This window comes from Pelmatolapia mariae, linkage group LG15 (genome assembly GCF_036321145.2).
Source record: "Pelmatolapia mariae isolate MD_Pm_ZW linkage group LG15, Pm_UMD_F_2, whole genome shotgun sequence".
NCBI classification, from domain to species: Eukaryota; Metazoa; Chordata; class Actinopteri; order Cichliformes; family Cichlidae; genus Pelmatolapia; species Pelmatolapia mariae.
Genome location: NC_086240.1, coordinates 2,383,946 through 2,528,124, shown reverse-complemented (window position 1 = coordinate 2,528,124; position 144,179 = coordinate 2,383,946). Strand labels below are relative to the sequence as shown.

At 42.3% G+C, this 144,179-nt stretch overlaps 4 protein-coding genes across 15 annotated transcripts in view; 2 read left to right on the top strand and 2 right to left on the bottom strand.

The window, feature by feature from the left end:
* The window catches only part of nrxn3b (neurexin 3b), a 314,465-nt gene extending 274,094 nt beyond the window's left edge, over positions 1-40,371 (top strand). For 6 of the 11 annotated variants that reach the window (XM_063496537.1, XM_063496538.1, XM_063496541.1 and 3 more), the window contains 4 exons: positions 5,414-5,503; positions 7,108-7,418; positions 27,313-27,391; positions 37,804-40,371. In XM_063496537.1, the coding sequence (XP_063352607.1) occupies positions 5,414-5,503; positions 7,108-7,418; positions 27,313-27,391; positions 37,804-38,786 (1,463 nt within the window). In that variant the 3' untranslated portion in view covers positions 38,787-40,371. Of the gene's footprint in view, positions 1-5,413; positions 5,504-7,107; positions 7,419-27,312; positions 27,392-35,604; positions 35,857-37,803 lie in introns of those variants that run through there. The other 5 variants (XM_063496546.1, XM_063496545.1, XM_063496543.1 and 2 more) reach the window with 3 other exon arrangements.
* Positions 40,372-55,124: 14,753 nt separating this feature from the next.
* LOC134643884 (centrosomal protein of 128 kDa-like) lies at positions 55,125-100,365 on the bottom strand. 2 transcript variants are annotated; one of them, XM_063496547.1, is made up of 25 exons: positions 99,672-100,365; positions 98,835-98,921; positions 97,938-98,058; positions 97,667-97,785; positions 94,669-94,760; positions 93,667-93,739; positions 92,952-93,074; positions 90,431-90,517; positions 89,879-89,953; positions 89,568-89,715; positions 87,178-87,317; positions 85,858-85,929; positions 85,450-85,635; positions 81,788-81,976; positions 81,052-81,513; positions 79,174-79,338; positions 77,391-77,555; positions 70,892-70,951; positions 68,674-68,866; positions 64,763-64,812; positions 63,264-63,287; positions 60,907-60,984; positions 59,156-59,269; positions 57,023-57,131; positions 55,125-56,314 (listed from the first exon to the last, which is right to left on the bottom strand). In XM_063496547.1, exons 1-25 carry the CDS (start codon positions 99,843-99,845, stop codon positions 56,241-56,243), a joined length of 3,180 nt encoding a protein of 1,059 aa, XP_063352617.1. In that variant the 5' UTR covers positions 99,846-100,365; the 3' UTR covers positions 55,125-56,240. The 2 variants fall into 2 exon arrangements, with proteins under 2 accessions (XP_063352617.1, XP_063352619.1); XM_063496549.1 differs by having other exon boundaries at positions 89,586-89,715.
* Positions 100,366-101,144: 779 nt separating this feature from the next.
* tshr (thyroid stimulating hormone receptor) lies at positions 101,145-125,913 on the top strand. The gene is made up of 10 exons (XM_063496550.2): positions 101,145-101,314; positions 108,458-108,529; positions 109,330-109,404; positions 114,171-114,245; positions 115,603-115,677; positions 116,308-116,385; positions 116,980-117,048; positions 120,328-120,405; positions 123,300-123,488; positions 123,854-125,913. Exons 1-10 carry the CDS (start codon positions 101,145-101,147, stop codon positions 125,307-125,309), a joined length of 2,337 nt encoding a protein of 778 aa, XP_063352620.1. The 3' UTR covers positions 125,310-125,913.
* Positions 125,914-132,169: 6,256 nt separating this feature from the next.
* On the bottom strand, positions 132,170-140,828 carry gtf2a1 (general transcription factor IIA, 1). The gene is made up of 10 exons (XM_063495703.1): positions 140,681-140,828; positions 138,891-138,992; positions 137,679-137,856; positions 137,418-137,479; positions 136,541-136,616; positions 136,300-136,421; positions 135,665-135,769; positions 134,603-134,887; positions 133,695-133,784; positions 132,170-133,035 (listed from the first exon to the last, which is right to left on the bottom strand). The coding sequence occupies exons 1-10, from the start codon at positions 140,708-140,710 to the stop codon at positions 132,928-132,930; spliced, it is 1,158 nt and encodes a 385-aa protein (XP_063351773.1). The 5' UTR covers positions 140,711-140,828; the 3' UTR covers positions 132,170-132,927.
* Positions 140,829-144,179: the final 3,351 nt, after the last annotated feature.

Genomic DNA, 144,179 nt, shown 5'->3' with positions numbered 1-144,179 from the left:
AATAATTTAAATTGTCATTTGTTTTTCTTCCATTTCTGCTGAACTTTTATAGTCTGCTCAGAATATGGAAAGCAGTGCACGCTGTACAGAAAGATAGGATGGATAACCTCAGTGTCAAGCTGAGCGTGCCCAGTACACAAGTGCTCAGAACTTTATATTGTCAGTATCAAAGGTGACTTAAACAAAACTGCTTTCCCTGATAAAAAAAAAAATCCACACTTTAATGCTATCAGTGTTAAGAAACAAGACAGAAAAGAACTTGTGCACTTCACAGCCCCATTCTTCTCTATAACAATATACCCGCTCTGATCCCACACTGGAGCGTTTCCACGAGGCTTCGGCAGCTTACGCGCGCGTGTGTTTGCGTGTGGGCGTCGAATGTATGCGTTGACTGCTTTTGTCTTCCTTTCTCTAATTATTCTCCCCCTCTAACAGTGCCCTCTCAGATCTCTGTTCTGTTTTTGTCCTCAAATTCCTTTTTATCCGTGTTTCTCCGCCTTTTTCGAGTCGGTGCTCATCGTGGCTACGCATCTTTCCCGCAGTCCTGTGTACTTGTGTGACAACCCACATTACTGCAGGGACTTGTCTTTGTCTAGTGAGAGGGTTCCAATTTCCTTATATAATACTCCGAATCCCTGCACTCTTTGATTTCGGATTACACGATCTATTTTTTATTTGCGTGAGTTGGAATCTTTGAATCAAAGAATTATTAGACCGAGCCAGGCGGAAATTGTGCATCACACGTTGCCTCGAGCTGGCTGAGGTCCAGGCGTTGTCTCAGATGAATGACCATTGGCCTAACTACTCTGCTAGTGCCTTGGGGAAAGTATGTCCGTGTGTGTGCGTGTTTGTGTGTGGTCCATCATTTGTGATGGGTACAAGGGGGTTGGTCATAGCCAGAACAGCCTTGTGTTCATTTTCAGACACACAAACGCTCGAAAACACGATTACTTTCATCCACACGCTGATGCGCACAATGTTGCGACTCCCACAACCTGAAACAGACACAATGAGTAGCACGGTTTCAAAATATCTGCCAATCTTTGTCTTGAAATACAGACAAAACAATTCCTCAGGAGCGAGATAAATCCCCACGCGTCCCTGGGGCCAAACATGATTAGCCCTATCTGAGACACAATCTTTGTCGCTCTCACAACTCAGACTAAGCCGAGTGTACAAGCCGCCAATCTAATTCATCTTTTCAGCACCATAAATTTCAGAGCGACCTGATAAATGATGAATTTACTCCCTGGCTTCGTCTGACGCCCGAGAGAGAATGGAAGGAAGATCGAGGGAAGGCGTGCAGGAGAAAAAGAAGGGACGTGGGTGAATAGGAAAGAAGTGCAACCGGTGAAGGAATACAGAAGCGTTTAATGGAGTGAGAGACTGGAATACGTCGACAAAAAGTGAGAAAGAGCTGACATGTAGACGGGCAGAGAAGAAGAGAAAGTGAGTGAAAAGTAGATAAATTGTGGCTGCAGCTGTAGAGGCCTGATTCAGCCAAGAAGAGCAAAGAGAGAGCTGATTGCTGAGACTGGGAGACGGAGAATAGCGGGAGCAGATGAAGGAGCTGGAATATCGCTGGATGGACAGTGTGCCGAAGAGAATGAGAGAATGGAAAAAAGCTTGAGTGCACGGATGAATAACCAGGGAGCGAGGAGGAGAAACAGAGATGAAAGTCAGGTGTAGATGGGAAAGAAGGTGGCTTGTGCAAGATATTCATTACCAGGGGGCTGCGGTGGCGAGCTGTGGAGTTGAGCTGTGGAATGATGATTTCTGGACAGGGCCACACTATATCAAATGTACTCATCATCCCCAAATAGAGAGAATGCCAGGAGCCTGTCACGGTGGCCATTTTCACAGTTTTGATGCGCTCTCAGCACTGGCCCTGTGATGGAACCCCGGTGAGATTAGTCTGGCAACCAACTGCAGAGAATGAAGCAACCGACCAGCAGATGACTGTCACCGTGCCAGTGTTTGTGTTGACTGAATGGCTGCCACCAAAGGGAAAAAATCGAGACACTGTTTTGGCTAGGAGGAAAAAAAACGGTGATGGCATGCAGTGGGGCCGAAGTAAAAGCCAGCAACGTGTGCATAAGCTCGCAGCAAAATAATATAATAATGATAAACATACGTAAATATTTATAATCACCTAGTCTTCTCTATAAGGGCTGTGTGGTGTTACCAGATTTTACCTTTTAAGGCCCTGCAGAGAGAGAGAAGGACGACAAACTTACCCATGAGGCTGTTTTTATGCTCACCGCTTATGTCTTGTGGCACAGTGCCACGCCCTGAGAATGATGTCACATCCACGCAATTTTTGGACAGCCGTGCACCTCTCGATTTTTGTAAGTTGGTACATTGTGCTGCTCGGTAAAGACACAAGTGTACTAACGCTTTTTACTGCTATTTTAATGATATATCAGTAAGCTCAAAGTCACAGATGTTGCAACAGCTTTTTGGAAAACACGAAACTTGGTGGAAAAAACTTCTCTTCCTGTTTCAGTGCTGATGTGTATTGTTTGATTGGCGACACCTGTCTTTCCAGAGAACACTGTAGTGGCTACCTGCGGCGTTAACCGTGGGGATAAAAAGAAGGAACTGTGTAATGATGGGTGTTTGCAACCCTGAATTGGATAAGCGGAAGATAATGGATTCAATTAAATTCAGTTCAGTGCAATTCAGTTTTATGTATATAGCACCAAATCACAACAACAGACGTCTCAAGGTGCTTCAATCAGATGACCTCCTTTGAGCAAGCAGTTGGCAACAGTGGGAACGAAAAACTTCCTTTTGTCAGGAAGAAATGTCCAGGCTCAGGGAGGTGGCAGGTTTGGGGTAAGAGCAGGAGAGTCCTGGTGCTCTTCCTGTACAAACAAAATGAATGTGTCCAGGTTGGGTTAGCTTAAGACTGACTAATACCGAAACCAAAGCTAACTAGCTAAGTTAGCTTGAGTTAAGGTAGGCCACAAATGTAAGGTAAGATTCCTGGAAGATTAGCTGATCACAGAGCTGCTGCTGCCTCTGCAAGCCCTTTTGTAACCCATTTCCAAAGTAGCTCCACCTTTGCTGTCTTACCTGTCCGTACTGATAGGCGTTTGGTTTCTTGCCCTACAAATATAAAGACCTATACAGTTTTTCTTTTGCTTGTTTTCATTATGGATAGCGATGTATGTACGTTGACTGAAAATGAAACCAGTTCTCTGGCTTTAAAAGAACATCAAACACATAATAATGTCAGATTGCTCATTGCACACTGGGGGAAAAACTGTTGAGGAAATATCTGTCCACTATATTTAGGGGGAAAAAAATCCCTGAAAACCTTAGTAGACTGACTTTTTAATAAACAGTAGTGCTTTTATTGGCAAGGTCATCCATTCTGAAGTCACCTCTAGAAATTGAATATCAAATTGACAAACTAGAGAGAATTTTCTCATTAGTTGCACAATTAGCTGGTGGTGTATTCATTACGGTGGGGACTGTCACCTCATTAATCACCTAGAACAATGTAAGAGCTATACCTGAGACCACGCCATTAGCAATGCACAGCAAACTTACAGCTTCCTCTCCTACTACCTCTCAGTCTTGTGATTCCACTTCGTCTAAAGGACAACGTGAGGCTACGTTTGAGACTTTACGGAAAAGACGAAGCAGAAAGAATGCGAAGTCATTATTTGTCGATGGCACTTATCCACCCTCCCCCCGTGTTTCCCGTCTCGTCTCTCGGCTCGCTCGATCAAACTCCAAACCTTTTCCGACCGTCCTCTGATTTCAAACACGAACATCTTGCCTCCCTCTGTGGCCCTTGTCCAGAGGAGAGTGTATTTGGCTGCCACCTGAAACCTGCTTGAGATCAAAGGAATGGGGAGGGAGTCCTGCTAGTAGCTGATTAACCTGCTGGCACATTGCAGAAACAGTCCTTTAGCTGCTCGAGCTCCCTTGCAGCCATATCTACACTCCATCCCAGCTGGCTGTAAACTGAGCACTTGGATGTTTTTTTTCTGTGAAAGGTAGCAAAGAATGCTAGGAAGACAGAAAAGAGAGCGGGAAGGGAAACTGGTACGAGCTCACGGTTTTATGCAGTTGTGACGCGTTCGCGCCTCGCGTAATGTTATGGAAATTTAGTCAGCAGGTCAGAGCAGTGGTGACTTACACCAAGTGTAGCTTATTGCCAAACCAAGAAAGAAAATGAAATACAACCCGGGCGGGTGTCAGAACGAGGGCGTGCGTAACGCTATTGAATGTAAGCACGTTCAAAAGCTCAGTCACCTGAGAGAATAGCAGCAGTCCAAACTGAACACACTGGCAGGTGAAGCTTTGCACTTTCAGTTGTATTATACTGTAAATGAGTCAGTGCCAGTGCCTTTCTTCTTACTTCCTCCAAATACCTTTCCTTCTGGGTATTAAGTGACATCACGCTGTCATTCGTAATTCTATACAGGCTTCACACTCTTTTGTCAGACCTCAAAATGTTTGAAGACGGACTTGTACGTCTCAATTCTCACTGTCAACAGATCCGCGGCACCTTTCAGAGGGAGAGGATCCCTGTTTGTCAGACAAAATGTTGCATCCCGGCACATTCACAAAGGAAATTTGGAAAGGATGCCAGAAATACTCAGTACAGGCTCCAAATTTCCTGCATAAGTGAGGCTGTTATTATTATACTACTGTTATATACCTCCAGCCCAACAGCCACATTCCCAGAAGAGGTGGTTGCTTTCTTTTGGTGTTTTTTGAACCCAAAAGCCTCCCACTATGTCAGTAATGATCTAATTTGTATGCATTGTCCTCTTCAAATCTGTGTCACTGTGGGACTACCACACCCCCCCCAAACAGGTCTGCTGTGCTTCAAATTACCACATCCTCATCTAACGTTGCCTCCTTTTCCCCTCAAAAGCTGCTGCACACTCCTTCCCTCCAAGTAGCTACTACACCAAATCATTCCTTGGCCCTTGAAATGTAAAAGCAGGTGGTGTCCAGTGGGAGAATTAGTGCACATAAATTACCTCCAATTTGCTTCAGAGAAAGGCGCTTTATGCATGTCTGCCTTTTTAACCACTTGATCTCCTTCCTTTTGTCTCTATTATGTAATATGACGTAGATGTGATGCATTTCCTGTGTTTTGACTTCTTCTTGCAGGGTTTTTCTTTCCCTACAGTTTGTTTTCCTCATTGCTGCTGTGTGTGGAGTGTGCTGTATAAATATGAGTTTTAAAAAATTTCCACTAAAGTAACGCTACTTTGGGGTAAAAGAAATATACATATATATATATATATATACATATATATCATAAAGCTTTTATAAATATTTCTAAACAAAGATAAAACTCTTCATAAACCACTGTATAAATGTGTGATGTCTGTTGCTGTTGCCAACTGTTTGAAGCTGTTTGTTAAACTTTCAAACTTTAAAGGCAACAGCGACATTGAGCGCTATCAAATGGCAAATAAGAAAATCCCGTTCAAATATACCCGGCCAGTAGAAGATTGGCTTCAGGACAAAGGTAAATCTTTATCGAACTTCTAGAATGTTCTTTATTTTCTGTCATTCCATCGGCTTGTTCCCTTTCAACCTCTGAGAATGAATAACCATCCCTTAAACCCTTTAAAAAAACAGTAAACCAAAGCAATTTGTTTTATTTTGTTTGTGTTTTTAGCCTTTTCGTCCTTTCCCTTTGGTTCAATTTTTATGATGCTTTTTTTTATTATTTCTTGTCCCTTTTTCTGTCATTGTCATCTTTAAAAAAAAATGTTGAACCATGGTGTCTAGTTAAAGGGACTGGGAAGTGATTTTGTAAACAGTGCAACAACAAGATGTGAAATATCAAGTGCTGCTAATCTTTTGTGCAAAATTGACTAGGCGGAGGCATTATCTATGCCGCAACAGTCGGCCGATTGTTTTGAGAGGAGAATTAACTCCCTTGGCTCAAATCCTCTGCAATGTTTGAGAACAAATTAATCAGTGGGCATATCCCCCTGAAAACTTTCCAAACAGCAGGTGCCTCTCCCTGCTGTAATTTATCTGATTGTAGTTATACACATCAAACACAATAAAATTCTCACTTGTTTGGCGATGGAGGGCTAATTGGAGCCTTTTTGACGGCAAAGCGTCACAGCGCGCCTGCCAAGGTGCACTGTGCCCTGATAGAGCTGTGCTTTTTTTTCTTTTCCAGTCGCTTAGATTATCAAAACCAGCACCTTGTTTGTATTTAACATTTTGTGGGGATTTTCCAAAAAAAAAAAGAAGAAGTCTGTTTCCCCCTTTGTTTTTTCTGGTGCTTAATCCATCATAAAAATATCATAAACTGCTTTTAAAATTCATTGCACATAAACATCAGCATAACTTCATCATAAAGTCCCTTTAACAACTGTAAAACAAGACAGGTTTGGAAAAAAAATCCCATTACCGCTGCATGCATGACTCCACACGTGCTATTTCATTTCTCTGTGATATGAACGTTCTGCCCCTGCCATTTCATACCTAATGTATTATGTATTACATAACAAACAAATGTAGCGGGCTTGCGGTGTTATGTGTCTATAAATTATACAATGGAGATTTTTAATTATGATTCCTGCATTGTGAAAGTTTGCTGTGCTTTTCTTTCATTGGGAATGCATGAGCAGTGTGTTTTGATAATGATATTTGGGCTTCTCCTAATGAAAATCACATGAATTGTAGCAACTGGGCATTACACATTATTCCCCCATATACATGCTGTACTTATTGCTCGATTCCACCCTTTTGTCCACAGAATAACAACAAAGCTGTGGAAAATGTTACAATACTGCTGCTGCTGTGACAAGTGCATTTGTTTCAGCTCTAGCAGCAGTTTGAAATCTACTTATTGTACAAAATGTACTCAACAGTAGGTAAAAAGTAGGGCAGTTGTAGATACTTTTTTCAGTACAAAGCCAGGTTGCGTCATCATTACAGTTTGAAAACCATCTGCAACTTCTTTTAATCAGGGAAACAAGACATTTCATCAGACGCTCTCTATCACCGCATCTGTCGTGCAATGAAAGTTTAATGTTATCGTTACATTAGATTATCATCTGTCCGTCTTCCATCTCTTAAGCTTATCAACGCTTTTCCCTCCCGCGCCAGGCCGGCAGTTGACGATCTTCAACACCCAGGCCACTATCTCTATCGGTGGAAACGACCGGAAGCGGCCCTACCAGGGCCAGCTCTCTGGCCTCTACTACAATGGCCTCAAAGTCCTCAACATGGCCGCCGAGGGCCACGCTAACATCAAGGTGAACGGCAGCGTGCGGCTGGTGGGCGACGTCCCCACTAGCCGGGGCGCGGCACGCACCACCACCTCGGTACCGCCAGAGATGTCCACCACCTTTATAGAGACTACCACCACCTTGTCTACCACAACCACCCGCAAACAGCGCTCACCACCCACTATCCAGGTAAGGGAGAGGTGTATGTGGTGATGTTTCCAGCAGAACTGTTTGTTACCTGTAGACGTTCTAGTGATTTATGGAAATAAAAAAAGATGCGTAGAGATCTTCAAGAACTCTGCACATGCTTAGAGTTTTCCCATTCCTACGTTGTCACTGGTGTTGTTCTGTCAAAGGAGCTGGTGTTGCACAAGGTAATGCTCAAGACCTGTCACAAAGAACCCGTCAAGACATCTTTTTGTGCCAGTGATGACTTAAAAGGGTGTATTTCAGCCTAAACTATAATCTTCTATCTAACCTAACCAAGTAGTTTTTGGTGCTTTTGACCAATAAATCTTGAAGCTGACCTTGAAGATCTTGGAAAGTCACAATTTAATGTATTGTTAATATGACCCCGCTCTACCTCCCTGCAAAGTTCATTCAAAACCTTTTGAGCTATCGTCTTTACAGACAGACACGCACGCATGCTACCAAAGACCAAACCTCCTTGGCAGAGGTACTGAATAAAAGAAATGACAAATGAATAAGGGAATGAAAACAAAGAAGACCAAACCTGAACCACCTTGTCTTGGCTTTCAAACTTGAGATTTACTCCAGTTCTGGCCCTCCAATATCCAAATGTGGATTTTGTCCCTGTTATAAAAAATGACTCTTCTAGCATCTAATACTTAACAGGAACCCTTGTGCGTTTCTCTGCAGTGCCAGCAGCATCTCAAGGATGGAGACACACTGAATAAACTCACTTGGTTTCAAAATTCTCGCTTGAAAAATGATTTGAATCACTCTTAAAATAATATTTTGTTCAAGTCTACTAATGCAGTACATGCAATAATCATGCACCGCTGTAATTAGAGAGCTTTAAAGGTTCTGGAGTTGATTACCTAGCCAAATAAGGTTCGAGTCTTATTGCTACATAAGCTGAGCAAACAGTCTTTAGAGTGGCCTCTACGGACATGAGAGTGGTGTTGATTTTCTCATTTAACTGTCAGCAAGAAAGTGACAAAGCCTACTGTGTTTCCCACCGTGTCAAACGAATGCTAGGAATATATCTTACACTGTTGGGCACATATGGCACAGGTGTCTGTGGGTTCAATGTTTCTGATATGACCAGAGCTAAAAATGTGACAAAGGGAAATGTAACAAAAAGAAGTGCTCTTGTCCCTTTTCTGCACTTAACAGCGTTTCTGTGTCTTCTTTGTGACTTTGCATGGATGGATTGTAGGTTTGTTTCTCTCCTCGATCAGTCAAGGTCAGGATACTGTATTTCTCATCCTATGGAGGATTGAATGCTGCTGTTCACTGAGGCGTGCAAAGCCGGCCTCGCCGCTGCTCCCTTTCTCTACGTGTCTCTCCCTTTTCTCCTTTTTCCGTCTCTCTCTGTCACTCACTCCTATTCCGGCCTGACGGAGGCCTTTCTCCCAATACGTCCTGACCAAGCCAATGAATGTCACTACCGTGCCAAGAAAGTAATCACATCGAGCCAGTCCTTTGACACACACGGGACAAATTGAACCATTCATTAAAGCAGTAAGTCTCCCTCGGGGGTGAGATGGTGTTGGGGTTGCTTGTTGTATGACAGACAGGGACCACTGTTATCAGCCTCTTCACCTCAACGACAGATAGCCTGCCTTGCAGCGATGATGGCCCTTCACGTCGGTGCTGTCACTTGTACGTCTGTATCAGAGCGGTGTGGAGGAGGCCACTGCGAGGGCTGCTTGACATCCCCTAAATACCCTGTGATTTGGACTGACATAGCCTTCATATGTGAGGTTTGAAGATCTGGAACAAAGGCAAAGCAGTTCATATTCATTCTGGCTGTGTGGCATCGGTAATCTGCAATGATGCCCGAGCTGAGATATATTACAGCACCGTGTCTGGCACCATCAACAAGGTCACATCAGATAAGAAGTAACGTGGCTTCGCTGGGAAAATGGCATTTTGTGTCACAGGCTATTAATATCAAAGGAAGTCAATAAAGTGTGTGTTTTGAAAGAGCTTTTATACAAAGCGCCCTCCTTTTCAAGGTGAAATGATGAACCGATACCTCTTTAGTCAATAACCAGGATGCAGCTGTCGGATACCAGATGATGCACTTTGCTTCCTTAACATTATAATATTTGTAGGGTTTTTTTGGGAGGTTTTTTGCCCTCACTAACTTTTCACTTTATTTTTGTATTCCTTCTGAGAGCACACCTTGTTCATTCGTCTTCCACAAGCTCCCAATGCAGGGCCTGCTTTGATTCATGCTGCCATGTCACAGAATTTCATTTGCCAAGGCCTTTAATTTTACAGTTCCCTAGTTGGTTGTCAAATACCGTAGTGTGAGAGGTAAGGAGAGGACCTGTACCAGTTTGGCAGATTTCTCCACCCCTCTGGGTAGTATAGGGGAGTTGAGGGATTTGAGCTATCATTAGTGATGTACTGCAGTGCTGAAAGAAAGCTATAGGCAGCTGGACCAGAACATGTGTGCAGGAGCTTGAGAAGTGTGAAGGCTAAAATGTGTTTTCTTTTTATCTGGTGTGTTCTCACACATCTGTGTTTTGTCCATTTTACCAACACTGCCTGTTTCTTTGTCTGAGGTGAGAAGGTGGCGAATCCCCTTGACAGCTCAGGATCAGCAGAATGAGCGACGGGGGTGGGACGTGGAGGGAACCAATCTCACGGTTAATTAATGATAGCTCCGCGGGGACATACCGACACGACGGACATGTTTCACTCGCTCTCTGTCACTGTGTTATTTGATTTCACTTAATCTCAGCTCCAATTATGTTTACACGTAATGTTCTCCATTTTGGAAAATATAGTGGGAATTTTACATTTTAAATGAAAAGAAGGAAAGGTTTATCATTTAAAGCTTAAGTATTCATATAATTTACTGAGTAGCAGTACATCTCCAGTACATAATAATGGTGGGACTCTCCACCATTTGACCGTAGAACTGAAGAAGCTTCTTGGATGAGAGGTGAAGCGTCTTCAAGCAACCTAAAGAAGTCCAGACGCTTTTCTTTCCAAGCTCCTTAGACCCTCCTGTCTCTTTCCAGCACATTGTGTACAACATAAAAATAGGAAATGAACTTTCAGGTAGTAATGTCTATAGTTTTCTCTACAGCACCTTTATACATCACAATTTGTTCCTCGTTGCCTTGTTAAGAACGGTCTACGAGTGCAAACATCAAATATTAACTACATAATGACTTGTTTACGCGATCCTGCTACACTGTTTACTTTAGGCAACAGCGTGCCCCTCCTACTGTTATCTTGCAACTTGTCCTCTTAAAATAAAAAAGGAAAGAGCTACAGTGGTTATAAGTAGACCGTGTTGAAACTGAAATGGCTTGACAGTATTGTGGAAGTTATGCAACAGAATTAAAATTCTACTAGTAGCCTGCTGCGTGAAAGACCGATGCAAGGATGCTAGATGGTTTCTCATTAATGAAGAACACCAGTTTTACACATGAGGTCATGGTTGCTGGAAGTTGTTAGGTACTGCAGATGTAGATCTCAAAATTGAAAACTTTGAGTGGCACTATCATCTGGGAGTGCGATTCAGAAAGAAGTGAGTTTAGCAGGCTTCCACAGCACGCTGCCAGTCTGTGCTTGAGTGTAGTGGCCCAAAGTTACATTAGCCACGACTTCTTGATTTGTTGCTTTGTGGGAGTTTTGTAGACAGCAGGTTTTCACAAGGGTGGAGTATGGAATAAAAAAAAAGAGCCGTATCTTGTCTGTAATAATTCTGAAAAAATGTCTGTAACCCCTTTGAGGAGTCCTACCCTTCATGTTGGGAACCAGTAATTTGAACAAGGAAAAACAAGTTTTTGCCTCTTAGCTATAAAAGGCTCAGACAAACAGGCAGGTGCTGTGGACACAAGTTTCAGAATGACGCGATATTCAAATTGTTAGCGTAGGTTCGTCTTCTAAAAATCTTGGCCGAGTTTGAGGCTAAGGTCTCCAAGGACAAATTGATACCATTGGTGTATCTACGTGGAGGCTGAGGGGTAGCACTGTGTGTGTGCATCAGAATTTTTTGACTTTGGCTTCATGCTAGGTTTGGGGGAGAGTTGTATAGTGTTATGAGATACTGTGGACAGAACATATGAAGTCTACTTACATCTCCTCCATGATGCAAGTTCCTCATGGCCAGTTCTTTCTTAAAAGGGGTTAGGGTTAGACATCTCCCACTTACATTTGCTGGTAATCTAGAATATTCCTGATGCACAATTGCAAAACAAACACACAGAGGCACAGTTTAAGGTTTTACCAAAGTCCTTCAGAGCTGCCGAATTTTGTTGGACCAAAGAATACATTTTACGCTTGCCGATTTAATGCGGATAGTCGTTTTGGGAATACTCATTAATGCAAGGTTCTCTATCATGGGAGATCAACTTCTCTCGTTCCCAATTAACTCACGCTGCCGGCGTGAGATGTTTGGGAACAATTAGGATGGGAGGCTGCAATCTACAGTACCATGGGGGAAAACAGCTGAGGGAGAGAGACTGAGAGTGATTTGCATTGTTGCCGTGTTCTAGAAATTGCTCCCGTCCATCATCTTCAACAGGCCCGATGCTCAGGAGACGAGAAAATGAGAGGTAAATTGTTTGTCGTTTAATTGGGCTTTTTTTCTGCTGAGATGCAGCAATTGTTGCTATATTGATGCGTTTAGATACGCACGCCACAATTATAGTGACGTTGCGTTGAATGACACAGATTCTGTGCGATTTCTGATGTTTTCTGATTCATTTTGGTGTTTTGGTGGAGCCTTAAACGGAAGACAGGAATCCATACAGCACAGGTCACGAGCCAGATCCACCTCACACTGTTGCTGGGTACAGTTTTGCTCGCTAAGCTCCATCGCAACATTTCCTCACCGCTCTCCTCAAATTGCTTCCATCTCTCTGTCGGTAAAGTACATCAGGGATGTTGCTTAACACCTGGGGTTATATGATAATCACTGATTTATTCTCTCTTCAAGCGGTGGCAAGGAAGACGCTGCGTGGCGTGCTGCGTGTCTCCACGTGGTAGCCCGCTAGATGATGTTTGATGAGCGTGTTCATCTGCTCATGTGTGAGAGCAGCGCAGGTGTGAGCACGAGCAGGCAGACGCGCTCCACTTCTCCGGCCTGCTGTCTGTCGTCTCGTCTCTTCAGTTAGTCTCTGTGATCACCTTCCCACACTTGCCAGTAATTGTGTAAAGGTCAAACTAGTAGGCAGGTGTTCCTAGGATTTCTTTCTTTATTCCTTCTCTTCCTTTCCAATTTTTTTTCTTTGTCGGTATCTCTGACTACCCTGCACAGCACCCCAGCTCACTGTGTATTCTTGGAGATGAATGCTGGAGGTCCGCTAGTTGCTCGGTGTAGGTCCAATTAGGAGACAGCAGACTGATGGGGATCATGCTGGTGCGTGTGGCTTCATTAAGGCAGGCACACACAGACACACACACAGACCCACACTCAGAGAGTTTGTACAAGGATCTCTTAATCTTTGTCTCTCACATTTCCAGCGTGCACAAGCAAATTAAGCTGCTGTAATTTGCATAAGTCTGTGCACACATATAAAAAACATCACTCAGGCCTGTTGTGGCCACATCCACTCACGCTGTCAAAACACTGAAGCAAAGCTATCAAAGACTTTTCATCATGTGCCACCAAATATGCCCCCCTACCACCAACATGACAACCTCATTTCAGCACTGTCATGGACTGTCTGTCTTTTCTGTCACCGGAATTTGTTTCCAACATCCGGCTGTAATTCCCTCAGTGCTTGTCACCTACATAGGACTGTTTCTATTAGATCTCTCTGTGTGAATATATTTGTAGAGTTTTATGTCCACAGATCTTGTGTTTCTTCTTCCTCTGTCTCTTTGTGAGCAAGTGTGTGTGTATGTGTGTGTATGTTTGCATTCAAGGTAGTTTGTCTCTCAGTGTGTGAGAACCAGCAGCTAGCTCCAGGGGTTTTGGACCATGGGAGGTTTTGTAATGGATGTCCCCCATGCCTCCTAACACATCTTATCTGGATCCCCCGGGAATGCGTGTGTGTGTGTGTGTGTGTGTGTAAACCTGTCTTGTCAGCTGCCACTGTCACGGCAGGGCACTCACACACCAAGAGGCAAAAAGAGACACATATCAGCTACACACCCACACAAACACACACGTGTTGTGCAGTTTGTTTCTGCAGGACATCTAGCACATGCGCTGGGTGGTGTACGGGCTCACCGCATGCTGTGCTCCTCCAGAGATGGCTGACTGGTTAAGACATGATACACATGTCCAACTAAAAACTTTAACTTACAACTGAAGCCAGAAGGTGACACTACCCAACTGAAACTGTTTCATGTTTATGAGGCCAAAGAATCTTTCTTTTTACTGAGTGTGTAAATGTTAATTATCAAATATGCAAACCACTAGTCAACCATAGTGCTAATTTAAGCAGGCCATGATGTCAAGCTCAGCCACAGCTGCATAAGATCAGCTGATCTTAGCTCAGCTAATGGCTCAGCTGATAGCCGTCTACACATCTGCACAATAAAACACTTGCGGCGTGTCTCATTTAAGCTGCTTTAGCCTGCCTATGTTGATATAATGCCATTTCTAACACATTGAGTTTGTACGGAAATAGATCCGCGGTTTGAGACCAGAGAGAGACACAGAACCCAGCTTTGGTTGGTTCATAAGCTAGCGTACTCCTGGTGCCAGTCCCAAACCTGGATAAATGGGAGGCTTTCATCAGAAAGGGAATCCGGTGTAAAACTGGTGCCACATCAAACATACAGATCTATCTGCTGTGGTGACAGCTTGGGAAATAAGGGAGAAGCTCAGAGGACCCAGCCTCCCAACCACTGCTGCTCTTCTGTAAGCTGCTTTCCAGCCCACCTCCACGCTGGCTCCATTCATTCTGTTTCTGACTTAATCAGAGTCATATCTGTCAAAACTGATTCGGGGTCCAACCACTCTACTGCTCTCCTGCTTTCCTCACAGGCATGTGGAAGAATGGGGACAATCTTCTTTAGTCTATATTTGTCCTGACAAATAACTTTAACCAATCGTTTTAGGCAAAGGATGATCAGTTACGGATGCCTGAGTCATCTTGAATAGTTATTCCAAGCATAACATCACAAATCCAGATTCTCCTTCTTATTACGGTCATCTCTCCCAGCGTGCTTGAATGGTCACAATGGAGCACTCGGTATTAAATCCTGCTTTTTAAACCCTTTTTTAAAATTGTGAGGTTGCTGTGAGATCCCACGCTGCACCCTTTGTGGCTTTTAATTAACTTTTTCCCAGCACAACAGTTCTGGGAACAAAACTATTCTAAAAGTTTAACTTTATATTCATGAAGGTCCTGCTTTCCTGTTAAAACTCTGCCTACTGTCTTTACACTAAGAAAGGTCAAAGAGATATTTTATTAAACACAAAACAGACACTGGTTATTGCATGTATTTTTTTTTAAGTGTTACTATAGCAACACCATTTTTTTTTCAGGTGCAGTTAAGGCTTAAGTTTACAGCCATATTCACAGGCCTGGTAACTTTATTCCCAGGAATAAAGAATCTACACACACTGCTGCAGTGTGACTACATTTGCAGCCGGCCTGTGATACGCACCGGAGTGTGTGAGTTTATGTCTGCGAACGAGGGAGAAAGAGACGAGATGCTGTATCTGTGCGTGCAGATACCACCGTGTGTCTGTGAGCGGCAGTAGGATTTAATTAAATATGTATCACACAGACAAAGCCTTTGATGTTGCGGAGCAATAATGTGTTCTGTTTCATTGCTCAGCTGAGCTGTTAGCAAAGCCCAGTGATATTTCTCCTCTGTGACCACCGAGAGTCTGTGCAAAGTCCAACCAAACCTGTTGCTTTTAATAGTAGCGAGTCGGGGATAATTATAAGGACGGGTAGTCATCCTTACGTGTGTGCAAGCATGTATACGATACTGTGAGAGGGCTCCGACGTACAGAATATTTGGAGTAATTTCTCTGTTGGTTAGTGATTATGTTTCAACTTTCATCTTCAAAAACGGGGCAAAATCAAACGTTTAATTTGGTTTGTGCTCATTAAGTACTGAAACCAAAAGGGATCGCGGGCTAATACGGGACGCGATAAACTGCCGGCAACAGCCATTACATGATGCCTCCATTGATTTACAGCTGTGAAGTCATAAAAGCCTCTGACTTTGAAAAGTACTGTAATGAAATGAAAGAGGAGACCAAAATGTAGTCCACAAGACGAAAGAGCAAAGTCCCGTACCAGCTGCTTCACACCTTCTCAGCTGAAGGCATCGTCCTACTTATTGAGTGTATTCTTCCAGCTGGTGAGGTCAGTTGAGTTTTTCTTATAAAGCTGAAAATACAAGCCTACCTAGCTTTAGCCAGTCATGCTTTGGGATGATATATTAGACTCGTGAGACACCATTACAGCTACAATGTTATAGAGGTCTTAAGCTGTTAAACTCACTGGTGTTTTGCACAGGATGAAACGGAAGTTGCAGATCACTGTGAAAAGCCTGGATTAAGAAGACTCATCCAGAATTAAATTTCCCAGTAATGTGATTAGATTTACTGCGAGCCTCGTTAAAATATGTATATTCATGATTTAATAAGACGGAGCCCAAGAGGACATCAAGCGCAGACCGCATCAATACACAATGAAGGCAGAGACGTTAGAAGGATATTCTGCACAGCAGCAAGTGTTAAACTTAAAAATGCATGTGCGGAGAATAAAATTAGGCAAAAGAATGAAGCAACGCGCTTCCATTAAAAATGGCGAACATTTGGCGGCACTTGAAATTCCGACAGTGAACACAGAACTCGAGACAAGAACAGATGTTTGCTCCTCTTTTAAATTATCTCGCTGCAGAGCTGTTGTAATCACGTCATCCTGGATTCAAGCCCGGTGTGATTAATGTGGACTTAAAATGTACAAAATTAATTGATTGGCAACAAGTGCGATAACCAGTTTGGTAGCTGGAAAATGAAAAATGCACGGTTCCGGCTTCACTGAAGTGGAGACTTTGTGTTGTGTTTGTATTTCGGGGGTTTAACAGTAAATTTGCTGTTTTTGAGTTAATGATCAGAAAGAAATAAGAAGAGTGCTGCAACAGTCTTGATAAAACACAAGCAGCTGTTCCTCGAGGACATGGCCCGAGTTGTCATCACAGAGCAGAGAACTCTGGTTGATCCATGTTTTAATAAACAGGCTTTTATTTTAAAATGAACCTCAGTACTTTCATTATTAACAAGCAGAGAGTCTTCTTTTTTCATTCATAATCAGAAATAAATAAGTCAGCTTGGGTTCTGGGAAATGATGAACGCTGATGATGATGTGATGAGCATCGTTAGCAATTTTCTGGTATTTTATAAACCAGGCAGTCAACAAGTGGTCGTGGAATAACAGTCCAGATTCATAAAAACCTCAAGTAAAAACTCGTCATTCTGAAGGAAATTTACTGCCTGGATGAGGTGATCCTGAACCCTCCGTTAGCTACGCAGTAAAAGGCCTAGGCTGCTGGGGTTTCCCATAATGCACTGAGTGTTTCTCCTTCACTCTCTATGTGCTTACACATGCATTTAATCATTAATTATTATTCACCTCTGGCTCTCTCCCACAGTGCGTCTCTTGTCCTGTCTCCCTCGCCCTCTACGGGTCGCAGCAGATGGCTGCTCCTCCCGAGCCTGGTTCTGCTGCAAGTTTCTTCCTGTTAGACGGGAGTTTTTCCTTCCCACTGTCACCGAGTATTTGCTCATAGGGGGTCTTCTGATAGTTGGGATGTTCCTCTGTATCATTGCAACATAAAGCACGTTGAGGCAACTGCTGTTGTGATTTGGTGCTGTATAAATAAAATTGACTTGAATTTAATATTTCAGCAACAGTGAGTGTCAGGGAATAACTCTGAGGGCTTAAATTAATTAACTTACTTTGAAAAAAGACATAAGTGATCTTGTTTTAAGTGATAACTGTGCATTATGCAACACAGCCTCTGGTTCTGTTGAGAGGTCCCAGTGTCTCGTGAACCTCGATAAAATGAAGCCTTTCCCATTTCTGTCCTGACTCCACTCACACACATGCACACGCTCTCATCTTCTCCCAGCTTTTTTCTTCGGTCACAGCTCTCAGCGAAGCTCGACACCGCATCCACACGAATTCCTCACTTCCACTTTGAACTGAGGACCACAAATGGTAACACAAACCGTAACTCTGACCCGAAATCGCTGCTACAATTTCACCTGAGGATGGCGCGGTCTTGCATAGAGAGGAGAAATTTCTCCACACATCCTGCCCGCTCACCTCAGATCTTCTTCCCCTTCCTCTCTCGTGCCCACCCTCTGCCTTCCGGCGGCTTTGTTTCCGCATTTGTCTGCATACATGCATGCGGGCGAGTATGTTTGTCACAGGGCTTCCCTGATGACCTTGCGCGCTTGCACCAGGGGGGTGATTAAGGATCGGGGCCAAAGACCATTTCCTTTTCATGGGAAGATGAATGACCCTGTTTGAAAGTGGCTGCCTATGGCCTCAGGGCAATTAGAGTTTGCTGTGAGCCAGCAACGCTCACTGCTCTGTGTACAAAGGCAGGTCCTTGAGAAAAAGAGAAATACTCGGCACATAACCCATTCTGCTGAAACCAGCCCGCCGCAGTAACGGGGAACAAATTAAATGAATTTTCTTTCCTTTTTTCCCTCTACCTTTCCAGCTGTTCCCCACCTCTGCTCTCCTCTTGCCTCCTATCCATTTCTCCATACACCTGGGAAGAAGAAAAAATGTGCTGACTGTAGGGGGGCACTAAGAAAGGCCCACCAAGGGTGCTCATTCGAAATATCAATATTAGATCTAGCAAACCATTTAGCATGTGACTTTGACCTTCTAAATCTGTTCTCGGAGTTCATTTCACTGATGTTTATACACTATATTTTAGTACTATTTGTTTTGGCTTACTTTCTCCAACAGTTTGATTACTAATGAAGACAAACTGATGGAATATCAGACCAAGTCCACCGCTGTGTGATATTTATAACATGCTTCTGTGCTGTGCTTTTTTTTCCTGGATAAAGCATCTTATCTGTCACAGAGCAGAAGCAAAAAGAGTTGTGGCAGACTATTGATAGGGATATGGCCTGGTGCCATTGATTCCCGCTTGTAATACAAGCCTCTCCCTTGTCAGCCTGTCAAAGCCTAGATCGGACATGATAACGCACGCATCGGACAGCCGTCAATAGAAAGGCGAAGCTTCCACCGTCGAGATGACTATCTTGTTTTGGTACGAGGGCCGATGGGAACCAGTGAGACAGCGAGAAAGAAGAGATAGTGGTTTGTGCGACCTCTGATTTCTGCCACTTTCTGAGCCACTTCTCTCATATATATATATCTCTATATATATAGATATATATATGTATGTATCCAAGCTGACCATGGGGGGAAAAGAAACTGCTTTGAATTGTGTCTTTGATTTGCCCTTGCCTTCTTTGCGTCATCCCTTTGATCTCTGAACGTGCAGCCACATATCTGTTGCTACTGGCTGCCAGGATGAGGCGCTCAAGGAAAATTGATTTGTTTGGGGTTTATTCCCATTAGTACAAAGAAAATCAACTTTAGCCACCGGGCACGGCGGCATTGTAAATAAACCAAACTGGGTTTGATAGCAGCGTTGTAATGTGGCTCTATAATGTGGTGTCTCTTCTCTAATTCTCAAAAGGCTTCGTTTCTCAGTGTTTCCTTCAGCCTCTGGGCCCGAGCTGTGTGAAGGTCATTTGTTATGATAAGACTATGTTGTGTTCAGGAGCAAGCCTCCCGCACCCCTCCCCTCACGCTTTGTCTCGCGTACTGTACTTAAGCATGTGGATCCAGCGCCTCTCCGAGACGCAGCACTGCTCGTGCTCATATTTCATGTCGTGTTTGTAACCCGGGGGCCGTGGCTGAGCTTTAGCCTTTACTCTGCTGTTACTGACCCAGGGGAAAACTATAGACAGCAGTCCCAGTACATTGTGTCTTCCTTTTCCCTCGCTGAGCGCGAACCATTGCTTTGATGTGACCGTTCAAATCACTGTCATGCTCAGCAGAATATTCGACCGTAGCCACGGCCGCAGATGCAGCAGCTGCTCTTGTTACCATCCATGTATTTGACGAGGTTTTTTTCCCAAGTTGAATCATTCACTGCTTAATTAGCGCGACCCCTCAGACGTTGGCTGTCAGCGCACAAAACTTTAGAAATAGTTGGTTATTATCTCACTGTGTGGCATTTTTCCCAAAATGAAGTACAGCATTGTTGAGCCTGTTTAACATCAGCGCTGTGCTGATGTTTCATGTTCTGCTTCCCTCTTTGTCTCTGCTGTATAGACATAGATTCAGGCGCACGATGTTTCGTTCACCAGGAAGGTCCGTAGTCGGAGAAGGGACTCGCAGCAGGGCTGTAAATGGCGAGTAGCGTGGGTTTAAGCTCGCCGCTGAACTGAGTTCGCTCATATTTATTATCTGGCACAGGTGTGAAGAGATGGTGAGAATGCACTTTAGTTCCTGCCGGCACTTTATTAGACAGAACGATTCAGCGGTTATGCACAGTGGTAAAAATAATTTGATCCCTGCATCTTTTTATTTATGCAGTTGCACACTTTCTCAACAACAACGACTGGACTCTAGGAGAAAGAAAAGCTGAGCTTTTTCTGTATTGAAAAGTGGATTTGATTTGACTCTGGAAGAAATCTGTCAGACACCAGCCGCATTTATCTACTTGATGTATCAGAGCCTGGCAGCCAGCAGCGCTACTGCTGCTATTAATATGGCAAGAACGGAGCAAGAGTAGAATTTGAATTCTATCTTAAAACAATAATCTCGTGTCCATATGTCCTGATATGCCAATTCTTTTAATACGTTGCTCTTCTTTATACTGGCTCTGTAGATACCCCTGCCTAATGTGGCTCCAGTCTGAACCGCTATGCTCTGCCACTCGCACTCATGAAAAGGATATGTTGGGAAAAGCACAGAATACAGCAGGCATCAATGACGTTGATTAAGGTGGGTTGCAAAGTGGCTTGCAGGTATACAGCAGCCATGTACCATGGGCCAGTTTAATCCCGGACAATTTTTCATTAGCTGGTCAGTCACTATATATTGGATGTGGAATGTGTGAACCGCCTGTTGCGATGAACCCCTTAACTTCAGTGGGATTCTTGATGTTTTCTTTCTTTTTGTTGGCATTCTGAGACTCTTCTGGTGTCTCATCTTCGGCCTGCGAGGGCTCCTGGGTTGGGCTCCTGTGCTCTCTATGTAAATAGAGTGCATCCATCAGCTGATGTGGGATGACAGTAAAATCAGCTGATCTACTGGGATTACAGGAGAACTTGAACTTAACACCGTGTTCAGTTTCAGCACTGCGATGAGGGTCAAACTCTAGACCTCACTCAGCTTTACGCTGACTCACCGTTTCAGCCGCCAGAGTTTGTCAGATTTATGAGGTTGTCTTCCAGTGGACTCTTCAGAGTGAAATTCCCTCTTGTGTTTTGATGTTTTGTCACACTAAAGAGGTAATTCAAACCCAACAGTGCTTTAAGTCTGGAAAACATCCATTTGATTTGTGTTACACGATGTCTAAGCAGGCCCGTAGCAAAACAACAAAGAAAAACCAGACGGATTACACAGAACGAATTTAGGCGCAACACCGAGAGTAGGTCACCCATGTTTTGGCAGAGCTCGAAACCCAATACACAATCGCTCTAATTATGCGCATAAATAGAACGAAGGAAGGTAGTGCAAGTCTAACACACCTCTGCAGGTTGTGTTAGACGCGTGTAAAACATAAGGCTTTATTCAGGCTATGTGAACAGCTTGATTCATTAAAACAGAACCACATGTGTTTCAGTAGATGGCAGAGACCAGTAAGGGAAAACATCTTCATATGAAGTGCATTTAAAGGCTCGTAAGAGCTTCTGCTGATAATGGGAGAAATGCCTCACACCTTGGCTTATTTAAGCTATAAAACTGCCCGTCGTGTCAGTCCTGCTGTTGCCCTGCTGGGGTTTTGGCCCCTCCAACCACCGCGTCATCCCCCCTTTAAGATCCGGGGTGGATATTTACGCATCACTCCCCAGTTTCTATATGTTGGGTATTTGTGGGGAGTGATGAGCTCAGAGCCTAGACACAAAACTCTGACTGCATTCTGCTGCTGTAATACATCATTTGAAACCGGAGCTGTCTGACTGAAATAGGTTCTTGCAATGAGAAAGAATTTTAGATTTTGCTCCTTATCTCTCGCACTGAATCACTTTCAGAAAGGATTTCCTCACTGCCAGAAAAGCAACTGTGAATCAGTGCAAAGCAAAAGGGTTTTAAATGTCCACGGGGGAGTGTGGGGGGGTCTGTGTATCATTTCATTCAGGCCTCATGTTCAGATAATCTTAATTCCCAAATTAAGAAAAAAATGTAGTCTGAGCAGGTGTAGTTTTTTTTTATTCTGCTGCTGAAGAAGTTTTTAATAAAAGTGTTGCTTTCCCAGCTTCGTGTTTATTGCTAATCAATCTTGCATCCTCTTTGTTCACTCCCGAGGTCAAGCCCGACTGGTGATGTAGCATGCTCTCCATTCGCTTGCAGAAGTAATTGCAGCTTGGCCTGATAATGGCCTCTGCACCGCTGCTGGCTGATTCACATCACAGGATTCATGATTAAACACCAGAGGAACTTTGTAGAGACAGAGACGCCCGGTTTCTTTGCAGACTCTAGATTCTGTTTGTGTCGGTGGCGCTACTTTTGAAACTGAAACTGTCACTTTTTGAGACTCGTCTCCCAAGGAGGCTGTCTATCTTTATCGATTGCTGGGGCGATCCTTTTAGTTGATGTGCTCTGTGGTGGTTGGCGGTAAGAGCTGCTTTAATGAAGTCTGGCTATTGATTGGGCCGTGGTGTTTGTTCGTGGAGTCGGGAATTTCAGCGTCAGTCGAAGGCACGCTAATCGGCATAATCGAGCGTGATGAAAACGGCCGTTTTATGTACTGAAATCATTGTGCAGAATACACTTTCTTCACACACAGGAAGTAGCGGGCACGAGCATTTCCAAATTTCCCCACACGTGAAACAATGCGGGCCGTAAATCCCACAACCAAGACTCTTAAAAATGATGAGGATGTTTGTTGAGAATAATTAGACCAAAAAAAGAAAATGCCTCACTGCCAAAATATATCCCACTCTATGTTATGGAGATTTAGTCAGAGAATTGGATTTTGCCAGCTGTGAAATCAGTTTTTGTAGTCCCGCTGGCCAACCAAATCATTATGCTATACCCCGCTGTAAGCTCCCATCAGTGCACACACATGAAGTCTATGCCTTTTCCGCTCTGTGAGTGGAGGGTGGATACTTTTATAGTATCTACCCTCGCGCCATACGCCGTTCTACCCTCTGGACGGCCGTGAGAAGACTGCGAGCTCCGTGTGACACTTCATTGCTTCTGCATTAGTCCAGATGTGTAAAAAGCCCCACATGACAAGTACTTCACTCTGAACCACTGTGACGACCGAGATACGTTGTATGTTTGCAGAAAGCCACACAACTAGTGGATCTACAAATGTCACCTTTTTTAAAAAAACCCTCTTTCATTCATCTCGGAGTGGAATCAAAGTCGCGTCAGTGCAAGGGTCTCTTACTTTGAGTTTGAGGATGTAGTCATATGCAAAGTGAATCCGTTAAATGGAGTGTGTCCTTCTGCCTTTTCATTGGGACTTTTACACTACGCGAGGCTCTTTAATGTGGAGAGGATAAAATGTGAAGTACATGATTTTTTTTCTTTTTTACTGAGTTGCTGGCAGAGTTTTGGCCTCTGGATGCCGACACATCAAGAGATGTTACTTGGGCTTACCTTGGGGCTGAGAGGCTTGCCATTTGAAGACACTTTATTATACTGCAGTTAAGGTGGTCAAAGGTATTTTTACACAGCTCTGTGCAAAACCTTTGAGCCACTCCTCATTTCTTTATATTTTGCTGGAAAAATGGGAAATGCAGTGATTTATTGTAACATGTAAATGGAAATACAGTATATAGGGCAAAAACATTATGTACAACTCCACTGTGCTTGAAAGTCAATATTTGGTACACCTGTATTTAATCTTGAACACAGCCTGAATGTTCTTAAACAAGCTGCATTGTTATAGCCTTCAGGAATAGGAACTACTGCACTGACAGTGTGTTTGGGCTGCTGAAAAATGAAGCGTATGGTGTTGTTTCATCAAAATCTGATGATACTGAAATCAATTTTGACAAGATCCCCAAAACCTGACTGGCTGAAACACAACCACAAACCACGGCAGAGCCTCCACCGTGTTTTACAGATGGCTGTCGACACTCACTGCTGTTCCTCTCCTGACCTCTGCTTAAATACTGACAGTGATTTGACCCCAAAATTCTGATTCATCACTCCATCTTGTGTAATTTGGAATACCTCAGCCTCCTACTTTCCATCCCTTCAGAACAGTGTTGGTCAAGTAACTTGGAAAAAAGTAACTAATTACTGATTACTTTACTCATTACTTAATTAGTTACTTAGTTACTTTTTGAAAACATGGTACACAACCTGAATACGTAATAAAGCAATAGGCCTTTCAGCCCAATTCTATTTTTTCTGCATAATTCATCATATAAAACTGAATCAAATGAAAAAGTCCCTTTTAAAAATTGTTTTACTAGTTTTAATCTTTTAGTTTTATGCACATTGCATCAAGCAAAAATTCAATTATTGCAACAGTCTTTGACTTGAAGAAATTCTTTAACATTTAAACCTGTTTTCTGCATATTCCAGCATATAAAATAAATTTTACATTTATTTACACTCGTTCAAATCAGTGCAAGTAAAACACAGCAGAAAATAAAATCAAAGACTCAGCAGCTCTGAGTCCTGTCGCTCTTAAATCTATTGTCACCTGTTTAGCAGGAGTGGGGCGGGTGGAGGTTTGCGTGTCAGTGGGGGGGTCCGGGGGTTTCTCTGTGAATGTCACATTCCCGTGGCAGCGTGCTTGCTGCTCGCTCAGATTTGAAGTTTCATTTTTCGCTGTAGAAAGAAGTTTCCTTGCTGCGCAGAGTGAACAGCGGACACTAATGTTTTTGTCACTTTTACAGACTAAAACTCAAAGTAATGTGAGGACGTCCACGTCGCTGCACGGTCGTACTCTCTCCTGCACTCCATATTATCCATTGTTGATCTGCACACGTCTGTTGCTGCCACGCACGTCGCACACGCTTACGTCATTGTCATGAGACACTCTCACAGATGTAGTAACACTGTTACTTTAAGGGAAAGTAACAGTAATCTAATTACTTTTTGCATTAGTAATCCCTTACATTACTTGTTACTTGAAAAAAGTAATCTGATTACAGTAACACATTACTTGTAACGCATTACTGCCCATCTCTGCTTAAGAACGACTTCTTGAAATGGGGATAAATGCTGTGTTTTTCTAACAGGCTGCAGGTAACAAAGTGACTAAAGATCCAATTTAAAATCAGTTCTTTACTAAAGTTGGCTGTGATGTGGAGACACGAGGCTCTAGCGACCGAACTCATCCCTTGACTTAGGTACCGTTTTATGCTTGATTTTATAAGTTAAGTAGCTTAACAAAGGTAGGAGACCTGAAAATGAGTGAAAAGGGTTTGAAAGCCTGGTAAAGTTGGTCAAGACTTCTTTGAAAGTCTGGAGACTTTTGCAGTGAACTGTAGAATGTGTGACACCAAAACTAGTACTGAAGTGTTACCCACTGCAAGTATTCATTTCCCAAGCCCTTATTTCTACTGTATTCACTCAGATAACAGGAAGCCCGAAGTGATCTAAAAGCCAACCAGCAATTGGTAATAAGTCACCTCATTGTGATCTTTCATTTCCTTGTAATCCTGTTTCATAATCTCATTTCTGTCATTTCCTCTCTGTAGTTTTTCAGCGTTTGGTGGATGCTCGGCAACAAATTGAGGTTACAAAACTTTTATATTTTGCTTTTTTGAGAACAAATCACGCTGATTTCCCTCGGTCACATGGAAATGGAAATTAGCTGGAATTTATATTGCACTTTAGAGAACAATCTCCATTTACCCTTACACTCATACAGCACCTTATATCCACTACCTTACATCCACAAGTTAACCTAATGTGCATGCCTTTGGGCTGTGGAAGAAAACTCACACAGGAGCAGAGGAGAACATGTAGACATCCCACAGCAAGCTGCATTAACTACTGCTGCTCACACAGGCCAAACGAAGCCTAGATTTCACGTCATCTTTAAGGCTAATGTTAGGAGCCCCATCGCATGTTCGACCAAACAGCGTCCGCTTGCTCGAGCAAGCCCAGGTCACTCAAAGATCCTCTAATGCAGGACTACTACCTTCTCCATAACAGCAGGTAAAACAACAATGACCCTCAGCAAGAATTTCTAAGAAACACCACAGTACCCGCTGTATCTAACGAACTGAATGCCAAGTAGCTGCCTGAGAGTCTTTGTGCGTGTGGGTAGACGTGCACAAATTGGTGTGATCTGTTTAACTAAAACGTAGCATTTTGGAGATGCGCATGGGCGTGCAAGGCTCCGTGAAGCAAGCGCATCCAAAGCACTGAAAATATTCACCGTGCGGAGACGCTGCCGGAATCGGCATGAATGGACGAGAGAAAGGCAGTGTTTTCAGTCGATGCCGGGTTATGGTGTGATGGTCTCGGAGCTGAAATTGCTGGAACAGACTTTGAAGTGGCTCGGATTTTTCATCTCTCTCTCTCTCTCTGTGTCCCTGCCTCCCACATCTGCTGCTATCATAATAACAAGCAATAACCCTCTTTCAGCAATAACCAAGACTTTTACGCCCGTAATGTGGCTTCAATAAATAATGTCATGTTTACCAAGGGGCTATATTTTACAGCAATTTAGTTTAAAGCATCCCCCCCACCCCCACATTGCTTTTTTTGCCTCCTCTTGGTGGAGTACAGTACATAATGTGGTGCATTAAGCACACCAGCAAAAACGCACATTAACACATTATCAAATGTGCTGATAGAGAAAACAGCACAGCCCATCATGCATAATCATAGCAGACATTAGGAAAAACAAACAAAAAAACAGAGAAAAATCAGCCTTCTGTGTGAGGTTTTGCAGACATGCGTGTGCTGCACATCAGCATACGGTGGGAAGTGGACGCCTTTTTCTGGGCGCCGTTGAAAGCGAGCGGCACAAGCATGGGGGCGCGTTTCATTAGTCTGTCAAACTCAATGATATTTAGAGCCCCACACCCTTGGCCAGGACTGGAAAACTCAATCAGCACTCTGATTTCATAACCCTGCTTGGTGACAGGGCTTATTTTATCGCCCCGCTGATTCATTCTAATAAACGCCGGCTGCCCAGCGCGCCGCTACTGAAATACAACCCTCTCCCTCCCTCCCTCTTCTGTCCTCGACGGGTCGACCTGGAAAAAAAAAAAGGAAAGAGAAAAGGGGAAGGGAAGGGTTGGTCGGGTGGGAGGGATAAATCAGAATTGTGGGAACTGGAGGGTGCAGATAATCCATCGCCGGGCCAGGCGGTGTAACGTGTGCCACCCCATCCCCATCCCTCCTCCTGCACCCTTTAGCACAAATCAGGGGCCGGGACGCTGCTGATCTGTGTGGGCTTAGTGCGTCCATTGATTGCGGGCGATGGAGGAGAGGGGCGATAAATAATCGGAGGCAGAGTGCGGAGGGTGAAGGAAAACAATTATCTGCGGAGGTGGAAAGCACATAAAGCGAAGAATGATAAACGCTGTGAAATATGATTGACTCCAAGTGATATATGGAAGCCGAAGGACGGGCGAGAGAAGTCTGCGCGTGCAGAGATATCCTTGAGTGGAATGGCTGAGGACTCGCTCGCGGTGCCACTGGCCTAACCACAATTTCTTCTGTGTTTGTGTGCGTGCGTGTTTGTGTGTCTTTCTCCGCAGACGACAGATGACATTGTTTCATCAGCAGAGTGCTCCAGCGACGACGAGGACCTGGAAGAGTGCGACTCCGGACATGCAGGTGGGATGAGTGTGTCGAGTTGTGCTTGCTCTGAAACCTGGTCTATTTCTCCTTATCTTTCTTTGAGTTGCTACCGAGGAGCTTCTCCTCCCTTAGCATCATGTCCCATGGGAGCTTCAAGTGTAACTTAAAAAAAACGCCCACTTTCCCCTCCCACCCAGAAAAAGTAGCCACAGTAAGCGCAACAGGGTCCTCAGTGTCTGCCAAAAGTTTAAAGAACACTTTTTGGAGACGGGCGAAAGCAGTAAGAATGCACTTTCTACACCCTCGGCATGCTCTGCTGTAGGAAGTCCCACTCGGAACTTTTACTGTGTATAAGTAAATGCACACAGCTTACTGTCGGGACGTGTTAAAGCTCACGCCTTTCATCTCTGAAACAAGTTACACTTAGCTATGGGGCCACTGGTTGCAGACATGACGACGCGTTGATACTAATTTTGTTCTCTCGGCATTCAGCTGAGAGCAAAACTTTACTCAACAAAGTACGAAATTAGTATCAAGCCCCATGTCGCCCGCACTGATGCTTCAAAATGTATCTGTCCTGTACTTGGTTGATTTCCTCTTGCTGTGCGTGTGTGCGTCTCTCTTGACAGAGGATACATTTTGAGATTCTTTCGAGAACAAAGATGCTTTCAGCCTAGATACTGTGATATGTAGCAGACTAACTGCAACAGAGCCTCTTCCTCCCTACTCCTTCTTCTTCTCTTGTTTGTACCTCTGTTTCCTTCGTCGGAGGCTTGCCTTACCTGAAACATTCTAATAGAGAACAGATATCCTCGAATTTCTGTGCGCATCGTCTCTCTTCCCTCCCTCCCTTGACACACACACACACACACACACACAAACACGCACATATCACTTTGTGATTAGATCAAAGTGATAAGACACTCACTCAGTGGAAAATAACAACAGAGCTGGAAATAATGCCGCAGATTTAAAAGGAATGGTTATTTTTGAGGCAACTTGGGTTTGGATGAGTTGAATAAGCAGCTGTCAATCACGCTCCTGCCCAGGAGCTGTTGGCACGGATTCCTAATAATGCGGAGCAAAGCAAAGACTGTGAGCTGTATTGAAACTGGCTCACTATTTGAAAAGCAGCTCCCCTTAGGCGCTCTGGAAATCATTAACAGCTCCGGCTATTTGATTGCTTCAGTGTCCTTCAAAATACCATCACAGCCGGCTAATTGACGCTGCGCTAATCTGGCGAAACACGGCTCAGCTTAACACCGAGCATATGTCCACTTTTCACAGCTAATAATACGCCACCGCCGTGTTGCCCTTTCACGTCTGCGGTTGCGGACGATCGAGCGTTTATTTTGTTCTCAGGGAAAATCGGGCCTTTCCACTGTGGCTTTAGCGGATTTAACCATTTCTCCCCCAGTCTGAGAAAGGAAGTCGTTTATCGCTCTCTGATGGCATTTGTTTTCTTGAAATTATGACCACATTTAGGTCTTATGGCTTTTTGATGTGGCAGGGGGAAAAAAAGCCATTTCCTTGCAGCATTTTAGGTGCCTTATCTAGCGTGAGTTGCTTTCGTAAAGGCAGAGATTATTGAAATCGAATGGGCACGCAGCTCACGTGTTTCAATTTATTTATTTTTGTATCTCTTCAGACCATTAAAACCTCAAACCCAAGTATTCTCAAAAAAAAAAAGAAAAGTGAAAGTGCAGTCAAGTGAAGCGCAAGAAGCTTTTGCTGAGAGAACACGGTACCCTCCCCTCATATAGTGGCAACATACACACACTTACGCATACATACCGTACATCCCATCATGTGGACACAGAAATTCATATCCTCATTCCTCGCCCCCACCTCCCCCTCCGCTTCCAGTCGTATGAACAGTTGTATGACATGATGTTGGGTTTCTTTTCCTTTTTTTCTCGTGTGATGCACATATGAACATCTCTCCTCTGTATCGATTTGGACCCAGCTGCTGGGTTTGTGATTTTGTTTTTCTTTTCTTTCGTTCTTGTCTTCTTTTTTGCTTTCCTTTGGGGCCTGGGAGGGTTGGGTGCAGGCTGATTTTACTTTCCTTGTTTTGTTGTTGTGGTTGTTTTCAGTTTTTGTTTGCTTTTCTTTTATTATTATCACTCTTATCGTTTCTTTGGCGTCCTCCTCATCATCCGTCGTCCATCATCCAAGCAAGGATAGAGCCGCTCCTCCCGTTTTTTGCCTCATCTTGTGCCGCATGAACTTTTGGTGGTTGGAAAAGTCAAAGTTCTCCTCCTCATCAAGTTTTGTGTTTTATTCGTTTATTTTGTGCCATATGGCTTCTAAAGGAACATCCCTCCCCCCACCTCCCCATTTTCGATACAACATAGGGAAATGAACGGCAACAAAATCTTTTCTTGCCATCATCCTTTTTTGGCCTTGTGCAGGCAACCCCATTCTGTCTCAAGAAAGTTGTGTGTGAGAATGACTCCCCCCTGTCGCCCCTTCCGAGCGTTACCCCGACCCCACCCCCTCCATTCCGACTCACCCCACCTTCCTTCTTTTAGCCTTTCTGCATATACATGTCTGTTTGAATGCAGATGGCATAAAAAGACTTTTATTGCCACAAAGTATATCTGTTTTTCTATTCTATCTGTTGCTCCAAGTAGAAGGCATTTGTGGCATGCACTCTTGTACTGGACTGTACCGCAGCTCTGTAGACTAACCAGTAACCCTCTCCTCCAACCATCCCCTGCTTCTGCGTGGATATGATTGGCGTCCATTTTTACGCTCTGCTTCTTTTTCCCACCCATACGTCCCTCCACTCGGCTTCTACATGTCAGCGTGTGCGTGCTGAGGGGGGGGGTCTGCTCCCAGCAGCGGCAGCTCCTCCCTCCGAGGCGTCCTGTGTTCGTGCTCGTGCCTGCTGTCTCTGTCAGTGCTCCGTCTGCGTCTGCCAAACCAGCCTGTGTTGTCCGCTGTGCGTGCGTGCTCGTCTTGTGCTTGTGTTGTCTCCGTGTTGAAACCAAAACTGTTAAAACCTCACCTTGCCCCCTGCCCCCCCTTTTAATCCCACGCGGGTTCCACGAGAGGGCCAATAGAGAGAATCCCGCGAGATGACTCACAGTCCTCTGCATGCATTTACAGAATTGTCGGTTCAAGCTAAAGAAAACGACACGTGCAGAAATGCGTGAGCGCTGAGAGATGCTCAGTTTTGGAGGAAGGCAAATAAGTCGATTTATGATTTCATTTCACGGTGATTAACGGCGCCGTGGCTTGTCATTACCGTGCAATCAGAGCAATTTTATGATTAATGTGTCATTATATTGGGGTAATTGATTCAAATGATTTCAATCAATCCGCGAGTGCATTTCAAAATGTTTGATTTGTCCATACAGCACCTACAAGCTGCCACGAGTCAGGCCTGATGGAACTAGGTTTTAATCTGACTCACAATAGGCCAAATTAAAAAGTCTACCTCCTAATGAGACGAAGCAGTGGATGTGGAAAAATGTCTTTGTCGCAGCAGAACTGTTTTTTTTTTTTTTTTGTGAGAGCTGGAAAAGCAAAGGTGTGACTAATAACATTAATGATGTCTTTGCTCCACTCTAGCAGTGCCCAAAAGCCATATCAGGCAGACAGCTTTCATAAATCTTGGAACAGAGCCATCATCATTGTTATTAGTTACACCTCTGTCTCTATACTGTGTAAAAACGTCTTATCTTAAGTCAAACATGAAGTGTTACCATGGCTCTATTACAAACCTAGTAGTAAATGTTCATAAAACCTGTAATATGTGAACCTTCCGAGCCCATAAAAAACACATTTCCACCTATTTGTGAAAGGTTTGATCAACTAATGCCACAATATTAAAAGGGGAGCAGTTATTCTGTTCCTTAAGATGCTGGATCTTCATGTTAAATTCTGGCCAAAGTTTCATATACAAATGATCCTGTTTCAAACAGCCTGTTCTCCTATCTGTAATGTCAAAGCAAGTGGATACTACTAACATGGTCACCCCAGGCACAGAAGCCCCAGCCACCTCTTCAAACCTTTTCGAGGGGCAGCCAATCAAAGGAAGGAAGGCGCTTAAACTGCTTGTTTTACCCAGTTTAAGGTAAATAATAGGATTCAATATTTCAAACTATGACTAAGCGGGATCCAAAACATCAGCTGCTTTAAGCTGCTCACTTATATATATTATAACTTTCACAATACCTCTGGATCAGATGACTGCGTTTAATGGGCAAGTCTACTTATACTGAAACTCATAACTCAGAGAGGATTATCACTGCAGCGTGTGTTAGTTTCATGCACCTGCAACTTTACTGTTTTGGGTCAATTTCACACTCGTCATTAGCGTCGTTTCCAGCTGCAGCATTGGAAAAAAAAGGTTTGGCACTTAAAGGGACAGGCACTGAGCTCGCTGCGGCAACAAGCTACTGTTAGTGAACACAGTTGCTGTATTGACTTTATAATATGAAGTTATCTTAATTTTTGTCTACAAGGGGCCAAAAGAGAGTTTAGTGTAGATTCAGGAGATGAGATTCGGCAGATTTTGTACACTTCTTGCACCCCTGAAGCACCGCAGCTCCCTAACACACTTACTTTTTGCTGTGCTATAAGAATGACAGACTACCTCCTGAACATTATCGCACAGATAGGTTGTTTGAGCCTTTCTGAGCAACAGCCAGCCCAGGCGTTTTCTATAAGAGACGGCTCTCCTGCAAAATTGTGCAGCAAAAAGCACGCAGTGTAACTGTTGCATGCCACGCTGCAGTCAGCTATGTCATGGGAAGAATGTTTTTCCATAAAAAGGGCATAAATGATCCTGCATGCACTGTTACCCTCTGCCTTTGATCAAGTGCAGCGCAGATCAAACAGATGTAGTGTATTTATAGATGTTTCCTCATCTCGTTTGCCCGGGGTAGATAAAGTCCAGGATCTGGCGTTCAGATTAATCTTAGACTGGAGGCTGGGATGTAATGTTGTGTGATTTCTTCACTGCTGTATATGAAGAGCAAAGTGTAGGGTACGGAATGAAGTATGATAGGGATGGATCACCGAGTTTCCTTGTGGCATCGGCTATGGATTCCGTCAAGCCCCGCCGGGCCGGCTGTCACTTCGACACAGGCCTCGGATCAGTTTAAAGGTTATCCAGCTGACACACGTCTGCCGAGTGTAGAGGTGCAGCCTAATGGCTGTACAGCAAATCGACCAGCTGACAGGGGCGAGTCGCCACGCCTGTTGGAGACGGCAATTTAATACACCGGAATGCGGCCCAGCCACATGATGACGGATTAAGAGCTATCCGCCATGCGCCGCGGCTACACAGGAGAGCACCTTCTTCCGGGGGTGCTTCGCGCATCCGGACAGGACAGACTTCTCCACCGGAGCTGTGAACGGAACATCGCTTAATGTTTAGAAGAGAAATGAATGTCCATCAGTGAGAAATTAGGTTTCTTCTGGCAGACGTGTGCGCAGGCACGATAAGATAAGTTTAATGGTGGGGTAAAGTGCTTTGAAACGACATGCTTCTAGAAAGCTCAGCCGCTGCACGGTACACCCTTATAATCCCTGGCATGTCCCTATAAGTGTATCCACGCTGAGAATCTGTGGCTGCTGGCTTTCTGGTAATCAGTTCCCTACCTGTAGTAGGTAGGGATGAATGAATCTGCTACAGCAGGTGTCTGGGCACAATGCTTGCACCACAATGGGATTTCAGGGCCCCAAACCACTGACTCACCCACAATTTGCGTCAAAAATCCCATTCACTCAGTTCATCCGCGGTGCACCGGCTTTTCTGCTTTTATGGCGGAGCGTTGTCAAATCCCTGACACACCGTCAGGATTCATCTCCATTCGGAAGCCTCAGCAAACTTTTTGGATGGACACGGGGATCAAACCAGGGAGCGAGGAGAAGGAAAAGAGTGGGGGGAGAGGAGGAAAGTGAAGAGTAAGTGCTTTCTTGGAGATTTCTGCATCTGTAGCTCTCAAGCTGCTGAGGTAGTCAATCAGCCATTTAGTAGTTACTGTATTTACTTTAATTCCTCTTCAAAAAGCCCGCACACAGGCATGCAGCCTTTATTACATGGTGGGATGAAAAGAGGAATGGCTTTAATATTGAGTTTGTTTCATATTTTCATTTTAGTAGATGGGTTTCTCTCATTGATGCAAAAGGAGGGAGAGTCAGTAGGCGTGCAGAAACACACTAATCACAAGTCCTGACTTCCTTTGAGAAACTGGCTGCGGCTCTATCAGAGCGGAGGGTTTTTTTGGGGGGTGGTCTTGCTAGGATGGCAGGGTTTTAGAATAAAATCCTCATCCATCTTGGCGAGTTTCGAAAAACAAACGCAATCTGGTTGAGCAAACCCATTAGAAAGCGGCGTGTTTGTCTGCTTCTGAAATGCAGCAAGACGTGCGGCGCTTGTGCAAGAGCTTACACAGGATTAAAGTGTTTACCAAAACATCAAGGTCCTCTGCGCTGACTTTACTAAAACGGGGGGGCCTTCACTGCAGCGTCTCCCCTCCCATCCAAGTGTTTTGTTGATATAGCACAAAGCTAACAGTAGCCGAAAGCTGTTAGCCAAGAACGGAGTGAGAGGATGCAAACAAGGCCAAGACAACGAGGGCAGAGTTGGATAAATAAAAGCCTCGGATGAAATCGCTTTACTCCGAGACGCTCCTGTTTATTTAACAGGGCAGAGCGGTGCTGGAACGTCACAGGTGGCGGCTGCGCGACGTAGCGAGCGGCTTTTTTTTTTTAGTGAAAGACGAGAATGGCAGCGATGCAGTGCGAGGCCTCTGCGTGAATCATGTCCCATGACATCCTCTGAATCAGGGCCGGAGCAGTGACAGGGACATTCGCATTTAAGATGCCGGCGTCGATAAGGAGCAGTCAAGGAGCAGTGTGACAGATGCCATATTTACTCAATAATGCTTCGCTCGCAGAGACAGTGTGCTTAAAAAAAAACAAATGAGGTTTCTGTAAAACAGCCTGCAGAGGATTAACCCAAACCTGATGTCCAGAGATAAATCCACCACGTGCCCTCTTGTGGAACTCCAGATGCTTATCTGTCAAACGAAGGCTGTCGGTTATGCACATAACACAAAGCATCTAAACGTCGGATGATCTCTCTCTACCCGTTCTCTATATTAATTAGTGAAAGTGCTGGTTACATACGGTGCACCTTAACTGCTAGTGAATGACTTCTTTACATCAGGAAAATATCCCACAGCCCTTTGCTGGCAGTCACCTTTACTGACCATTGGCCCGCCCCTTCTTAAGCCCCTCCCCCTACCCCCACCATACCTGTCCCCCCTGGCTTGCTGTATTGTTATTGTATTATTACTCTCCCTAAATGCAACTTACTTAAGCATGCATTAACCCAACTTCTTAGAGTGGAACTAAAACAAACTCCAAAAGAAAGGAAAAAAAGCGTTTGTCTGATTTACCTCTCTTTCTCTGACGTACATCCAGATTGCACGCCCTGTCCTGTGTTTTAAAAAGAAATACTAACAAGAGAAATGTATTGAGGTAACTAATAATAACCCGCTTATTATTAGTTAAACGAAGGTGGCGACACTTTGCCTATAAACTGTCCCCCCCCCTCCCTCTCTCTCTCTTTGTCTGCCTCAGTGTGTGCTTTCTGGTTGTTCATCTTTGATAGTGTGAGAAATTTAATGCCTTTCTTTCTTGCTTGCTAATCTCTCTTTATCTATTCTATGATTTTCCTCCTTTTTTGTACATATATGATAATCCACATATATGTGAACCTCTCTGTTTCTTTTCTGACAATGTTCAAATTTAAACTGCTAATTTGTTGCGAATCACAATTGCGATGTTATTTTTTTTAATGACCCCCCCTCCTCCTTTTTTAATTAGAACAAACTTCCTCTTTTCTCTATGAACTAATTAGCGTTTCGTAAACAGCAGAAGGCTCTTAAGATTGGGTATCAAAACCATGCAGCTGCACTGAGATTTTCATAGAGAAAAAAGAGAAGCTGCCTCGAAAAACTGCTAATCCTGGCCCCGATCTGAAAAAACTGCTTTCCAAAACTGTTTCCGTGCTGATCTCGAACATCCACCTGTGAAGTTAAGCGCTTGTCTCCCATTAAAAATTGGGATCGAATCGATTAACGAGTCTGAATTCTTTTTTTGTGCATGGCAAAAGAAGTTGCAGCTTAGGGTTTGTAAAACTGTCAGTGTTGAGAGTGCTGTTCTCTTTTGTAGATGGGCATGTATATGCTCATTGTTTGTATATCCCCATCCCTTCCTTACAGCCAAAAGCTCTAATGCCGCCCGACCGCTTCGTGCCGCCTTTACATGGACATGGCAACTGATGTACACGTTCACCCCCATCTATGTCATTTCCTTCCTAGTATGTTCATAGGTCCCACCCCGTCTCACACTCCCTCCTCCCGAAACCCCCTTTACGTAGAGATTCTAAGATATGTACAGTCATCCAATTTGTTCGTAGCTGATGAGCAAGCTAAAGCCGAGCGAACGAGCAAAAAAAAAAAAAGAAAAGAAAAGAATGAGAAAAAAAAAAGTCATCTAATCAGGCTGTAAATATTTATGGAGAGACTTATCAATCAAAGCAAGAATTATAGATATACTGTTTTCTTTTTTCTAATAAAATGATTCTGAAAAATCCAAAAATAACAACAAAAAAGATATCCTGAACAGAATGGTGAAGATTATTTTCATGTCATGATGTGTGGATGTATGTGTTGTTGCCTCCCTGTACCATCCTGTCTAAGAAAAAAAGAGAGAGAAATATATACTTACTTAATCAGAAAATGTTAAAAAGAAACTAACCTAACTTGTCCAAAGGCATTCTTACACAACTTTCTTTTGTAAATTTTTTTTCTTCCTGCCAAAATCATGCGGGCAATTTGTTGATGTAAGTTGACAAAACTGATGGTATGCTTTCTTCCTTTGAAAACTGTTTCATCTTTTTTTCGTAGGCTTTTTTGATTTCTTCCGAGCTGACTTTGTTTGGTTTTCTTTCTTTCTTTTTTTAATTTACCTCTTACTAATCCTTTCTCTAAATAGCTCTATCTGTGGCTTTACTTTGTGAATGTTTCTTACGATGTTTGCTCTAACTCTAAACTCTTTTCGGTTGGTTTTTTTTGTAATGCCTTAATTATTATTTCAATTTTTTTTTCCTTTTTCATTTTCTGTTGTGTTCTCTTTTTTTTTTCTTTATTGTTCCAAAAGGTTTGCATCTCTTTATAGTGCCCTGTTTGTGAGCCTTTGCAATGTACAAACAATCCACCTTGGCAAGAGGATAAGCAGCTTCAATAGACATCTGAATGTTTCAAAGTCTTTGTAGTCGTCCAACAACAGGTTTAACCAATGAAAGGCAAATGACTTTATTATAAAAGAGGCAGACACATGTGGAAGCATGTCTCTGTCTTTTGATCTTACGTGTGAATAATTAATAACGTCCAACTGCTCTTACAAGCTGTTACAAGCCAGCAAACATTCAGGTGTCGCTGAACTGCCCGGTGACTTTGTGCCACTGTGGTAACTGTAGGGGTCAAAAGGCAAGAGGCTAGGGCAAGTAGGGGAGCCGCTAATGTCGAGGGAAGGACAGGTTCGCTCATCTCCAGCAGCATTTCAGCTGTGACTGCAGCGAGTAGATCAGTCAGCCAGACCTAAACTTGCCTATCAGCTTCCTAAGAGGTGCGAGATATTTTGGGACTTTGGAGACCCTCCAGCCCAAAGACACAACCTCTCATTTTTCATCATTGTGATGCATTGTGAAGCTTGTTAGTATTTTCCAGCCCGTGTAGGTCAGCAGGGTTAAAAAGCGTCGCTCCGAGCAGCTATGGTATAAGAAACACCTTACAAATAGTTTCTCATTTCAGACTTAGTTAACTTGCTTTCAGGCCCACTGGCTTGCACTTGAATTGCAAAACAAATGCTAATACCCTCTGCTTCTTTTTTATCCACAGAGCACATCTCTCGGTGCTCATAGTTTTAGGCTAAAAAGGATTTACACTTGAAGATAAATGAAACATGCCTCTTAAAAGCCCGGGCTAGTCATTTATGTGCAGATATATGCAGAATTACGAGGTAGAACTAATACGAGGGCCACAAACTCCACAGCATCACAAGTAATTCCCACTTTCCTATGCAGCAGCAGCATAGGATTTAATTTGAGGTGTCAGTTTAACGTGGCTCACCCTTGTGCATCCCTCAAAGCCTTTTGATGCAATGTATACTTATTTATGGCTGTTGTTTTCTTTCATTTGGGTCTCGTTTGGTTCTGAGTTTCATTGTTTTTGCACTGGTACAGTGTTTTCTGTTTGATTCTTTCTTTCTTTCTCTTCAGTACTTTTGATTCCCTACGTTGAGCTTTGCTTTTTCTACTTTTCGTTTACCGGTTCTTTTTGGTGCTTGACTGCTTCTTGCTTTGCCGATGGAACGCTTTCTGCCGTCTGACTGGCGCTTGTTTCTGTTTCACTTTCCAGGAGGGGAGCTAGTTATCCCCGTGCTAGTCGAGGACCCCATAGACATCCCTTCTGTATCCACCCGTTCTCCCTTCATCCCCCTCCCCCCAACCCTCCGCCCTGTCCTCACCATTATTGAGACCACCAAAGAATCCTTGGCCATGGCCACTGAGGCGGGGGTACCTTGCTTGTCGGACCGAGGCAGCGATGATTGTGATGATGGTGATGGTGGTGATGATGGTGATGATGATGATGATGATGGCATGGTGATTTCGGGGTTTGGCTCTGGCGAAGCTTTCGACTCTAGCCTGCCCCCGACTGACGATGAAGATTTTTACACCACCTTCTCCCTGGTAACAGATAAGATCTTGACCACATCGGCCTATGAAGGCGGCTACAAAGCCCTCGCGCCCAAGTGGGAGGCCAAGGACTTGAGGCCTAGCAAAGCCTCTGAGGCAGGTAGGACTACACCCACCTCGCCTCTGCCCGACCTCCGGGGCACGCCGCCGGCGGCGGTCCCCTCGGACACGCCACCCAAGCTGCCTGCCGGGAAAATGAACAACCGCGAGGTAAAACCCCCGCAGCCGGACATGGTCCTGGTGTCACTGCCCACGTCCTTCGATCTGGACGGCACCAAGCCACGAGGCCCCTTCATCACCTCGCCCATGCTGCGCACGGTGCCTGCCGCCCTGCCCACGGTGCCCGGCGTGCAGCGGGTGCCCCCGGGGGCCTCGGAGGTGGTCCGGGAATCCAGCAGTACCACGGGCATGGTGGTGGGCATTGTCTCAGCCGCCGCCCTCTGCATCCTCATTCTCCTCTACGCCATGTACAAGTACAGGAACAGGGAGGAGGGTTCCTACCAGGTGGACGAAACACGCAACTACATCAGCAACTCGGCGCAAACCAACGGCGCTGTGGTGAAGGATAAAGCACCCAGCGGCAGCGCCAAAGGCAGCGCCAGTAGCAAGAGACCGAAAGACAAGGACAAGGAATATTATGTATAGAGATCCAGTCATTTCCCGACCCATAAAGCTACAAACTGTTTGGAACAAAGTTAAGAACATTTTGACAGTACCATATTGGCAACTGTGATTTAAAAAGAATCAAATCTCTTTAGAACTCGAGACTTACTGAGTCGCAGAAACATTTACAAAAAAGAACTTTGGCTTATGGAAGCACACTTACTATTGTAAGCATTACAGAGAGACAATGCAGTAACAGCTGCACCGGGACTCAGCGTGGACACTTTTAAGGAGTCCCTGCTGGAGACATCCGGCAGTGTGAATAACATCACTTTAACACCCACACGACCCCAAGTGACTGTCTAAGAGGTGTGTGATCCTTGGAGTTCTGACGACCTTGTCCATTGTAACCCTGTAAAATACGATCACTGTCATTTCGGCCATTCTGAGCATGCATGTGAGGTGTATGTGACGTGGTGCTGGCATCTTGTGTAAGTGAGGGACCTCAAGAAACAATGATTGTTGGGGAAAGTTGGAAGTCAAACCCTGATTTCACGTTACAAAGCGGTTTCATTAAATGTAGCTTTCATGGATGCGATATGAGGTAACGTATACGTGTTTCTTGTTTTTCTTTTATTATTTTTTATTTATTCAATCAATCAGTAGTTTATTTGCTTATATATTGAATTTCACTTTTTTGTTTTCTTTAGTTTGTTTTTCTAAGGATGATGGCCAGTCAGGGTTGACTAGGCAGAGCTCAGCAGGATGTAATACAGTAATGTATTTCAATATTTTTCTCCCCCCGCCCTCACGTCTCAGTTAAGGATTGGACTGCTATGCAGGGCATCCAAATTCTAGACGGCATTCAAGCGTGCAAGAGTGGATCCACCAGGCAAACTGTACAATGTTATTTCTCAGAGTTTCAAATGTCTGATAGCATTTGTCTTCTTTGCCCTTTTCGTTTGATTTCTTTTTATTGTTTCGGTCGTTCCTCTGTTTCCTTTTACCGATATGACGCCGTGGCAAAAATGCATTACCGTAAAATGTGTCTGATGAAGATGTAATTGTCACAATCTTAACGAAGAAAAAGCAAACAAACACAGGCTGAAGATTTACTCCGGTGTGATTCTATCTGTTGTCACAGACGACTGTGTCAAAAACATGTTTACATATTTTATTACATCTAGCCGTCGTGCTTTGCAGGTCAAATGTTGTACAGAAGATTCCGGTTCCTGTTGAGTTTTTTTTTATCCTCTTCTTGTATAGATGGACCGTTTGATTTGATTTTTCTGCTGTAGCAACATGACTGGAAAAAGGAAAACAGCAAAAAAATGAAACATTTTTATTCTTTTGCCTGGAGATGAGAAAGTGATGTGCACAGGAACATTTGTTTAGGCAGGGAACAAATGCTGTTAGACGACAAGTCTGGTCTCCCTGGATGGTGTTTCTCTTCAGTCGCATGAATATTTGACCACCGGAAGCCGTCAGTCGGATAGAAGACGCCTCCCTCAGATCTTGTCTTAGGGACTCCTCCTTATTCTGAAGTTGCTTTCATCATGTTATTTATTTATTTTTTTATTGGAAATTCAAAAAAAATGAAACGAGAATAAAGACAGATTATGATGGATTTGGAGATCTATTGCTAGAACCTTACTGGCTTACAGATGTTTTTTATTTAGTTCCTTTTTTCTGTCTTTTTTTTTTTTTTTTTACTGTATTGTCTTGTCTGATCAGCTCGTCACTTTTTATGCATTCGATTTTTTTTCTGTCGTTGTATAGCTAATTTCATGTCTCATTTATACGACATTATCTTCCGACAATATGTCGGGTTTTTCTTTTTTAATGTCATTTATTTATTGCTGAAATTATTTGTCCTCTTCTGTTTTCATGCAAATCAGTCGGTGTGTATGTTCACTTTGATTTTTTGTGTTGGTACTTGGCTTTTTCAGCCAGTTTAATTATCGTCTTCTGCTTCTCCTTTTTGACTCCAAACAATTCCCAGAAATAAAAAAGGAAAAAAGTTGTTCCCAAACTTATTTTGGGTTGTTAGACTGCAGGATGCTGTCACTCGCTTCGTCCTAGTTGTGCTAAGAAAGACTGGAGACGACACTGAAAGAGGATGGAGATAGATTCTATCTGAGGCCATTCGCCCAAGCGCAGTTTCTCATCCATTTGTTATCACTTCGCTGATTTCCTTTTATACCAAAAAGTGGCACCATTTCTATTCAAATGAAGTCCGGAGCGGAGCAGCTCAACGTTATCATTTACCTATAGATGATTATGCAAATTCGTACACTGTTCATTGATGCAACAAGAGAAAAAGGGATGAGGGGAGAGAATGATTATTAGAGGGTCCAGAGTCTTCACAACACTGGAGGAATGGCTTTGGGTTTTAGAGTTGAGTCTTTGTGAGAGCGCGCAGCCAAATGAGATTCTTCACGACCATATGGCCGGGTTATGAGCTACTCAATGGCGGCAGCACCTGCTTTCCCAGCTCGTTTTTACACTGTCCATATTTCGTGCAAATGGGCCTTCACAGAGCTGGTCATTAACTTGCAATAGCCCATTGATGTAGGATATCAGAGTGCCGTGTGTGAGTATATCCAGCTCACACAATGACTACATATTAACTCATTCATCCTCCCAGGCTATGGGAACAAGGAGGCCAGCAGGGGTTTCGTTCAGCTGAAGGAGGAGTGCCTTTTTTTATTATTATTATTATTATTATTTAAATATTCAGAGGCAGAGGGATTCTTCTTTTCAGTCCTCCGCCAAAAATGTGAGGAAATTTGTTCTGCATAAGTCAACACAATAAAAAGTTAATGCGTAAGCAAACGGCATTCATTTTAACAAGCAGCGACATTCACTCCTCACTTCATCCTGCTGCCAAAAGGCAGCGAGCGGCAAAATCAACGTGAGAAGGGTGCCACTCGTATAACAAACCCCATTCGGCTCAGTTCGCCTCAGCTTTACGGTGCACGCTGGTGTTTTGCACTCTCACTGCTCTCGTATTGTTGTTTTAAAACATTGCAAGCAGCTGATCTTTGCAAAAAACTGTCAAACGACAAAGACACCATCTATTCTGCACCAAATAGCAGAGAGAGTTAGCAACTTAGTGGTTAGTTTTATTTATGTAGCGCCAAATCATAGCAACGGTTGCCTCAATGTGACGCGACAAATACAGAAAACCCCAATGAACAGATGACCCCCTCTGAGCAAGCACTTGGCGACAATGGGAAGGAAAAACTCCCTTTTTACAGGAAGAAACCTCTGGTAGAAGCAGACTCAGGGATCCTGGTGGTTGCCTCTCTAACTTTTTCCAAACTGTCCCTCAAAGCATTCATTTCTAATCCTGTCCACCAGGAAGAGATTTTACGAACATCTTTGCATCTTTGCTGCCGCCAGCTGACCCCTCGTGTAACATATCTAAGAAAAGGACATAGCCAGTTTATAAGGGCATGCCCTCCAAACAAATCGATGGCCACCCCAATATATTTTGTTTTCATTATTATAGGCCTAGTCATAAAGACTAGGTCGCTGGTTGGTTGCCTTAAAATATAAGTCAGCTGTTTCACCAGTGTCTTCTCCCATGATTGATGTCAGCTCCTCTATCTTACACTTTAGCTGGAGGGCCACAGAACCTGACCTGACTCTAAAGGTACCATAATTTACTAAATGGACTTTGTACTATGATAAATAGGATTTCAAAGTAGATACTGAGACCATAAGCTCATCAGACAAGTATTTACTGAGGTCGTATTAATAAGACATAGGTTCATTTTCTCGTAGACTTCTGTGCAATGAGATTTCTATTTGCAAGCAGTTGAGTCGCCACCTGCTGGCCACTGCAAAGAACGTGAGTTTTATGCAGTTCCACACTTAGCTGGTTCTCGTTGGTTTGTGTAGTTCAGGCTCACTCCAGGCAGCTATGTGATTCAGCTCTGTTTTGTAGTTAATTCAACAGGATATTAGCAGCAATTAAATGTCTTTATCTGTGATAATTGTTTAGGTTTTTCTAAGAGAGAAATCTGATCTTCTTTATAATCTTTATATCGCCGTTCACCATTCGCTCCTTTATAAGCTCTTTTTTAAAAAATCACTAAATATTTATCTGGTCTTCTTTTTTATTGAGCCGGAGGCTGCAGAGCACCGTGCACCAGTGGCAGAACTTTTCTACCTTTATCTCTCAGCTGTCAGAGCTGATTTATGTTCAGGAGCGTCTGTCACAGCCTCTTAGCCTCATTTACAACATTACACTGGAATGTGAATCTCAGTCTAATTGCAAGCTTGTTTGTAAAGAAAGGAGGCTGGTTTCATGGCAGTCAACAAGCAGAAAATCCCCTTAATCCAAAATATAACTGTCTTCTGCATATTTTTATGACGTGCTGGTAAAAAGTCATTTTTTTCTCTCCACACTGCAGAGGCCAGAGATTAAAATAAAAGGCCAGCACTGTGAGCCACTTAACATGACACTTAGCAATAACATCGAGAGAAATGAGAAGCAAAACAAACACCGGGGAAAGTAATTACAGCACAAATCACAGCAGAAAATACAGAGGGTAAAGAAAAAGCGCTCTTATTTTAGTCAAATATTTTCCCAAATAAAGAATAAGTAAATATTTGCAGTTATCGTGATCCAAATGAATACCCCCCTCCCCCCAACAAGCAGCGTGTAGAAAAAAGAAACAGGGTTTAAAACATTTAGGTGGTGTAATGCCCACTGGCACACTTACTGAAAACAGTGAGGTATTGTTATTTTCACAACCATTAGTCACTTTCAGGTTTACACCAGCAGGGTGCCAGTGGAGGAAACATATCCATTTGATATTCACAAGCCATTTGCTTACACAGTTGTTGGCTGACAAAGTTTATTGATTGGATTTTATGTGTAGCAACTACTTTTCCTTTTAGTCAAATTAGTAGAAGTAGATTACATCAATCCCTCTGATGTCGGCTGGATAATTCATATCTTAATTGACAGAAAAACAATTTACATTTGCTAATGGCTTTTCCAAATGGGTTTCTGCGTGCATTTGACTGCATTAGGTTTGCTTTCGCGCCGTATAGGGCCCGTGGAACGACAGCGAGGGAGCAGCACAGCTCCCGTTGGTGCATTTAAAGGCCGACAGTTGACCTGTCATGAAATTTTACTTCAACTAATGAAGTGGTTAATTCCACTTAAAAGCTTTATGGCATGTTTTTTTCCCTTTCACATAAACAGCAGCTTTATAAGGGCAGCACATCAGCCCTTTTGCTGATTACAGGTGGAATGTGTTTTGCTGCTTCCCACACTGGAGCAGGATGCTGTAAAACACCTTTGCGCACTGGGAACGTCTGCAGCTGTGGCATTTTATAGATCCCCTGTATAGATTGTAGAGATGCAGGATCTCGGTAAACATTCAGGAGAGATGCTGTATCCTCCCCGGGAACGAAGCAAAGCAGCTGTGAAGGCGACGGTGATCAGTCCTGACAGGTAAAATATGAGCCTGCTGACCTTAACTTATGAAGGGCGCACGCGCACGTTGGCACACACTCACCCACACACACACACAACAAAAAGACGAGCATGTCTCTGTGGGTATAGGTGTGCGTATCCATTAGGTATGCCTAAGCCATATCAAAGTTTGCAGAAAAATGGCTTAGCAGTTGTGCTTGTGTGGGTTAAGCATTCATATTCATATGTCTCAGTGGGTGCACGCTGTGATACATTAGCAGAATAGTCAGGTGTATATAAATATATATATATATATATATATATATATACTTAATTCACTTTTGTGTCTCGTTGTGAGGGGCACACCTCCTCCTATTCTTCTGCTCCATCACTGTGCAGCCAAAGCTTTAAGTTAGCTCCTCAGCCCTAATTAACTGCCAAGATATGAATGTGCTAATCTGGGCTCTAAATCTTCACTTCCATCGACAAAAGCTTTTACAGGCTGTCACCGCTGCATGATAAACAGGGGGGCTGCTTTCTCGACCAGTGGACACAGTGCCATCTAGGGACCGGCTCCAGGACCTCAGGAGTTTTAACACATGTAGGTATTTGTTTCCATGCATACATAATCATAATGGATCCAGCACGAGTATATATACTTTTTTATTTGGTGCCATTTATTTTTATAGAATAAAATCACAAATAATTTCCAGACACTTTAAGCTGTAAGGTCGCATTATTGGCAAAAAACTGGAACCGGGCTCCGGTGAGCTCCCTCATGGAGGAAATTGCTAGGACATCCTGATAATGGATGGCATTAGGACAGTCCAGCCTAACTTTCAATTCAATTTTAGTCCTATAGTGCTTCAAGGCACCTTTTACAGTAAGGTAAAGACCCTACAATAATACAAAGAAAACAATTGTATGACCCCCTCTGAGCAAGCTCTGTGACTGTGGGAAGGAAAAACTCCCTTTTAACAGGAAGAAACCTCCAGCAGATCCAGACTCAGGGAGGGGCGGCTATCTGCCGCAACTGTTAAGATGAGGAGAAGAAGAGCGGACAAAGACATACTGTTGGAGAGGCAGATAGTAACTAATAATTAAACGCAGAGAGGTGTATAAACACATCGTGAGCAAAAAAAGTAACTGAAGAAGAAACACTCCAGGCATCATGGGATCCCACAGCAGCCTAGACCTATTGCAGCGTACCCTTGGTAGGATTCAGTGTCACCTGATCTACTATATGCTATAACAAAAAAATACTCTAGGAGCCGCAAGTAAGCCAGCAGTCTGAGAACCAGACTGCCGCCTCTAATCTGGTGATATGGTACTACAAGGTCATTAAGATGAGATAAGATGGGCCCTGATTATTCAAGACCTTTTATGTGAGCAGCAGGATTTTAAATTAAATTCTGGATTTAACAGGGAACCAGTGAAGAGAAGCTAATATAGAAGAAATATGTTATCTCTTTCTGGTCCCTGTTAGTATTTTTACTGCAGCATTTTGAATCAACTGATGCCTTTTCAGTTAGTTTTTTATGTTAAGACATAAACACCTGCTGTTCCCTGCAGTTTAACTAATTGGTTTGTGTTATCTGGCTTCGTGCATTGATAAAATTGGGTGTCATCTGCATAGCAGTGAAAATGTATGCTATGCCTTCTAATGATAATGTCTAAGTGAAGCACGTATAATGTAAACAGAATTGGTCCTAGCACTGAACCCTGTGGAACACCATAATTCAAGCAAATGCATAGACTAGTTTTTCAGCATCACTTTTGCAATATTGTGCAGCAGACAGAGTGAAGTCCCTAAAAGGTTTATATTAATATATTTTGGTCAGAAATTCTTTACAGTTGCACTGACGGGAGTTTAGAGCCAAATACAACAACTTCAGTTTTATCAAAATTTAGATGTAAACAATTTTCGGTCTTCCAGGCTTAAATGTCTTTAAGACACCATGTGATTTGTGTCACCTGCTTCCACAGAGAAATTTATGTGGTATATGTCACCTGCAAAGCAATGAAAATGTACTGAGGCCTAAGACCAGGATTACATTAGAAACAGTGGTATTGGTGGTATTTTAGCTCACTGGTTAAGCAGGCACCCTTATAGCATTTGGCTGGAATGCCACGGCCTAGGTTCAAATCTGACCTGTCTGTCTTTCCAGTCTATTCTTCACTGAAGGCAAAAAACCCCCTCCAAAATAAACTTCTTTTTTTTTTAAATCAGACCTGGCATAGAGCCCTGTGGAACTCCATGAGTAGTTTCTGTGTGCATACAGGAGTCACTGTTTGCACAAACGAATTAGAAATCCTTCATTTTAATTTTGTCACTTTTTAAAAATATTTTTTGTGATGGTTTGAAGACTTTAAATCAGGATTGAGAGTACACAGAAGCAGAGAAACGGCTCTAGTGAAAATGACCAGACAAGGGACTTAAATGCTATTACAGAACACAACCTAGCATTAAGATTTAAACTTCATTTGTCTGATCTATCTCTTTGAGCATTTTAGTGAAGTACATCTACTCTGTTTTAATTTACTGACACTGGAGAATTATTACCATAACATTGAATTGATTACTACTGAGGTGGAACAAAATTCAAGCAGGCTAGTTTCCTCGGATGAATCTTGGCTGCAAAAAATACAGGAGAGAGGAGCCGTGCACCAAAACAGCGCTCCACTGTTGCTCTGCAGTCAGGAACATCAACAGGCTTGTGATGATAGAGGTGTGTGATGCCAGAGGAGGGTGTGTGAGTACGTGGGTGCACATTTATACTGTATGTCTGCATCTCCATCTGTAAGTGTCAGCGAGTCATGTTCAAAAGTCTGTGAGTTAGTGTGTGCGCGCTGTATCCGCTGCCTGGGGAGACAGGCCTCGTATCCAAGCTTGACAGTGTGATTGGATCCAGTGAGAATCCCAATGAAGCAATAAGTATCTCAGCGTCAGCTCTGCTCCCTGGGGTTTCTGTGCGCAGCCCATAGCCCGGGCCCAGCCCTTCCTGTTCAGTCCAGATGGAAAGCGAGGCGGGGTGGGATCTGGGGATGAAGAAAGGCAAGTGAACTTCAAACCCTTTCAGCTACTGTGAAGGTGACTGCAGCAAAACAAGCAGCACAACGTGATACGCAATGGATGGATGAGGGTATGGGAGGTGTTTGAACTCATTTGGAAACACAAAATGTAAAAAAAGAAAAGTAATTTTTATCACTACTATAACAAAAATTGGGACATGAATTTGACTCCTAAATTCAGATACTGAAGACCTTTTGTATCACGCCAACCTGTTTTTAATTGACAGACAGCTGAAGAATTCTCTCTCTCTGAGTTGAGATGTGGTCCTGATTGGTTGGGGCCCTGTGGAGCTGTGGTCCCAAAAGATAATATTATGTCATTTGATTTTTACTACAATACCTTTCTGTAATAATTAGGGACATCAGCAACTGTCACACATTTTACAGCACCCACAATTTATTAAGCTAGCAGCAGCGACCTGAAAGCAATCAGCGTCAACCAGTGCAGCCAGTTGTTTCTTTTGCTTAGTTATTGTTGTGGTTTCACATCTGGCTATGGTTTAGAGCAGTGTGTGTCATTATGGGTGTACATCGAATGGTCATAAAGAGGCTCATCAGCAAACATAAGCAGCATGCTAGCTAGCATTTTGTAGGCAAAACTGACTTATGTTTAAGAAAAACCAAAGGACATTAGTGTTGTTTAACACAATTTAGACATGCTGTATGTAAAAAAAACTACATCCAGACTTTTCGGTCTGGAAACAACCGTAAAAAGTTATTTAATCTGTTTAGCATTTACCTACCTACAGCTAGCAAAGACAAACCTCCAGGCTGAATCGCAGCCAGTTGTGGAAGTAATGGCTCTCCTACTGCACATCGCTCCTCCCCCAGAAACTTACTGCATAGGTTATTTATGAAAGCTGCTATTATAATCTTTACATCGTAAGTTAAGTAACTTAAAGTGCTGTCGCCTCCAGTTACAAAAAAAGTAAAAATAAAGAAGCGTAGCATTTCCTAACTTTAACAATGAAGTAGACATGCTCCTATTCAAGATTACAGGGAGCCAACTTACCATTTAAATACAAGGACCAAATGGCAGATATCATAGGAAGTGTGGCTTTCCTCACACATTCCCATTATTTGACATAGATGTCCACCCATCCACAAATTTAAGTGTTAATTAAGCATTAATCTCCCCACTCTCCACCATGCCAGCTTTTCTTTAAACATCATTTCCCCACAGCTGTTCCAATCTGTCTAAGGTAGCCAAATTCTATTCCTGCCTGTTCCAGTTGGTCACTCATATTGCGGCAGCTGCACAGAGCAGGTTTCATCATTTGTTTTGTGTATTTCACCGAAACACTGTTTCAAAATCAGTGCTGTATGAAATTAAAGTATAATACACTAATTAGAAATGTGCACAGGTAAAATCTAAAGGGAAGTTCATACTCTGCAGAGGGGCCTGGGAGCCAGTACCCTTATCACCCCTCTGCAGGCTACACACACACACACACACACACACACACACACACTCTCTCTCTCTCTCGTGTGATGCAGGGAGTGATAATGACACTGAAGCTATGGCTATTACAGCTACATCACTCAAGTTAATTCACAGCTAGGTCGTAGCATTTCCCCACCAGTTGCTGTGAGCCTATGCAGGGCCGCTCCATATGATTTAACACAGGTCCTCACAAATGATGACACTTGATTGTTGCATAAAGGATGCCATGAGGCTCCTGCTCACCGTGCCAGGAGAGGTCATTGTGACATCACCGCTGGCAGCCTGAATAGCTGCTCCTCCACCTGTCTGCCATTAAACATGGAAATCACTGCACTCATCCGTGACTGTTGAATATTCAGTGAGCAAACACAGTGTACAGCACTTCATCTTATTTTAAAATGGGTTATAAATACAAATTGTTGCACAACAATTGCACAAAAACATGATTTTTTTTCTCCCCTAAGCCCAGGAGAAAATGAGGTTGATACGGAGACTCAGCTGCAATAACCCATTCACTTATTGAACGACAGCGGCTGGATACACTCTCAGCCTCCGGGCTTAAACGAAAAAGCAGAGCATGGCTGCCTGATTGAATGGGTTTGTAATGCAAGCCAAATAGGTTTGTTCTAATGGGAATCAGCCTTGGTGACGGCTGCAGAGGCTTACGCTAGCACTATAACAGCAGTAAGCAGCAGGGGCAAACACCCCATTGCTTCTTGATTGGCTCTGAGAGGCAGAAGCAATACTAAGGGTTTGCTGTGTTTACTAATGGTCGTTTTAGTGGGGTAATATTCAATGAGCCTTAACTTTAGGAATCTGTAGTTCAGAGAAAAGGTGCAAGTTTGTGTTGCATGCGTGTGTCACTTCCCGCTCATGATCACATGATCAAAGTCTGCTCTGGCTTTAACACTGGACATCCTGCTGTCCTGCCTTGAGCCATACAAACCTTTGACGAGCTGGAGTGATGCAGAGGTCGCCCAGTGATCTGAATGTCCAGTAGAGGTAGGGGGAAAAGGTAAGAAGTTCATACTATAAGGTAAAGACGGTACGATGTTGGTGAAGTTCAGCGATCCACCAAAAACCTCTAGAAGTAGGCACTTGGCAACAGTGGGGAGGAAGAACTCTTTTTGAATAGGAAGTGACATCCAGCAGAAGCAGATTCAGGGAGGGAAAACTTGGAGACAAAAGATTAGCAGCTGTGACACAACAAACATCTCACAATGGAGACAGAATGGAGGACGGAGCCTTCAGCTTTCAGACAGCTCTACTCCCAGTTTGGCTTTGGGAGACAGATACCCTCTCTACTTTTAAGATTAGGCTTAAAACTTTTCTTTCTGATAAAGCTCATAGTTAGGGCTGGATCAGGTGACCCTGAATCCTCCCTTAGAGCTGCCGCAGACATCCTGTTTAAGTGAGAAGCTTGCTCTTTCTTTGTTGTCAGACTCTGTGAGACCTTATCCGGCCTGTGTCTCACCTCTTTGCGCAGGTTGATTAAATTAGATAAAAGAGTTTTGTTTCAGATTTCCACAACACCATAAAACAGAGAGAGAACCCCAACCATCAGATGATGCCTTATGATGAAGCACTTGGTGAAAGTGGGGAGTTAGAACCTTATTTTCACAGGAAGAGAACTCCAGGAGAAGCAGACTCGGGGAGGGGCAGTTGTCTGCCACGATCAGGCATGAGGAAAGTTTTTCTTGGAGATAAAATAACCCAGGGGCGACTCCTGGCAGTCACCAGTGAACCAGTGCATGTCAGATACTAGAAAATGTTTCCTTTCATGCATTTATTTTCTCTTTACATTTTTTACATTTAAAAGATTTTTATTTGCCAAGATTTTTCATTTATCGCCCTGTTGTCATACTACCATGAACATTTTTGCTTTTACAGACCAAACTCTGAGAAATTCATCTTGCAGAATCGTCTTCTGCAACCATGATGCAACTGAGGTAAAACGTATAAAGAGAGAAATTAACAAAATAAAACAAAACCTATCTATGTTTTTTTTAGCAGGATTGTCATGGGTTTGATTCACCCTTTCACTCAGCTCTATAACATTGGCGATCATTTGTACATGCATGCTTTCCTTCGGCATGTGTAGGAACAGATTGGAGGGTCAGAGCTGATGTCAGCACATGGGGGTGGAGGAGTGGGGGGTGTCTGCCTCCTAATTAGCCACAGACCGGAGGGAGCACAGAGGGGGCAAAGGTGAAGAGTTGAGCTGCAGGACACTGAGGCTGCAACAAAGAGGAGGGTTAGCAACATTCTCCAGCTTCATGCAGTTGCATCACATTCATTTGGCTCAGGCACATGCGAGCAGAGATGCCATTAGTGTTTGTGCGGCATTGTCAGCTCTGAACATGCATCATGTATGTATGAGAATCAAAGAGCAGGTCCTCGTGACCTGATCTGAATACTGCTGGCAGATGTTAAATAACTCTCACTGTCGCACTGCTGCAATCTCTTTGACAAGTGCAGACAGATGTGCGTTCAGTTTCTCATACATGTGCAAATGCAGATTATAGACTCTTTTTTTTTTACATTTCGAGAGTGCATTTGCTGGAAAACACAAACCAGAGGAGCGCTCTGAATTTATTCATTACCACCCCAACGTGACAAACTGGAGCAAAGCTGGACTAATGATGGGACAGAATGCAAATGTGGGGGAACTTAGTCTGCTGGGAGCAGCAGGCCTGATCTATGAGTTTGCATGTGTTCTGCAGCCTAATACAGCTCAGATAAGTAGACACTTTCCTCGGGACGTAGCTGCAGCGCAAAGCACATCAGGGAGGCAGCTCGTCCTCGGGTTTGTGCATGTACACATAAGTGAGTGAGCGAGTCGAGCCTGCCAAATGTGATTTATTTAGACAAATGCGAAAATATCAATCCAGTGATGAATGAGCGGCTGGATAAGCAAAACTCTTGAGATTGCTCATCATCTTCAAATTTAAGGCCGAGCACAGGTTCCAGCCCTTACGGAGAACAAATAATACAGCTGATTCTCATTGTGCTCTTATCTGACAGGTGAAATTGGACTTACACAAACTATTCAGGATTTTCAATTCGACGGTCTCCGGGTATTTGTTAGACTTTCAGGACTACTTGAGAGATCAGCGTGCGCGTCTAGCGCTAAATCCCATAATTGAACCGACTGCAGCATATCAATACAGAGCAGTAAAAAAAAGAAATGTTTGAGACTCACGTGCACACATATGCATTCAATCTGCAGCCGAGTACATGCTCACAGAGTCAGTCAATAGTTTCTCTGGACCTTGACTTTTCAAATGTGTTCAGAACTTAAGAGGGGAAGCAGGGATCGAGCGGAGGCTTAGTAAAGCTCCACAGCCTGTTTTTGCTGCAGGCTCGGCCGAGCCCCGCTTCTCCTCCAGATGCTGCTTCATAAAACATTTTGGCAGACTGGACACATAATTGCCCGCACTGTTTGAAACATTTTGTTTCCTCCACTTCTGTGTTATTAAGTCTAACGAAATCTTTTCTTTCCCCTCCACTTTCACTGTGACGTTTGGGTAAGGTGGTATTAGAAGTGCAGTGTGTACAAAATGCCAAAACACACTTTTTTATGTAGAGGAAAAAGAAAGAAGCACTTAGCTGTCAATTATTTTTCTTCTCTTAAATATTACAGGCTGCTGCACAAAAGACACCAGCAGGAGCTTTTAAAACAGGGGTTTGAGTTAGACAGCTGCTGAACACAGAGCTGGTGTGTATGTCTGTTTGCACATTTTTAAAGTACCACCAGAAATTCTGAACTCACTACCAAGCGGTTTCATACATAGTAGAGAGATGCTCATTTTACATTGTGGGCCACATACAGCCGACTTTGATGTGAAGTGGCCTGAACCCGATCTGGTAGACTGTCCTTAATTATAGGTTCTAAAGTTTTCATTAATTCACAGAATATATTCTTTTACTTTTTTGTAGTATGGATGGCAATGGGCTGATAAGAGGTAAAACTTACGAAAATACAGTTCAAAGTTCTAAATCTGTGCACTACCTCACATTGGATTGGAGTCTTTGCCGGGCCAGGCAGCACCAGACAAGCCCTAAAACTGAACATGCAAAGACAGGCAGGGCAAATTTCATCCTTCCATCTGTGATATAACACTAAGTAACAATGAGATATTTCAAATCGACTTTGTAAAGAAAGGTAAAAGCTTAGTGAGACCCCTTTAACCTCATTTAAACTTAGCTGGTTAAAACAGTCGGCTCTATTCATCTTCCACACTCTTTAATCCTCACCTCCTTCATTTGTCTATTATTTGCTGTTGGCACACACACATTTGATAATTTGTCTAATCCTCATTTCTCCCATGCAAACATTTCCAATTTTGCTAATGATGAAATGATAATGAGATGGGCGTACCCATGCATAAAGAGAGCAGCGGTGCAGTCATCAGCTGCTGCTAACTAACATTAATTCCCTGACTTGCGTGGCTTGACAGGCCAGAGTGAAACACTGAAATCTGCACAAGCTGGTGGGGAAGCAGGCTTCAAAACAACACCTGCTGTCTGCACTTCATTAGGAGGTGAAAGAGGCATCGGCCCCGTGACACTGCTGTACAATCAGAGTGGGCTGAGGGTTTCATCAATCAGCAGAGCTTTATTTGTGTAGCATCAGTCATGCTCAAGTTAATGCGGCTCAAAGCGCTCGGCTGCTGCTATTACGACCAAAAAGATGAAACGGGGAAAAAGAAAAACAATCAAATAGTATAAATGAGTGAATGAAATAATACAACAACTATAAACTGAATGCAATCAGAGGTCGAGTCATAGAGGCTGGTTTTCAGTCACGTTCAGCATCCCAACGCGCTCAGGTAAAGTTTGGGGTCATATCAGATAACAATACGGTGGCCCTGAGAGGCCAAACGGACTGCAACAAACACCAGCAATAAGAAAAACGCTGCAAAAGCACTCAAAACACAACGGAAATAGGAAAAACGACAACGGAAATAGGAAAAAACACACGGGACGTGTTTCTGGGGACACAATAACCCGACGGACCAGTTGCAGGAACCAAAATATGCTAAGAATTTCGCTGGGAGACACTTAAAATAAGCGGAGGATCTGTCGGTTTTGTGAGGAAAGATGAGAGGTGTGTTAGCCTAAACATTAGCCTAAAAATCCGTCATCAGTATTATATGAATCATGATAAAACACGCCTACCAAGTTTTGGGTTCCTGCAACTGGTCCGTCGGGTTATTGTCTCCCCAGAAACACTTCCCTTGTGTTTTTTCCTATTTCCGTTGTGTTTTGTGTGCTTTTGCCGCGTTTTTATTATTGCTGGTGTTTTCTTAAGTTGCAGTCCGTTTGGCCTCTCAGGGCCACCGTATAATAAGCTCAGGAGTTTCAGTGTTTTGGGAAAGTGGAGTTACCAAACAAAAGTAAACGAATGAATGAATAAAATTTAGCATGTGATACCAATGAACAAGAAATCAACTTGATGTCATTTTTCCAGCCACAAACTGTATATAAAAGATGGAAACAGATTCCAGGACTGAAAGTTAAGCCTGTATTCTTGGCTCCTGCAAAAAGAAGTCATACTGTGTAGCAGTGAATAGGGAAACATTCCTGCAGGTCTCATGTCTGCACATTGCTGATGAGTTCATTGTTCTCAGCATGACACTTCACAAACCAACGCTGACGTTGCAGTGGCTACCCCACTCTGTTATACTGTGGTTGTAGCTAAGGGTTGGTTTTGTATTTTCTAATTAGTTGTTTTTATTTCATTTTGACTTTTTGTTTTTTAATTCGGTTTAATTTCAGTTAGTACAAGTATTACAATATAAACACAGTAAACTATAACAACCTTGTTTAGAACTCCCTTTTTTCTTCTCAACCTGTGGTTTACTTTAAAGTTTCAGTATTTTGTCACAGGTCAGAGGCCGGGTACAGCCTGTTGCAGGGCTAATACAGAGAGGTGAACAACCATTTGTACTCTCATTCACACCTAGGGCCAGTTTGGAATCACCAGCTAACCTGACACCACTAGCTGCACACCTTTGGACTGGAGGAAGAAGCCAGAGTTCCCAGACAGAGCTCAGACAGCCACACAAGGAACAAGCAAACTCCACAGAGAAAAGCCGTGGCGAGCCGGTAGATTCAAACTCATGACCTTCTTCCTGTGAGGCAGTAACCGCCACATCACCATGCTGCCTTATCCTAAATATACAGGCAGGGTAAAGGCTGTTTGTAAGTGGGCACATCAATAGATTACAGTGCTTTCCTTCTTAAGTTTCAACGTCTTCTGTTAAGGCCTTCTTACCCACCGTCTTATTCATACTACACTGTATGATTAATGTTAAATGTTTACTCTGATCATTTCCAGCTTTTTCTGCATTTCTCATAAAGTTACAGCTGTCACTGCAACAGAAAACACACACATGTTAATAGCCAGTGTTTTATTAAGGCTGAGAGGAATAAATGACATAATACAGGCAGATAATGACAGAAGTGTGACAGGCCGATAAAAAATGTCTTTTGTATTTGCAATGTTTTATCAAATCAGTAGTGATGAAAAAAAAATTTAACAGTATTTAATGTATTCACTTATATACGGAGGAATCTTTGACCTTTGCATCAGTTTGAGCTTCCCTGATCTGCCAGAATCCAGTGACATCTGGTTTTATGCTGTACACAACCCAACCCGTGCAAAACACAGAAAGTCCAAACAAAGATTATGTAAACATTTTTTAATATTCACGCACCGGGGACTGTATTTCTGCCTTAACAGCCGAGCAGTAAATTAAAAGGACGTTCCTCTCGTGTGTGGCTTTAGGTTGTCCCTCTGAAGGATTTCAGCTGAAAGCAAAAGATACCGCTGGGAGTAGCTGGAGTCTCTCAGCTGCTGCAAAGCAAACACTTCAGTCTGAAATGAAGGGGACATCAAGTGTGCATAGAGGACTAGACATTTAGCTCCATGCAGATTTATTCATAGTGCATACACTTCCTTCATATTTCATGAAAAAAATAACCATCTAACTGTGCTCGTTTCCTTCTTTCTTACAAATATAAATACTGCAGTATACAAAACATAGAAAGAGTTTCTCATTCATCAAGAGTTGGATGGAAACTCACACACAAAAAGATTTGTCACATTGCGCTAGTTTTAAAAAACTGCATATTGTTCAGAAGGCACTGCGAGTTCATTTATGGAGTTTGTCTTTTAGCAGAAACACATGATGATAAGAGCAGAACGTAGACATTTAACCATATCTAGAACAAGACAAGAACATGGAACAGTGAAACCATTTTGCTTTGAAATACATTCATGATTATAAATAACAGTTAAACTCTTTACAGCGTGCAGATATTTAGCTCATGTTTTAAAGTGTTTCTTAAAGTTTCGCTCTAATAAAATGTCACAGTCTCGGTCCCGAGCACATTCGCCGACTGCCTGGCTGAGGTAGTCGTGGAGGATTAGCGTCGACTGCAAGGCCTCTCACTACGTTTCGCTCTGGATGAGCACCAGGCAGGTAGAGTCGGTGTGTGTGTGTTTGTAGAGATAGATAAAGGTTTGCTAAAGGTTGAACTAATCTGCGAGAGGTTTGGCCCCGTCGACTCTGGAGTTGTCCAGGTCTGAAGTGGTCAGGCGTTTGAGAGGCGCTGTGGCAGAGGAGGAAAGAAAGGATACACAGTTACAGTCCCGCTTCATTTACTAACCAATCACAGCGCGACATTTGTGAACAAGACATTTCTCACTAACAAGGCGCATAAAATATGATTTGCACTACCTGCTACAGCCGTGGAAGTCGCGACTATGTGTGGTAATTACTCTGTATATTAACACCAGTGTTAAACAGCCATGGACATGTTTTGGCCTCCATAAATCTCGGCGGTAAAATGGACACAAAGCCACAGAAAGTACGCTCCTCTCGCGCTGAGCCAAATATTTGTAAGCGGCTTAGGAAAGTGCTACAAGTGATTTTGGCTGGGAGCCACTGGCAGTGATACAGGCAGACTCATTTCCAGAGCACTGATGGAAAGTTTCAGCGCCGGCTGCTATGTTTACATACTAAATGAAAGCGAGACTGTGCCCTGAATGTAACATGGTGAAATTTGGGTTATTGGTGAGCGTTATACTGAAATGAATGCAGATCAGAAACACTGAAACATCCTTTTCACTACAGTCTGGATGCAGTTATTTAGAAAAATAAGAATACTTTGAGAATAATTTTACAAGTGAAATTATTTTCTTCCAAAATACTGCCATACTGTATATTTTCAAATGATCAGCAATACAGAGATGCAGGAAATACACGACTCCCATCAAACCATAGAACAGAAAGGCTGTCAGAGCTGCTCCGTACTCACACAGTGTGTCAGATCTCAGCGAGCTGCTAAGGAACGTGCTGGAGCCTTTGATAGTGGAAGAAAGAGCAGCCAGTTTGAGGCTCCTGGAAGTGGCATCCAACTTCTCGTGCTGGAAGAGGAGGACATCGTAACGGGAATGTAGGCTACACACCAGATTTACAAAAAACAAAACCAAACACACACAACAGCTCTTTGGGTGGAAGGGGAAAGAAACCTTCAAGAGATTTATAGTCGTAGTGAGCCTGAGGATGGCATCGGTGCATACACTCTGCTGTCAGGTTATGATACATCTGGATAAAGATAATCTAATGCAGCCGTCCTGCTATAAATCCAGCCTCCGTGAAGGTGATAAACTCCAGTTTTTATTGAAACTGTCTTAGAAAGATGTCGAATCAGCTGTATGGTTGTTTTGGAATCTACGGTCTGTGCTGCCGATGCATTTCTATTACTTTATTCAGCCCTTTACATCACTGAGCCTCAGACGGCAGTTTGCTGATCTGCAGTGTTCGTGATGTGAAGATGCAAAAAGCCGGTGAACTGAACAAACGGACGATCCATCAAGAAGCTGGTGAGACATTATGAGTGTGCTTAATTTAACAATAATGTAAAATTTCCTTTACGCCATGCAATGATCAACATGGACAGTGAAGTGTGCTGTGCAGGATTCTTAGATTATAGCTCAAATAAACCATCTGAGTGAGTTTGGGCTCACGGAAGGGAACAAGGCAGAAAAATGCACCACACTAAAGGAAAGGGGCTGCTGTCTGGGTCCCCAAAATACCTGTATGCATATCAAAAATGCTCGACAAAATGATTTACATAAGCAATCTCAGTCTTTCCAGTAAGTATACGCCAAAAAGTCATAACATTAAAACCTGGCCACCTACTTGATCACTCCTGCAGACAAGAGACCACCCCACCTGCACCGCCTCAAGGCACCGACGCACAGAGGGCTTCCCTCCATCATTTTGCAAAAAGAAAAATTGCTCAGAAACAGCTCGAGTAATACAAATCAGAGTCTTAGGCATACCAGCATCTACTGGAACAAACCTGATCCACAAAACATCCCAGCCCGAAAGATCCGCTGCCAACGTCCCAGTGCCAGACACCACAACATGTTTAGGAGGCAGGAGGAAAGGTCCCACAGTATAAAGCAGGTGTTTTTAATGTTGTGGCTGAATGCTGTGTACCTGTGCTGCCACACTTGCAAGTTTACAGGTCTCCAAAAACGCTGGGTAAAGTGTGCAGGTTTGAAAAAATCCCTTAATATTCTGTGGTTCTTTTGCAAGGTCCACAAAGGTGCAGCGGCTGCTTAAAGTATGACACGGAGCGCTTGTTGTCTTTTATCCTCAGGATATGGATCACTAACTTTCCAGATGTCCTACGAGGCCAGAGCAGCGACGGACCAAAGAGATAATCTGAGCAGAAAAGTCCGAGAGCCTCAGCTAAACGTGATGTGGAAGCTGTTTGTAAGCACTGCTGCCTCTGTTTAAGATGGAAGTCTTATAAAGACATTTCATCCATCCTTTTTCCTTAAACAAACCCCGAGTGGGCAGCAGCTATTAAGCTAATGCAATCGCTACTTATCACTCAACGCGGGAGTCATTTGGCAAACCAATGGGGTAATCTGGCAGATTAAAGCCATTTAAAAAGTGACTGTATGGCTGTTTAGGGGAGGCTGTAAACTGCTGATGGCAATCAGCTGTCAACAACGATGTCTTGACGACTCCCTCGGCTGCTTTATAACAGAGAGGATGACAGTAGCAATTAACAGTGAGTGGCAAATTCAAGTTGGGGTTTTGTTTTGTTTTGGGTTTTTTTGGGGGGGGGGGGTACATTAGTGGCACCCCCAGAGCCTGTCCCGCTCTGTCCATCCATGCTATGTTACCACTGTGCGAATTTATTCATTTATTCATACGAGCTGCAAATGAGGTGCAGTGCACACACCGGCATCTGTGTGGGTGAGCCAGACTCATAACCGACTCTCAAAGTCAGGCTATCCTTATCCAAACAGCTGCTGTTTGAACAAAGCGCCGCAATTAGTGACTGAAATAGAAAAAGTGTAGGTTGTTGTTTTAAAGTATCGTCTCTTGCTAGGCATCAAGGTACTGCAACCGTGTGTGTCTATCATACTCTGTACTCTTGGATCCTGCGTTTGGACTCATCCAGCTGGTGCTGCAGGTCCCAGACGATCTTTTTGTATTTGGCGTAGCGCTCCTCTACCACCTCCCTCTGCTGCTGTGAGTCCTGAACACACAAGACAGAGGCTGTGTCATCAGACTGTGCGACTATTTCTAAACAGGCAGAAAAGGAAAGAAGCCCAAGAATCTAAACAATCTTTAACAGTTTTTCTGTCTTTCTTTTTGGGTTAATTAGTCAGAGAAGAACTGAATAAATAGTAGTGGTGTCAAAGTGCACAAGCTAAACTTTGGAATTCAGGAGTGCTTCCTATAACAGTAAATTAGAGCCTGGCAGTCCATTACGCTCACACACAAGTGTTGCAGGACTCAGCAAACTACACAATACCTGGATGTGACAGCACTACACATAGGTGGGCGTGGTTGTGAAACAAGACAAATATTTAGTTATTTAAGGTTTAGTTAGAGCTCTGGACTTATCAAATAGATTTACACTGACTACTGATCAGCAATGAGAATAACAGAAAGAATTTAACATGTAGATTACCTCCCTATAAATAATAAAAGCCCAAATAAGCACGAGCATACTTGCCCTTAAAAACAAAAAGAAAAATCAATAAAATAACCATTAATTATTTAGCTAAAATCTAGTATAACGCACACTGGTATTGGTGTGCATGGAGTCAACATGAGATAACAGGCTCTGTGTCTCTGCCAGGTTAGACTGAGTCACTCACACAGATGCAGTTAAGCTGTTGTTATGCTGGTGAGTGAAGCACTGAGGAGAAGCAACCTGCTGAGGCTCAATTCTTCATTTACTTACTGAAGTCTTTTTCTGCTCTCTCTGCTTTCGGCACAGTCTGACCCGAAACCAACGGCCCCGTCTCCATTGGGCTGACTCACAGTTTGGTGCTCGTTTTTAGCTTCATATGGATGTAATCCTGCTCTTTGTACTGGTTTCAATTTATTTTTACAATATTAAAGTTTTTCTTAAAAATTTAGTTAGCTTCATTTGTTTGAGACATTGTTCTGGACATCACATCACCACTGCCCCAATTGGTTCCTTTGGCAGTCCTGGTTTTTGCTTGTTTTGTGTATTAGCAAACAGATTAGCAACAGCTAAGCTTATCTTAGACAGCTGAGCAAAAGAATAAAATACTTTTAGGCCTCTGACAATAAACTTATCAGTGATGATTCTGCTGAGTCATGCTGCTTCATGATGCGGAGCTTTAACCATGGAAGATGCAATTAATCACATCTGCCCAGTGCTGAGCCTCCTTCGGCTGTTTTAATGCTTCACTGTATGTGTCAGGAACTGACAAAGGACTAAGAGGACCTTCGCTGATAAACATCTGTCATTATATTGAAAATGATGATCAGGCCATTTAGGTTAGTGCTAGAGTTTGACAATAGGGAGATGCAGACAGAACCTTTTCATGTGATTTTGTGGCATTTTGACTGTCTTGCTGCAGCAGCTTAATGAGGGAATCCTCCTTATGCTACGATGATTGAAAGTTTAACTGGCTCTTGTGTTTTGTCCATTACGTTTGCCTGCTAATCAGTTGTGCAGTGGTAAAGTTAGTAAAGCATTAATTCCATGGTTTTGCAATTAATAATCCATAATTATAGGATTTAATCCTCTTATATGTGACTACTCAGAGCTAATTGTGCAGTTACTCGGTTAATTTTTGTGCGTTCATTAACAGTCAAATAAAAGAAGTAATCTAGATTTTATGTGATCCCCACCTCCAAATCTTTGAAGTTCTCCATAAGAAGCTGTTTTCCTGGAATAGACTCCAAATGATCCAGGGCTACTCTTGTATTCTTAAAAAAAAGAAGAAAACACACACACACACACACACACACAAACAAAAACAAGAATATTTAACAAATGTAAATGGAAGATACTGAAAGCTGTCAGAACTGAAAACAGCATCTGTGTTTTTAACATCATAACTACAAGTTATCCAAGTGATCCCGACGCAGATGTCAGTAAATCCAATAACACAACGAGGAACCCCAGAAATCATAAACACGTAGACACACATGCTACAAGACCAAAACAACACGTGGAGATTTAATGATTAATAATATTGGGGCCACTTCCCAATTCCATTAATTGCCGCTCCTTTTCCCTCGCCACTTTTTCCTCGTTCGTCAGCACTTCCCACTTACAACCAACAAAAAAGATCAAAGAACAACAGCGAGGAAGGAACAGTCGATGAAATAAGAGTGAAATGAGACGTCGCGCCGAGTCGAGGTTCATCATAAACGATAATCACTGATGAAGGTTGCACAGCTGGATGAGACGTTCGTGGGTTTAACTGCTCTGCAGAGTCGACTGACGCCTTTGTATTTGCACACATAATGGATGTACTGCCTAAACAACAAGGGTCCGTGGCTGATACTGTTAGCAGCACATTTATGTATTATTTATACCCTCCCACATGACAGCACTGAATGTGGAGTAGCAGACACTGCATACACAATTAACCTGAATTCTGACTGTGCACACATCAGTCCAAAGTTATTTTGTAAATGCATTTATGATCCAGATACCAGATCCATAATGGACTTCAAAATAAAAGTTTCAACACATTTCAAGGTGAAAGTATGAGCAAAAATATGATGTTTTTCTGTACTTGACCACATACGCCCCAAAAAGAGCCGACACGTGGCAGACAGCATGAAAAAAACTCCATATAGCTTTGGAATAATTCAACAATAATGTATCTACATCCTGAACAACGTGTGACGCCTAACAGCAAATCTTTGCACAACGTGTGGAGCTGAGCTGTGTGCCAAATTCTACATGAAATGATGCTTTCTACCAAATTTATTGGCAACAAAAACAAAAGCACAGTGGCATTAAAAATATTTGAAGGTTCAGAGTATGAAGGTGAAGGTATGAAATCAAATGTCCCTCCATGGCACACAGCGTTTCCTCTGCCTTTGGTGCGTATGTAACCAGCGTATGTAGCCAGCTACAAACTTCGTCCTTCCTGGGCACTGTACTCAAATATGGTGGAGGAAACTGCAAACCCTCTCATATGTGTTTTTAATAGATTCATTTTAAGTTTCTGAGATGAAATCAGTTTGTTAGAAGTTGTAATTACACACAATTTTATGTATATTTATGAGTACAGTAACCTTCTTTTTCCTGTAAAATAACCTCAAAAAGTTACTGACTGTACCTTTAAGCTCCTCTCACAACATCTCTCTTCTGTTTCTAACCAGCACGTCCAATTTGAAGAAAAAAAAAATGGTGTGCCTACATGGTAAACAGACATGATGTCATACTGCTTGGTCAATTCAAAAGCTAATTGAGGACTTGTTACAACACACTCAGCACAATCTTTAATTAAGTACTACTCTAGCTGCACTCCCTTCTATTCATCTCTTCACTGTACCTTCAATAGCCTTTTTGTTCACATTCAGATGGAGCATTTAAGCATCAAAAGAGCTGGCTGTTACAAGGCGTCACATTGATTGCTACGCTGAATGGCACGCTGACATACAAGTAAGATTTACTTGATGATCCCCATTTCCCAGGCTGGTGACAGATGGGTCGATGTGTCCTGCCACTTTGTGATTGCAGTAAGCAAAAATGATGTTGGTGGTCCGGGCTATTTCTTCCTTCTTTCTTGTAACAGCTAATTGAAGCCTGAAGTAGACAAGCATGCTGCATAATAGTGATGGATGGACAGCGTGGCTTGGGTGGCTTCGTTTATTTATTTTTTTAAAGAGAGTAATAAGTGATTGGGTCAATACACTCTTTCAGCTGTGCTAATTAATTTCTGGCTGACATGTAATAGCTTATTAGAGATGTTAGTGGTAGACGTTAACCGTTCGGATGGTGAGGTCGATGCTGCATTGTCAGTGCAGCCTGCTTCTTAACCTCATCAGAAAGAGTGATGATGATTAACAGAGCTCTGAGCCTTGACTAAAGAAATCATTTTCTGTGTTAGCCTCTACGGGCTGCTGGGCAAACACAGCCTTAGGTGAACCTGCCTACATGGCTAAACCAAATACAGCTGAAAACCTGGGAAAAAAACACTAATAATAAAAATAACAGAAAAATGATGTAAAACATCACATCTTACCATCTCCAGATCCAAAACACGGTCCTAAAGAAAACACAAACACAGTAACATTACTTAACTGTAGCACTGGTCTTTAAATGCACATAATATTTCAGACAGTGAGTCCAGGGAACGGCTCAAAATGGTGGCTGAGCAGAGAGAAACCACGTGTTTGTCTTAGCGTGTGTAGGAGGAAAAAACTGACAGAAGAGAGGAATAGTGTGTTCCAACAAACGGGTAACAAGGGAATGAAATGCAGGGGCTAGGGAGAGTCTGTAGCACACAACAGACTTCTTATCACACACACCGACACACTCGCACAAAGACAAACCGCTCTCGCCGCTCATCCAGCTCCTGACTGATGTTCCCTCTCTAACGATGCATAAGTGATGCTATGCCTCTTATCTGCCACTCAAACGCACACCTGCTCTTCCCTCCAACCGACTGCTTCTCCCCCTGTGCCTGTAATGTGTTGATGGTTTCTAACAGGGGGACTTTTTTTCCACCTCAGCCCACCCCCAACTTTTTTTTTTTTAAACACTACGTCCTTCACACCGTCTTTTCTTTTTACATCTCTGTCTCCTCATCCTTCATAATTAAAAGCTCGGTGGTGTCTAAAAGGGTGCACAAGCTCTGGCAGGTGCCATTATGCAGCCACAGATGAGCCCGCAGAATCCGTAACACACATGCACATGCACACAGAGCTAGACGGTTTCTTCTCAGATGGTTCGCTGCCTGTGTGTGTGCGCGTGTTTCTTGCTGTTTAATAGTGAATAAAGGACCAGTCCACTTGAGACTAGGTGGGTTGGTGTCCTGCCAAGTGTAGCTGCTGCAGTATTGAAAGACAGAAACAAGGCCTCGAGTGGCTTTTAAACTCCAAGCCATCTTGTCCGCAGTAATTAGCTACTTGTCCAAGCTAGGCAGCAAGGAGTCTGTCAGGCCTACAGCTGTGAAGTAATGTTTGTAACACACCCTCAGAGAGCTCAGATGACCAAAACCCAGACATACAGCACTGTGCAAAAATCTTGAGTCTCCAGTTCATTTCTTTATATTTAGCTTCCAAGGAGCCATACTTTTTTTTTTTTAATTGTTTTTTATCTATTTTTAATTAAGGTTTCTTTAGCAATAGTTTGTAATGGCTTCATTTTCCAGCATGACAATGATCCCCAGACACACTGCCTATTCAGTAAAAGCATATCGTAATAGCAAAACACACTGTGTTCCTGAAGACTACTTAAATAAATGATAAGAGAGTTCAGGCTGTGCTGGAGAATAAAGATGGTCACACCAAAATACTGACTGACTTTCAAGCATGTTAGAATCGTACAAACTCGGTTTTGTCTTATTGCTGTATTTCCATGTATGTTTGCATATGTTCCAATGGGTCTCTGCACCTATTCCACATTTTCCCTGTAAAGTTAAGAGAAATGATGGGTGGCTCAAGACTTCTGCACAGCACTTTGCCAACTTAAACACAAACTAACCATATATATGCATATGTATATATATATTACACTAACCTGAAGGCTTCTCATTTCCTCCTCTTTCTTGCGACTTCTCTCCAGCAGCTCTGGAATGACATCGGTGTGTAAGAAGAGATGGTGCAGTTGATGGAGTGAGTTGTCAGAGCACTGTCGGATGTCAGAGTAATATCTGTGGTCCATATGAGCTGTGTAAGGCCAGGCCAAATAATACTAGCTTTCATTGTGATGCCTGGTCCACCTGTGCAGGTGCTGAATGTTTTTAATATCTGAAACCAATACAGAGCAAAGACAGCTTCTCGATGGAGACAACTATTACTAATTGCATCATTTTGCAGTTTAAGTATGATGGGATGCTGTTGTCATTCACGAGCTGCTCACTTACTATATTTTGCCTTTTGACTGTTGTTTCACAACACAAGCCTGCTTGGGTTTTAGTTAATAATGATACAGATTCTGAGACCAAAGCATTTAAATGTACGTAGTAATAATAAAAAATACTATTTCTTTTTTAAATGGAGAAGTGATTTTCTGACATCTAACCTCCAAGAACACAAGAAGAGATGATTTGTTTTATACTGATTACATTCTGGTCATGTGATGAACACTAATCCAAACACAGCTTGGTGCTGTGCAGTGCTGATGGATTATTTTTACCCCGACAGGTAAATGAGCGACAAACTGCTTATGTTTGTTGATTGTAGCACCAAACAGGTTTAATTATGATCACTGGCTGCTTAATGAGACATTGTTTTAGAGGAATAACTCTTAATTTACTGAGTGATTCTGTTTTATTAGGCAAAGACAACAATACCCATGCTGTTTGGCATTATTCAAGCAAATGATTGTGAAAGCATTTCCATTACTGAAACAGTAAAAGAAAGATAATGCACATAATAATGTTACTGTTGCTTCCCCATGGTCAATGTTTGGGATTCAACCATAAACAGAGACAGACTGGGCAAAAGTGACATCCATGGGAAAGTTCACTCGTCTCACATTTGCCAAAAACATCTCGATTCTGAAGACTGACAAAACAAAAGCTGTATTTTCTAAAAGGTATGTATCCAGTTATATGTAGCATAAAACATCATACCAACAGTCAAACATGGTGGATGTAGTGTGATGCTCTGGGGCTGCTTTGCAGCTTCAGGACCTGGTTGATTTGCTGTAACCGATGGAAACATGAATTCTGCTCTCCACCAGAAAATCCAGGTTGTTTTAATGCCCTACAGATTGTTTGGATTATTCAGAAGGACAATAATCCACAAGTGGAGCGCACTAGTCAAAGTCTGGGCTTCATTCTGATGGAGATGCCGTTCATTCTGGGAAACCCTCCAATGTGGCTGAATTCAAACTATTTTGCTAAGGAGAGTGGACTAAATTCCTCCACAGTGATCTCACAGACTCATTGCCACTTATCGCGAGTTAACCAGTTATTAGGTTTACGGGGAAATTAGATTTTCACACAGATCCAGCTTGGTCTGAATAGCTTCCCCTGACACTAGAACTGCCATTATACCCTAACTCATAAGAAGCACCAGCGCTAATTTTGACTCCATCCTACCACAGCACTAGAAATGGCAAATAAATCATTTCTTAAAGAAGTTCAGTTACTAATTTCCTTCTAATTATTAAAATTTAAGATTGAAATTAAATGTAAGATTTGACAAAACAAGTATTAAAATAACATTTTGAGGGTTTTCATTAGTTTTATAAATTATTTTGATCATTTCATTACAGATTATAAAGTTAAATAGGGCAAAACAATTAACTAATAAGTGATATAATAAATACAGAATAACTAGCAAATAATTGAAGTATTACAGAGAAAGAACATTATGAAGAGTTAAGTTTATTCTGGATAACGTGTAGCTGCGCTACAATAAACACTGTGACAAAGACTGAACAGCTGATTGCCTCCTTTTTAAATCTGACCTCACAGTTAGCCACAAAAATGTAAGAAACATATTTTTTTTATTAATTACTGTAAAAGTAGAACAGTCAAAGTTCATCATCTAGTTCACGTCTGCCTCTGATCACCAAACCTGCAACTTCTGATCCGGCGACCACACCGCGCGACCTCGTCACCTCAATCAGCTGCTCTGATCTGGATTTATTTATATTTAGCCACTGTAGTTACATATTTATAAATCACATCCAGCTAATTTTGGAAGCCTTAAAGTTTAAAAAATGTGTGTAAACCATTGTGATGTTAGGTAATCTGTAATTTCACAGCAGCGATTTCACATCAGTTTCTATGTGGTCAAAATGACGTCTTTGGTTGTTCTAAGTATAAGTGTTCATATTTTTTTTACCCCCCACACACCTCAAATTTCAGTACTTCATCAATAAGCCCATTTTAGGAAAAGCCATGAAATATGAGATTCTGTGGTTTTAATTTAACAGAATTACACAGTTTTTAAAATGCCATGCGGTCAAAATCATCGTATTTACTCGAGTTCTCTTTACTAATCTAAAAACTGGTTTGATGATCTGAAACATGTAAATGCAACAGGACACTACTTTTCACAGCTCAGTGTCTCCGCTGACCGACACGTCCAGCCCCGTCTCAGCTGTAATACTAGAACAGCTGTTTCCACACATACACTGCAGACCTGTTTTTAAGGGAAAGGGCCAACAGGGAGCACTGCACAAGTGATGAAAGGTCTTAGGAAAAATACACAAACCGCAACCGCAATCTGACACAAATCCTGTACACCACACAATGTCTCCACAGAGTGCTGGCAATAATGGCTAATGTGCTGAGATAAAAACAAGCAGCTCTCAGAGCTCACGAGAATACAGCTCCCCCTTTGAGAATATTCATTAATTAGTATTTACCATAATGCATGGTTGAGGATATAGTTGCAAAATGCACCATGTAATTACAGCATGGTGGGAATTTGTAATTCTTGAATTACAGAAAAAAAAGCCGTTACTGAGAGGAAGAGTTTATAGCAGAGGTGATAAAATCCACACCTTCAATACTCTGATACTGCTGTTGTAACAAAAGATTACTCTTAGCTCTAACTACTAAAAAGACCACATCACTGCTCCAGCCTGCAGTGCAGACTCAAACTGCTGATCCAGAGACAGGAGGAGCTGATTCCAAAGGTGATCGAAATGATCTTACATGTATCATTAACTGAATTGTCCAATCACTTTACTCGAAAGAAAAGAAAAACGTAAACAGATAGCTAACTCTGTTTCCATCTCCTTGACCATACCCAGCTATCCAGCTGTCTTCAGTCCCCCTGTGTCTTTTAGCTCTCCTTCACTCTGGTAATGGAACACAAATTAGGTTCATTTCCACGTATTGTTCAGACGAAGCGCTGAAAACAAGCCTCTCTTCCTCTGCCAGTTACAGCTCATTAGGAGAAATTCAGTCAAAAACGGGGCTCACATTGGGAAAAACATCTTTCCACGCAAGGCTCAAAGTTCACAAACCATTAAGATGCTTTCTCAAACATCTGCAACTACAAACAGTCAGACCCATCGTAACAAACAAAAAACAATGATTCAGACACACAGACAGTCATTTTCACCAGCATCCATTACAGCAAAGCACAACAAACAGTGAGTAACAAAAACACTTCTGTCACATGCCTGCACTGAATTACTTTGTGCTCTTAATGATGGTGTGATTACATGTAAATGTGAGAGGATGAAAACGGGAGATTGGAGTCTGACAGCTGTATTAATCAAAAGGAACCATTAGAGAGAGAGAGGAGACTTTCAATGAGAGCTGGCTATGATAAGTACAACTTCTCACCCTCATGAATGCTGTGAGCACGGAGAACTAAAGGACTTCTCATCCTGTGCACTCTAACAGCTGCTAGCTACCTTTACAGGCAGAATGACTATGATTTGTGTCGCCTGATGCTGTGCAGGGGCATCCCAAGTGTGAGTGAAATCAACATGAAGGCGTTTCTCCAATTAGATTCTACCTTTCTTTTCAGTGCTGAGAGAGTGCATCAGCTTCTCCTGTTGGTCCAGGCGCTGCAGGAGAGCTCTCTGCTCTGAGTCGCAGCTTTGCCTGAGGGTCTTCAACTGATCCCTGGTCTGCTGATGTTGCCTCCTCAGGCGCTGTTCTCTAGTGTCGCGCTCACGCACCTCCTCACACAGCCAGCGCAGCTTGGTCTGGTTGGTTTAATAAATACAAACATTGTTGTAGTTAGGCTGAAAACTGTGGAGGGGATCAGGCCAGCCAGCCTCGGGCCCCACCATGACACACTACATTTAATACACAGGTTGGAACATAAAAAGTGATTTTCTGGGTTTTCTAATATAGAATCCTGCACGCCAATCAATGCAAAGGACACTGAGCAGGAATTTAATTAAGAGGCCAAAACTTCCTGATGGAATAAAATCCTTATTTTCCCTGTGAAGCCAAATCATCTCATAAAAATTTTCAACTTAATTTTTCATTACTTTCAAAGGCGTTTTCCTCTATCCTGTCTAAGCTGCCAGTTTACAGCTCTGCTGATAATTCAGCTCAAATCTCAACATTATTATTTTTTCATTTTGTCTTTTAGCTGAATCCAGTCCCAGGTTGTAAAGTCACGTCAGAAAAAACCCAAAACCACACAAAATGAGCACAGCAGCACTGTAAATTTACTGTTTCCTACAACAGGCTTCCACAGCAGAGCCAAATGACTGGTTCAATTGTTATTCCAACTGTGCACTGTAAGCCTGTAAATCATACCTACATTATACTACCATAAAAACTCTTAACAAGGGAGCTAATTACCTCCCTTGTTCTCCAGCGTTTTACTCTTGTAAATGCACATTACTCTGAGAGAATTTCTGACAGGAGATACATTACAGTGATAAACACTACAAATTGTGCAAACACATTTTAACACGGTATCATGCATCACAGCCACAGCCTTAATTACACATTTCTTTTGAAAGTTTACAACAATAAACGGGGATTGATTTGTCTCGGAGAAAGGCAGGTGGCAACTAAAAGGGCAGAGGACGACAGCGAGCATCTCCTCTGTCGCATGAGCCCCGCGAGAACATCATGGAAACGGTTATATAACTGATATAAAAAGCACCGATAATAACAAGATATGGCTGCACGTCTGTGAGAAGTTTAATTTACAGCTATCGTTGGGAAACCTGTTAAATCTCAACTCTTATTTGACTTTCATTGACATTTGAATGACACTGACATTTTATTGCAAACTCTAAGCACACATTGGTGCACAGCAAAATAGTTCAAAAATGAAGCATCATAGTTGTCTGAGAACTTTTTACCACAGTAATGTTTGCACAAATATATCTCCACATCTATCATCCGGTCGCTATGGTGGAGGGCTTTCTTGGCATAAAGACATTTTTGGCATCGCTTAAAGCAGTTTTATCCAGACATGAAAGACTTCGTGCAGTTTTTGTAATTGAGGTTTTAACTACTCAACCAACTGTTCAGAACTCTTAGCAACTTATTAAGAAAATGCACACATTTCTGTCAAATGAGGTAAAGCCAGATAACTAGAGGCTGCCTCTAGTTATCTCACACCTTCATGCACGCCATCTTGTCCATATTTCATATTGTTTAGCATGTTGGGGACAAACTGAGGAAACAGTCACTAAAGCACAGGAGTCTCTTTATAAATAAACCCTTAAAAAAACTGGACAAAAAAATCTGGCGAGTCGTCATTTAATGAGTCTGAAAAATATGAAATAATTTTCCGAGATGTGTTTGGTATTAAAGATCTTCAACGGTCTGGCAGCTCCTCCACCGCTTCATTTTTTTAACTTTCGCACAGCAGAATCTGTCAAATCTACGAGGTTATCTTCAACTTAAGACTGTGCTGTACGTTTTCATCACTCTGCTTTCTTTTTCATTAAGAACTGCAGCTCTATCACCAGCTTTAAAAACTCAGAATATGAACACTGATGTCTATTTTCTCTCGTTTGTTGCTCATAGGTGTGTGGATGCTTTGTTTGTTTTGTGATTTACGTTTGTGATCTTCTCCATGTAACCTGGCAAAGAACTGCAGATGCAAATTAGTTTTAAGCTAACTCTGGCAAACCCTTATCTTAATATTATATATAATCCCTTGTTAAAACAAAAATCTTCACTATTTCTTTACTGTATTATTTGTGTGTGCAAGAATGGTTCTCTCCAGGGACAAAAGCTGAATCAAACACAGATACCTTAGTCTCAGCCAGCCAGCGGTGCGAGTCCTTCACCAGTTCAGGTCTCTGAGAAATTGCCTGTTAGAAAATTACAAAAACAAGCAAATAAATACAAAAGCAAGCTTTCCTGTTGCTGCTACGTGTATATGCTGTAGGACAAGGCGAAGTGAAGTTCTGTAAATAGACAGCAAGTGAATCAAAATGCAGATGGACAAACAAGAGGACAGGAACCAGATCGAACAGCCTCCTGTCAAAACTCTTAACTTTAGTGAAGAGGGGCCTCTGCCAACTTAAATTGGTGTGCGCATGTTAAACAGCCTATGACACAACACACACACACACACACACACACACACACACACACAGAGTTAGTGCGTGTCATAAAAACGAGCTCAGGGAGTATGTTCCAATCTTTCCCAGACAAGCTTGTCAGCATCAGCAATACAAACTGACTGCCTGCCAAGTCCTAATGACTGCTGACACAACACACACACACACACACACACACACACACACACACTCTTAAGGCAAAAAGATAGACACACAGATAAACACAGTCACATAACTAGATAACACTCAGTTGAGAGCACACCTCTGCCAAGTGCTATGCAGCTGCTGAAATGTGCCAGCTGCACATGTGGACTTGTCAGCAAAGATTAATAATCCCTCCCATGCTTCTTTATCTCTTTGTTACACATGAGGTGGTGAATACATGTGCATGCTAATTAGATTTGGCTGTGCTGAGCCACATTTAAGTTTCTGCATTTCTATGTATAGAATATGATCGATATGTCTTTAATAGCCACTGGGGTTGCATTTCAAACACAGCGATATGTTTCACAATGCATAAAAAAAACCCTGTTTTTGTTGGTTTTTTTTGTTAGCTACTGGTGTTGTTAGCATGGAGAGTAAGCTCGCATAAAGGAAGAATAACACAATCATGACAGAGAACCAAAAGATGTGGTCATGTGACACAATTCTTAACCTCACGGCCACTTTAGGTTCACGCCAAATTCAACTTTGCTTTTTCTTATTTGGCTGTTAATGAGGGATTTGTCTCTCCTGTCTCTGCTGATGGTTAATCAGGAGCAAAAACAAGGTTAGTACTTAAACACAGTGGTGCTTGAAGATAAAAGATAACATCAGTATTCTAGTATGGTTATAAACACTGCAGCATGTTTACACTGTTTGACATCTTTGGTTAGCCTTTCATCCTTTGCTATTTAGCATTAAATACAACATAAAACAGAGTCTGATGCTGCAGGTTATAAAAGCCATCAAAGTAAAGCTTAAAAAAAGCCAAATAGATGAAGAGCTCACTCACACAGTCCATTAAGGTATTACCAGCTCGACATCAGTATCGGCCAACATTTATCACTTGTGTTTCATCAATATTGCGCTGCTGCTACTTTCTTCAAAGATAGTGTTAAGTTGTTGTTGTTGTTGTTTTTAAGGAATTACAATTCCGTTGTTTCCTTGGAAACAAATAGCAACAAAAAACAAAAACTAATAAAACAAAACAACTGTTATTTTTAATTTCTACATTCCACAATTCATCCTAAGAGAATCATTCACACATGTACTAACTTGTATTAAAATCCCTGCAACAGCTGCAGCCTTTAGCCTACACTAAGAGTAGCTTTACATGCATTTTTACCTCTGCTAAGGATGTTTTTGGTAGCATTTGTGTGTGCCTGTCATCTGTTTATAAACACAATCGCTCAAAACGTTTTGAATGAATCCTAATAAAACTTTGTAGCCAAATATACTATAGTATGATATTATAACAAGTTAAAGTTAATCATGTCGAATTATTTTCAAATGAATACCCATTACTCCTACATAATGTCTGTGTCATTATTTCTCAACAGCTGCCATTGCTACCTTTATTACTGCTGACTCCCAGACTTCTTAGTAGTAAAAGTATTTTAAAAACAGAAGAAAACAAAATGAATATACACATAATACAATAATATTCCCTTAAAAATAAGCACTGTCCATAGAGTGAGCTGCCTCCCAGAGTGCTTGTTGTTTGTTTCCCTGGCAAAAATGGCTGTCCTCTCTTTCCTCTGATTGGCTGGCCCATACAAACAGAGGGTCTCACAGCAAGGGGGTGGGGCTTCTGTGCTTATAGCCCGAGCTCGGTGCTTGAGATGACCATATTAATTACTAACAGCCCCACACACACACAGACAGTGAAAATAGGGAAATGCATTCTTTCAACTGTCAATAAGTGCCCATTCATTTAAAACAGGAACTATAGTTTTTGATTATGATCACAAGCTTTTTTAGGCTCTATTTGTCCAACTGCCAATGGCCATGAAAGCTGCAGTACCACGTTTTGGAAAACTGGGGTTTTCCCTTTACCCAAAACAGAGAAGCCCTCCTGTGCCTTCTGTGTTGTGCCTACCGATAGCACAAAAACATTTCTTTAGAAGTTTCATGACTGGTAGAGTGATAACACACTCCAATGGATTTTGAAAAGGTAAAAACAAAAACAAAAAAAGCCAAAAAACAAAACAAAAACCCCACCCCACTCCACTCTCCGTGACACAAACCTTTTCAAATAGCTTTTTGAGCATGTTTATAGAGACTTACCCACCCACCCTGCTAACAACGTGAAAGCATGCTCCCTCCTGCCACATAACGAGGACAAAAAAGAAAGCCAGCAGATATAACAAACATGAATTCACAGGGACGAACTCACACACAGCAATGAACAAAGTAGACAAAAGTATAACCCCTTTTTCAAGTACACCCTTGTGGCAAGGTGTTTACACATGATCAACAGACATGGAAAACACACAGCAGGAGTTTTTGGACCCTTTCTGTCCTGCGCCTTGGCAAGCAACGTCGTCACCACGCAGGTGTCAGGCAGCGTTTTCAAGCTGTCACTCAAAACCAGATACAAACAAAAACGCATCTCCCAAGTTGTTGCCACGGCAGCTCAAAGTACGGCAACAGAGCACCGCTGTGCAGAGGTCCCCGTCTCAGGGAGTGTACAGCCATATACCAGAGCATGTGACTGTGTGGGAGGATAAAGCATGCCTCTGCGCTTCTCGCTCACGCTCTCTTTACTTTTTTCAAAAACATCAAAGGCCACACGGCAGAGTAGCAGACAAAAAGGAGGTGAAACTGTTGAAAAACTGAACAAGTAGGCTGGGAGTTGAAAGTGCTGTCTGTGGGCCTGAAGTGAAAGAAACACCACTATTCCTCACAGCAGCACTGCAGCGGATTCCAAGCATCTGCCACCGCTAATTTAAATGTGTGACTACCCGGTTTACATCTCTTTCACAACGCGAATAAATGTGTGGCTGTGCGTCTTTGGTTACAGTGTGTTTGCTTCGCCTCCCACTGTGAAGACGGAAAAGCTGGAAAGAATTTAGAGAGGAGCAAAAAGGCAGAGATGTTAAGACCAACAGCAAGTGGAGAGGACACAGAGAGATGTTTTCATAGAGATTACCAGCATTACTCTTCATTAAACAGTTTATGAAAAGAAGAGGAGAGAAGATGGAAGGGAGAGAAAAAAATAACGACAGATGTCTCGAGTTGGATTTAAACACAGATCTTTGATGCAGCTCAGCCCAAAACAGAAGAGTGGGAACATAAAATAAGCCACAATTGAAAGACAAGACACACAGGGATTTATTATAAAAGGAGATGACTCACAAGGTTAGCGTTTAAGGAAAAGAACCAAAATGACTGTGTTGCCATGCTGTGGTAAATTATGAGACTAAAGAGAAGAAAAAAGATGCCAATGTGGAAGTGCCAAAAAGACGCAGTTCTGGTGGCCACAGAGACAATCCCACAGACGTCCAACTAGCAATTAGAGACATGTTTACAGACTCGGCCTTTATGCATACAGGTCAGAACTGTTTCCCTCCTTTTTGTGTAGCTTATTCATTTGGATACCAGCTCAGGTCTTAGTTATTGGGTTGACTTTGACAGGCGTGCCACATGAATCACTGTCTGCCATCATCTGTCACCTCAACCAATTCAAGTCGCTGAACTGGAGCTCTCAGGCATGTTTGTGGTGCTGGTGCCTTTTTTTATTGGTTTTAATGGAATTATCTAACAACAAACATGACGTGCTGAGTGGCCATCCAAGGAATTCTTTCCTGCAGTCCTGGTGAGTGAAATAGGTATTTTATTTGTCTGTTACTTCAGCGGTCCCCAACAGCTTTTGCGCTACAGACCGGTTTATGTCCGACCATATTTATATTTTCATGGACCGGCCTGTAAGGTGTCGCGGATAAATACAACAGAATAAAACCAGTACCGGTACCAAAAAAAGAAGATTTATTCATAACATACGGGAAAAGACCCAGGGAAACCGAGTTAACGATAAAAACGATAATAACCGATAAAACCCCTGAAAACCACGAATTTCACACCCGAGCCTCAACTCTCACGGCCCGGTACCAAATGACTCTCCGTGGCCTGGCGGTTGGGGATCGCTGTATTACTTGACCGAAGTAGCAGGTGTCTTTTCCTGGGTGTTGCACTCATATAATAGCTGTTAACTGCTAACAGATGTTAATTAAGCTTGCTAAATTTAGCTCCCCGTTAATACCAAGTGGTGAATCAACATGGCAGCGAGCAAAACGCTGCAGAGTTTCATCACAGCGTGACGTCACTGTGGATACATCCCTCTTTCATCAACAGTCTATGATGACAACCAATCAAGTTCCAGTTTACGTGCAAATATGTCCCGCCTTGAGCGTAAACCTTTTGGCTACAACCTGTCACCATGTGTTCAGTTTATAGCAACAGACATTTTGTGAGGTTTCACTGACCTTTACCTTAATCTGTCCACTAAATTCTTGTTAGTTCATTAATGTGTCCAAGGCACCATGAATAGGTGAATGAGACATCTTGTATAAAGGGGCTTTCAGTGCTCAAATAAAGTAGAAAAGCTACATATGAGTAATTTTGGCATAAAAATATCACCTGATTCGTCTTAAAATTGTTGTGTGTAGCAAAGTTTGTTTGTTTTTTCTTGAACTTTAAATATCTTTACACCACATTCAAACTTCTTGCTTCTTAGTGCTTTTAAAATGAAGGAAGGAAGGAGGGTATCATAAGGTAGCTGAAACCTAATGCACCCTTTAACCGTTAATGATCCCCCCATTAGCTCGATCGCTATAAGTTTGACTTCTTTCGGCATCATGGATTACAGAGGAGGAAAGGTGTTGGCTCGCATGTTTGACTGCAGCACTGCAGGACCAGCTTGAGAAATCTATAAGAGCAGATAAGAGCAGCCAGGGTTCATTAGCCTGGAGCAGCAGAGGAAAACTAGCTTTAAGCGAAGTGGGTGGTGGGGGTGGGGTGGGGGTTTAAAGAATACACTCAGTTAGTAGGCAGTGTGGAGGCTTTACAGTCTAATAAGCACATTTATAGGTGCATGGTTATGTACAGGTGGGTGATAAATAAATAGATCAAATAAGATATGGGGTATGGAACATGGATGGCTTCATCAGTCTGTTAAAAGGCAATGACACAGTTCACTTTTATATTCATTTTCCTCAAGACTTCATTCAAAGATGCTCACATTTACACAATGAGCCACAACACTCACTACTACTATTTTTCTCCCCATTTTCATTTCCTGTCTCACTGTGCAGAACCTCTTCTCAGCTCCTTTACTTTGTCAAACTCAGACTACAGTCGTAGTTGTTATTAATGAGCCTTGTCAACCTGACCTGTCACAGACTGTGTTCACTGCGGTAAAGACGTTACGCTAAATATTTGCTTTATAAACGTTTCCATCTGAAATAGATGCGACATTGTAGAAAGACATGAAAGACATGCAAACCTGATCTTTTGCACTTTCTGTGACGTTAAAGAAAGTCCGAGCTTGATTTTCATGTTTTTTTCATGTTTCTAGAAACTGTTCATCATGAATTTTTGGACATAAGGACAGAGGCCATAAAACAGATGTGAGTCATAACGAGTATTTCCTTTGGACTTTCTATCTCAAGTAACACACACATGCAACATTTATATAAGCACAACAACAACACACACAAGATTATCAGGTAAAACTTGTAACCAACTGTAAAATACTTTCCAAGGTTCTCAAAATAGTTGTTATTCTTGCCACTGGCAAATAAACAGAAGACACAGCCTTATGCAAAATCACAATGCAAGAACAGGTCTCTTCAGTACAAGTCAATGTTATTATTCTGACGGTTAACAACAACTGAGCAAACAGTGGGACAAAACTGTCACTAACACTCCAGCCTGTAGGGACCTACTCTTGCCACACACTGTCCAGCATGAACCGACAAGAGAGGCAAGTCTAACAAGAGACTGTTTAAATCAAAGTTTGCATCTAGTGCAGCAACGACCCGACTATATATGTTTCTCCAGAGTATGTGGACTAGCAGGACTAAATTGTTACTTAGAAAATGATCCGTGCTTGCCAAATGTGCTGTGAATGTATAAAAGCAAGCTGACAGTATTCAACACCATTCAAAACACAAACAGCAAACAAAATGTAATAGGCAGGAAATACCTGGAGCTTGTCTTCGCCGTTCCTAGCCAGGCTGCGACAGGCTGCGTCTAGTTCCTCGCCCAAAGATGTAAGGACTGCCTCTTGCTCCGATTCCATTTCCAATACCTTCTGCTCCAACTTAACAAGTTCCGACTCCGAAACACGTCTCCGCTCGGCTGACCTGACCTGTGGAGAACGGCAGACAGCCGAGTGGAGTAGAGGTGTTGCAAATTAGCTGGTGTTTCAATTCATGCCATTCTAGTTTAAAAGACACTGATAAGAACTTTTTTTTTCTTCTTTTGTAGCATAAATGACATTTATGTCACCTGTTACAAGATTATCAGATGTTGTTCTGGTTTTCCTCAACAAACACATTCAGACATACAAACAAACGTGGGCATCAGAGGGTTCAGTTCCCTCTCAAAAAGCAGATACTATGTTTCTTTAGCTACAGTAGTTTCAGGGTCTCTACCAGGACACAGTCAATCAATACATTCAAGGATGGAAACCAAGTGATCAGTTCTGCCCTGGGAACATGGATCATTATCCTGTCCCTGAGATAATAAACTGCCCGTGTTACATTAATAAGAGCCCCTTTTTCTGCATTCAGCCGATTTCAAATCAATAAATGGTTCCTGTGAAAAAGACCCATGCAACTTATCAGGGTCCTGTCAAAGAGGTGAATTGGGATTCAATACTTCATCAGCTGTTTTGAAGCCACTAAGGACATATTGATAAAGACTCTTTAAAATAGTGCTGATTTGGCACCACTTAACCCCTGGAACTGTTCTTATGTTTGGATTATCTGTCCTGAACACCTTCTTTTGAACAGTGAAAAGTCGAAGCCTGATGGGCTCAGATTTTACCATCTGACTAAATAATCCACACTTTAAACAGTTGGATTGAAATCACTCAGTGGGAAAGTTAGAAGCAGCACAATGTCTCTCTCACAAACTGAACCCAGCCTCAGTGCTGCTGGAAGGTGTGCCTCACTCTGAGCTAAAGCAAGAATTCCCAAGTTGGGAATTTGAAAAAGAAACATGAAAAGGGGAATGAAATGTTGCTAAATGTTGCTAAAGTTTGCAGCACAGAGTTATACTGTTAAGTGTTATTATCGCTGCTGGAGAGCAATGGGTGTAAGAGCTCTGTCTATAGATAACAGTACTGTCTATAGATATTCCCTGCAGCCACTTTTTGGGGAAGAATCTTGCTAAAAGGTTATAAAAAGTCACTAATTCTTGGGGGAAAATGGCTGATGAGCAACAACGTCGTGAACTGACGTGTGATGATCTCTGCTGAGAGTGAGAGTGCTGACATGTAGAAAATAATCCTATCTCTAAACAGTTAATGCAATCATTTTATTAGACCCTTTGAACCAAAGCTGAAAGTCTGCACTTCAGTCATATTTGATTTAAAATCTACTGTGGTGGTGTACAGAGGTTAAATCGCTAAGAAAATTGTGTCAGTGTCCAAAAACGTATGGACCTAACTGCAACAGCACCCGAGTTTCTGTCACTGGGTCGCAGACTGCTTGCACATAGCCAAATGTCGTGTGTTTCTATCATGCAACAAATATCATATATTCTTTAAACGTAACATCTGCACAGACACACATATGTTAACGAACTGGGTATGCTGTTTAAAGTGGAACTAAAATGTCTTGGACTATCACCGTTAAATACACCCAGCGCAGGTGTCGTGAAGCTGAGGTGATCATAAATACTCTGTGTCTGCTGCGTGTATTCTGGCCCGTAATATTAACCGAAGAATTTGGAAAAAACACGGCCAAAGGGGCCAGGCTTACTTTGTCTTCCACTTCCTGTTTGAGTAGCTGGTATTTTCTGTGGAGAAGTGCATGCGCCTCCTCTTTTGTGCTCAGCTGTGCTGCCAGCTTATCACATTCATCCTTCATCCTGTCCAACTTGATGCGCAGCGCCCCACACAGCTCTTTGTCTGATGCTGCATCTGCCTAGAAGAGAGTGGATCTTTTTAATGCGATGATACACAGGTAATATTTCGAGATCACAAACACGGGCGGTTTATCTGGGGCAAAAATTATCAACGTTAAACAGGTGGCAGTTTTGGGAATACTATGAGTAAACAGAACAGATACAAGTTCTCATGTCACTGATTTAAATCCAGATTTAGGGATCATATATAACGTGCCAAATTTATCAGTGGATCCAAACATCTTAAGTCAGTTTGTGCAAGTAAAAGCTGATTTCACAATACAATGTGACATTATGTGCTGCAAAGCCAGAGAACATCAAGTAACAGGTCAAGAGAACAAATAAATGGCATTTCCAAGAATCTGAAATGATGGTCTCAGCCCGTAATGACTGAGTCCTGCTCAAGCTCGCAAAGGCAAGCCTCAGATTTTAGCTTTATATATATAATAATAACGTAATAACTACACAGGATACAGTAAAGTGGAATGAATGACAGTTACTCAGGACCGGGAGTGACACAAACAGAGGAAAAAATGGAAAAGGAAAAACATTAAAAGCGAAAAAATTCTAAGTGGAGGGAGGCAGAAAGAGAGCGATTAAGACAGAGCGAGGCAGGGGAGATGGAGCGGAGGAGAAATCATGAGTAAGAGGACAAGGACATGGAAATGTGAATATTTTAAGTCATTTCTGACAGTTGACTGTATCACAACTGTAATACAGGCTTCCGGCTATGATATGTGAATATTGGGTGGGCTTCTTAGGGACATCTGCCGCCCCCGTAGGCTAATATTTAAAAACATTCCAGCAAACGCCCTTGTCCTTACCGCACTTGGAAATGACACCATTACAATGAGCTATGTCAGATATTAATGCCATTCAGCGCAGCTAATGGGCTAAACTCAGCCATATCAGGGAGGACCATGCCCCTTAAGAAACAATGTACCCGGGAGGGCTCATCTTTGGAGATACTGAAGGTGGGAGGGGGGTGTGGGTGCAGTGGGACCGAGTCAAGTGAAGTTCCTATCTCCAACAGTGCCTTGATGAGACTTTAGGGGGTCTGATATCTGGGTTTTTAAATATTCACGCTTGGAGCTGTAGAATGGCCCTACAGATCCAGAGGGCACCACACACCATTAAAAGCTCAGCTATCCTCGATTCACCAGTATTCAGAGGACAGGGTCACGACCAATGAAGAAAATTACGCTAAATGAGAATTTAGTCTGTGTCTCACTGGGTCGGAAATATACCAGATGTTTAGCTGCTGGGGTACGTTACCCTGCACTGAATTTGTAGAAATACCAATTAAAGTTTGGCACCCTGTGATCCATGCCTGGGTAGGGACACCTTGAACATCTGAAAAGGTTTAACAAAATAAAAGCATTTGATGCAGTTTTTAGAGTTTAGCTTTGATGAGGAATATTTAAAAAGAGAGAATTCTTGGATTTGGAGAATAAATAGCTACAGCGAGCAGCTTAGCCCAGAATAAAGACTAGAAAGAGCAAGAGTAGTTTTGTTCAAAGTTAATAATGTATTTCTTGTATCTTGCTTAATCCTCAAAAAAAGCCTGAAGATTATGTGTCAGACTATTTCTGGGCTGTTAACAGTTACCACACAGCTAACTGACACTCGTGTAAATAATGCCTCTGGATTTTTTCACTCTTGCTGATAACAGTGATTATACTAAGCTATCCATTTCCACATTAGCTGTACAACATCTTAATGATCACAGCTACCTTCAGCTCTCTCATTTGTGCCTGTATTTCGTCTCGCTCCTGACAGCAGACCTGTAGCATGTCCTGCACTTCACGAGCCTTCTTTGCATTGCTGTCCTCCATTGTGGCCTTCAAGCCGTCTAGCTCCTTCTGATGCACCTCTCTCTCGAGCTGCAGCTGCTTGCTGAGCACAGTCCGTTCTTCCTGTAGCGCTGTCAGCTTGGCCTGAAGCTCTGATGTGCTCTTTTGGAGCTCCTTCCTGCAGTTCTCCTCTTCAGACAACCGCTGGGTGAGCTGGGCGTGGGCTGCAGTCATCTGCTTCAGGGCAGCCTGGAGCTCAGCATGTGCGTCCTGGTCCCTCTGAAAACGGCGAGCTTGGGTGTCAGCTTGTTCTTGCAGCCTCTGGTTCTCTTCTTTCAGTCTTGCTCGGACGGCGGCCTGACGCCGAGTCTCTTCCTCGAGGGTGGCTGAGGCCTCCCTCACCTAGGGTTGGGAGTCCTGTTAGGATCTTATCGCAGCTCTTTAATGACTCTAATTCACCATCTTATATGGATTTTTGGATTTTACATGAAAAATAAAAAACAAATAAGCAATTAAAAAGGAATTAATTTGAAGGAACCACTAAGATTACTCGACTGAGATTTTTCAATAAAATCCCTACAGTGGTAGACATTTGAAAACACTGCTGCATATTTTAAAATACTAGTAATTAAAAAAATGAAGAAGGAGAAATCTATCTGGGTGTTGGACCCCACACCTCCCGGATTTCCTGCTGCAGTGACAACTGGCGCTGGTGTGTCTCCGACAGCTCCACGTCCTTGCGGTGGAGCTCCTCTTCACGTTGGGCCAAGCGGCCTAGGATTTCAGCGAGCTCCCTGCGGGCTGCTTCAGTCTGCTGGCTCAGCGCCTTCAGCTGGGCTTGAGAGTTTCCCTTTTCCCTGGCTGCCTGGAGGGAGAGAGAGAGCAGGAGCAATAGAGAGAAAGAGATGGGTAGAGGAAGAGAAAAAAAAAAGATGAATGAAGAATGACAAATGAAGAAGAGGAGGGAGATGGTGTACAAAGAAGAGCTCTGACAATGATGATGAGTGCATGAGAAAGAGTGACAGAGAGACGGAGCGGGGGGAAACATATGCAGTACCAGCTCCTGCACTGATAGGAAAATGCTTGCACTCAGCTTCTCGATAAGGGACAATGGTCAGGTCTGCTCAAGGCAGATTGCTTCTAATACTCCGGCTTTGACTGGAATTTGCAGAGACTTTGCAGCAGCTCAGAGCCTAATCATTTAATTGAGCACTTGATTCTCTCCCCTAATTCATTAAGAGGGCAAAAATGATTTTGTAATTAATTCGCATCACGTCGAGTGTGCCAGGTGGGAGTCGGTCTGACTGTCTGTCTGTGAGGCACAAGGTGCTGACTGCGAGTTTGGAGGTGACTCCCTCAGTCCGAATGGGATGGGAATCGATGGGGGGTGACGTCTAAGCTAATAACAATAGACGGGCGTTAATTATTTAACGAAACACGACCACTTTAACATACCAAGCAACGGTAATCTATTTGTGGTCATGGCAGGTGAATTCAAAATGCATTATTCAAAAGTTTAAATTGGACGATGACACAAAGTCGTCCTCTATGACACGAAGACAAAATGAAGGATGAATGAACATGAACAAAGAGAGAAGTCAGGGATGCAGTGATTCTGATGTTTATGCTTTTCCTGATTTCTTTGTCTTATAAATATTGTTACAATGGTGGATGCTCATATTAATATCACCAGACTTTCAAATGATGTACTTGTCAGACTGCGATTAACATCCTTTCACATTCAGTTTTTTCTACTCCTCATTCTCCTTGATGTCACTAAGCACTGTATCAAGGCCCAGTAAAAGGTAAATAAGGATTATTTTGAAGTTAGAATCATGCAAAGCTACTTTAGTGAGCCCAAAAATAAAAAGTTTATTTAAATTCACTCGCCACTTCATTCAATACATTTAATGAAGTGGCTCAGCCAATCAAATGGCAGAAACTCGGGGCATTTTGGCACGTAAACATGGTCATCACAGCCAAGTCAGGGAATAGGGGAGAAAGGTGATTTAAGGGACTTTGAAACGTGGCAAAGCTGTTGGTGCCAGAAGGCCAGGTCTGAGAGTTTGAGAAACTGCTGATCTGCTGGGATTTTTCTTGCACAACCATCTCAAGGGTTTATAGAGAATGGGCCAAAAAAGAGAAAATATCCAGCGAGAGGCGGTTCTCTGGGCAAAAATGCCTTGTCGATGCCAGAAGTCAGAGGAGAATGACCAGCATCAACTCCACCTTAAACTCCACAGCCTGCCTCAGTGGTGTTGCTGAATGTGTCCATGCCTTTAGGACCACAGTGTACCGATCTTCTCACAAAGATGCCACAAAGTTCAAATAATCTCTGGGTTCTGGAACATGACAGTGAGTTCACTGTACTCAAATGGCCTCCACAGCTGCCACATGTGAATCCAGTTGAGCACCTTTGAGATGTGGTGGAACGGAAAATTCACGTAATAAATGCAGCTGAAAAAAAGCTGCAGGAACTGTGTGATGCATTAAAATCTGTGAGGAATGTTTCCAGCACCCTGCTATATCGTGTAGCCATAAAGCATTAAGGTGAGTCTGAAGACAAAAAAGGATCCAGGTGAGGTATACCTAATGAACTGTCTGGTGGTTACACGTTTTCTTGTCTACCAGCAGCATCTATCACAATCAAGCCTCTTATGAGGATTTACAATTGAAATTTGGGACAGGAAGCTGATAACATCACACCATTAGCATGTTCTTAGCCAACTTTTGATTACATTTGCTCACCTTACACTTTACAAACACTTACATATTCAGGCTCCTCAGGTGCTCAATGACCTCTGGGTTCTGGGCTTTGTAACACATGGATCATACAGTGGGAATTGTGTCATTATGCAAATCATTAACTGGACAAATATTTCCTGTTTGTGCTGGATTTTGGCTCACAGGGCTTCATACTCCTGTTGTAATGTTCTGTCTATATTCTGAGTTCAGATTGTGCTTTTTATTGACTCCTGTATATTTGGTTTCAAAGTCCATCTAGATACAAGAATTATCTCAGATTAATTGCAATACAAACTTCCCAAATACGTTACAACAAACATTTAAACAAAATAAACACATTTTACAACACAGCTAGAAACACAAAGTTGCTAACAAACATGAAACATGGCATCAGGAAAACAGGACAGGCTGTAACTACTAGTTTTGTGGTTTCCACATTAGTTGCCAGTATTATGTATGTAACTGTAGCCTTCCACCATCCAAGCACGTATTCTGACCTCACTGAGCAGCACAGCTACAGAGTTTTGTTTCTCCCCGCTGCCCGAGGCGTCACTACTGGAGCTGATAACTGCATTTTAGTACAGACATTATTGATCACTTCACTTTTCACAACACACCATCAAAGTCACAGAAGTTGTGCGTGAGCCAGACTCTGCTGCTAAGACAAAGCAACAAAGAGGCTTGGTTCTAGCTAACAGTGCTGCCAGCTGGCTGGTAGCTAACACAGCCTGTACCAGCAGCAGCAGCAGCAGCAGAGGGCGGAGGTGGAGCATTTAAGACACAACTGCCACTAATGCTGAATTTATGCTGCAGTTTCCCACCAGATCCAGCTAGATTTCCCACAGTAAACCTTTGGTGGTTCACCTGAGAGCTCTCACTCTGATCAATTATAAACCGAAAGAACTACCAGAGCCAACAGAGCAAAGTGGTTTTAGCAGTCTTGGTTTAACTTGCGCTAATACACATTAAAAGCTAACCGGTGGCACGATCTTGTACACAGTACAATGTATTCTGTACGTACAACGCTTTTTTCACGTTTCATTGTAAAGATGAAAGGCTCTCACGTGGTTTTAGAGTTAAAAGAACACATTAATATGAACCTAGACTGGACATTCACACATGATTCATGCAAAATGTTGTTTTGCAGAAGCAGTCAAGTGATTCAGCACTGCAGCCGTAAGGTTATTCGACCCACAGTGGGTGGATTAAAGAAAACAGCCAAAATCAATGCAGTGGATGCTGAGATATTTAGATTTTCTGGCCCTTAATACGGGTCAAGCTCTTAACGCTGACATTTCCCATAATGTCACTCATTAGCACCTTTCATTAGACCCCAGCTGAGTCCAAATCAGGAGAGCGAAGTGCAGCTTGAGATAAGGAAACCAATTTTGATGTGTAAAATCGGCAGAGTGCCCATTTTGAAAAGAGCAAAGATGTAGTTTTACAGAACAGGGCAGATCAGTTCACTGGAATCAATGACTTTTTAAGATTCTTGCTTTTTATTTCAGCGCTGAAAGTCAACATTAACAGGATCAGCTGCTTCTGTGAGCTGTGTCCAAAAAAACTGTTATGAAAGCATCTGCTTCAACCAACCTGTGAGGCCTTGTCAGTATGAAATTGAGCCTGAGCCCTCGCCTCCTCCAGCTCCTTCTGCAGTCTCCTGCACTTTGCCCTCCACTGGCGCACAGCCTCTTGGGCTCTGGTCTTCAATTCATCTCTGCTCCTTGTGCTCTCGAGGAGTAATGCCTCCGTCTCTCTCCTCTCTGCTTGCCCTCGGCTCTGAAAGGAAGACTGAATTTATGAATAAAGTGTATATTCATCCTTTAGAATATAAAATCGTGTGCAACCATTCCCATACAAGAAGAATCTCAAGCATCTTATTACCACAGGATTAGTTTATTCACATCTTAATATTAAAATCTGATAAAGTTGTGGCTTAGAATAAAGAGGTAAACATCATGTGAGTGTACTTCGTTATAAAAGGTTGATTATTTAAGCTACCTGTATGTCCCTCAGCTGTTCCAGCATTCGCTGCTGCTGTTGCTCTCGCACCGCCAGGTCTGACGATAATTCCTTGTATATATAGAAAAGAAAGGTCAAGGTGTGTGTCTCTGTGGAGCAGAGAATTGCATTTTAGATTATTTCAGTGAGTGACTACTGCTAGTGTGAGGGGAGGGGGTTGGGGAAGCAGGAAAAAGGGAGAGTGGAATAATGGGTTTATGGTGGGTAGGAAAAAAGAAAAAGGAGGAGAGAAGCAAAGAAAAAAAGGTGTGATATATTTAAAGTAAAGATAAAGAATAAAGGGTTGGCATGATAGAGCTAAGAAAGAGACAAAAGACAAAGACAGAGAGAGGTCAGAGGCAGCTGAGGGTGTTTACACGCTACGTACAATTGGATTATCTACATCGCTGGTCTGAAAAGTAATCTAAAAGAAGAGTTGCTCTGGATTAACGTAATATCCACAAGAAAATCACAATCACTTTGAAGTTGCAAGTTTGAATTGGAAAGCAAGGGTAAATAAGGTAACCCTGTTGCCGTTTACACTGAATAAGGCTGTCAGTTAGGAGTAATTAGTCATACACTGATTAGTCACAGACCTATTAGACTGTATATAAATTCAGCCACTGAAAAATTGAATCTTCCATCCCATTCTCCTCATTATACTTCATTTTTCTCATTTACCACTAAAAATGAAACATTTCCAACGTCTATTTCGATTTAGACATAAAAACCGCACGAGACGCCCCAGGTGATACATGCAAACACCCGCATATTCTCTCAACACCTACTCTGCAATAGGGGAAGTGTGGGCGTTTAAACACATTTTCAGTAAAAGAAACATCAGAGATTAGAGAAATGTGCCAATGCTTGAAGTGCAGCTATTTCTACCAACAATTTATTGATACCAACTGCAGCCTTGAACGCCCCTACTTTGCAAGGAATTGCAATACTCTTTTTTTTCCCCTCCTTCTTCTTCTTCTTACATCTTGTTTCAGTGATGGGAGTGACACATTGCACCAGTTTGAGAAGGATAAATGACTGCCTGTTGACTCCTGATCTATTCCAAATGTCGCTTCATCTGACGATATAAAAGGGATCAAGGGGTATGGAGCAGGCAGGGGATGCGACCGTGGAGGAGAAGCAACAGACCCACATACATAACCTCAGCACGGGGTGGAGACAACAGCATGGGCAGAATCAAAAGCATGCTTGCGATGTGTTCATTGTGAACTCCAGCTGAGACTTCTTTAGTCTTTGGAGTAAGACAACCCGAGAAATGCACCATCTTTCTTTTTTGAACCACCTGTGACTCGCACACACCTTCAACTGTAAGCTGAGCTGGACCCTCTCCCTCTCTTTACAGTCCAGAGCCCTCTTCAGTTCTTCGACTTCACCACGGACCGAGGCTTTGCACAGCTGAACACGCAGTTCTGCCACTTCCTTTTCCAGGTCTGAGCGATCTATTGACACATGCACACCGCTATCAGCAGACGTACATCCACAGAGTGCTGTTACTGCACGGTGGAAATAAAATAGAAAAAAAGTGGAATAAAAATGACAATCAACAGGTAAGCAACAGTGTCAGGTTTTTGGGTTTATTTTTTAAGGGAAATGTAATAAGATTCACTCTCAGTTTATTTTCAGAATTCTTTTGCAAACTGTCCTTCAGCAACAGCTGGTCCCCCCAGGTGCCACACGGCGCCTTCCCACTGCTCCTAAAGCTCAGAATGGGTATAATGCCGTGGATGATATTCTCTACATGGGTCACTAAAGTTAAAGATTTGGTCACTTTGGTCACCGACCAAACATATGCTGAACAGAATACAAAAGTAGTGAAAAATTGTGCGACTCATGAAGGATTCTCCACAACTTAAATACTAATTTGTAGAAGCACGCTATGAGGATTTAATGAAGTTATTATAAACTAAGAAATAATCTTTCACTCAACCTAATACTAAACCAGCACAAAACCCTTACATAACCTAACCTTCTAGAAAATGTGAGACACTTAAAGAATCTCTCATTTTGGAGCTTTCACTGCCTTTAAAGACACTTTGATGTCCTAAAATCAATGTTGCAAAAAAAACAGAGACGCACAGAGTTGGATTTTCAATATTTTTCTCAAATATACACTCAATTTTCTCTCCTTTCATGGTAATAAATCTTTGACATTCTGTGTAGTTCAAATCAATTCTCAGTCCTCTCACCAACGTTTAAGTTTTCCTTTCACCATCTTGTTTCTTGCTGGCACTGAAGCCTCTCTTTTTACTTTGCTCTGCATTAACCCACTAACCAATCAAACCTTCAAGACAGAATGAATACAAAAACACGACACGAGGATAACGGGGGGTGTAAGATAAGCTTCTAACTGTAACTGTTACCGTACATTTTCTAAGTAGTGTTTCAGTAATTACAATTATATTTAAAGGGGAACCATTTTGCTCATTTTCAGTGCTTTATTTTTATTCTTGAACTCAACTAGAGTAGTTTTACACTTCGCATGATTTACTGTTAAATATAAAAAATACTGTTCTTAATCTTTTATTGGGCATTAGTGCTGCCTCTGTGTCCATCCTCTCTATGAAGCACACAGTTTTAAGCCCCAGTCACACACGCCTACAGACTGGTCTGCAACCACCTCGCAACCACTGGTCATGAGAGAAAAATGTGTATTCCTGCTTGCAAATTGTTCCTGGAGGTTGGTGGCAGCTTGTGTGAAACTAATTGCTAAAGCACCACTCACGCAGCTCTAGAGACGGGTCAGTGACTCCCTGGCAACCACCAGTTGCTAGGGAGAAGTGCATATTTCCTGCACAGTTGGCAAGAGGTTGCACGAGACTGCGAAAAATGTCATATTAGAATTGTTGCACCAAAAACGTCCTGGAGACTTGTCTGCAAACACTCAGAAACTTCTTTCAAAGGAGTGGAACTGAAAAGTGCAACGCAAATTGTGAAAGCAATCACAAAAACGTGCAGCGCCCTCTTTGCACAACAACTGATTTCCCCTGGCAACAGCCTGCAACCACTTTCCAGACATTCAGGGAGTACACAGTTGTTGATAGTGATAGGACACTGCTCCTGTGGTCACTGACGCCCTCTAGGCCTGTGTGACTGAGGCTTTAGCTCCTCTTTCTTTAAGCCAACTTTCTTCTGATTGGCAGCCCCCCCCCCCAAAAACAACAGCAGAGCCATCATGAGGGAAAAAAGCCTAGTTAATTATAGATCAAGCGGAAGCCCAAGATTTTGGCTGGTAGAGATGAGCTACACACAATGATGTTATTATTTGAAAATTTGGCCATGTTTAAAACGAGCATCCATGTGACAGATAAATCATTTCACGGTTTAAAAATTTTGGTATATCTTGTGAACACATTGTGAATAAATGTAAGTCCACACTCAAGTTTTCACAGTGAGCAGGCTGCATTTTTTGTTTTGCTCTGTTGTCTTGCGTCACCTTCTCTGCGTTTCATTTCTGCTGCTTGCTTGTAACTGTGCTGTTTTCCTGTGTTTTACTGAACACCCCGAGTATTGAGCAAAAGACGGAAACAGAGCTGTCGGTGTTTCATTTCACAACTCTGTACATTTAAAACCCGAAAGTTGTCATCCTAAAAAACAAAATCTTAGCATCCATTTCCACTGGCACAGCAATCTTTAAAACCATCCATTTAACTTGCATCCATACACTCTCTTCTCCCCTGACAACCGAATACCTGGCCCTTGCAGCCCACCTCTTCCACCATCCTTGTCAGCATAGCTGCCATGTGGCTGAGCACTGGGCCGAGAAGTCTCCAGCCGTGCCCTCTCATGCCCTGTCTTCTCCTCCCTTGTCCTTTGCAGCTCGCAGCGCATGTCCTCCACCTGGGGATCATCAGCCGTGTAAGCAAACGCAGAAAAAAGACATCCGACTGTCTGACAGCAGGCAGAACAACACTGAAGATTTCCAAAAAGTCTCTTCTCATCTTACTGTTTTGTCTCATGAGGTTTACTGGTTTACCTACAATCAGGCAGAGGACAAACAAACCTGTTGAACGAGGGACTCTCTGCTATCTTCTGACTGTTCCAGCAATCTTCTGGCTCTCTCTAGTTCCTGCCCCATCTGAGGACAGCGAAGCAAAAACAATTTACATGAACAGGTGTTTCAGAATTTGAACAGTATCAGGGTTTAATCCAGAAACTTAAAGCAGAACGAAACGAAAATCATCAAAAAAAATTCAATTTTTTAAACTTAACTTTCCTTGCCTGAAAAATAATAGACATATCTGTTTAACAAAAATTCCCAAATAAGAGGACAATGAACAATCTGTCAAATAAGTTGGCAACAAATCATAGCCTATATTAGTAAATAAAAAGTAAACATAATTTGTATTACTGCAATTATGAAAACTGTAACATTAAATAGAAAGTTTCAATGTCATTTTCAGCTACAATGCAATAATAAAGTCCCTGCATGCCTTATTTAAAACGATCGTTGAAGCAGTACGGCAAAAACTGAAACCAAAATTCTCGAAGGCGTTTAGATCATCCCAAATTTTCTCTAATGCAAAAACGCTCCTTTAACACTCAATTTCTTCACCTTGGATTTCTCCCTGTCTGCTTTGAGCAGCCTGGCTGCCATCTTCTCCTCTCTTTCACTGGCTCCAATTTGGCATCTCCCTAAAGTCTAAAACACACAAACAAAATTCCATGCAGGAAACACTATTATTGTGAGACACTATAAAGATGACACATGAGAAGTGCTATTGCATCACAGTATCCCCTGCCCTCCCCCCATCATCATCGCCTTTTTCTTGGAACGAGATACTGGCATCATGGTGGATTTGTACAAGAGCTTAGATCCCACTCCATCCCACTCACTCTAAGCGGGCTGTGGTGATGAATTACCGGCTGCTAGCAATAACATCTACCCAAGTGACTCATCATCTATTTGATTCACATCACAGCGGGCCCATCGGTGGGGAATAAATGTGCCCTCTGCTCTCCCTCCTCTCCTGCTCTTTAGTAGTGAAAGAGATTATTTTCCTCTTCATTTCCTCATGCTTGTTTATTTACCCTTAATTTTTGGGCAAATGCATTATTTCCCATCGCCCTGGGCCCCGCTGGTGTCCCATTAGGGCACGACAGAGGAGAGGGATGCAAATGAATTGGTAGCTACCATCACTACACAGCGTGTTGAAAAACTCTTGCTCACACAGGTTATCAGTCTGGATACACAGCGCCCCTCTGTGGTTCACCGGTAAAATACAACAGACATGACAGATTGGGAGAAGATACAGATGAACCAAGAAATATCATTAAGCGGCATTATGCTGATGATCTATAATGTGGAGGATTTGTGTGGTTAAATGTAAAGTAGCAATAGAAATGAGTAATAACACAAGATAATGCGCAACAAGCTACATCACTAAAGTGCACATAATGACAGCGCTTTCACAGCCACTTGTGCTTTCAGACAAATCATGTCTTGACAACGATCGTGATTGGTATTAAATATAAGAAAGCAGCAATTGCTTGCTTAGCAACCATCTGCACTATAACAACGCAATTACCTTAGTGTGTTTTATAGTCTCATAAAGCAGAGCGAGCTTTAAGAACCTTATAGAATCTGTTATTTAAGGTACAGTAACCATGAAAGCCACTAGAAACCTCGATGTTTTCCCCTGTTCTGTAACTGTATTTGTGAGGGAGAATAACCATCCTTGTATCTAAACCTGTAGGTTACTAATCCCACCAAGTATGCTTACTTTGACTTCCCACAAATTCTGAACAGACAACCTAAATTGTTTTTGTTGTTTTCTACGGTCCACTATACTTTCACTGTAATATCTCTGTACCACAGATGGCAGCATTATTATATTGGGAAAATCCCAGTGTAACAAAAGACTGCCTGAAAGGCTGCTGAAAGCCCCAAGCTGTTTTGTGGAAGGTGCTACTGACATGCTTTCATCAGCCAAATTTCTGCATATGTGAAAAAGCAGGACTAAAGAGAGATTTGAACGTGTAACCTTTCCAACTGATCTCAAAGACTATTTTGGTTGAAAGTGAAACTGCATTTTGAAATCTATAGAATAAATCTGATTGTCCAGTAAACGGACCGCAAAACATCTATTATATTTTCATTGAGTGTTCACTCTTCTGATGAATTTGAGCTTGCTTTCTTTATGCTGCGTAGCAAAACAAGCTCTTCTTTATTTGCGCCTAAAATGCCGTCCAAACTTTTCTATAGCAGTTTCCCACGCACAGACTTTACCTGGGTAAGCTGCTAAAGTGTATTATTGGCAATCCAAACACATTTGGCAACTCATTTCAGCACTTTTGTATCAGTCTTAGACAAAAACACCAGCGATTTAACACCGGACAATCCCCTCGCTCTTATTTAGTAAAGAAAGTAGGTCCTTTGCTCCAACTCTTTCCCTCTCTTGTTTGCCTGCTGGCTGGCTCGGGGCCAGGTTGTTCTTGTTGCTGTCCTCCATATTAATGCAAATGCTTCACCAAAACATGGAGCAGAATGATCGCCGTTGTTATCCCTTCTAAACTGCAATGATTGATGAAAAGCTGGACTGAGAAGCAGCTCGTATTTATTATTACTCATTTATTTTCCACAAGTGCTTGGCCAATTAGATATCTGCCAGAGAAACTTATTATTTTGGTAATAATTCCATTCTGAAAGTGCGTGCGCCTCATTTCATGACACACATCTGTGGGAAACACGGAGTGACCAACACATTCTTATGCAACGCCAGAAGGAACACGAATAAACTTGCAAAAAAATATATAATCACATTTGCACGAGGCTTGTATTATTACAGGAACTCTGTGTTATTGTAGAATTTGCATTTTTAAAATCTTGGATGTATTATAGATATATTTGTGATTAAGATCGAGGATGACTTTGCTGATCACCAGGTAACACGGATCCCAGTCATAACTTTAATATTCACTTGGCGCTTTTAAGTGTTGTCTCTAATAAATGAATGAGGAAAGTTAAGTACGGTCATTAGTTATAGTTAAATCTTTCCACTGAATTCATGTGCCTCCATCTTGCCCCTAGCGATAAGAGCGAGGTGTGGGAGGTGAGTGGCGAGGAGGAGTGTCACCTCCTGCGGCTCGTCAGACACGGCCGCCCGCTGCTCCGGCCTCCTCTCTCCGCCCGTGCTCCTCTGCTCGCCGTGCATCTCTCTCTCCAGCTCATGCAGACGCCGCTCCACACGAGACGACACCTACAGACGGCGAGAGAGAGAATGAGCGCTCCTCAGGTCACGAAAACATTCGCGCCGGCGCAGGAATGGCGTCAGCGTACGATAGATGAGAAAACAGGAAATTAAAAGTGCGGATGATAAAAATATCTTTCATAACTGACTGAGTGTATTACATTCGCGTTGCAGCGCCTCCCTGCCTAATCAGGAAGCATCATATCCACCTGTAAAAAGACAGCTTTATCTTGTCACGCCCACAGACAGGATGAGATAAAAAATATTAAACATATTGGGCGTCATGTGGGGCTGTGTATTTGTCACAGTACTGATGGTGCAGTAACAAGCTGTGTGCCTGGAAATTAAAGGGAAATATTTGCTAAAGTTGGAGCACTATGAGCCTACTTTAAAAAAAAGAGGAAGCCATTTGTCTTTTGAGATTTTCTATTCCAAAACTCAAGCTATTTGCATATTTCATGCTTTATACAGCAGCTTTCATCCATCAAAATTTGTGATGCGATGGCCTTAAATTCTGGATGCCTCCGCTTTTCTTTACACATTCACAGAGCCAGAAAGCACACTTGAAGTACTGGCAATGAAATACACAGCCACAACTCACTGAGTCCTGTCTCAGGGAAGCTGTCATGTGCTCTGTGAGGCTTTCCATCGCCCGCCTGGTGTCAATATCAGCCCTACAAAAGAAGGGAAAAAACAAAAACAGACAAATCAAGCTGGCTGAAAATATTTACACTGCAAAACACTGGAAATACTATTCCAGGACCTCATAAATGCATTATTTGACAGCACTAAAAAATAATTATGCAGCTTCGGATGCTGAAATACGACGCTGGATCAATTTGCTCTGGTCAGCGGCGCTGGGTAGGAGTGATTTTTAATAACTTCAAAATGTCAAATTCTAATCCGTTTTGACTGCGCGCCGCCGTCTCTTTAAGTTTCCTGTGACACTTTTATCACCTTTTCATTAAGGAGACTTCACAGAGATGAAAACCGTGCTTCTGTTTGCAAACCCCAAGCAAAAAACTTTTTTATGTTCGGTGCATATGAAAAGTAAAAGATCAATATTCCAACACTGTCTTCCCAGAGCCGAGAACTTAAACTGTTGACTCTGTGGGCAGACGTGAAGAAGAAGAGACTATAAAAGCCTGCTTGCATTCATTGTGGCTTACTAAAACAGTGCGAGATACATAGTAACGCTCTTGGAAACGTATCGCTCTTCAATTTAATAAACTGTAAGAGAGCCATCTGCTGTTACTAAGCCACATTTGTTTTTCAAAAAACAGCCTATTGTAATGAGCGTTCTTTTCAGAGGTCAATGCAGTCAGACTGAATACAAATGAGAATAAACGTATTTAGTGTGCCTGTCCATTTTCACCATGTCAGTAGTGAACGACTCTGCAGCTTTTCTAATTTGGCAAAGAGAAACTAGCACCAGTGCTGCTCTGGCTAACGGTTTAATTATGCTACTTGACAACAACAAACCATTATTGGAGATTTGGCCATAAAATGACTTTTGCAGTAAAATAAAAACAATAGCTGTTAAATTCAGTTGTGAATGTGTTGTGTGAGAACGTATGAGCTTTTATGTTCAGACTTCAGATACCGGTTCCTCCGGAGGATTTCTCTATCCAGGTCATCAGACAGTCTCTGCTGGTCACAACGCAGATCCCTCAAGGACTGGTGCAGGGTATGAATCTGTGTGAGACAGCCACAAACCCACGCTGAATACAAAACGCGAGACACGAGCAGGGCACGGCTGAGCGGCGCTCCACATCACTGCATCGTAGAAAACACACTACAGATATCTGAAAGGGAAAAACTAACACAAATGAAAACCCATGTGAATAAAATGATGTTGATGGAAAATGCTGCAGTGAGAGCACTCTCGCTGACAGGGGCTAGAAAGAGAGAGCATATTTCTCACATACTGGCTACTCTTCATTGGCTGCCAGTGAAATTCAGAGTTGAATTTAAAATCCTTCTCTACACATACAAGATCTTAATAATCAGGCCCCATCTTATATTAAGTACCTCATAGTACCATATCACCATGTTAGAAGAGGTCATGTGGAACCAGTTTAGATTCGGGACACAGACACCCTCTCTACTTTTAAGATTAGGCTTAAAACTTTCCTTTCTGATGAAGCATGTACAGTAGTTAGTGCTGGATCAGGTGACCCTGAGCCCTCCTAGACTGCTGGGTGTTTCCCATGATGCACTCAGGGTTTCTTCGTCATGTCTTTTTGTACTCCATGTGTTTATACACCTCTCTGCATTTCATCATTAGTCATTATTAATCTCTGGCTCTGCCCAGTACTGTTTCCTTTATCCCGTCTCTTCCCCTCAACCCCAGAAGGTTGCGGCAGATGGCCGCCCCTCCCTGCTCCTCCAGTCCCGCCAGAGATTTCTTCCTGTTAACAGGGAGTTTTTCCTTCCCACTGCCAAGTGTTTGCTCATAGGGGATTGTGCTATTGTTTGGGTTTTCTCTCTATTATTCTACAATCCTTACCTTACAATATAAAGTGCCTTGAGGTAACTGTTGTCGTTATTTGGTGCTATAAAAAGACTTAAATTCAACTGAACTGACACATTAGGCCAAAGGTGGCGTAATATATTTCTTATTTACAGGTGATTGCTGCTGTCCAGTGAAAACATGCAACCACACAGATGCCATATTGGTTTAGAGAGCTGTGCCTCCTGACAATGAAAGTTTCAGGAGGCATTCTGGTTTGTTACAAATACTAGAACTATATTTATTATACAGGATGCAGAGGTAAGTTTACACCATAATCCTCATCTTATATTAACAGTAGCTCAGGTGATAGACCAGTAAGGTGAGCGGTTCAATCCCTGTCTGCTCCAGTCTGCAAGCCTTGGGCAAGATATTAGCCCCAAATTGCTCTCCGATGCATCCATCAGAGTGTAAATGTGTGTGAGTGTTAGATAGAAGCACTAGAAAAAAGTGTTGGTGTGAATGAGGCAAATTGTGTAAAGCACTTGAAGTGGTCAGCTAGACTAGAAAAGCTCTATATAAGAACCAGTCCATTCACAATTAGTAATCATAAACAGTTCAATGATATAATGTTTAAAAAGAGTAATCCAATTCTCCGGCTCCTTTTTGTGTTGTTGGGCCATCAAACTAATGTGATTACTCCCATCACTTAAATAAATTTACAGTCTGATTCTGTGAAACTCTGACTTGGAATAAGAGCTGTAGATGAGTTATTTAGTCTCTCATCTTCAGTTCTGCTGTTGATAATCGTCTCTTAACTTTCTCAATTGGGACTCAACAAACAGGACAGTCTGTCTGAACTCTGCCTCAACTTCTTGACTCCATGTCCCATCAGTGTCATTAAAGAGATTTAACACACATACAGATTAATTAAGGACTAGTTAAGACGATAACACATAAAAGTGACATAGCCGACTGACAAATAATAACCAGCTTTCTCCTACACTATGAAAAATATTCATGAGATTCAAATGTTCATCTATTTTTCTAATTTTTGTTAGCCTCATTTAGTGTCAGACTAGTCCCCTGAAATACTGGATTTAGGTTACTGGATTATCATAACTGTCCATCTCTCTATCCATCCTCTTAACTGCTTATCAAGTTCAGCAGATAACCTATTGTTATGTATCAAATGAAAGAGGTTTATTCAAATAGGAGATGATAAATCAGCATATCACCTGATGCTTTCTTTCATTGAAAAAATTAAATAGCAGCAAAAAAGTCTGGCAGGAATACGTCAGTAGCCACAATCAGAATCTCTGACCAAGGCGGCAGCAGCAGAGACACATCCACAGAACCTGATACTGCATTTATGGGTTGTGATTGAACAGCCAATTTTGCTTAGGAGGTTTCTAATTAAGTTAAATGACCCAGAAGTATTGTTTGGCAGTCACAGTAAGAGCTGCACAAATTCTACAAAAACTGAAAAAAAGTGCTTCAAAGCTTCCTTTATTACCTCCATCAGCAGAGGATACATTACAGCATTCTTAGGAAAGTAGAGGAGATCATTCCCATAATCTATAGTGACTGAAAATGATCAACAAATCTGACAAGATAGCACAGCTCATATAAATATTAAACATGACATCCATGTCCGCAACCTGATCCTATGTTTTTAATTTTTATCACACAGCAACACCCACAGTTTAACTATTAACTATTGGCTTCTTGTTGAGCTTTTGCATTGTAAGAAGAACGCAGATTTATAAAAACTTTCTAACTTCAGATTATGAGCTGTATTAACTGATCAAAGTGCCTTTAAGTTCCACTGTTGTTCAGCTGGTAAGAACATGTTGAGGTGGAGTAAGATGTGCATTTTCTAATCTATCTTGTGGATGTTGTACTTTTCAATACAGCAGACATCCGCTGTGACACTGTAAAGGAGTCTAGTGTACACTATCCTCCTCTTTACTTATCAAGTCTCCTTCACACCTTTCCTTGACCCCATGACATTTTCCACTGTGGCCAGTGAAAAGTAACTTTTTTGGACTATACAACATACTCTATGTGGATCTACCCAATATGCCCTCTAGTGGCAATATGCTGAACGTGAATGAAGCAAAGTACTAGCTGGTCTGTTGTTCCTTACACCGTCTCCTTCCAGGCTGGTATCCTTGAAGCGAACATTGGCAGATTGAGACCTCCTCCTCCTTCCTGGAGGGCTCGTGTAATCCTTAAGTGGAGAAGTGGGGTAGAAACGCTGGCCTTCTGAAATCACAAGCATACATTTTATCAGAGGTTTGCTTTGCAAACTAACAAACAATATTAACATATAGCAGGAAGTAGAACACTTTCATACTCTGAAAAAGATTTACTAAACAAAACTCGATCACTGGTTCTACTGGTCATTTTTTTCATACCTGATCCTGAGAAAGCTTCCAGGTCGCTGGTATGCAGGGTGGAGGCTGAGGAGCTCCGAACCCCGTTGGATCGCCTCTGTGTCTGCAGCTGGCTGATTGACTCCTCTAGGTTCTCCCTAAGCTGATGCATGAAAAAGTATAAATGACTTAGAACGAGGGAGAGAGACGTTTTTGTTGTTGTTTTTAAGCAAAAATGGGAGTGTCGTATTTGGGGCCCTTTCTTCACATACTTAGAGAGAATAGATTTGACCTCACTGTCAGCATCATCTGATGATCCATCTCTAACCAGCCATCTCTGACTGCTTAGTGTTGCTACAAAAGGCCCCATGCAGCTGTGTATGATAAATGGGCTCAACTGGCAAACTGACCCCTAAGAAGTCACTCCCCAGTTTTGTATTTTCCTGGGGGTTTTCCCTTCTTTTCCATACAGTTTGTCCTTGTTGATTGCCTTATGTATACTGATGTATAATGCTGTCAGCAGAAACTGATCTAATAAACATATAGTTGGCAAAAAATTGGGAGTGTCATTCACTTAAAAAAAATCTGAATAAAAAGGCATAAATTAGTTGGTGAAACTGTTAGAATTAATATGTGCTTTATTTATCACAAACTTTGGGAAATTCTTGTATTATAGCAGCCTTAACATAAAACATACAGCAAAACAGCTTAAATAAAGGACAGCAAAACAAACTAAATAAGGAAAAAAGGGGCATCGATCATCAAATTCTAAATAAATAATTTTAAAAATGAAACTAAGTTCAAATGTAAACTCAAGAAAAAAAACCTAAATGGCTCTATAACGTAAAATAGCTAAATAAAGCAGAATAAAACAGCCTTAACATATGTAGTACAGCAATAAAATAAAATAGAAGACATCTAAGAGAACAGGCATCTCACCAGGGCCATGGCTTCAGCCTGGTCGTCTGTGTGCTCCCTGTACTGACCCAGCATCTTGTCTACTTTGGTCAAGTTCCTGCTGGTGTCCTGCCATTAAGACACTTCCAGTTAAAGACTGCTGAAATGTGTTAAGGATTCAAAATAGGCTATACACACAGAGCTATCCATCCATTCATTCATTTTATTACATATACAGGTGCCTTCATTAGCCGGAAACCACAGGTGAAAAAAAGCACATGAAAGACACAGACGAATTATAATGTCTCTGACACCAGTGGTTGTTTTTTCATTCCCAAACTATGAACGTTAATTATGAATTTATACCAACACTAAATCTTTTGTGGCAAGCTTGACTGGTATCCATTTATTACTCATGTAAATAGGGAATACATGCCATTTAAGCAGGTTAATTCTCCAAAGAAGAGACACAAAAACAGGAGCACTCTGAATCACGACAAACACAAGGAAGAGCATCACTGCATTATACTTCAATACATGCTGCCTTCTCACACGGCAATTGATTTTTTTTCTTTTACATAATAACAATTGAACCATAAACTGATGGAAAACCCTAGATTTAAAAAGTGTATAAACATCCTTTAAATGCAGTAACTAAAGAGTCTGATACCGAAAATTTGCTGAAAAAAGACCAACAGACCATTGTTCAGTGTGTTACCAGCCTATGATGAGATGAAACTTATACCTAAGTGATTTGTAATCTCCCAACACCTGACTTGGTCGTATGGTTGGGGACAAACACGGGTGAATGCTTGCAGGTGAACCCTGAACAGATCCACATAGCATGTCTTTTCTATGACGCAAACCTGCGCAAAGTACCTGTAAGGTGTTTGCAAGAGTGCTGATTTTCTCGGAGATGTCTACGGTTCGCCCGTCGATTTCTCTCCCGTTGCCTCTGGCCCTCTCCCGGCCAGGTCTGCGGTGGGCTTCACGCCGCCGTGACCGGTGGTCCGGGGTCCTGCCGTATGAGTCAGAGTCGCTGGATATATCCATACTTTGAGACGAGGAGCGGACACCGTAAACGGCTGACTTCGCAAAGTATGGCGCAGCACTACTTTCATCAGCGGAAAACGCTGTTAAGTGTACCGTTAATCAGATTAAGAACGAAAATGGGATGCCTGTAAACTTTTTTCTTTTTTTTTACAATTGATAACTCTGTCACAACAGCCACACATGGGAGCCGTGTCACCATTGTTTTGACCACACATAAGGAAACAGATATCTGTCAAGGAAACCACGAGAACCAAGGGTATCCTGGCATTGTTGTGGGCGATGCTCCTCCTGGCTAGCAACAAGTGGAAACTCCTGTAAACGTTAGCCAGCTAGCTAACTAAACGTTAGCCAATGAATTTAACCTTGCGATAAGACTACAAAACAAAAACTACAAAGCAGAATCAGATGGAATACAAGCTACCGTCAGATGCTAATTAAAGAGAAGAGGTTGAATTCACGCTATGCGGAAGACAGCCATCAGAAGAACAACCCTCAGCTTCACCGTGCTGTGGCAAGTTGAACTAGCCGCGTCTGAGCAGCAAAACTAACGCACCAGAGCAACTCTGAGGAACGCCGGGAAGTGTAGGCTGCCCGTCATGGAGCAGTGTGGGAATTAATTATTTGAGAACTACATTGTCCAAAGGTGTGTTTTTTGCGCCAGTACTGCCGCCCTCGAGGATAGAAAAGGGGAAAAAAAGAAAGTTTTGTCCATATATATACTGAAAACCATAAGGTGGTATTAAAAAAAAGAATTGTATTAAAAACGTATACATTATACTTTAAGTTGTATTATAATAATAATAGTAATAATAATAATAATAATAAATAGCATTATAATTATTATTATTATTATTATTATTATGTGCTTATAACATAATTACAACGAACAAAAAAGTTGTGTAAAAATGTAGTTTATCTATGAGCAAAACTTTTAAAATTCCTGCAAATCCTAGTCAAGAAGGGGGTGGACTACATTCTGCACAACACCAGACTGTCTCAATAATTTCACCCTCCCCTCCAGCAGCTGAAGAGAACCTCCAAACCCACCAGAGCCGCAGCTGCCCGTCCTACAGCATCCCCAGCTTCACAAAAAACTCCTGTGGCCCGGTAAAGCAAACTCTGCACAACAGTGCAGTGCAGCTCCACTTGGTCACTCTAAGGATTATTCATGAAAAACAGCAAACAGCACAGGCTATTAGGGACAGCTTGACTCAAACTGGTAGAAATTTTTGTGGCTGTGGACTTCAGGGGGACTACCATCGAAACCCAACACTTGCCAGTGTGCAGCAGCACTCCAGCATGCAGGTGATAACGTGCGCATTGTTTACGCTCGTCACCCTCCCTATCAGCACTGCATCTGAGGCTGACTCCTGCCCTGCTGTCTGCGAGTGCTCCGAGTGGAAGACTCTCACTATCTCCTGCTTTGACATTGATATTCTCCCCAGGTTCCCAGCGAGCACGGAGACGCTGTAAGTAGGCGTTCAAAACGCGTCTGTGAAAGTAATCCTGCTGTTTTTTTTGTTTTTTTTCTTCCAAGCACTGTGAATGTAAAGTGTTCCTAACCCCGAGGAAAAATCATTATAATAGCATGAATATTCCAAAGTGCACCCAGGGGATCCTGAGACTGTCTGTGTTGTTAAGTAGTTATTCTTTCATTTTCAAGGTATCATTTTTGTCTGTTATAGCATTACTGTGATCTGCAGTTGTCTGTGTCACTTGTATTTGGCTATTTGTTATTGTAAAGCCTTAAAACATATGAAAAAGAACACTGATATTTTCATTTTTCATGGAGATTCATTTAACAATTACAGGATTAATTGTGAAATAATATGACTCCAATTTAGTAGGTTTTATTTAAAACGACTCAGTTAAGCCACCTTTATAACCTGAAACTATACAAATAATATAAACAGAAAGTCTCAAAACACAAGTAAAAACCTCTCTTGGTTTTATATTAAAATTTTATGCTAGTCAGTTTTAATGTAATATTTGTTTTTTACACTCTGTCTTAAAATAATCACATCTGCACTGGAATATTTGGAAATCACCTTTATGGCTGGATCTCTATTTGCTGACTAGGCTATATGTATACCACATCGAGTGTGCCTTTGTCCATAGTTTCTTTTATTTTGCTCTGGTAAATCAGCTGTATGACCTTTCGAGATAGGAAGAAAAAAGAAATAATCTTGACACCAACGTCTGAGGAGGGTTTGAGCTACCAAAGTACTGACAGCTTTCAGGTTAGGGTCCTGTATGTGAGACCACTGCATGGCACAAAATGTACTGCAGACAACAGAGATGCTCTTTGGTGATAAGAACTGTTTTAGCAATCAATAACAGGCTCATATTTCCTCACATAAATTTGTTCACTTTCTGCTTTGACCTTTAAAATGTGCTTCTGTGTGTATCTTGTATTAATTTACATTGCTAAACCGCCATTGATGATGGTATCATCAATGACAAGAATACTGTTAAAAGCCAACATTCACTCACTTGTTTTCATTTTGCAAAGACAGTGCTTCCTCTAGCATTACTGCCAGCTCAGGCTGCAACTAATCATCATTTTCATTATCAATTTTCTGCGCACTGCTTTTTCTAAAGCTTGTCTTGTCTGTGAAATGGGAAATAAAAGTGGAGTTTACTCCTAATATTTTCTCAGAGACCAATGTGACATCTTTAAATATCTTGCTTTGTCTGGCAAAATCCAAGTTTAGGAGGGAAATGAAGCAAAGCAAAGTTACACTAAAAGCTTTATAGTTTGTTGCAATCATGTGCTGACTGTAAAAAGTTAATAAATAAATAAACTAAAAGTACGATAGTCATCTTGTTATCTGAGAGCCCAACAAAATCTGTCCTGGGAGCCAATGATGTAATTCGTAAGGATCACCTCTGAAAAATGTAGCAGGGCTTTTACATTTCCCAAACTGCTTAAGTAGAGGGTGAAAATTATGCAACAGAGAGCGACCCGTTTGCTGTGGCCTTGACTGATGGAAACACATGCCCCTGAGATGGACTCCATCGCAGATGTGGAAACACTGGAAACATCAGAAAGGGTATTTCCACTGAAATCAGCAAACAGTAACGTTTAATTGTACACGATGTACAGCATTTTACTAATGTTGACCTGGAACATAACCAAGTGGGCATTTTTTTAAATAAAATAATATGCCAGAGACATCAACGGAGAAACATGGTGCTCAAAGAATCTTTGAGATAATTCTGCAACAGCAAAGTGGCAACAGCTTTTTATGACCTTATTTTGGGGTAAAGTCAGCATACTTTTTAGCAGTTTTAATAAGATTTGACAAGTGATTCTATCCAGGTAGTAGCTCTGACCTGGTAAAAACTGAAAGAAAACATTAGTTTAAATATTAATTTTTAGAAACCTACCTCGTTTGTAGAAGGACTTGCGCTGTACTTCAACAGTTACTATACATAATACTTAATAATGACTTAATATACTTTACTGTGCTATAGGTTTTTACTTTGAATGCTTACTATGATTGTCATTTTTGAAGTTTTTCCGCACTTTGTTCTCACAGGTCAGTTGGCTAAAATTCAACAACACTGATGTACTCTCTTTGTCTACCACACGTGTTGGGGCAAGCAAATTATTATAATGTGTCCACTATCATCATATACATATCTTTTTCTTCTTTTTCACCCCAGTACTCACTATATAAATATAATTCTTATCTCTTTCAGTTTCATGCTAATTCTAACATCTATTGCCATTGTTAGTATGGAAATGTTAGCATTTAGGGTAAAGCAGCCTGGTGTAAACACACCTTCTCAGAGTTCTTATCATTTCATGATGGACTTGAAAAATCCACATTTTCTAGTAAGCTATGATATAAAAGGTGATATTTACACATTATAATTTGGTTATTGATTTGATATTTTAAACTGTTCCTCTTTCAACTATCCCAGATGTAGTGTTCACTAAAGCTCAGGAGACGGCTCTGTGCTATGCCGTGATAATCCCCATTCCTCACTTCCAGTTACTAGAGCATCCCTCCATCTCGAAATTCCAAATACTTTGCATTGCCTTCATCAGCACCCATCACATAAAATTACCTCCCCGTCACTGCTTCAATTCATATGTCCACGTGAATCGATGTCCTCAATGTTCTTCACATTCCTGTTCAGTTTGCCCAGCCTAGCACTGCCAGCGCTCCTGATAAAAATATCTGCCAAATAAGCCCAAAATAGACCGGGTATTGAGCGGGATGTTCCAGCAGATGAGGTGTGATAAAGTTTGATTTTCCTATAGCCTAGACAAACACAGAGGAACAAATCCCCCCAATGCCCTCGTCAGGCCAATACTGTCCACTTTTTGCGACTCCATCTAGGTCCAGCTCTGTGTTTATTTTGGCCTTTCGCCTCATGGCTGCTGCCAGAGATGTCTTTCACCATTTGGTTTTCCTTAGAAACTGTCGTGATAGAAATTCAGGAGTTAGACCAATACCATTTACTACATATGTTGCCATTATAACAATGTTATAATAAGGGATGGTACTAAATTTGTATTAATTTTAGGGTCAAAACTCAGTTCAAAGCACTCACATTACATGATTTTGAACTGGGAAATTGGAAGTTAAGAATTAAATATTCGTATATGCTTTTTGAAGCGTAAAAGAGCTTAATGCCAGGAAATTTAGCTTAAAAGCAGAGACCAAAATAGAGCTTTTGTACGGTTTATACAACTAAACCATATCATTATTTATATTATTAATACTTTACAGTCTTAAGTTATAATTGATGAACCTTTGAACTGCTGGTTTACAGACCTTCATTTTACTGGACAGAGTTAAGCTGAAGTCGCTGCGGTATTAATTTAGCCATACAATCTGTTCATCTCTGCCAGAAAGCAATCGAGTGTGTTACTTACTCTTCTCAAGCTTTCCTTTGAGACATTTGTGAAGCTGTGAGCTATGACCTTTTATAAAATGTCCCATTGTGGGTAAAAGCCTTGAAGCTTTCTGTACTAATTTAGCCAATAGCATAAGAGTTTGGTTAAAGATAGTTTTGTGTGGGACAACGTGTTAAAGTTCCCACAAACGAAATGGGACTGCAAAGCAGCCGTCTGAGCGTGTGTGTATGCGAGAGTGCACATGTGGATACTTGGAGTTTAGAGTCCTTTGTGTGTGGAGGTTACTCCGTGTGTCACCGGGACTCTGAGAGGTGGAAAGGAAAAGCACAGGCGTGCTGAGAAGCCTGCCTAGCGTGACACCCGCCTGCGTCTGGACGTTGCATTTAAATACAATATTTACCTTTTACAGCACATTTTTCAAACCCCCCCAAGAGTTCCATTTGCGAATAATTAAGAGGGAAAAACACTTCAATGGAAACGCAGCAGTTCCAGTTCTTCAGAAACCTCAGATTTTTTTTTTTTGATCAGAGTTTAAACATGTGACAAGTCAACGTCTAATAAAACGGCCCCTCACAGTGAAATCCTAATGCCGTTTGCTGAATGGTAACAGATGAGCACCGTGATTAATGCGAGAGGAGAAAAAGCAGGATGTTGAACGTGATGAGATGCGATTAATGGAAACACTGACAATTTAACAGCCATTCATTTCTACCAATGGGTCATGCAATGGAAATTGTTAGTGGTGCATTAATTTCTGCACGTGTTTATGAGAAAACAAATCACTTTTTTAACAGCGCTTCTATCCTTGTCTATTGCAACACGACTGAGCAAGTAAATGTCAGAAAGCAAAAGTGTGCAGTGGACACTCTTGCGTTTTTATAGACCTTTTATTTTTTTAAATGATTCCATCTGGAGAAAGGTTTGTAGCACAATATGTAACAGAGCCTCTCTACCAGCCACCGCACAAAATCAAACATCAAAATGAGACAGAGCTCATAGTAAACACAGCTATGTTGTCAATCGGGCGCTGACACCACTGTGAATTATGTGGCCTCTCCCCACTTCAAAGTCAATTCCCAACCTGTTTGTTTTTTAGGTTTTCTATCCAAAATGACAAATTGGGGTAGTAATTTTCTCCTTAAGCCCTGCAAGATGGCCTCATCGGTCTTCTCCCTGTACTCCTGAGGGAAAATGCATTCTGGTTGGAGTGTGGCGGTGAAACTGCGTGGTTCTGAGCGGGGTGTTTGGTGTCAGGGTCTGCTCTGTGTCGCTGTGTTTGTTTGAGTTTGTCAGAGCGTGTGCAGAGTGCCGTGCGCCCGTGTTTGCAGACTGACAACCCCGCTCCACGTGCGAGCGTGATGCGGACTCATCGGCCAAATCTCAGCCTCTGAATTAGTCTTTTGTTCCCCTGATGAACCAAAGGTGCGTGAAGATGGTGGCTTTGGCTGAGTCATGTTCTTTTCCCCAAATGCCTGTGTACGCTGTTGCTAGTTGAATCAGGATGTGGTGGAACAAACTCTAAATGTGCATCCCATGAGCCTGGAATATAACATGACAGCAACACATGTGGATACCATCTTAATCCCTTTCCTCTATTATTATGTTATGATTCCTAAGTCCACCGCAATAAAGTCTCCAGCAAGGAAAGAAATAACACTTTTTATTTGCAAGGTCAAGTGTCCTTAAAGAAAAGATTGAACATTTTAGGTGATGCTCTGGTGCAAAGATTTAATGATTATTATCACTCATTTATTTCCTATGAAGTGACCAATTAGTTTATTTATGTCAAAAAGGCTAAACTGCACTTTTTAATAACACATTTCATTTACTAGCACATGTCAACACATATCTTGTTTCGCAAAAAATGACAACACCCTATCTATTAATGTGCGTGTTTCTGGACACAAATTAATTAATTTTTTTATATTGTTTTTCGATGTTCCTGGACATAGCCACTGCCCATTTCGTAGTTTTGTTTAAGCCCCAGTCACATAAGGCTAGCGAGCAGTGGGCGACCCCCTGACAATCACTTTGCCGTTTACATTTTTTGGCGTTTACTGATTGCTGAAGGTTGCAAAGAGTTTGTCTTGCCAGGTGGTCTCAACTGGTCTCTAGGTAGTTACCGACTGGTCCCTTAAAATATTTTTTGTATACTTTCTCAATAAATCTAGCCTGCTTGATGAGGTACATCGTGACAGGATGACACGTCCCCTCTGAAGAGTCTCAAAAAGATATGTGCCGCCCGCAGATAGAAAAAAGTCTTCCTGTTGAACTAAATAAGCGTCAAAGTCGTTCTGACTCTACCAAAAACGCAGGACAACCAACATCCATACCAGCACATAGCTTTCTTGTGACGAATTGATGGTTCCATGGTGTAATGGTTAGCACTCTGGACTTTGAATCTAGCAATCTGAGTTCCAATCTCAGTGGGATCTGCTTTGTCTGACTGTGTATGTGATGGATTTGAGTTCAGGTTTTTGTTTCGAGCCCAGCCTGGGTACATTGTTGTAGATAGGCATCCATGCATTGACGTTTAAGTAGAACCATGCAAGATGTTTCGCCATGAATGTTTAAAGATACTTCTTTAATAGGCTAATCATCTTCTGGCTAAAGCCTAAAGGCAAAAAAAGCAAAAAAAAAAAAAAAAAAAAAAAGAGAGAGAGAGAGAGAGAGAGAAAAATTCCCATAATCCCATTCTGAAATTATTTCTTATTTTGAAATATTTTCTTTTAGTGTTTTAAATTTCATTTAAAAGATTCTCTCTTTTACAAAATTAAAAATATATATATTTAAAATGGTTCAGATTCCATTATTTTCCCCATAACATAAAAATTGTTTAACTGTTATTCTTCCACGTGAATCACATACCTTACCAACTTTTTCTAGTTCTCAGTCTTGGTTTTTTATTTCCTAAGAACTTTCCACCTGTTTTCTTCTCCTTCATGACAACTTACCCATTAAATCTCCTGAACTCTAATGTCTCGCACACTACACTTTCTGAAACATCATAAACACACCCAGACATTGTTTGATTTGGTTGCCAGCTTACATTCATGTCCTTGTTTTCCTTTCTGTTCCTTCAGGGGGGATCTGTTTCCTCATTATCTTCAGAGAAAGCTTTCATCTTTTTCTTTTTTTTCCGGAGACCCGTTAGTATTTGGACTTTATTTGTGATATTGCTTTCTTTCCCTCATTGCCTGTATTGTTTGTTTCCTTCTTTCTTTCAACTGAAAAAAATGTTTGTGTTCATATCCCCATATGTAAATAAACTGCTATTTTGGGAAATGCACTCCTGACTTTGCTACTGACAGAAGATGGGATGGAGGGAATAGAAAGGGATAGCAGATGACCATCTCTTTTGTGTATAGTTAGCTAAGTGTCAATACTGGAAAAAATAGAGAAAGACTTCTCTGACTTTTACCACAGGTAACAAAACCACCTTTAAATCACTTGTCCATTATATCTTCTATCATTTTTTTAGTCTTTAAAAAAACTGAAGTGTAAAAATAACCACTAAACCAGGCTTTTGCCTTACATCTCTAATCTTTATGCTAAGCTAATTTGAGCTAACTTAGCTTAGCAAAGTGACATGCTGGCTCTGGCTACTTACTGTAATGCTATTAAATGTCATCTAATCATACAATTACAAAAGAAATTAGTAAAATTGGAATTAAACTTTTTTTTGTGACAAATTAAATATTCATCATTATGGTTTTTTTGTTTGTTTGTTGTTAACCAGGTGGCTTTTTGAGACCAGCCTATCATCTGTGCCAGCGGATGCCTTTGCCAACGTGGTCAACATCTCAAGAATGTGAGTGCCAGGTTATTCCCCTCACACCGAGCCACCCCTTTCCCTTTTGTCTCTCACCCAAGCAGACGATATGCTCTCTGTTTAGTGTCACCGCTGGCTTCTAATCAGAGCTGGAAGAGCTAATGCGTTCCTGCAATAGGAATGTTGGTCCTTCAACCACAGCAGGGCTTGGACATGGCCTAGGTATTCCAGCAGAGACTTTTGGGTGTAGAGGTGGAGTTTTTGTGCTGAGGTAAAATATACACTTGAGCCTCAGCTGCTGAGTTCCACATCTGCGTCCAAGTCATGCATAAAGAAAGACGGATGTGCGGAGGAGAGGTTTTCTATAAGCCTGAACCACACAAAAGTGCACCCGGCCAGCATTTCGACTGACTCTGAACGGGCAGACTTCAGGACAGAAAATCAATAAAATGTCAATTATATTTTCAGATACACAGAGGTGTGTTTCATCAAGTAATTCATAATAACTGTAAAAAAGTAGGTGATTATTTTCAGAGCATGCAGCTGAGTGACTGATGACTAAGTAATCTATATGGGAGGTGCATGCCTGTAAAATTACCCACGACTTTGGAGGCTTTACACAAGGTGGACTTATAAATTCAGGAAAGACTTTCAGGCTTTAGGATGATTTTTAGAACCACAAACTCATTTGTGAAAACATGTCTTATGTTTCCCCCCTCCTAACACGACCACAGTACCTTCATTCTTTAAAGTCACGTGCTACAAAGAAGTCGTTATGTTTATATTACACAGACAATTTGTCCGATAGATTTAGTTTAAGCTTTGTTTATTTCTCGTAGATATATATCTGTGGACACGACGCTGCAGAGGCTGGAGAAGCACTCGTTTTACAGCCTGAGGAAAATTACCCACATGTGAGTAACTAAAGGAAAAGGGCACACTCTTTATTGATCTTTATTGATCAAGCTGTTCCATTTGCTCTCTCTTGGGAGAAAAAACTGCTTAATTTTGAACCTTGCCAGCAGCAAATGAAAGCAGGGAAAGACATTAGGAGCTTATTTCTCCCTTTCACACTGCTCGCCACTTGTAATCAGAGCGCTTTTGCCAGTTCATGAGGCTAAAGAAATAACCCTGTTGTGGGAATACTAAATGCAGATTAGATAAACAATTCAATTCAATGAAATAACTCATTATTTTGGATGCATTTGGTGAGCTACTACTGAGTTCGCTCTAATAAGATGTTAGAGCACAGAGGCTAAACAGCAGCCAGTGTTTGGCTTCTCTGCTCTTTTTCTTCATGCTCCAGCTCTCGCTGAAGCAGCTCAGGGGAAAAAGTCTAGCAAGGTGCACTCTATTCTCAATTATGGGATAGAGATTTATGGCTGAGTCTCTTGGTTGGACCACACACTTTCCAGCAGAACACCTCCCAGCACTTCATATATTACTGCAAGACTTCCTGCTCATGTGAATGATTTGTTCCAAGGTATAGCATCCTGTAACACAGGAGCTTGTGCACATGCCAATTTGTTTCCACTCTTAAAAAACGCGGGCGTGTGCAGTCGTTTGAGACGGAAATAATGATTAACAGCTAGAAAAGTTAATTCGACATGATTTGATCCATCGTTTGGATGTCTTTTCTATCCGAGTTCTCCCATTCTTTCCTTATTAGCTGTTGAAATCCAGATATCAAAACACAGACAGAAGTAATAATTCAAGCTGCTAGCTGAGGGTTGTATGTGTGTTCTGGGAGTGTATTTTGGATCTCTGGGGCCTATTTGCCGCTGATTGGTGTGGTGTAGTGCCATCCATAAGATAATAGCATCTCTCTCAGGTTTCCTTCAGGGTCAGACACAAATTAATGCTCTGCTTCCTGTTGGCTGCTCGAGGCCGACAGCAGCTGTGGATCAAGGACTTGCCATTGGAGCTAAGAATTCAGAGGGGGTTGGATAAAGTTTCACTTGTGCCACCATAAAATGAAACTACCAGTGTGATGAATACTTGGTTTTTTAGGGAGGTAAAAATGTTGAAATCTCTCAACGCTACCCTCGAACTATACTGCTCATATGTAAACTTTCAGGTTGCTTCAGTCTGGATATGACTTTTTTATGAAAGTGTAAACTCTTGTTTGGCACAAACAAAACATAGGTATTTACCACATAAAGGCTAAAGCTGTGCTAATCAGTATTTTTATTTGAACTATGGTCTAAACCAGGGGTGGGCAATCTCAATCCACGAGGGCCGGTGTCCCTGCAGGTTTTAGATCTCACCTTGGGTCAACACACCTGAATCACATGATTAGTTCGTTACCAGGCCTCTGGAGAACTTCAGGACATGTTGAGGAGCTAATTTAGCCATTTAAATCAGCTGTGTTGGTTCGAGGACACATCTAAAACCTGCAGGGACACCGGCCCTCGTGGACTGAGATTGCCCACCCCTGGTCTAAACTCACTGAACTAGAATGCTTTAGCTCACTGCTCTGGCTCATCGTGTGCCTCATGTACAGCTACAGAACTGTGCAAAAGTCCCGAGCCATCCTTCATTCCTTTATATTTTGGTTCCAAGGAGCAGGACTTTGTTGTAAGTTTTAATAGTGTCTTGAGCAATAGTTCTTCAAGCTTTCTTTCAGTGCCTTTCTTTGGACATTGGCTGCTTTTTAAATAATTTTCAGTCCAGTCCTTGTACCTATGAAATCATTCAAGCATAACAAAGGCACCTAACTTAAGGGATAAACCAGTGTTGTGTCTACACATAACAGACTTAGCAAGGAAGTCTAAGGAGCTTGGAAAGAAAATCGTCTGGACTTCTTTAAGTTGCTTGAAGACGTTTCACCTCTCATCGAAGAAGCTCTACATTGGAGAAACCAAACAGCCACTTCATAAACGCATGGCACAACACGAAAGAGCCACCTCCACGGGACGAGACTCGACTGTCCATCTGCATCTAAAGGTCAAAGGTCACTCTTTTGAGGATACCAATGTTCACATTTTGGACAGAGAGGACAGATGGTTTGAAAGAGGAGTGAAAGAGGCCATTTATGCCCACTGTGAGCGACCATCTTTGAACAGAGGCGGTGGTTTACGACACCAACTGTCTGCCATCTATAATCCAGTTTTGAGATCCTTCCCAGACGCCTTAATGCCCACACACATCCTGGGCCATGATAGGGTGGGGCCAGGTTTCACAATGAGCTCACCCGAAACCCTGGCTGATCACCCGTTTTCACACCTTGGCTCATGTGATTAGGTAGACGATCATTAGGGGGCCCTTTGTCCCTCTTGGGGGGGATACTACTACAGGGCTTAAATCTGGGACTCTCCACTATTTGACCCTAGAACTGAAGAAGCTTCTCGGATGAGAGGTGAAACGTCTTCAAGCAACCTAAAGAAGTCCAGATGCTTTTCTTTCCAAGCTCCTTAGACTACGATGACCTGGATGACTGAGAACCTTCACAGAGACTCAATAATAATAATAATGGATTGCATTTATATAGCGCTTTTCGAGAAACCTCAAAGCACTTTACATTTCCACTATTCATTCACTCTCACATTCACACACTGGTGGAGGCGAGCTGCCCTGGGGCAGACTGACAGAAGCGAGGCTGCCATATCGCGCCATCGGCCCCTCTGGCCAACACCAGTAGGTGAAGTGTCTTGCCCAAGGACACAACGACCGCGACTGTCCAAACCAGGGCTCGAACCGACAACCTTCCGATTACAAGACGAACTACCAACTCTCGAGCCACGACCGCCCCACAGCCACGACCGCCCCACTCAGCAAGGAAGTGATTTTAAATTGTATCTTTGTTACTAGCAGCCTGTCAGAAAAATGTTTCATTGGTTCTCGTTTCTTTAGCTGAATCTATGAAAAATGTCTGATAGGCATAAAATAGTATGTTTCCACCAACAAGGGGATTTCCAATGAAAACATGTGCCATGTGGCATAGTGTATCTTCAAAAATGTAAAAAAAAAAATGTAAGGAACCGGGGCAAATGGAGTACAAAGAAAGTGTCAGGCCTAAAACACTTTTACAGCTGATGAACAGTATCTGAAAGTCATGTCCTTAAGAAAACAGCAAAGACCTGACCCAGGACCTGAGAGATACATCTGGCCCTTCAGCTGTCAGCGAATCTACTGTTCGCCAAAGCCACATTAGAAATAATCTCAGTGGAAGGGTGGCTGTCAAGAAGCCATTCTTAAGGAGGGGAAACATGGAGAAAATGAGGCGCTATGCCAAATTACACAAGAACTAGACTGAAAACCAAAGAATTCCTCTCCTGACTTGAAAATCATTTTGATTTTGCCTTATATACTATTTTTATATTTACATTTGCACATGTAAATAAATCACTACACCTATTTCCCATTTTCCTAGCAAAATATAAAGAAAGGAGGTGTGGCAGTACAGCATAAGACATAGAGAAACACAGATGGTATAATCAGATCTGTACCATGATTGAGTATTTTTGATCCTCAAAGTCTGGCTTGTTCGACTAGTGTATGAACTGCATGCCATGATTGAGCACAGTTTAAAGGGTGGGCTAGGGTACAGTATGTATCCCTCAGTCTGGGGTTAAGAAAAGACAGGGGGAAGAGCAGCGGGGGAAATTCTGGGAACCAAAAAACAGAATACAAGTGAATAAAAAAAAACAAAAAAAAACCATTTTGTCAGTGTATTGCAGGTTAACTGAGAAATTACGGTGATAATTTGTAAATGTAGTATTTATAGTTTGTGTTGGTGCCCCCAAGTGGCCAAGAAAAAAATAAAAATCAATGTGTTTGTCTTTAAAGTGACCAGGATAACACCTCTTTCTCTTCTCTTGGTTTAAAATGTCATTTTCTCCGTGTGTCCTTTATTTTTATGTACAGGGCAGACATGTTTCCCCTCTGTCATGATTGTGCCGTTTACCTTGGCTATGTAAACCCAGTTCTAGTTTTTACTTAGGCTCGATGCAACAGCGCAAATTGCACGGCTGACATCACCCGCCAAAGACGCTATGGCTGAACAAAGAAAAGAGGACCACCCACAGAAACACAAACTTTATCGACCAGTAATCCAAGTAAAAAGAAATCAAATCCCCGACCGTGCTGTTTGGTGCATATTTTGGAGTTCAAAGGATAATAAGAAAGACTCTGACTCTTCAGCTTACCTGGTTTCCTCGCCCCACTGAAGTGCTGCCACTCATCAGTTTAGTAGCCAACTTAACAGACTATGGAAAAGTTGTATTTGCTTATTTAACTGCCTCCGATATTTTGCTGTAAGCCCCGAGTTTCTACACAACAGCACTGGGAAGATGAACCTCATCTACCCGGGAACTTTCAATGAGGTTTGCCAGGTGTGTGAAGAAAAGCCAGGATACACGTTCCAGATCACCTCCTGGCCTCAGACAGCAGTGAGAAGAGTTCAGTGCAGCACAGGGCGCACCAGAGTAAACACACTAATGAAACACTAATTGGACTTTACTTCCGATCCTGGCTGTCTGCACCAAGTTTCCCTTCTCTTGCTCACTGGCATCCACCTTGCTCTGTTCCCTCAGCAGGTCTGAAGATTGTAAAGCGCGTGTGTTTCTGAATCATCATGGCGTCGACACACCTTCGTTTTCTACTTATGCTCTGCATTCGTTTGGATTCAAAGGTGAGCACATTGGCAGCAGCTGACACCTCTCCGTGTTTGCTCTTTCAGTGAGATTCGGAACGCGAAAAGTCTGACCTACATTGACCCAGAAGCCTTTAAACATCTCCCAGAGCTCAAGTACCTGTAAGTATCTTTAGAACAGGTCTTTAAAAACATCAACATTAGAATGAAGTCAAAACATGTGGGGGGGGGGGTCATTTAAGACATTTTTCCTTTCAGGAGGCCAACGTTTAGCAGTTTGACATGATGTCTTTATTCAGGGTTAGCTGTTAAAAAGCCCATTGCCTCTACTTGGCTATTAAAAGCTTATATTTTAAGGACTGTTTATATTAAATGATACAGTCTGTCTTTTCTTTCCTCTCACTTTATGATGCATTTATAATGAATTCAGCAGAGAGTCAATAATGAGAGTAGCATGCATTGCACTTTTAAAGTGGACATATAATGGTTTTCTTTATTTTCTGTCATACATAGTAGACTAGTGAAAGCTCATATGGCCCAAATGTTCAAATAATGAGGTTTGCACCTGTCACAGTAATCCCTGCGAGGTCAGGGTGCTCTAATCACTGTTTCACAGGGTTGTTTTCTGCTCTTGGCGCTGACATCAGTGAGAGTGGATATCTAAAATATGATCATCTCAGGCACACAGCCCTGTTTGTATTAAAATCATAGATAGTATAAAAGATGGACATAGCTACTGTGACTTCACCAATTGGTTTCTGAAGTCACGTGTTTCTACCATCACCATTTTCAGTGCAGAAAGCGGGATGTGATGAAGAAGGGAACGTCTGACTGTGAAACTGCACGCTCATTGGCTAATTACTTGTGATTGACAACTTGTGCACCAATGAGCGTGTGGCTTCATACCTCAGATAATCTTATATTTTGAATGACTGAAATTTATAAAACAGACTTAACTTTTTATCAATGTTAAAAAATTGTATCCAGTAAGTGTCAGAATAACAACATTAGATCCACTTCAAAGATAAGGTGACTAATGCCGGCCAACAGCAGCTAACAGTGGAAAGGTTCCCAATATCCTCAACAACTCCCGTCATCGAAGTAAGTTACTAATCGTTTCGTATCAGAGTCCTTTCATAAAGTTTTACAGCCTCCTCCTGAGCAAATAGACATATTGACAGCTGAGGTAAACAGTGGACATCTAGTGGTGAGATTTTACACACTGTAACTTTAAGGCATTTCCACATTGGCATCGTTTTTCTGACCCGGAAGCTACATCAGTGTTTTATACTGTCTGTAGTTTCAGTCTGTGGGTAGCGAGGGGCAGTTAGGAAGCTAAAATGAGCCATTTCAGACAGAGAGTAAAATAAATGGTTTCACCAAAGCACAAAAATCTAGTATCAAGGATGCAAAAACACTATTAGAGTCCAGGAAGTGGATAACGAGCATAATAGGTCCCCTTTAAAGGTGGCCTCTGTGATCAATTACTGATGAATGTAACCTTCTCTGTGCCATTCAGGGGGATTTTCAATACTGGCCTCACTTTCTTCCCTGATTTGAGCAACATCCACTCTAACGACATGAACTTCATCCTGTAAGTTGCTTCTTAAAACTCCTACTTTGAACATCAACACAACTGATTACTATAATATGGTAAATCAATAAGACTTAGAAGGATACTTGGCCATTATCTCGCCTCTCTTTGCTACATTGTTGACAGAATAATGTAGTGTTTTTATTCTGAAAAGTTAGCATCTCATGGTTCGTGATTATCGTTTCTGTGTCAAAGCAGAAAGAATGAAAAGACTGATAATGCTCCTTTGTATTTCACAAAACAAGGCTGGGCAAGTCATTTGGAACACAACCCAGCGGGAATAATGGGAAGCGTGGCCACGATTTTGTGAAATTCTACCACTTTTCTTTGGATTTTTTTTTTGTAAGTTACTGACATACAAAATTTGCCAAGTCCTGTGTGTGTGTGTGTGCTCGTATCTTATCTGCCTCCCTGGCGTTGTTTAAAATGAGCTCCATCCACAGTCTCATCTCTCTTTGTGCTCACCCACTCAGTCAGCTCCTTTATTTCCTAAATCTAATTTTCCTACCCAGCTGTAACACTTGCGAAACAATCATCAACACCACATTTCTCCCCATGCCACTTTCCAGTGAAAGGCATTTATTTACAACACCACTTCATTTCCTGCCCGTTCTCCATCTTCCTTCGCAGGGAAATTGTTGATCAGCCCTACATCACCGAGATCCCAGCCAACGCGTTCTGTGGCATCACCAGCGAAGTGCTGACAGTGTGAGCTATATGAACCGCACTCACAGGGGGGCGGGGGGACCACACGCAGATACACATATATGCTTTGTATTAAAAAAGCTCAATCGCACACCTGATGCAAATTCATACTAATATGTTACGCTTGCATGTAGCCTATAGCAGAAAAACTCTGTAACATTGGTTTCATCCAAGCAAAAACCTTAAAATAGCCACCAGAGGAAATGGGGGCCGTCCAAAATGACCTCACTTTAAAAACATGTCCTCACCCTGACCTCACTCGAGCTGACAAAGATAGCAAAAACAAGTACAACAGGACAATCACTCTCAACCGCCCACTGACGGGCAATCACATGCATGCGGTTGGATTTGGGAATGAGGGAAGTGAGGTAAATGTTGGGTTTAAGAACCGCTAAATTGCACAGACAGACAAGTCTCACCATAAAAAGTGAAACAAGTAGGCCCCACTCATCTGTCACTGGTGCAGAGGAGCGGATGAAGGATCAACATGTGGAAAGTATTTTCATTCACCAGCTTGGTTATTAAACCGAAGGAGACAAGTCCTGATGAGTGCCTTCTCCTTTTTTCTCGATGTTACTATTTATTCCTTTGTTCCAGCATGCTGTATGGAAACGGCTTCAGATCCGTACGACATCATGCCTTCAACGGGACAAAGTTAGATCAAGTGTAAGTATTTCTGGCGACTGAACACCACGCTGAAGTAAAACTGGTATGACTGGTTATAGAGCTGGGAATTTTGGGAAATGTGCTTTTTTTTCCCATGCCTTCCAGACTTTAATAGTGAATGGTAAGGTAAATATGAAGCTACAGCCAACGCAGTAAAGAACGGAAAGAGTAAGAAAGAAACGGCTTGTCTGCCAGGTTTTAAATTTAAACTGTCCCATTTAAACTTTATAAAAGCTGAAGAGAAACAACAACAGGTGCTGTTTTACCAGCGGTACTGTTTCATTTGTTTCCTTCTGTTTCCAGCCTTTAGGCCAAATTCAAGCTAAGATAACCGGCTGCTGGCTTGAGGTTCACTGGCACCTGTTTGGGGAGAGTGTAGTTTTTGCCCCTACGTATTCTAGTTTTTACTAGTTTTGAGGAGGATACACTCGATGCATGTGTGTGATAGTAACTGCTCAAAAGGTATCTTGAGTCAGGGTTGGTACTGTGAGACAGATGACTCTCATAGTGCAATATTTCTTTTTTAACCTTTCCGTGTGAAATGCACATTTCAAAATAAAAGAAAATACAGCCTCTGTCTCATCTCGATATTGCCATCTCTTCTGCTTGTACTGAAGGCACTGTTGCGAATGATACCTTCAATTTCATTGCTTAGCAACAAGCTCCACCAGCAGCTGTATCCATCTCCTTATCAGACACGACTCATCTGAACCTATGAGGTTGATTTCCAGGTGCCTCCACACTGGGGTTTTTTTTTAAACTCCTTCCAAGAACTGTTTAGCTGAAGCAGCTTTCACATTAGTTTCTCCTGCTAGTTTTTTTTTTCATCAGGTGGCTTTATGTGGTTTTCACCACACAAAGTGATCAGTTTAACCTCTTTAAAAAAGGCTATCCTGGGTGCTGGTTTATCTCGCTGGGATGAGCAGGCGACCATGTGCCGCATGTCTTCCTCTCTCCCTCTGCTTTCCTGTCACTCTTCACTGTATCTCTCAAAAAGGCCAAAGAATTGTTATCCTTCTCACTCTTAGTCAGGGCCTTTTATGTGCACTGATATAGTAAACTGGAGTTGTATTTATTAATATCTGTGCTGCTACAGTAATAATGTTCCCACCACAGTGCCATGTGTTATGGTGAGACATTGAAACGACAGCAGGAAATCACTCAATCCCGCACGCACAACATGACTGAATGGTTAGCGTCATTTCTCACAGGAAACAGAGACAATGACTGAAACAGTTACATGAACATGTCCATCTGAGATAATATCCTGAAAAAAAGATATTTTGTTGAATGTGCACTTTTCTTAAGGTTAGCCATCGTCTGCTTTCTAAGTGAACCCCTCATTAAATGAGAAGAACAATTTAACAAGAAAAAAAAACTTTTAAAGAGAGTGGGGTTCTTCCTGTGGGCCCGGTCCCTGGACCCTGGTTGTCCTAGCTGTGCCTTGGCTCCTGTGGTGCTGTGGGCTCCTCTTCCTGGCTGTCCAGGATGAGCTGTCTGGTCCCTGCTGGGTGTCAGTGGGCCTTCCTGCATGTTTTGGGCTCGACACCCTGGTGTCCACTGCAGCTTGGTGTTCCCTGTATGTTTTGGTCCTCTGGGGTCTCTGGGCTCCCGATTTAGGTGGCCCTATTCGGAGTGGGGATGTCCTCACAGCATGGACCGCCACAATCCATGCTGTTGTTTTCTCTTAGTTCTCTGTTTTTGCTTGAGGGTTTGGGTTTCTGGATTTCATTGTGCTGCATTTGGTTTTCATGAAGATAGATGGTTTTTGGGTGGGATGTTGGTGAGGACTTTGCACACATGGTCACAAGAGGGGAAAAAGGCCTTAAGATGTATCTGAAGAATACAAGGTGACGGATGTCTCAACCTGTAGCTGGTGGCGCATATGACATCATCGTGCTATCTGTTTCACCTGTCGGATTGGAAGACCTGTCAGCACTTTACTGAAGCCCAAAGAAAGAAAAACGAAGAAACAAAGGGATACGGGTTTGGACCTTAGATGTGATGGTTAAAGGGATAAAAGGTCTAGGAATTCATTAATGCTGATAGATAACCAAACATCCCTAACTCTGTGTTAGACCTCTGTGTTTACACAGAGTTAACAGGCACTGGAAACACTGGAACGCCACCAGCCATCCAACCCACTACAAAAGGTTGTAGTGGGTTGGATGAACAGCTGTTAGTGTGTTAGGCAAAGAAACAACAGTGATTACTTAAATTATTACTAAAATATTGAGAAGCTAAAGAAACCTTCTTAACTCTGACCAACAAAGCAAAAAAACTTTTCCCAAAAACTTTTCCCATCACTTTCAGACACTATCACACTGAATAATCAAAACAATGTTTTAAGAGCTTTTTTTAAAATTCTTTTTTATCGTATCTGGGTAACTATCTGTCACTGGGGCCCTGAAACCAGGCAGTTTATTGGCCCTCTATTTTCCCACAAATTAGATTATGCAGCATTTTGCCTGGGTTAAACACTTTCTGACATCTGGGATGTCTATTTCCTTACCCAAAATTGCACTACAGAAGGATCATAGTTGGGCCTTCTCATATGCACTCAAAAAGTCCAGCTCTTGATTAGCAAGGAGGAGCTCTCATAGGGAAATATGTTTCCAAATGTGTCTATCAGGAAGTCTGCATTAAGAGTGGCCTTCTCCTAAATACTCAGTGACACGAGTCCTCAGGCTTGTAGAAATCTATTTCATGCTCCTGCATTCAATAACCTCATAAATCACCGAGCAGAGAAAAGGTAACGATATCGCCTTTTCCCTCCTTGTCGCAACATGTTTTCTGCTTTTCACCTCTGGTCCAGAATCCTGCATAGTCAGGATATGAGATATTAATGATATTAATCTAAGACCCCTCTCCTCTTTTACAACACCTACACTCAAGTCCAGGTCCTTATAACAGCCCAATTAAGCCATTGGTCGGTAACTAGTGAGTCTTACCACACGGGTGTTTGTGTTGGCGCCTGATCTGCGCTGAGGGGAGAACTGATCCCAGCACAGCCTGACCAAGACAAACACATCCCTCACATGTCTATTATTCTTATTAGATTTAAGGGATTCAGGGAGATGTGCACAAGGGTGAGAAGTAGGTACCGTCAAACCGTATACTTTCGAATTTGAATCAACAATGCAAGTGAGACGTTTTCTGTGATGTTTTGACCCTAAAGACAAGAGAAATATGACCCCGCACCTCACCTTTGTCAGTCTGACTTAAATCTGCAGGTTTTCTTTGTCTCGAAAAAACTTAATTTTGTGCTTTCCTGTGCAGCGACCTTCACAGGAATAAGTATTTAACCGAGATGGATGACAGATGTTTTGCGGGAACCATCAGCGGCCCCATTCTCCTGTGAGTACCTGAAAATTTGAGCCACTCTCATCAACTCCTTGTACTTCTACACACTTATATATTTTTTTTATTATTGCATATTATTTTATTGCATATTGATAACATAGACTGTATATAAAAGATGGACATGACGTCAGCCATTTATTTCTGGTCTCCAGATTCTTCTAAATGACCAATATTTATATTTTTGCTGTTGTCGTGTTGGTTTGTCGAAGCCAAAAGTGAGAATATTTGTAAAGGAGGGAGTGTAAATACCACAAACACAGTCGAGAAATGTACTTCAATTATTCAAATTAGCAAAGGCAAAATAAGAAAAGCACAATCAGCTACAGCAGCCCTATTATTAAAGCAGCCTCACCTCTACTTTTAAGCCTTACATCACTCCCACCCCTGCAGTTGTTGCTAAAGGGGAAATGAGGTGTAGATAAAAATCCCAGAGTTGATTCTGTTCATCTGGACGTAGAGTTTTCAGTGGGAGAAATGTTTCATCACTCATCCAAGTGACTTCTTCAGTCTGAAATCTTTTTGGGATTTCCTTACCTGAATGATTGAGCATGCATCAAGATATATAAAAAGTTTTGACTTCTTCTCTGTTCCTGTGTTAGCGCTGATGTAGAGGTTTTGTCTGCCACCTGCACCATAACGATGAGCATAAATGGAATCAAAGCGACCACGCTGCAGGCACACTGGGGACTTCAGAGAGCTGTGCATAAACAAATACCTGCAAATCGCAATGAACTAAATCAGTGTTGTCAAGTAGATGGGGCCAAAACTCCTCTACAGCAATGTGAAAGACTGATAAAGTCATACAGAAAATGGTTACCTTTCATTTTTAAAGGTGATTCTACCAGCTCCTGAATCGCAGAGTCTACGTAGTTTTTCGCACTTTTCTTCTGTTTCTGGATAAATAATGACATATCCTGATACTGAAACTTTTAGAACTGGAGATAATGTTAACAGACCTCTCTGCACTGAATCACACTTGTTATTAATCTCTGCACTTTCTGTTTTATATGGCTGTAGGTTTTAAAACATGAAAAGACAGAACAGAACAAAGATTAGAAAATACACCTGCAGCAAACCGTTTTGAGGGATATTTAGCACTAGCCCTGTTTAGGAAGTTACTGACGGTAAGTCCAGTTAGAGTTCAGCAATGTGCTCATTCACAATGCGTAGACTAGATGAGACATGTCTGTGAAACAGGACAGAGGAAAAATCGTTCCTCCACAGCTGTGCCTTTCACAGGAAACCTGACACGCATTGTGTGCGAGCATGTGATGGAGAGACTTCCGACGTTTCTCCGATAATGTTTTCTTTTTTGCTGTGACCTCATATACAAGGACATTTGATGCAAACACCTTTAACCAAAGCTATCCGGTTGCTGTTGTGGCTCGGCTCTAGCTGCTAAGTGTCTGGTAAGGTAAACTGGTTTTGTGTGCAGGTATTCTTCCTCTATTCCACTGAGGAACATGTCCTGAGTTAGGTCACCTCCATGAGGTCATGAGCGAAACATCTGGAAATGACAAAATCAGACCAACACTCTCAGGGTCTGCGCTGCTCTTTTGTTATTGTTTCTTTTTCTTAAAACGGCGTTTCACAACGAGCCCCACGAGAGAGCGAGAGACCAGAGGACAGAGAGGAGTGGAGAGCAAATGGACTAAAAAAAGAACAAATGAACTCTTAGAAAACATCTGATTTAATTAAATTAATCGATGACTTGGAGCAATGTAGGGTTAGGAAACTACAGCAAAACGGAGCTTGGACTCTACTTGGCCCGTGGAGGGGGGGCGTGTGCAGCACTGTAGGTTGGAATGTCCTGATAACAGGATCACGCAGGATGTTGGTGAAATTGTCAATTCCCTGGATGTCTTCGTCCCGAGGAGGTTGAGCTGGCTTTGGCATGACAGCTGAGTGCGAGAAATACCGCGTGTAATTACTTAAAGATGACGGGCTAAGGAGTTCACTCTAGGAAACAGATGGAGGGTGTTGTTTAATCCATCCGTGAGCTCGCTGGTCTCATCATGTCTAGCTTTTTTTTTCTGGGTTGCTCAAAGTATGTCTGTTCCAAAGTCTGGACTTGAAAGTCACCGAGTGTTGTTCTTTCACTTTGTGAGATTAAAGTATTGTGCTTGGTATTATTTTAGCATGCTTATGTTATGGGATACAGATTTTTTTAACTGCATGTTATCAGCTGCATCACAGACGTAGCCTGATTTGCAGCCTCTGAGCTCACAATGTGTTATTTGGTAATTCCATTTTGAAAGTGTTATCCAAGACGCGGCTGCATCACCTCTCGAGTAATCTCATAGCCCCACAGATGTGTGGGATTTTTGTGGGAGAAAACAATGTTTAAATCCCATATTTTCCACAGACTGTGGACCTAATGTAAATTCCAGCAAAGAAAAGCAGCAGCAGAGTGGAAATATAGCAAATATTTGAGATATCGAAGGTACCTTTGAAAACAGAGCCCACCATTGGGCAAGAGCATTTGTTTGGCCTTCTCCCCAATTGTTTCTGAATCGTCTGTGCTGTGTGACTGACTTGCATCCCTCACACTCTCCCATCATGACCAGTCTGCCACTAATAAGGTCAAAAATCAAAATCAAAATCTATGGCGATCCCTTCGATACACCCAAGTGTTAAATCTCCTCTGTAAGCCTCTTTGCAACCCACCTACACCTTAGTTCCTCCTTTTCATGTCGTGTCTGTTGTAATCAGTGCCAAATCTTTTGTCTTGCTGCTTATTTCTCCATCTTGTGCATGTGGAAAGCTGAGGAGGTCCGAGAATATAGCGTGCCAACAAATAGAAATTACTGCAGATGGAAATAACCATTTTCTTTTGGCTAATGATTCTGGCCGAAATTGAGGTCTTTTATTCCCCACCTGTCTTTCAGAGACGTGTCCCAAACAGGGATCACCTCCCTGCCAACCACAGGGATGGACTCTGTCCGGGAGCTGAAGGCACGTGATGCCTGGGCCCTCAAGAAACTGCCACCCATCAAGACCTTTAAGCACCTCACCGTCGCCAACCTGACGTACCCGAGCCACTGCTGCGGCTTCAAAAACCTTAAAAAGAAGCGAGGGTGCGTTTCGTCAGTTCTTATTTTTTGTAGCTGGTGAAGTGGAGTGTAGAAGGCAGCATGAAAAATGTAGTCCTTGAGTTTCGTGTATTTGGATGATCCGCCACAGCGAGCGGCAGCAGCTGCACTTGCATGATGTAGATGTTGGCAGGGATTGAATCAACTCTCCTGACGTGTTTACCTATAATTCATTACAGTGCTTCCATAATTAGTGTCACTCACTGCTGTTATTGTAGGAATGAGGTCGAGCCAGACTAGTAATGGCTCTCAAAACAGGATTCCCTTTTCCTTCAAGTGGATATAAAGATGACTGCATCATTATTTTATGGGCTCAATGTTCTGTGCGTTTGTCTGCATGTGTTTTTCAGCTTTTTGGAGTACATCATCTGCAACCTTACTGCTTTGTACGACCAGCATCAAAAGCGCTCCGTGGGGCCCCTGCGCATGCCTTCCCTCCAGGGGGACAGTGTTGTGGAAACACTCCCGGACCGGGAGCTAAAAGACGGGGGTCACAGAGAGTCCCAGCAAGATTGGAAGAGCGGTGACTTCCACGGCAGCCTGCACTACCACGCCTACTTTGGAGGCCACCCAGATGAGGATGTGGGTTTCGGAGAGACCCTAAAGAACCCCCAGGAGGACAACAGTCAGGAGTTTGACAGTCGTTACGACTATGTGGTGTGCGAGGAGGGAGAGGAGGTGGCGTGCGCACCGGCGCCCGATGAGTTCAATCCTTGTGAGGACATAATGGGTTTTGGCTTCCTGAGGGTGTCTGTGTGGTTTGTGAGCTTGCTGGCTGTTCTGGGAAACGTGGTGGTGCTCCTGGTGCTCCTCACCAGCCACTACAAGCTCTCAGTCTCCCGGTTCCTCATGTGTCACCTGGCCTTTGCAGATCTGTGCATGGGGATTTACCTGCTGCTCATCGCCTCTGTAGACCTCCATACGCGAGCCGAATACTTCAACCACGCTATAGACTGGCAGACGGGCCCCGGCTGTGGACTTGCTGGGTTTTTCACAGTCTTCGCCAGCGAGCTGTCCGTCTACACGTTGACGGCGATCACTCTGGAGAGGTGGTACGCCATCACCTTTGCCATGCGGCTGGATCGCAAGCTGCACCTGCACCACGCAGCGGCTGTCATGCTAGGTGGCTGGGTCTTCTGCATCCTCCTGGCCTTGCTCCCACTGGTCGGCGTGAGCAGTTACCAGAAGGTCAGCATCTGCCTCCCCATGGACACCGAGTCCGCAGCGGCTCAGATCTACATCATGTCAGTGCTCGTCCTCAACATCTTAGCATTTTTCATCATCTGTGCTTGCTACTTCAAGATCTACTGCACGGTGCATAACCCTCACTACCACTCCGGATCCAAGGATACCAACATTGCCAAGCGCATGGCTGTCCTCATCTTCACTGACTTCTTGTGCATGGCACCAATTTCCTTCTACGCCATATCAGCCGTGCTGGACCGGCCGCTCATCACCGTGTCCAACTCCAAGATTTTATTGGTGCTCTTCTACCCGCTCAATTCCTGTGCCAACCCGTTCCTCTATGCCATCTTCACTAAAGCCTTCAGGGGAGACATATTCATCCTTCTCAGTAAGGTGGGCCTGTGTCAGCAGCGAGCACAGCTGTTCAGAGGCCAGACGGTCTCGTCAAAGGGCAGCAGCGGGACATCTCAGATAAGGAGAGACAAGGATAAAAGTCGCAAAGGAGGGAGCATAGGCCAGGAAGAAGTGCCTATCCACCTGAAAAGCTCCGCAGGACATACCTACCACCAAGCAATCAGCCAACAGAAGAATCCCGAAGAGAGCCAGAGGTTGGACACATGAGGCCGGCTCAAGGCAGTAACATAAGACAGGCTCAGGTGAGAGAGGAGAGACCTTGAAGTGTTCGGATATTTAACAGACAGCTCCAGTATCCTGTATCTGCTTCAGCTTTCAGGCTGAGTTCAGCTGTTTTCACAATTTCGCCTGTGATGATTTTATGGTTCCAGTTGTTGGAGAATATCAAGTGTCACTGAAATACGAGCCTGACTTCATCTCACTTATAGTCCTTTGCAGAATAGAGATCATTTTAAGGGGAAAAATGGCAGGATTAACACTCATTTATATGTTTTCAGCATCTTAATTATACTTTGAGGCTGATACCAAATGTGTGGCACAGTCTGGCACTGAGACAGGGAAATATTACTCATTATCTGACGTACTTCAGCTTCCAGTGACACGAAGCTCTTTCTGAGGAACTCTGTTTATATGTGATTATCGTGTTCAAGGACAGCCTGCTGGCTCAGTGCCGTTCAACAGTGGAAACTAAACCCAGTTTGTAAAAAAACTAATTTTTAAATCCATTTTATTAATACCTCTGTATATACTATAAATATATGAGGGCATTTAGAACAGAACATACCCTATTGCTATTTTTTTGCATTTCTTGTCTAACTACATTTGGTGATTACAGTAATTTACTGTGAAGTGTTTTTACAAAAAGTGCATTTATTTGCATATAGCAACAACAAATTGATCTATCACTTAATTAGATTTATAAAATATCTGTTTACTTTTGCTCCATGTGTGATTTACTTTAACATCACCAAATGTTCGGTGGCTAACTCATTCAGAAACCCCCTCCAAAAAACTAACATCTCACATCGAACCGTGTGATCCAAAAACAAGACCTATTTGGATTATTGGCAGTTTCTGCAAATCACACACTGGTATGTTAATCACTAATGCATACTGTTAAAGCTGTGTGTCTCCTTTGGAATGTCGTGGTTGTTTTTCCAGCGTTATCGTGGTATTTTTCCATCCCTGTGTGGAAACCAGTGACTTCTACAATCAGCGGAGAGCTTAAAGCTAGCATACCTGAGACCCATGTGAACTTCTGTGATGCTGAGCTGTTAGGCATTAAAGGAAACCTTCTGCTAATAGTGGCTAAACATCAGGTTAGCATTTCCTCTCCTGAGTGACTTTAGAGATGAACAGGGCGAGTGGGGATTAGTTCAAATCTTTCTCTTTAAAAAACCCCCAAAACATTTGCATCCATATTTGTCTTGAAGATATTCGATCAGATTGCTGCAATTTGTGTCAGCATGGAAAATATAGTGCAACATTCCCAACTTTGTATCACTCTAAACCTCACAAACTGGAATGGTCTCTACTTTCAAAGTCGGGAAAATTAAGAGTGGCATCTGCTGACTGCGTTCCAGACCTCGCTTGGCGGTGAATTTCCGAACGGACGGGACATCATTTTCAGTTGAACGTTTTCCACGGCTTCAGGTCCATCTCTTCCAATCACGCATTAACAGCGAGCCAGTCCGGACCCTTCAGATGCAAAGCACTCTGGAGCTGGAGCACGATGGGCCTGGCTGCCTTCATGAGAGGACGTCTCCGCTGCCAGCTAGTGTTAACTCACTGTTCACGAGTGTGTGCACGACAAGACTGATAAAAATCAAAGTCTATGCACATTTGCGTAGGTGTCTGGGTGCACACAAAGCGACTGGTGGTAGTGGCATATACCTGCAGAATCCAGCGTTTTCCTGAATGATTATATGGAATTTTACAGACTTGCAGGTACGGTCATGGCCCAATTAATAGGCCGAGCCAAGCAAACTGAATGAGACTGTGAAATGGATTTATTTTGACATTCTTCTTCTAGCTGGGTCTCAGGCCTGCCTCATCATTCCTCTCCCAGTATTGCAAATAAACTCATCTCCAAGCCGTTCCTCAAATAAGCAGGCCCGTCCCCGACGATGCACCTCGATAACACCGGATTAGGTTGCCAAACTCAAATAGAGTGGGAAAAGGAGTCGTGAACAGAGGGACTGACGAGGTCAAAGCCTACGAGTATGCATCCAGTGTTTGGTTGTGGAAACAAAAAAAAAATCTCTTGCATTTTTGGCGTCATTCCTTGCGTTATCCCATGGCCCGGTCGACGTGGATGGCCCTCTTAAAGAGTCAAGTTCCTCTGTCTCCCGGAGAGCTCTTGAATGATAACCAGAGCGAACTGCAGGGTTTAGTCAGTGAAAACATTCATTCTTCTGTTGTTCTGCAGGTGGTTTCACTCATCAGGAAATGAGTTTCATATTTAGGATCTACAACCTTTGCAGACACTTGAGTTAAACCAGGAAAAAAAATGGCTCCAAGCCTTCAACAAAAAACATTCTAACACTTTATACACAGGATGATGTGACAAGTGCTACTCTATACTACTGTTCCTGATAATAAACCTTAGTTATTGTGCAGGTGTGTATGGAAGGCGAGAACATGTGTCTACTTTGGATCAATTATTTCTAATAAACTGGAAATTGTTTTTATTGAGAAAGTTCCTGCTGACAGGCAACGTTCCAAATTATTCACAGCTGTTGCCGTGTGAAGATGATTCTAAACCAGAAATACATGAAACAGTGATGCAACTCCACCTGCACTACCCCAATAATAAAACAAAAAGCAGAGAAGTGCTGGAGCGTTCATGCGTACTGAGGTGAACTAAGACTGCAGATCTGCAGACTTTGCAGCACCGTACTTGCAGATTTAGCCGAAGATGATTCATCGCAGGTGGCTTTCTGCCCCACGTGGACTTAAATCACATGACTTTTACTTGAGTCAGACACAGGTATTAAAACTGATGACTTTAGGGTAAGATTGGAAATATGCTTAAAACTAACTGCTTCATATAATGTCAAGGGCTTCTTTGGTTTTATAGTGCAAGAAACCAATACAGCTCAAATATGGGAACAAAAGCACAGACAGACCTAAAGTACCTCCCCACCTAAACTAAAAATGACCAATTCTGAAAGGTGTTGAAAGAGGTATCAGACACAATAAGGTTTCACTTTAATACACCTTTGTTCCCTACAGTTTTAAATAACTTACCCATTCATGTAAGAATGACTGAATCAACTCGGTAAGTACTCCACAGAGGAAATCACGCCATAACAGCACAGATAGCAATTATATGGCATTGGCTTTTTGAAGCAGGCCTATAACAAAAAAGAAATGTGACAACCTGTTTAGAACAGCATTCAGGGCTTGACGTGAGACAGTCTGGGATACTCTAAAAGTCACGCTGCAGCCAAAGTCCGGATAGACAGAATCTCTGCTGAAAACAGATGAAGGTTTTTTGTCCCATCTTCCTATTTTGTCACAGCTTGCTGTTTTCTAAGACTTTGGTAAGCTCTACATGCCACAGCCAGCAGGCCCGGCTACTCCACTTGCTACGTAGCTGATTGGCAGTCACCACAAGTTAGCTGGTAAGCAGAGAAAGCTGTAGAGTCTGAGCAAGACATCTCCAGGGTCTCATTATAAGCCTCATTCGCCAGCAGCTCAGATTCTTATGTCTGAGTGCCCAGGAGTAGCAAAAGGGCCCACTTCATCAGAAGCAGCCAGGGATACACTGCTCCTCCACTACGTCTATTCAGGGCTGAAGTGTGATATATTGTAGAAGTGACAGTCTGCCCTCAAATCCATTTACAATCAAGTGCAAAAATCTCCATGTAGTTTCTGATTCAGCTCTGATCCCCGACTGCACCACACCTTTATCTCATAATTACCTGAAAGGAAATACGCTGGGATTGTGTCAGTTTGGGTAGGAATTAGAGGAAAAGCCGGGAAAACGCCCATGCTGTGCAAACCCTGACAGTCATCCAGATGGTGGGATATAGAAAAATGGAAAAGAAGATTGGGCGATGCAGATTCGAGGTCTCGTGCAGGTTGCAGCAAATGCATGAAAGTGATCCCACAGAGTTCTTACGCAGCGACAAAGAGAGAATGTGCAAGGATTATATTTCAATCAAGAAATCTGAATCGTGCTGAGTTAAAGCCGTATTACAGCACGTCCCCGGAGCATGTGGGCCAGAGTGATGAAAGGTTGGATGGTTGGTCCTTGCAGACAACCATGTCTGCCCATTTGTTTGTGACCGTGTGACTCATCCACAAAGACGCCTAACATAAACACAACAACTACATACTTCAGAGAAGTGTCACAGAAAGACTTATGAATGGTGTCTACAGATACCCATGTCTGCAAGGAGGATAATCCCCACTGTCTGTCAGACAGTAAAGCCTTTGACACCGAGCGCCTTTAGCTGGTTAGCAAGTTAGCAAAAAAGATAACGGTTTGCTAAAGACAAAAATAACCTTAGTTAGCTACAGCCTAAGACAAGATAGATTTAAGACATTTCATGCTCCTTTGAGTTAAATTGAGGGCCAACTTAACAACTTAAACCACAGAAAGAAAAGAAGAAACAAAAATTGTTTGGCTCCTGATGTTTGTCCGAGGCTCCCCTTAAAAGAAATTTGTCCTTGTTGTCATCTTTGTCACTCAAAGTTTCAATGGATTCAACTGCCTCGATTCCCAATGTGTAAAATGTGGCTCACTCTCTACACAAAACAATGTACCTCATATATATTTACAGTACCAGCTTCAGCCATGCTACAAAACTCCATCGTCATTGGTCGTTAGCAGACAGGACTACTGGTTTGAGTGTCTTGGAAACTGAGATTTAAAATTGAAATGTCAGAGAAAAAAAACAACCAAAAACATTTAAAAAGTATGAATGCCTTTAGAATTTTCATTAAAGAATAATGAAACACATAAGTAATAAACTCATGAAACAGGGGAAGGGGACTGGTATTTGTTAAGGTCTTGCAGTCATGTGACTGCTAACCTTTCCACCATTTCAAATGTGTAACACTGTAGCAGTTGCAGTTCTACTAAATAAGATGTATCCTAGTAGCTGCTGGAGGCTGAAGGCGGTCACAATGAAAATGACTGCCATCTTGCTAGAGATTCACGACCCCCTGGCAACCACCGGGAAAAATGTGTTGACGCTCACAGAAAACTGATGCTATCTCACGTGCAAAATGAAACTGTGTACTAAAGAGTAACAGTACTGACTCAAAAACCTTTGATTGCCTCGGCCGCTAACAGATTGCCCCAGTGCCTCCTTTGCATGGAAGATACCTGGTCTGTACTCACCAACTACTCCCCTAGAAGAAGTGTGACACAAATCAGAAATGGATACGGTGAATTGGTGAAGCGCAACTTTTATACACACATATTTAAACACTTTCTAATGATCTTGGCCAGGAACCCCTCCAGCTGGTAAACTGGAGGAGCCACTGACCTTCTGATTATTAGACTACCTGCTACAGTTAAAAGCTGAGTCTCAACAGTATTAAAAATGTGAGGAAAAATAGTTTAAAAGTAACTGAAATAACAGTTAAATAGTTTAGTGATGCTCCCACAAGTAATCAATAAATTTTAACATTTTCTTTTATCGGCGCAGAACCAAAAAGCTGACCAGGTATCACAGAAGAAAGAAGGTAGGAACAGAGGGGGCGAGAGTGACACTGCTTTAGGCCACAAAAATAATGCAAAAATTAAATTTTAATTTTCTTTCTTTCTTGCTCTTTTTTTTATGCAAAAGACAACTTTATGTATTCAAAGCACAACCTTGAGTTTGATTCCAAACTTGATTTAGGAAAATTACACGAATACCAACAGTACAGTTCATTAATCATCAGAAGAGCAGAACACACACGACAAAATGGTTATAGAGCACAGTTTAATAAGACATCCTTCTCAGTCTAGCATCTGTGACCCCCCCCCCCACCAAAAACTGAACTAAAGTTCAAAAAGGCACGCACGACATCTAGATATGGAAATGAAGAACAGAGAAAAGGAAATAGGAAATCTACTGTGGGCCATTTTCTGTTCTTGTTTTTTTAATGTGTGGAAAGTCTTCCTTTGGCCTTTTATGTAAAAATTTCATATAATTCAACTAAATCGTGTGAAAAATGTTCTGCTTTCTCCATCAGGTCCCGTATCAGGGTTTTCTTTGTGCAGCTAAAAAACAACTATGGAGCCAACCAAGCACCACGTCGACACAACAGTCAAAACACATATATACTTTATTTCAAACTGCTGCAACAGGGGCACTAAAAACAAACTGCAGAGACACACACAACCCCCCCCTCAAGTTAAACTCACTTGGATAGAAAATATCCTCACTTTAAAAGTCATGAATAAAACGGAAGCAGAGGAGAACATATGGTGGACGAAATGGTTTGGAAAACAGCGCCGTGTAGCTTTTATCAGGCTGACATAAGAAGAAAGGAGAAAAGAAAAAGGAACACTTGTTAGATTATAAGAGCACAGTTTGGTGCGGCTTTCCAACCTAAAAAAACTCAAAAAAAACAATTTATGAACTTTCAGAAATAAATAGAAAAAAAAAAGGACAGACACCACCCTCACTGCTCTGTGACATTTCCAGACTGAGAGAAATAAACTGAAACTTTTCAGAAAACCAGCGACGACAACACACACACACACACACACACACACACACACACACACACACACACACACACACACACACACCATGTGTCTGTACAGTCCCTCTCACACACACACACACGTCTCTGCGGCTATTGATTAAGTGGACTGACTGACTTCACAACACACTGATAAACCGACAGTGCAAAATTTCCGACGGCTGCAGAGAACTAAAAATAAAAGCAAAGGCGATACACCAACAGGACAAACTGAGACACCTTTGTACAATCCTTAAATGAATTCAGTGTCTCACACTTTTTTCTTTTTCTTAACGTTAAAGATGGAATGAAGCTCCAGAGAAGCCAGTGGGGAGGTGCTGGGGGGGGGGGGGGGGGGGTTAAGTGCTGCGCCAAAGATAAAAAATAAAATAAAATAAAAAAATCATAAAAAAAAAAAAAGAGTTATTGTAAGGTGATGTTATTTTACCTTCTTTTTTAACTCCTTCATTAAACGCATTTAAAACATAATGTTTAAAGAACAGGTCACCTACATAAAAACACTCTGGAGCACCTTTTTCATAAACGTGAATTCAGACAGAATTAGGATAAAAAAAAGAAGAAGCCAAAAACAGGTGATTCTGGTCGTTCTAAAGGCAGCGATCTCGACTGGTGGCACTAAGTTTGGACACGAACGTAGACACGAGTCAATCCAGTCAACCGACTACAGTGCATTGCAAAGGTGTTTCTCATCTATGGGGTTATAACGAATGACCTCTGTCCTTGTGTGGCAGGGAAGCCGAGGTCACCCTGGTCCTCTACACCTGTATGATGGTGAAATGCTTTCTTTCCAAAGTTAGGTGAATCCTCTGGGGGGAAAAAAGGCAGAGAAGCCTGGAAGAAGAAATAAAGAGAAACGGCGCTCGGCTCACGGGGCTTTTCCCTTCCTCTGTTGGTTTCTCATCCCGCAAGGCTAGTCGAGTGTTTTCTGACTACACCCGGGTTTTACAGTACCTCACAGTCCTTTGGGTTTGTCTCAAGAGTTCTGAGTCTCAGAAACAGTTTCCTGAATGAATCCAGTCACAGGATGTGGAAGGATGCTAAACTGTCTGTTAACTGGATAGAAGGAGTTACAGAGATCCTGCTCCTGTTGCTTTCTCCCGTTCCTTTTTCTGCTTCACCACTCGGCATCCCCGATGGCTTTGGAGAAGACGTAGTCTCTCCCGTTCAGATTCATGATCCCATCCTTCAGGTGGAATTTCCATTTGTTCTTACTTCTGTGAATCTGCAGAGTAAAGAGAAGGAAATGAGTGTTGTAGGCGTCAAGGACAGATGGACATTGTTTCAGCTTACAGTGGACGCAGTGTGATGTCTTTAGCCTCTGCGCGCCGAGGCCAGACAAATTTACTGTGGCATTAACCGCTGCTGGACCCTTTTTCTCCACTGAATTAGCATCAAATAATGTAACAACTTGATGCTTTGTGATGGGAATCAAAGGCAAACAGTGAAGACTCACAACAAAGGAATGTGAAATACCTCTTTAACGATTTCTGACATTTCTCCCCAAAAACGAGGAGGCTGCTGTGAAAACCTGTTTAAGCCCCGTCCTTCAATCTACAGCAGCCTTTTCAGCACTCTGAATGATACTGGCAAACAAAGGCTGACAGCGATGCTGAGTACCAATCACATTAACACAGTAAAACTGCTCTGCGCTGTTATTTTATAATCTCTTTGTTTTCACTGCTTCTGCAAATCTCAGTTTAACGTCTTTGTCTGGATGCTGATGTGAAACTAAACGAGTCGGATATGCAAAAAAGCCAACGGGCCCCAGCGCAGGAGGATCTATATCAAGACATGTCATAAAAGTACCAAAGAGGCACTCGCATATTTATACACAGGCAGGTTTGAACACACTGCAGCCTTTCAGAATATATCAGTTCCTACCTTGTCGTACTGGCACACCACTACGTTGTCTGTTTCAAACAGCTCCTGGTCCTCTTCGTCACTGACGTCGTCTCCACTGTTCAGCGGCTCCTGAGTAGGAAACCAAACCAATCAGATTCATCACAAATGTTCGCTGCTCAGGAATGTGGTTTAAGATTCAGGATTTTCTTTATTTAAACAGTAAAAGCACAAATCTAGATTGCAACGAGTAATAGTTTGATTTTAAACCCGTTCTCCTTTTTGCCTGATACCAAACAGTACCAAATATAACCTGCTGTGTTATAAAATCTTCTGCAGAAAAGCCACACAAACTAAAGAGTAACCTTTGTAGTGCAGCAATAAGCAGCTTTTTCATTCCCCAAACCTCTGTTCAGCTGGGGCGCTGACCCGATCCCTTAAAAAGCAACCCGGACGTATCAGGGTAACAAAGTGCTGCAGAAATGATGCTTTTATAGTCTAATCCTGAAGCAGCATCACCGTGACTCTTTCAGGGTGAGAAACAAAAGACAATTGCCACAAACTGATGGTGTTTCTGTTTCGTTGCCCCAACTATGACAACGGGTTTTCTTCTGGCAGGTTTTTGCATAGCCACTCCAATCCAACAGCTACCTGTGGAAAACTGCTGCTAGCTACTCTGGAAAACAAAAGCACTGTGCTGCTCCTGTTTCAGTTTACGTTCAGCTGCAGATTCAATTATAGCATGAAAGTTTGGCACACAGGTGTCATACAGGTAACCGATTTAAACACAGATGATGTCAAAAACAACAGAGCTCCTCTGAAGAGGGGCAGAAACATCAGTGCTACGAGTCTACGGCGTTCTTACTTTATAATAAATGACCATAAAAATCTTGCCTACTGCTACTTTAACGTGCGAGTTTTTGAACACTCTTATTTCCTCCCTGGCTCACCTCTTCAACCTGCCCATCTTCTGCTCCATCCTTGTCTTTCTCCTCATCGTCATCTTCGTCGTACTCCTCCTCATCCTCGTCCTCTTCTGAAGACGTGTCTCCGGTTCCGTCCACCTGCAGCATCATGGGAGGCTGCTGTGCCTGGGGCTGAGCCTGTTGCTGCTGTTGGGCCTGAGGCTGCGCTGAGGCTTGTGGTGCAGTCGCTCCTGGGGCCTGCTGAACCTGCTGGACCTGAGCTGTTGCTGCCTGACTGGGCTGTGGCGCCATAGCTGCTGCTTGCATCACCTGATGGTAGAAAGAAACTCAGAGTTTAAAAACATGTACGCCCATATGATGTTAGCATTGCTTTCATGTGGGACAAAATAACCAGCTCTTTACACAACAGACTCCAACTCAAAGCCAAAATAAGGACAGGACAGCAAAAATGATGCGACTTCACAGAGCATGTTTGTAGCAAAGATAAGGTCAGCCAGCTAGTCGCCATGTTGGGTATCAAGATATTTGTCTGTGTTAGCAAGTAAGCTAATGCTGGCCAACAGCTGAAAGAAAAAAGTTATTAAAGAACTGAATTCATGGAGGGAAGACCTCTGCTCTGAGCTAATGTTAGCCTGCTAACAAGGAGGAACAGCGAGCAATCTCGTGTAGCAAAACATTACCTCGAGTGGATAATTTTATCCAAACCAAGGGCTCGTATGGTAACTTAGGCTCGAGTTGATTTATAAGCTAACGTTGCAGATTTTTGCAGCGTAGCTCAGTTACACTGGCCAGCTAACCAAATCTTTCTTTCTATAGTTACTCACACCAAAACCATATCTGAGTGGAAATGCTGGTTTGTCAGTGTAATCGGCTAATGTGATCTGCGACACTGATGCGCGATGCTTTCACAGTGCAGGTGTTATTATTAATAACAAAGGTTTCCCAGACACTCCTCTAAAACATTAAACAGACTCTAATTTCTCTAAATAACAAAGAGAACAGAAATGGAGGAAACACTACTATAGAGCATAAACTACTTCCATAGAAATGGAATGAAATGAGTCCAGGAGGAACTGAAGTTCTGACCTGTGTATTGCCTTGGACTTTGTTTCCTGGGGTTAAGACAATCTGCTGCGGCTGTATGATGACTCCTGCTTGCTGGGATAGGCCTCCCGGCAGAGGAGCCAGAACCTAAACAGATATTAGAGAAGGGAAAAAAACCCCAAACACAACATGTAAACTCTATTTTAAAACAAGATCTCCACCTGAATATGCACAACACTTTTGCAACATTTTAACTGACTCAATTTAAACTGAATGAATGAAATTTGGCACTAGTTTTGATCTGAATCGGTGTTTTTATTTAGGAAAAGTCACAAGTAGTGGAGTCATGGATCTATTTCTTTTGGGGTAAGTGGTAAGCTCTGAGCAATCAGCATCCTCCCGGTTTCCCAGAATCATTTCATGTTTTTCATGGCACTTCTTACATATTTCGAGGTTATTTTTCCAAGAATTGATTCTTCCACTGTGTCAGAGCCACAGGGCCCACAGATATGTAGCCTTATTTAACCTACTTGTCACAAACAGACAGTGAACTGATTACGCAAATAAATCAGACACACCAAGACTTTTTTCCCCCACCTCTCTCCATTTGGCTTTATTTTTCACACACATTTCCTCCTGTCATATGCAGCCCTGCCCCTCTGCATGACAGTTCTTACCTGCTGTATTACCGGTGCCTGCACGCCACCAGGCTGCATCTGCTGCTGCAGGAGGATCTGCTGCTGGGGCTGGATGATGTACTGAGCCCCGTTGGGAGCACGGACTACCTGCAGGATCTGGCCTGAGACGTCAAAACAAAGCGTGTGGGTGCACGTTGTGTAAATATAGTTTTACACATGAAGATAATTCGGAGAGAAAGGAGCATTTCTTTGCAATTTAATGCAAATAAACATGTTTTACCTTGGCTGGTGAGGAGCTGTTGGTATTGGGTGACCGCTGTGGGCAAAGCCAGGGTTGCTGCGGTAGCTGCTGCACTCTAGAGGAGGAAAGAAGAACACACGCAGAGCGGTGACAAGCATGCAAAATAATACAGAAGCAAAGGATTTCAGGGTTCAAGAATGAAAGACTTCAATGTTAAGTACTTAATGTTTTTGAACTTCTTTACAATTTAAAGCACTAAACTTCAAATTGCATTGACTGACATGATAAAAGCAGCATGTTTGTACTCTCTCGCTGCATCTACAAAGCCACTGGAAAACGATTAAAAATTGGCAAGTGAAGCTTTAAAGAACCGTTTGAGGATTATACAAAAATCACTTCCAGAAAACAGAAAGAAGAAGCAGCAGCAGAGATGAAAGCTTCATATGGACAGATGCCGCGTTAAACATGTGCTGTTGAAAAAAGTGGAAAAGATTTCCTGCATATTTCACTCGATGAAGGAAAGGTGTGTTTGTCAGTGCGTATTAGACACAGCAGTAGCATGTGGGAGAATGCATTACTGCTGGCTTATACCCACTGCAGTCCTGGCTATTAAAATAGTCCGTTAATCTCTTCCAAGTCCTGTTGCCCCATCCGTGTGACACTTGATCAGTCATTCTGGACTAAGGAAAAAGCCTGCAGAGACCCACAAAGATGCTACCCTCTCTTGTTTCTCACTTCTACTCAAAGAAAATATGTCTGAATTTGTTAAAAACGTAAAATGAGCAGCACTTCGTTCTGTTCATCACACATATGGATATTGCATCACCTATGTCTGTTAATAGATACATTTGCTACTTTTTTATATGCCTCCCTGAACAACAGTTTCATTTATTTTTGGTGCACATGATCCACTCACCATCCCCGTTCCACCCATGTGTATAAGCTTAGATTCCTGAACAATGACTTGCTGCTGGGGAGCTGCGGAGACAAACATTTTCAGGTCAATTCCTCATATTTTTCAAAAAGTGTACAAACAATGCACACGATCAGTAAGTATTCATTGTTTCCTGTGCCAGTTCGGCAAATAACTCAAAGCTGCAGGCGACATTTTTAGTGCCCAAAAAGGCGTTCACTTGTTCGGAAATGTTTTTACCACCGTGTGCCACTGCTGGCTAACCTTGCTGTTGCTGGGGCGGCAGGATGACTTGCTGGGTCTGAGCTGGCTGGGTCACCTGCTGGACTTGTTGGACCTGCTGAACTTGTTGTTGCTGCTGCTGTGCAGCCTGCAGGGCTGTCTGCTCGTCAGTATGGAAGCCCTCCACTGCCTTGGACTGCAACAGCTTGTTCTCCCATAGCTGTAGAAACAAACAGAGGCAGCACAAAGACATGTGTTAGAAAGCTGCCAAAGACTCCATTTAAATCCATGCTGACATGTTTTCAAATGAAAATCTCCATCCAGGTAAATGTTTAGCGCAGATTCTGTCATTATCGACAAACCTGTAAACGCATCACACTGACCAGACATGCCGATCGTTTAAATTAATTCAGTTTTATTTATATAGTCACAAAAACAGTCACCTTCAAGGTGCTTCATATTGTAAGGTACAATAATACAGAGAAAACCTGACAATCAGACGACCCCCTATGAGCAAGTGTTTGGTGACAATGGGAAGGAAAATCTCCCTTTTAACAGGAAGAAAGCTCCAACAGAACCAGGCTCAGGGAGGGAACCTCTCTGGAAGAGAGCCAGACATCAATATTAACTAATGGGTCACAAACTCAAAGTGAAAAGAGGTCAAATAAACCGCTTTAATCCATGAAGCTAAGACTGAATTTTTTTGCTTATTTGTGTCAATCACATTGTCTAGGTATGCTTATGTGCCATAGCCTCCTCTTGAATTGAGCATATCATGCAGTGTACACACTGTTTGAGTTGTCATTTCAATGGTGTTCAGACACCACCTTCTCACAGGCATACGTCGGTGTTATGACAGTAAAGCCCTACCGAAAGTAACACTCGAATATAAGGTGGTGATTGCACCAGAAAACTCATACAGAAGTTGCCGCAAAGCAAATTCTGCAACACATCAGTGGCACTGACAGCACCATCCATCAAAGGAAACCATGGTAACCTGGGGGGGGGGGGGGGGGGGGCACAAGACATTTTTGTGACTTAATCAGAAAGTTTCCAGAAGTCTGTTTTCTGTCCATCCAGACAACAACTACAACAGCTTCCAAACTAGGAAGTGGTCAGCAGTCATTCCAAAGCGCTCTGGTTTGGGGCAGCGTGCTACAGTACACTTTACTACAAAGAGCGCACACCTCTGCAGTAGGCGGCATTTCCCCTGCAGTTGCTATATACAGGTGCAACACTGATAGGGACGGTTACCGTTTTCAGCTCCAGAAGAACTTGCTCATCTACTCCCTCGTCCAGGAACAGCTCTCGCACCTCATTGATCACATCGTCAATCACATTCTTGTATAATTTAGGCTGTGAGGAAGAAAAAAAGAAGAAAAGAGGAAAGAAACTTTTACAGTATGCCGTTTATATTAGAGACACTTTTGCTTTTTCCAGTAAAACATGAACCACATGTCTGATACAGTCAGTATTGATCATTATGAGCTTGGGTTTTATATCAAATTAGTCCTCAACAGTGTATTTAGCAAGCACACCTCCTCTTTGGGCTTCCCAGCTGCCAAAACGACAACAAAACATTAAGCATACAGCTGATGGTGTTATAATTATCACATTTATTTACGCCTTGCCACACTGGCTTTCATTGGTATGACACGGTAATAGCTGTTGCACGCTGGCAGCTAAACTCTAAAACAGCCCCCACTTGAGTATCATGTGTGGGGGTGCGGGTTGCAGCGTTTGCACGGCACGACGTGGCTTGTTATGCTAACCCATATAAACTAGCTCTTTATGTTACTACTACTAAGGTAAACATGTCCCCGGGGTCTGAACTGCGCGCGCGCTGGAAAAAGCAAACGCATAACGTTTAGAGCTCCGCCAGGGCCCAACGGTCCCGTCTCAGCGGAGTGATATGAGGCTGAAACAAAGCGACACACACGCGGGCCACCGCACTGCGCTGCCCCGATGTCCGCAGCGCAGACCTCGGTCTCTCCTTCCCTCCCCCTCGGCCTGTCTGCTCCTCACTATTTAAAGCTCAGTCTGCTGTTTATATGTAGAGCCGGTGACGTAGCGTCGAGTAGCACCTTCCCATCCCGGGCAGTCTATATTAGAGAGCCAATATGGCTGTATAAAAACCAGGCAGCGGAAAGGAGGAGGGCCAGAACCGAGAGAGAGAAGGGAGACGAGGAAGCCATTTTACGGAGCCGCAGAGTGCGCGCTCGACAGCCTTTTTCTTTTAAATAGTGTGTGGCGGAATGTGAAGGACATTTTCGGTGTCTTATCTTATCAGTGCTCAGCTTTGGCTAAATATTTTTTGGCTCTGCTGGCAGGTAGCAAGGACAAATTTGATATGGTATGGGTTAAAGAAGTGGTTTGGGACGGCTACCCTGCCTTCTGGTCGTGGAATGGTGGACAATGATGAGGCAGTTGACGACTTTCTACTGAGGAGGCTTTAATATATATAAACTATATATATTAAACGCTCAATTCTCTCGCCGTGGATGATGACAATGTGCTTTGCGTACATCTGTATTTCATAAGCTATCCAATAATAAAAGCTTAAATTGATAATTTCTTCCTCCTACGAACAAACAAGCATTTTAGACAACTAAGCTGGCAGCTCAAGCGTCCACCAAAAATGAATTTAGCCATACACGCTATTAGACATTACTGTGATCACGTAAAGTAACCTTCCAACTAATGAAAGCTTCAACCTGCCGAAAAACCACTAAACTAGAATTACATCTTTATCGCTAAACCTCAGTTTCTACACGTGCTCTTATTTTTACTCAAACACTGCCTCTCTAAAGTAAGCCATTCCTCCTCCGAGATGGTTTCAAATGAAAGAACTACCTAGTTTCGAAAACTAATTATAAATGGCCGATTGACTGAAACTTAAGTATTCCCTTTAATAGATATAACAGTGAAGTGTTTGTTAAAGCAGACTCATTTTACTGTAATACATAAAACCAGCTCGTCGACAGCTTTCCAATAACTTTACCCCCATTTTCCCCCGCTGACAATCCTTAGAGATTGATCCTTACCACTGGGTTCGAGTTAGCCGAGCTCGCCATTATACGCGTAGTGTAAAAACCACACGGAAATAGGCGAGGAATAGAGCCAAAAATTACGAAAAACGATTTAAAACAACTGGGAAAGATATTTTAAAACAGCCGGCATCACTTTTGTAAATAAAACACAGTTTAGGCGGTCTTATTTACAATCCCGGGCTGCGACTCCCCAGCCGTCCTCCTTCCGTCGTTGTCCTGCTTTATATACTGAGCGAAGAAGCTGCGAGTGCGCGAGACACAGGGCAGGGTCAGGTCGCACATAGCGCGAGATTTCGTGCGGAGTATGACGACCAATCAATAGAGCCGCTCATGGGAAATGTAGTTTAATAATGTTTTTTTGTTAGAAAACGGAACTGAATCCTCAGTGATCGCATTAGCTTAATGCTCTGTGATCTTGTTTATTGAGTCAGGGAAACTGTAAATATTACGAACCATGTGATGAATTAAAAATGGAGGAATTAATTAGATAAAAGTAGCTGGTTACTTAAAATGCTTATATTAAATATGGGCAAAATGTTCAAATAATGCCTTCAGCATATGTACAAATCATGAGCTAAAAGCTCAGGCCTTGGGGTGGCTTTAGACAGGTTTTCTCAGGGGTTTCTGAGGGGCTGCCAATCAGAACCTAAAGCAGCTCATCTTAGAAAGTGAATAAACCAAAGACCAGTATAGGATAAATACAGATTATTTTTAAACTACGACTCATGTAAAGCTGCACTAGTAAAGCCCAACAATAATAATAAACATCAGTAAATAGTATGTCTCCTTTAATGTTAACTGTTTTATTCAACATGTTTGGAGAAATACTTTTGTCTAATGGCCAAGGTTGGTTGTTGCAGATTAAATGTAATATTTAAAAAAAAATATACATATAGAATAGAATAGAATGCCTTTATTGTCACTATACGGTTGTCAGTGCCAACATGTTTATAGATGTAACCATTATTAATAAGGAAAACATGATATTCTTATCACATATAATGCATAAAGGCTATTTAAGAAATAGTGCTAATAATTTTTTAATGTATTCACTTGTAACAACACCAACAGTTTAATTGACTTTTGCACTTAATAGTTGGACCTTGTTTTAGCTCAGCACTACTTTTACCTAAGCAGAGGATCTGAATGCTTCTTTCACTGCTGGTGCACTCTTTAATACTTTAATACGACACAGGTGCCGCTTAAACAAGTCTGACCTTTACTAGCTTCATAACTGCACCTGTAATGCTTCTCTGTGGGGCCAGTGTGCTTTATGTAGTAACATCGTGCCACCACAAGAGGGTGATCACACCACGCACCGGGAAAACAGGCTCTCTCTTTCACATTTCAACACTCACACTCAAACACACTCACGCGCACTCACACTCACACAATCCACTTTGTAAAGCACGCAACTGTTTTCCACGTTATTCAATAAAAGCAGATTTAAGTGAATTTTTGGATGAGCAACATCCACTGGTCTTGTTTGCTTGCTCTGAAACAGACTTGCCCTGACTACCAAGGGGGAAATTTACCCCCCACAAAAAAATAATAAAGCTTTGCAATAAATGAGAGCTGACAAGAGAACGTTACCTCCACTTCTGTCTCCATGGAAACTTGCCTCGCTGGTCATTCTGAGGATATGGATGATATAGACCGGGGAGCACACAGCGCTCCGCGTGCATCAATCCACTCAGCGGTTCAGTGTGGCTCTTCTGAAATGGCATATTACACCACCTGAATTCATTTCATTTAGTTCACTGAGATGAAATTAAAGGCCTGTCCGCCCCTCACAAGGATGTGCTGTTGGATTCACTTTAAACCTTTTCCAGTGGAGAACAGTTGGGGAGGGAAAAAAGAGGAAAGAAGTGACATGATAGGAAAAAGACTTTGTTTAATCTGTGCTTCTAAATGAGAGATTTGATCAGACGTGAAGCCACGTTATCCGTGAAATGTCGTCGCTACCTTTGAGTCTCACTCTCTGTAACTGAGTAGTAAGATGCCCTCTAAAGATCCAGAGAATGCACACTTTTCTTTTCTCACCCCCCCCCCCCCCCCTTCTTCTTTGCTGTAGTTGCATAGCAACAGAGGAGCTGCTAGCTCCAGTTGTGTTGTGGTGGGAGCGTGCTGCACAGGGAGGCACTGGCTCAAGATTAAGCCGGTCTCTGCTTCAATTATGAATGGGCTTCCACTGCCACACGGCTCCAAAATGGCACCACTCAGATTGATAAGACACTGAGGCACTCTTTGGTACACTTAACTCTTTTACTTCTTTCCCTTAGGGAGGGGGAGCAGGACTTTAATCAGAAGTATTGAACTTAAATGATTAGAGGAAGCAAATGAATAATTAACTGGCGGGAAAGGCTTGGTTATGATAAGACCCTTGTTGATGGGAATATGTGAGGTTAATGATTGGGGTCAGTCTTGAGAGCAAATTAGAGTCTCTAGTATCACAAAGGTAGCACTCTACTAGTAAGTGGGGGTTTGTGTGTGGTGCTGAGGAGGTGGATGACAAAGGCTGACATCCGTTACTACATTTCACTTGAAGTGCTGAGATGAAAACAGCTAATTGTTTAGTACTCTGACCAGCTTCCAGTAAATATGTTCTTAACAAAACTCAGAATGGTTGATTTACAGCAGTTTATGTGTGGTGGAGGTGGGTTGCAAATTGGCTTGCAGTGTGCAAAAGTCTTGAGACACTTAATTTCTATATTATTTTATTTTGCTTCCAAGGAGCCAGATTTTCTTGAATTTGTAAGAGAAATTCAAGGTGGGCTCAAAGTGGGATTTCAAAGTTTTCCTGTGCTTTTTCAGTCATTTCCAGTCCAGTCCTTGTGCCTGACCATTTTCAGAGGAGCTGTTTAACCTGTGCATTATTCAAGAATAACAAAAGGCACCCAACTGAAGAAATTAACCAGTGTTGTGCCTAAAACAGACGCCTTAGCAAAGAACCTATTTTTAGTAGTATGTTAAGGTACTTTGCTACTAGCAGCCTGTTGCAAAAACATATAATTAATTAAAGTCTTACAAAAAATGCCCAAGATAGCACAGCTTGATGGGCAAAGGTCTGTCACCAGACCAGGTCAGCACCTGGACTCTTCTACTACAAAGAAATAGTGCTCTCCAGAGAACACAAGTCCAGCGGCAGCGTGCTTTACACCACTGCATCTGACGCTTTGCATTGTGCTTGGTGATGTAATCTTTGGCTGGAGCTGCTCAGCCATGGAAACCCGTCCATGAAGCTCTCTGCACACTGTTCTTGAGCTAATCTGAAGGACACGTGAAGTTTGGAGGTCTGTAGTGACTGACTCTGTAGAAAGTTGGTGTATCATACACCTCAGCATCTCCTGACTCCGCTCTGCGAGTTTACGTGGCCTACCACTTTGTAGCTGAGTTGCATTCCCAATCACTTCCATTTTGTTATAATACCATTAATAGATGAATAGCTGACGGTGGTATATTTAGTAGAGAGAACATTTTATTCATGACTGAA

Bases quoted from the DNA above. Each gene is read 5' to 3' on its own strand.
- LOC134643884 (XM_063496547.1), bottom strand. From the start codon at position 99,845: ATGGATATATCCAGCGACTCTGACTCATACGGCAGGACCCCGGACCAC. The intron at 81,977-85,449 runs GTTGGTTGAAGC...CTCTCCCTCCAG, and splicing joins ATACTGACAAGGCCTCACAG to GCAGCCAGGGAAAAGGGAAA. The intron at 68,867-70,891 runs GTATCTGTGTTT...TAAACCAACCAG, and splicing joins GCTGGCTGGCTGAGACTAAG to ACCAAGCTGCGCTGGCTGTG.
- tshr (XM_063496550.2), top strand. From the start codon at position 101,145: ATGCAGGTGATAACGTGCGCATTGTTTACGCTCGTCACCCTCCCTATC. The intron at 109,405-114,170 runs GTGAGTAACTAA...TTGCTCTTTCAG, and splicing joins CTGAGGAAAATTACCCACAT to TGAGATTCGGAACGCGAAAA. The intron at 123,489-123,853 runs GTGCGTTTCGTC...TGTGTTTTTCAG, and splicing joins AACCTTAAAAAGAAGCGAGG to CTTTTTGGAGTACATCATCT.
- gtf2a1 (XM_063495703.1), bottom strand. From the start codon at position 140,710: ATGGCGAGCTCGGCTAACTCGAACCCAGTG. The intron at 137,480-137,678 runs GTTAGCCAGCAG...TTGTCTCCGCAG, and splicing joins GCCGCCCCAGCAACAGCAAG to CTCCCCAGCAGCAAGTCATT. The intron at 135,770-136,299 runs GTAAGAACTGTC...ATATCTGTTTAG, and splicing joins AGGCACCGGTAATACAGCAG to GTTCTGGCTCCTCTGCCGGG.